The 144,179-nt window shown below is 34.8% G+C and overlaps 11 protein-coding genes and 4 non-coding genes across 24 annotated transcripts; 7 read left to right on the top strand and 8 right to left on the bottom strand.

The window, feature by feature from the left end:
• The first annotated feature begins 16,289 nt into the window (after positions 1 to 16,289).
• On the top strand, positions 16,290 to 17,018 carry LOC140866586 (uncharacterized). The gene is made up of 2 exons (XM_073271616.1): positions 16,290 to 16,464; positions 16,513 to 17,018. The coding sequence occupies exons 1-2, from the start codon at positions 16,290 to 16,292 to the stop codon at positions 17,016 to 17,018; spliced, it is 681 nt and encodes a 226-aa protein (XP_073127717.1).
• Positions 17,019 to 19,757: 2,739 nt separating this feature from the next.
• LOC140874873 (DNA ligase 1-like) lies at positions 19,758 to 25,177 on the bottom strand. The gene is given in 14 exon segments (XM_073278336.1): positions 19,758 to 19,988; positions 20,109 to 20,186; positions 20,293 to 20,370; positions 20,655 to 20,711; positions 20,812 to 20,885; positions 21,132 to 21,203; positions 21,379 to 21,440; positions 21,518 to 21,619; positions 21,845 to 21,957; positions 22,834 to 22,965; positions 23,897 to 23,936; positions 23,938 to 23,976; positions 24,784 to 24,878; positions 24,962 to 25,177. Coding segments are annotated over 14 exon segments (1,080 nt in total). The 5' UTR covers positions 25,061 to 25,177; the 3' UTR covers positions 19,758 to 19,949.
• A 13,820-nt stretch (positions 25,178 to 38,997) lies between these two features.
• LOC140875413 (ataxin-3 homolog) lies at positions 38,998 to 40,448 on the top strand. The gene is made up of 2 exons (XM_073279089.1): positions 38,998 to 39,405; positions 39,749 to 40,448. Exons 1-2 carry the CDS (start codon positions 39,151 to 39,153, stop codon positions 40,322 to 40,324), a joined length of 831 nt encoding a protein of 276 aa, XP_073135190.1. The 5' UTR covers positions 38,998 to 39,150; the 3' UTR covers positions 40,325 to 40,448.
• A 2,785-nt stretch (positions 40,449 to 43,233) lies between these two features.
• On the top strand, positions 43,234 to 46,634 carry LOC140887986 (uncharacterized). The gene is made up of 7 exons (XM_073295647.1): positions 43,234 to 43,458; positions 43,532 to 43,732; positions 44,219 to 44,291; positions 45,004 to 45,335; positions 45,470 to 45,611; positions 45,702 to 45,827; positions 46,041 to 46,634. The coding sequence occupies exons 1-7, from the start codon at positions 43,434 to 43,436 to the stop codon at positions 46,423 to 46,425; spliced, it is 1,284 nt and encodes a 427-aa protein (XP_073151748.1). The 5' UTR covers positions 43,234 to 43,433; the 3' UTR covers positions 46,426 to 46,634.
• Positions 46,635 to 47,591: 957 nt separating this feature from the next.
• Positions 47,592 to 49,307, bottom strand: LOC140893811 (large ribosomal subunit protein eL33y). Of its 2 annotated transcripts, none has more exons than XM_073302738.1 (5): positions 49,185 to 49,307; positions 49,031 to 49,066; positions 48,694 to 48,922; positions 48,559 to 48,601; positions 47,592 to 47,798 (listed from the first exon to the last, which is right to left on the bottom strand). In XM_073302738.1, exons 1-4 carry the CDS (start codon positions 49,214 to 49,216, stop codon positions 48,560 to 48,562), a joined length of 339 nt encoding a protein of 112 aa, XP_073158839.1. In that variant the 5' UTR covers positions 49,217 to 49,307; the 3' UTR covers positions 47,592 to 47,798; position 48,559. The 2 variants fall into 2 exon arrangements, with proteins under 2 accessions (XP_073158839.1, XP_073158840.1); XM_073302739.1 differs by having other exon boundaries at positions 47,592 to 47,830.
• Positions 49,308 to 51,359: 2,052 nt separating this feature from the next.
• On the bottom strand, positions 51,360 to 53,722 carry LOC140874121 (fructokinase-like 1, chloroplastic). Of its 2 annotated transcripts, XM_073277400.1 has the most exons (3): positions 52,854 to 53,722; positions 51,593 to 52,289; positions 51,360 to 51,519 (listed from the first exon to the last, which is right to left on the bottom strand). In XM_073277400.1, the coding sequence occupies exons 1-2, from the start codon at positions 53,670 to 53,672 to the stop codon at positions 51,597 to 51,599; spliced, it is 1,512 nt and encodes a 503-aa protein (XP_073133501.1). In that variant the 5' UTR covers positions 53,673 to 53,722; the 3' UTR covers positions 51,360 to 51,519; positions 51,593 to 51,596. The 2 variants fall into 2 exon arrangements, with proteins under 2 accessions (XP_073133501.1, XP_073133500.1); XM_073277399.1 differs by having other exon boundaries at positions 51,360 to 52,289.
• Positions 53,723 to 54,033: 311 nt separating this feature from the next.
• LOC140876556 (small nucleolar RNA snoR27) lies at positions 54,034 to 54,126 on the top strand. The gene has a single exon (XR_012148860.1). It is a non-coding gene; the product is annotated as a small nucleolar RNA snoR27 (small nucleolar RNA).
• Positions 54,127 to 54,227: 101 nt separating this feature from the next.
• LOC140876555 (small nucleolar RNA snoR26) lies at positions 54,228 to 54,320 on the top strand. Its single transcript, XR_012148859.1, has one exon. It is a non-coding gene; the product is annotated as a small nucleolar RNA snoR26 (small nucleolar RNA).
• Positions 54,321 to 54,373: 53 nt separating this feature from the next.
• LOC140876557 (small nucleolar RNA snoR27) lies at positions 54,374 to 54,465 on the top strand. The gene has a single exon (XR_012148861.1). It is a non-coding gene; the product is annotated as a small nucleolar RNA snoR27 (small nucleolar RNA).
• A 654-nt stretch (positions 54,466 to 55,119) lies between these two features.
• On the bottom strand, positions 55,120 to 56,639 carry LOC140866614 (B3 domain-containing protein At2g33720-like). The gene is made up of 2 exons (XM_073271645.1): positions 56,300 to 56,639; positions 55,120 to 55,196 (listed from the first exon to the last, which is right to left on the bottom strand). The coding sequence occupies exons 1-2, from the start codon at positions 56,637 to 56,639 to the stop codon at positions 55,120 to 55,122; spliced, it is 417 nt and encodes a 138-aa protein (XP_073127746.1).
• A 3,207-nt stretch (positions 56,640 to 59,846) lies between these two features.
• LOC140875474 (lectin-like protein) lies at positions 59,847 to 61,608 on the bottom strand. Its single transcript, XM_073279159.1, has one exon. The coding sequence runs from the start codon at positions 61,179 to 61,181 to the stop codon at positions 60,114 to 60,116; it is 1,068 nt and encodes a 355-aa protein (XP_073135260.1). The 5' UTR covers positions 61,182 to 61,608; the 3' UTR covers positions 59,847 to 60,113.
• A 6,490-nt stretch (positions 61,609 to 68,098) lies between these two features.
• Positions 68,099 to 69,497, top strand: LOC140875989 (uncharacterized). Of its 5 annotated transcripts, none has more exons than XM_073279826.1 (3): positions 68,099 to 68,178; positions 68,362 to 69,015; positions 69,164 to 69,497. In XM_073279826.1, exons 2-3 carry the CDS (start codon positions 68,579 to 68,581, stop codon positions 69,411 to 69,413), a joined length of 687 nt encoding a protein of 228 aa, XP_073135927.1. In that variant the 5' UTR covers positions 68,099 to 68,178; positions 68,362 to 68,578; the 3' UTR covers positions 69,414 to 69,497. The 5 variants fall into 5 exon arrangements, with proteins under 5 accessions (XP_073135927.1, XP_073135926.1, XP_073135930.1 ...); XM_073279825.1 differs by having other exon boundaries at positions 68,104 to 68,188; XM_073279829.1 differs by having other exon boundaries at positions 68,105 to 68,188; positions 68,409 to 69,015.
• Positions 69,498 to 70,735: 1,238 nt separating this feature from the next.
• LOC140888673 (uncharacterized) lies at positions 70,736 to 74,483 on the bottom strand. 3 transcript variants are annotated; one of them, XM_073296383.1, is made up of 5 exons: positions 74,293 to 74,483; positions 73,896 to 73,998; positions 73,485 to 73,715; positions 71,349 to 73,390; positions 70,736 to 71,260 (listed from the first exon to the last, which is right to left on the bottom strand). In XM_073296383.1, exons 4-5 carry the CDS (start codon positions 73,371 to 73,373, stop codon positions 70,958 to 70,960), a joined length of 2,328 nt encoding a protein of 775 aa, XP_073152484.1. In that variant the 5' UTR covers positions 73,374 to 73,390; positions 73,485 to 73,715; positions 73,896 to 73,998; positions 74,293 to 74,483; the 3' UTR covers positions 70,736 to 70,957. The 3 variants fall into 3 exon arrangements, with proteins under 3 accessions (XP_073152484.1, XP_073152472.1, XP_073152479.1); XM_073296371.1 differs by having other exon boundaries at positions 71,349 to 73,715; XM_073296378.1 differs by lacking the exon at positions 73,896 to 73,998 and having other exon boundaries at positions 71,349 to 73,700; positions 74,295 to 74,483.
• Positions 74,484 to 80,069: 5,586 nt separating this feature from the next.
• LOC140874701 (uncharacterized) lies at positions 80,070 to 82,810 on the bottom strand. Of its 2 annotated transcripts, none has more exons than XM_073278057.1 (6): positions 82,203 to 82,810; positions 81,558 to 81,651; positions 80,963 to 81,132; positions 80,575 to 80,635; positions 80,432 to 80,487; positions 80,070 to 80,308 (listed from the first exon to the last, which is right to left on the bottom strand). In XM_073278057.1, the coding sequence occupies exons 1-5, from the start codon at positions 82,320 to 82,322 to the stop codon at positions 80,471 to 80,473; spliced, it is 462 nt and encodes a 153-aa protein (XP_073134158.1). In that variant the 5' UTR covers positions 82,323 to 82,810; the 3' UTR covers positions 80,070 to 80,308; positions 80,432 to 80,470. The 2 variants fall into 2 exon arrangements, with proteins under 2 accessions (XP_073134158.1, XP_073134157.1); XM_073278056.1 differs by having other exon boundaries at positions 80,070 to 80,312; positions 82,203 to 82,806.
• A 28,247-nt stretch (positions 82,811 to 111,057) lies between these two features.
• LOC140876777 (small nucleolar RNA R71) lies at positions 111,058 to 111,163 on the bottom strand. The gene has a single exon (XR_012149011.1). It is a non-coding gene; the product is annotated as a small nucleolar RNA R71 (small nucleolar RNA).
• Between the last annotated feature and the right edge of the window lie 33,016 nt (positions 111,164 to 144,179).

Raw genomic sequence — 144,179 nt, forward strand, 5'->3', positions numbered from 1 at the left:
CAAAGTAAATACATCAATATTTATCTGTCGTTATTAACACTGTTATTGTCAATATTAATATTTTTATTTTATTTGTAGTTATTTAATTTTTTGTTAATTTTCATATCATGTATTTTATTTTTATTGTTTTCGTATTATTTTTATTTTTATTATTATCAAGTCATTTCATATCATTTAGTATTACACTAATTACCATTATTATCAATATCAACATGATTTTTATGTTTATCATTAATATAATTAACTTAAGTAATTCTCATTTTATAATATTATTTATTATTATTCATATTAATGTAAAATTTTTATTGTTGTCATCATGATCATCAATTAATTATTCATTAAGAATATATATAATGCATAATGAAATAATTTATTTCAATTATTTTGGGAAGCTATTCTTTTTTTCTCTGAGTTGTAATATTTTTTTGAGGGGATGAAAATGAACAAAGGAAGGGTATTTTAGGATTATTATAATATAAAAGGTGTTGAATCCGACATTTTGGTGATAACAAAACAACAACTCATTGTATAGGAATGTGCTGCCAATCTTTTGTATTTCAGGAATCCACTACAACTCCTACCGCAACCGTCTAAACCCTTCAAGTTATCTACCGGAAGCTTGTCAACCGCCTTTGTCTCTCAACCGGTTTCAGTCACAAGCCTATCGACTGGTTATTCAAACCAGCAGAGGATAAATCTATCTACCGGTAGAATGCCAACTGCTTATCAAGATATCTCAAGACAAATACTTGAGACAAGACGTTCATTGCAAGATCTTTTATCAAAAGCAGAACCGGCGTATCAGAAGATCTGTTGACTCTTGCATCGAGACAACAGGTTGCACTAAAATGGCAAAAACGCAGAATGGCTACAGATAAAGCATTCGACCGTTTATACCAGTTTTGAACCCTGGAAGTTGTCTGCATTTAAAGAAGTGTACGATCTTCATGCAGAATCATCAATGCATTTATGAAGCATTAAATGTGCATTCAATGCAGCATCAGAACGTTCAAAATAAAGACGTTGTTGATTGACCTATATAAAGGGAAGATTGCTCAAGAAGTGACAAGAAGGAGACAAGCAACACGAAAAATCTCAATCAACTCAATCACTTGAATACTATCAGAAGTCCTCATCTGATATACTGAAGCAATACTTGAGCACACTTACAAGATCATTCACTTGCTGCTCAAATAAACCCTCGCCTACAGTTTAAATATCTGATCTTCAAGGATCATCCTAGGGTTTCCAAGCCTCTCGACCGCTCTGCAGTTTGAGAAGCTCAACCGGACTGTATTCATTATTGAAGAGACTTGAAGCTACTCTGAAAGCTTCCACCAGTCTGATAAGAACTGAGAATCTTATCTGTGTAAATCTAGGAGTTTCGGATTAGGCATTGGATAAGTCCTAAGTCTGAAGTGGGTGTATTGCAAGACGTTGTAATAACCAAAGTCTTCTAGTGAATTCCTTCCTAAGTGGAAGAAGGGGAGACGTAGAAGGATTAAGACTTCGAACTTCCATAAATCGTGCCTTAGTCTTTACTGCATATTTATCTTATATATTGCTCATACATCGTGTTATAACTTGTCTTTGCATCACTAAAATCTCTGAACTATTTCCGCACTATTTAAGTTGTTCAAACCGTTTTAGAAGTTGAGAAAACAGATTAAGTGAACTAAACTTCACTTGATCATTTTGAAAAGAAAGAAAATAAGTTTCAGAGTGTATTCACCCCCCTCTACCCTCTGAACCGATCCCAACAAGTGGTATCAGAGAAGGTTCCTTTCTCAACTGCTGATCTAAAGCTTTAAAATCATGACTTCTTTCAACAAAATTCCTATGTTTTCTAAAGAAGATTATGATGACTGGAAAATTCGTATGCAGGCACATCTTGCAGCACAGGACGATGACATGCTATATGTCATAACAGACGGTCCTATCAAAATCATGAAGGTCAACCCAGCTCTAACCGATGGTGCAGGACAAATGATTGAGAAACCAAGAGCTGAGTGGACTACTGAGGACAAAAAGAAGGCCAATCTTGACAATGTGGCCCGGGACATCCTATACAAAACACTGGACAAGAACATGTTCAGCAAAATCAAGTCATGCTCCACAGCAAAGGAGATTTGGGAGAAGCTCACTCAGCTGTGTGAAGGAAATGACCAGACCAAGGAAAACAAGCTCACTACGGCCATTCAAAAATATGACAATGCCAAAATGAAGCCAGGGGAAACCATGGCTGAATTTGATGAACGGTTCAGTAGTATCATTTGTGATCTTATTGCTTTAGGAAAAATTTATACTAACCGTGAAATTGCTGTGAAGGTTATGAGAGCTTTGCCCAAAGAATGGGAGATCAAGACAGTGGCCATGAGGGAGTCAAAAGACTTAAGCAAGGTTGAACTGCATGATCTCTTTGCAGATCTCAAAGCCTACGAGTTCGAGCTCAACATGAGGACAGAAGATGAACCATCTACCTCTCAACCAACCAAGACCTTAACCTCAACGGTGATGCGTCCACCGGTCGAGGAAGCTCCAAAGAGATCAGCTGAGCAAATCAGCAACGAAGCCATGACACTCTTTGTCAAGAAATTTGGTAAATTTATGCGTAAAAACAATTCTAAATTTAAAAATTATCATAAATTGGACCATACAGACGATGGTCCTACTTGTTTTAACTGTGGCAAGCCAGGCCACTTCATTGCAGATTGCACCAAGCCTAAGAGCAATGATCAGAAGCAATTCTTCGAAAGAAGAAGGGGCAAGGAGGACAAGAGGACGTTTAGAAAAGGAAAAGACCAAAGGGTTCTAGTAGCAGACGAAAGCAAAAGCAAGTGGGCTGAGTCTGACTCTGACAACCCCAATACCGGAAGCTCTTCAGATGACAGCAATGATGAAAAGGTGGAATGCCTTATGGCTGACATCGAAGAAGAAGCTGAGGAGGTATTTGACTTTGGTTCACCTAAATTTACTCACAGTGATCTAGTTACTGCTTTACACGAAATGGCTAATGAATACAAAGCATTATCCAAGGAATTCGAGGAGGTAAAGGCAGAAAGAGCTGACCTAAAAGATAAGTCAAGCGAATCAAGCTGCATGCAGCGAAAAGAGCTTGATGGTCTTAAGGTCAAGCTAAGTCTGCTGGCTACAGAGAATGACACCTTGAAAAGAGTGTTCCAAGCAACCTTGACTGAGAACAAAAAAATACTTGAAACAATTAAGGCTTGGAATAAATCTTCTGTAACCATTGACAAGATTCAAGAAATCCAAAGACCGGCACATGACAAAACCGGTCTAGGGTTTGGAACAAATGAACAGTCTATGGAATCTTGTATTCAGTGAAGCCTGGACAAAGGAAATCTTAACAAAATAAGATTTGTCAGGTCCAGCATGATATATGAACATGAAAAGTGCAGCCTTGACAAAAATCAGAAAGTATCTAACGAATGAAGCTCTAAGCATAGAGGGCTGGGATATGTGGATCCCCAGATCTCTAATCAAAGAGGAACTTGGATTAAACCAAAACCTAATGAAAGAAGAAAGGGAAACCAATCTAATTTCAAAAGGCCATGGAATGAGTCTAACTACTCTAAGAGAAGATGGTCAAAGGAGAAGCCTTACCAGTACTTTAATTGCAGGCCAGTTCAAAAGAGGTACAGGCTAACTGATAAAAATCAAAAAGGCAAGCAGCACACAGCAACCTCACAAGCACACACATTTACTGCTTATCGACCGCACAGATTTCTGGACACACACACGGGCAAACCTGTAAAGGTGTTCCAGGTGTGGGTCCCGAAAGGGCTAATCCGACCTGGACCCTACTAGATATGGGTACCAAAAGTTCTTCACTTTTTGCAGGTACTAAAAGTCCAAACGGGCGAGAAGACCACTTCTATCAAGGACACTACCTGGTACTTAGATAGTGGTTGCTCACGGCACATGACAGGGAATCCAGAACTTCTAACAGAAGTTGTACTGTGCAAAGGACCAAAGATCAGCTTTGGAGACAACTCCAAAGGTAAAACCGTGGGTAAGGGTAAGATTATCCATGGTAACATCATTATTAAAGATGTGTTGCTTGTTGACAAACTGTGCTATAATTTGATAAGTATTAGTCAACTATGTGACAATGATCATTCGGTCGAGTTTCACAAACACACTTGCATCATCAAAAATGACAAAGGTGAGACTCTTATGACCGGTGTAAGAGACCTAAACACCTACAAGGTAAACTGGTCTTGCTCACATATTTCTTCACCTACTTGTCTTACTGCTCATCATGATAAACATTGGTTGTGGCATAAGCGGTTAAATCATCTAAATTTTAAGTCCATCTCTAACTTGAGGAAGCATGATTTGGTTTCTGGTCTGCCTGAAGAAGATTTTATAAAAGACAAAGTTTGTCCTGCTTGTCAACTAGGAAAGCAGGTGAGAGCAACCTTTAAAAATAAAGGGTGTATGTCTTCTTCCAAATGCTTAGATTTACTTCACATGGACCTATTTGGTCCTATACCAGTAAGAAGCATAGGGGGAATGAGATATGCTCTTGTTGTTATAGATGACTTTTCTCGATTTACTTGGGTCATCTTTCTCTCTTCAAAAGATCAAACTGCACCTCACCTGATTAAGCTTTTTAAACGCTTGCAAAATGAACAATCTACTGTGATAGATAGAATCAGGAGTGATAGAGGGACTGAATTTTTAAACACCACTCTTATGACTTATCTAGATGATCAGGGAATCAAGCATGAGTTGTCAGCTGCTAGATCCCCACAGCAAAATGGGGTGGCTGAAAGAAGGAACCGTACTTTAAAAGAAGCAGCCAGAACTATGATTGCTGATTCAAATGTTTCTCAAAGGCTTTGGGCAGAAGCAGTTAACACAGCTTGCTATACTCAAAACAGATCTATGATTAATAAACGATTTAACAAAACTCCATATGAGATCTGGAATGGCACAAAACCCGATATTTCATACTTCAAAATTTTTGGGTGCAAATGCTTTATCCACAACAATGGCAAAAATCATTTGACAGCCTTCGATGCCAAAGCAGACGAAGGAACTTTTATTGGTTACTCAGCCGTTAGCAGAGCTTATCGAGTGTTCAATCAAAGATCACTAACGGTCGAGGAAACCATTCATGTTGTTTTTGATGAATCTACTCTTTGTACAGAACAAACTCAAGGGAGCATAAATGATCTGAGTCATAGACTGGAAAACACAAATCTACAGGAAGAGAGTGACAGTGATCCATATCCTCCAAAGAAGGATGATCCAGTTCCCTCTACCGTGTGTGATCAAACAAGGCCAGAAGAGGATCCACCGGTTGATAACGATCCTCCTGCCAATGATGATCCAGTAAACGAGGACGTTCGTCAACCAATTGATGACAACCCTTTAGGGAATTATTTTAGGTGGAACAAAGATCATCCACCTGGGTTGGTCATAGGTGACCCTTCTGCTCCTCGAAAAACACGTGGTCAAATGATTAATGAATTCTTGCATGCAGCTTTCATATCTCAGGTAGAGCCCAAGAAGATAGATGAAGCTCTATCAGATGCCAGCTGGATTGAAGCTATGCAAGAAGAGTTGAATCAATTCACCCGCAACAATGTTTGGCATCTAGTTCCTCGACCGGAAAATCAAAATGTGATTGGAACTAGATGGGTGTTTCGTAACAAGCTCGATAAACATGGCACTGTTGTGCGTAACAAAGCTCGGCTTGTTGCACAAGGATTCAGACAAGAAGAAGGCATAGACTTTGAGGAATCCTTCGCGCCAGTTGCAAGACTAGAAGCAATCCGCATCTTTCTTGCCTATGCAGCTTTCAAGGACTTTAAAGTTTATGAAATGGATGTCAAGTCTGCATTCCTCAATGGTCTACTTCAAGAAGAGGTGTACGTTGAACAACCACCAGGTTTTGTCAATCCTACTCATCCTCAATATATCTATAAACTTGACAAAGCCCTCTATGGATTAAAACAAGCACCGCGTGCATGGTATGATACATTACTAAAATTTTTACTGGAACATGATTTCCAAATTGGAACGGTCGATAAGACCTTGTTTAAATTTGTAAAAGGTGATCATGTGTTACTAGTACAAATTTATGTTGATGACATTATATTTGGGTCAACTAACCCCAAGTTGTGCTCAAAGTTCTCTGAGATGATGCAAGAGAAATTTGAAATGAGCATGATGGGCGAGCTAAATTTCTTTCTTGGATTGCAAGTGAAGCAACTTGAAACTGGAATATTTATCAATCAATCCAAGTATGCCAAGGAATTGGTAAAGAAGTTTGGAATGGAACAGTGCTCAACTGTATCTACCCCCATGAGTGCATCAATCAAGCTCGATAAAGATGAAGGGGGAATCCCGGTCGAGGTAACAATGTATCGAGGCCTTATTGGCTCATTGCTTTATTTGACTGCCAGTCGACCGAATATCATGTATTCAGTTTGTTTATGTGCTAGATTTAAAGCAGCACCTAAGCAATCTCATTTCATTGCCGCCAAACGAATAATTAAATATATTAAAGGAACTACTAATGTGGGTCTTTGGTATCCCAAAGATTCAAATCTTAATCTTATTGGCTATTCAGATGCAGATTATGCAGGTTGTAGAATTGATCGCAAAAGTACAAGTGGCACATGTCAATTCCTTGGAGATAGACTAATTTCGTGGTCAAGTAAGAAGCAGACATCAATTGCTACCTCGACCGCCGAAGCAGAATACCTTGCTGCTGGCAGCTGTTGTGCTCAAATACTCTGGATTCAACAGTAGCTTAATGATTATGGAATCCGGTCGAGTGAAGCTCCAATCTATTGTGACAATACAAGTGTCATAGCCATCACTCACAATCCAGTGATGCACTCTAGGACAAAGCACATTGATGTCAGGCATCACTTTATCCGAGATCATGTCTTAAAGAAGGAAATCAGGCTGGAATACATCTCTACCGATCAGTAAGCAGCAGACATATTCACCAAGCCTTTACCGGACGCTAAGTTTTCATATTTTCGAAATATTCTTGGTTTAGTAGATCTAAGTTAGTATGCATGCTTTTAGGGGGAATGATTGCTAGTATGACTTTAATAGCTTAGCTGTTATATTGCCATAAATGTTGGCATATCATCCGCCTTTAGCTAGTCTCTGACAGGCTCCGTACTAAGCAGCTTTGTGTTTTGAACCAAATGACATTGATTGGGCGCGGTGATTATACTCTTCAAAACTTTTTGAATTTCAAAAATACTTTTCATGACATCACCATATGGCCCATAGGTTCCTATATATACTTCTTTACACTCGTATATCAACCTTTCACCGTTGCTAAAGCTTTCATATTGCATTAAAAATTCTATCGTATTACTATCAAGTTTTTGCTTACTCTCTGCTCGAGTTCTTATCTACAGCTATCATGTCGATCCAGAAGACTTGCCTTGCAATAAACTTTGATTCCGTTATTGAGGCAAACAATGCAGAAATCACTGAGGTCTTCACCATGCTTGAAGCCTCTGGACTGAAGAAGTTTTTGGGAAGCAGCGCCATCTGCGATCTGCCTGTCTTGAAGGAGTTCTTTGCAACCGCTCAAATCGAGCATGGGACTGTCAAATGCTTGATCCGAACAGAGTCCTACTCCTTCAATCAAAAGTTCTTCGCCAGCACATTTGATCTGCCCTCCAGGGGTTTGACAAAATGCGCGGATCTTCCCGATGGTAACTGCTCATACTGGTTGAAGGAATTCTCAACCACTGATGCTCCGATCAAACTGCCGGCTCAGAAGACATCTCTTAAAGCTCCATTCAGGCTATTGACCAACATCGTGGCCAAGAATCTTCTTGCCAAGGCTGGATCGTACGACAAGGTGACGATGGAGAAATTCCAATACATGGCTTGTATCACCTCCAAAATCAACATCAACTGGTTAGACATATTGTTCACTACTTTATGTGAAATGATCAGGGGAAAAGGGCAATCCGAGGGATTTGCTCTGCAAATTTGCCACATCTTGAGCGTCCTTGGAGTAGACTTCTCCAAGACTGAGCCTCTGCATCCTACCAAATGGCTCAACAAGTCTACAATCTTCAAGTTTCTGAACAAGAAAGAGGTTGCGGTCGACACTCTGCCTTCAACCGCAAGTGTTGTTGCTGTCACTCAACCGCTTTCAACAGTCCCAATAGCGGCCAAACCAGCCCATACCAAGAAATCTGCCAAGCGTCAACTTATCATAGAATCTGACTCTGAAGAAGAATCACGTGAGAACGTTCCACTGATTCAAGCCTTCAGCAAGTCATCTCCTTCTATCTCCAAAGCAGCTGTGCCATCCACGCCTGCAAGCGAGAAGAAGAGGCAGCACAAGAAGTTAAAGTCCCTTTCTGGACTTGCTCCTACTGTTCCAACACCAATTCTGCCAACGGTCGAGACTACTACCACTACTGCTACTACTGCTCCACGTCCTACCAAGGGTGTGATAATCATGGAAGGTGCCTCATCAACTCCAAAGGTCACTCTCGCTGATCCCAAGGACAAAGGGAAAGGTGTGATGATCTACTCACCTAAGGCTCAACCAGCAGCTACTGTAGAGCTCAACTTGATCATCTCTCACGTTCTCCGCACTGTCAAGCGTCACCTACAGCGCTTTGACAGATGGCATCATTCCCGTACTCACCTGACGCTTGCTCAAATATTTCCTAAGTGGAAAGCTCTGAACGTTATTGAGCAGAAGATGCTTCTTTTTGCTGACACTGAAGACATCGTGAAGGCTCTGGGAAGAAGACAGCTCATCGACTTGAAGCTTCGAGAAAGCCTGATATCTCTGTTGATTAATGAGCGTGTCAAGAACTTCAAATCCAAGAGTCCTACCGCCACCGATGACTTTGTGATTTTGACTGGACTACAGAATAGTCTACGTCAAATCACTCAACTACTTCAGCACTTCCAAGCTCTTAACAATGTAAAGACGACAGCTTCAGCAGCTTGTATACAGGCTTATGGACTGGAAGCACAGGTGATGATGAAGATTTTTCTTACTCAAGATCAGGGTGAAGAAGACGTCTCTGCTATTACTCTTTCAGATGGGATTCTGACCGGTCTCATCACTGTTGACCTGTTTCAATCATCCGCTCTAAGATCGAGTGTGGCAGCATCTTCATCGGTCGACCCCGCCTCAACCGCAGTCCAAGCAGTAATTCAACCGGAAGCAGCTGTGACTGCTCACTCATCTCCAGCGGCGACCGCTCACACCTCTCCCAGTCGTCTACAAGATTTTTTAGAAGTGATTGAACAAGAAATTCCTGTCACCTCTGTGACAGAGGCTCCTTGCAGCAGTGAAGCAGTAGTGCCCCCAACAGAGATACCAAGCACTATTGTATCACTTGCATCTCCAGAACAGCCAGTGACTGATGCTGACCCAGCACTTCAACCGTATCCATCTACTGAAAAGTTTGTGGAAGATCTCCTAATGGATGAACCGAGTGCTGATCCTGCTACTCCACCAACCATCTTGGCTGCAGTCGAGACCCCTACATCTCCAACTGTACCACTATTGGAAGGTCCATCAGCTAGCTCACCAGCCAGATCACCAGCACCACATCATCTTGAGTCTGGCCCGGCTTCACCAAGGAATGACACACAGAGTCAAATGCTTCAGACTGATGACTCATATATTGAAGCCATGGCAGCAGCTCTGGATCACACATTGATAAATAGGCTTCATGAGCTCATGCAAACAGTTCGATCCTTTTCACAAACCATCACAAACACATCCTCATGGGTTGACAATTCACGCACGACGATGATTCGGCATTTTGAGACCGTGTCTAGAGACCTTGCTCATCTGTCCAAAGAGATCACTGCCCATCATCGCACTCAAATCCAAACGCTCTCTACCGTCTCCGAACAAGTTGTCAGATCCGAAAACCGCCTTCATAGGCAGTTGAATGATCGGATGGACACTATGCAAGCTACTCTAATTGCTCAACTAGATGCAAAAATTGATACTATGCAAGCCTGCCTTGGCACTCAACTCACTGAGATCATCCTTCGACTCAACCAAGGTGATGCCAAAAAGGGGGAAGAAGAGCAACGAAGAGCAGCAGAGGCAAGAAGACGTGAAGAAGAATCCAGAAGAAAGGAAGAAGCCGACAGAAGAAGAAGAGAAGGCGATAGGTCAGGAGGAGCCAGTTGGTTCAAAAGATGAACAACTTGTCTCTTCTTTACTTATCGCAGTTGTATCTCATTTTGTTTTTCTTCAGTAGGTGTAATAAGAATGCTTATTGTAATTAATGAAATTCATTCTCTCAATGAAGTTCATTTTAATGCTTTCATATTGTTTTCGGAGCACTTAAGTTTTGTCATCACCAAAAAGGGGGAAATTGTTGAATCCGACATTTTGGTGATAACAAAACAACAACTCATTGTATAGGAATGTGCTGCCAATCTTTTGTATTTCAGGAATCCACTACAACTCCTACCGCAACCGTCTAAACCCTTCAAGTTATCTACCGGAAGCTTGTCAACCGCCTTTGTCTCTCGACCGGTTGCAGTCACAAGCCTATCGACTGGTTATTCAAACCAGCAGAGGATAAATCTATCTACCGGTAGAATGCCAACTGCTTATCAAGATATCTCAAGACAAATATTTGAGACAAGACGTTCATTGCAAGATCTTTTATCAAAAGCAGAACCGGCGTATCAGAAGATCTGTTGACTCTTGCATCGAGAGAACAGGTTGCACTAAAATGGCAAAAACGCAGAATGGCTACAGATAAAGCATTCGACCGTTTATACCAGTTTTGAACCCTGGAAGTTGTCTGCATTTAAAGAAGTGTACGATCTTCATGCAGAATCATCAATGCATTTATGAAGCATTAAATGTGCATTCAATGCAGCATCAGAACGTTCAAAATAAAGACGTTGTTGATTGACCTATATAAAGGGAAGATTGCTCAAGAAGTGACAAGAAGGAGACAAGCAACACGAAAAATCTCAATCAACTCAATCACTTGAATACTATCAGAAGTCCTCATCTGATATAATTAAGCAATACTTGAGCACACTTACAAGATCATTCACTTGCTGCTCAAATAAACCCTCGCCTACAGTTTACATATCTGATCTTCAAGGATCATCCTAGGGTTTCCAAGCCTCTCGACTACTCTGCAGTTTGAGAAGCTCAACCGGACTGTATTCATTATTGAAGAGACTTGAAGCTACTCTGAAAGCTTCCACCAGTCTGATAAGAACTGAGAATCTTATCTGTGTAAATCTAGGAGTTTCGGATTAGGCATTGGATAAGTCCTAAGTCTGAAGTGGGTGTATTGCAAGACGTTGTAATAACCAAAGTCTTCTAGTGAATTCCTTCCTAAGTTGAAGAAGGGGAGACGTAGAAGGATTAAGCCTTCGAACTTCCATAAATTGTGCCTTAGTCTTTACTGCATATTTATCTTATATATTGCTCATACATCGTGTTATAACTTGTCTTTGCATCACTAAAACCTCTGAACTATTTCCGCACTATTTAAGTTGTTCAAACCGTTTTAGAAGTTGAGAAAACAGATTAAGTGAACTAAACTTCACTTGATCATTTTGAAAAGAAAGAAAATAAGTTTCAGAGTGTATTCACCCCCCCTCTACCCTCTGAACCGATCCCAACAAAAGGCTATATTTTATATTTTATAATATTTAATGAAAAAACTATTTTTAAAAATACAATATTCATATGGGCTAGAATAAGTAAATTCTCAAGGAGGGGAATGTAAGTATCATAATCCATTTTAGGAGGGTATTTTAGAATTATTACATTAAACAAGGTTATTGTAAATGTTTAACACATAGGGTTATTTTTAAAAATAGTCTTGCGAGAAGGGGCTAAAATAATTAAATACTCTAGAGTAGAGAATAGAGATATTCAATTGATTATTACGAAATTTGAAATTATAACATTTATTTATTTTAATTTTTTTCTCATTATTTTTTTAAGTTGAAATTTTGGGGATAAAACATAAATATAAAGGAATTCTTGACTGAAATTGTTGAATTCCATTATATTTTACATGTCACTATTCATAAAAAAAAAATCCAAAATATCCTCATGGTAAAATTAGTTAATCATGGCTGCTTACCAATTCGTGTATAATTTTTGTAAAGATGTAAATTACTTTTTGTCACTCTTATATTTGCATTATTACGAGATTCTAATATATAAAGTTAAGAATGAAGTATAAATTCTTGAGTGGGTCTACTTTCAAGGATTTTTATCCATGAGACGGATAAACTCTATTTATATTTCAATAGAAATAATATTTTTGAAATAAAAAATAAATTTTTTTCATAAATAACAAAAATAAGATATGCGTTTTACAAAATTAACTCACGAGACTCTTTCACGTGATTTATTTTCTAAATTCTTATATATATCATTTGAATCTGGAAAGAAAGTATGGAAGTAAAACAACAATTTGATATTTTTAATGTGCTCAACTTCTTTTTCAAATTGGAACCGATATTCCACCACTGGTAGTTCTCGACTGCTTGAGATCGGTTCTCGAGAGGTCAACTGATGGGATTAGTTGACTATTGGCTTCTTCAAATGTGAGTTTAATAGGGTTAACAACTGGACTTTAGTATTTCTCGTGTGTCTGTGTCAATCAACCAACTAGATAAGTACGGAGTGAGGTCGACCGATAGATTAAACAATTATCAAATGACTAAATTGAATGTGTACGTAAGTGAGTGAATGCTCGATTGAAAGTGAAGAACGCATAATATTGTTTTTGGATATTCGTAGATTCAACTTGTCCTACGTTGCCCCTTCTTCCAACTGATGGAACGATACACTATAAGATTTTGACTATTACAATAATGCAACAGTCCGATCCAAAACTAGGACTTACCCACTGTCTATCCCAGAACTCCTAGGTTACTAAAAAACTTTGATTTATATAACAACTTGTATATACCCGATTCAGCTTAGAATGTACACCCAACTTCCTAACGGAAACTCCTGGACTTCAAGTACTTAATCAAATATAGTCCTTGACTGATTCTAGTACAACGCTCGACTGAATTTCTTACAACTCGATTAGAAGAATTTAGTCCTAAACTCAATTCTTGTGCATACATAGTGTTTACAACACTAAACTGATCTATAATAAGCATTTCAACTCGATATAGACTTGACATAATTGATTACAATTGATCAAATATAACTTGAAATGTGTGCTTGATCAGTTTTTTTCAATCACTCTTGATAGCTTTAGTTGACTTTGTGAGAGAATAAGATTGTTTGAATTTCAAAGTCACTAACTTGCTAACTGTCTCTCAACTGATCTTGGTATGGTATTTATAGATTTCAATTGCAACGATCATAATATTCAAATTAATATGCATCCAAGTAAAAGATATGGTGATTTGTCTTTTAGCTCACTGACATGATGGTAAAATGTTACGGTTGCATAATTGTAGTGACCCTATCCAAATCACATATTATTTACCTTAATATTAATACTCTCTCTTCTCATATATTTAATATTGAAAAAATAAACTTTAAAAAGAAATTTTAAATTTTAAATGTATGTTTAATAGGATAAAAATATTTTTAGAAGTATTTAGTATATTTAATGATGGAGATAGATCGATAAAAAAATATGTAAAATGTTATAATATTAAATGTAAGAACTGAAATATGACATTAAAGAAAAAGGAAATATATATGGTGTTTATATTTATGCAATTCCCAAATATAAAGATCATGAAAAAGTATGTGTGAAAGTATAGTATATATAAACTTAGATATGGAACAAGAGAATAATATTTTACAACGTGTAGTATATAGGGGTATAGTAAAAAAAAAATTATCATATGCTGATAAACATGTCTCGCATCTCTTAGTTAAACATAATTATTTTCGTCAATATCAACTCTTTGATATTTAACGGGTGATGGTCATCATGGTCTGAAATCTCAACATTAGTTGTAGAATACTCAATAACTGATGTACTAACTTTTGGTTTAAAAAATGAAAGCATAGTTCTTCTTGCCAACTTGAACTTCCAGTATAAAAACCCAATTAATAATTTATTAAGTATTGAAAAAAAATATTATTGCGAACGACTAATTCACAACTATCACATATTTATTTAATTTGTGTATATAACGACAGTAATAAGAAACATTTCTTAAGACGCAGTACTTAGCTTTACAAGCTTGGGTAATGTTATTTAGTATATAGTACAACGAAATATGTACATGTGAAATGATAAAATAATAATTATATTTCATTTAATTTTCACACGAAAATTACATTTAATTTAAATATTTTAATACCAATTGTTTAAACATTTTTATACATGTGAATTTTCTTATCATATTTTGCTTTGATTGATGATTTTATGTATTCAAATCTTTTGTTTGCAATTAATTAAATCTCATTTTCCATGGTGTATTTTATGGTGTCATCAATAATTAACAATCTACCCATTAACGTGAGTGGAAGAAAGAAAAATAAAAATAAAAAAGAGAAGTGAATTGGACCAAAACTAAAATTGATGAGTGGAAGAAAGAAAAATAAAAATAAAAAAGAGAAGTGAATTGGACCAAAACTAAAATTGATGTGTTAATATAATGTTTTGAAGTGGGTAGACTAAATCTTAAAGTGGGTTGGACTAAATCTCAAAGTGGACTAAAATTAGATATCACTTTACTCAATAGTAAAAATAAAAAAAATAAAAAAATAATAAAGCAGCCACGGCCACCACCCCCGCCTTTGGGGTGGTTCCGCGGTTCCACCCCCTGAGTCTACTTAGCGATAACAAAAATTGAAAGAAAGAAAAAAATGTGATGTAGCAATAAGTTAAAAAAAATTAATCATGAAAAAAACAATTTACTTGATGATGATGATAGATTGTTAAAATAATATTTAATACTTAAATTTAATTAAATATTTGGGATGGATGAAAAAAAACTATTTTTATATTTGAAATGATAGAATGTTAGTTAAAATTTTTGACAACTTTAAATGATTCGTTTTTTAAAAAAAAATCCCACAAATTGGATTTGTAAGTGGAGAAATTTGACCAAAGATAATTATTTTACAATATTTATAAACTAATTAAATAATTGATTAAATAGTACAAGTGTTGAATGTTGATCTTTTGCCCATTTACAGTGTTATTATCATATTTTCCCTCTTTCTTTGTAACTTTAGAGATTACATGTTTTAGATAGAAACATTAAGATAATTATTTTAGGATCATGTTATATAATACAATAAAGCTTGCATATTGGGTCACAAAGCATATTTAAAATTACAAAATATCCTAAATACATTTTGAAAGTTTTTTTTTCAAATTAAGTGTAAGAATATTTTCGTAATTTTAAATGTAATTTTTAACTCGACATATAAGTATCATGACACATATAATATTTTTCACCATTTTAAACCACGACCTCATCTATTACAAGACAATGTAGATAAATAAGAAAAATCATATTAAATTATATAATACAATGTTAGCTAAGTAAATCACATCAAATTATATAGCATAATGTTACTTAAGCTTCAACTTATGTATTATATTTATATATCACGTTACCAGCAAAATATTTTTTTTAATTATAAAATAAAGTGAGAGTGAATAATAAAGAAACCATAATGAAACAGTTGCTAAAAGTCAGTCTTATAAAAGAAGATTTTAAGCACACAACTTTAGGGGTATAAATGAGTCGAGCTACTCATAAGCAGTTCGTGAGTAGTTCGGTTAAAGTTTGACTTGAGCTCGAACTTCAAATATATGTGTTCGAATAGCTCGCGATCTACTCAATAACACACATATATAAAATATAGTATAATATAATGTATATAATATTTTATTTGTTTATTTATTCATATATTTTGTATTTATTTATATATATATATAATTTTCAAGCTCAAGCTATAAACGAGCTACAGTACGAAATTAATTATCCGATCGAGTTCGAGCTCAAGCTCAAATAGTCAAATACGAATCGAGCTCAAGCTCGAGTAATATACTTGTCAAACTCTCGATTGCACCTCTGGAACACTAACTCCCTCGCTCACTCCAATTTCTCGCTAAAATGCAATAATGGAGGTTCAAAAAGCCTCATTCCTCTAAATTCGACTTATTTCCACGAAGAAAAGGTAAATCAATTGAAACTTCTCCCTTGATTGATGATTCTGTACACATTCTTCACGATCAAGAATAATGTAAAAAATCATGTCAAGTTCAAGAATTTACATTGTGGAAATTTGGTTCTTGAAACAGAGTATGGATGATTGGAGGCAATCTGCGCTGCTGAACATGGAGCTGGAGGAAGAATTGAGGATCAGAGATGAACAAATTGCGCAACTCCAAGAAATGATACAGGTAGCCATTACAGAGAGAGACGAAGCTCAAGAAAATTGCCAAAATGTGTTCTTTGAGAAGATTTTGATTCAGCAGAGATTGAACCAATCTGCTCAAATTCTGGGATTTCGAGCATTGAATTAAGAAGATGATCCCAGAAAAGGGCTTGAACTGAGCAATGTCTTCTCTTCCTCGGATTGTGACGAGAGTATTGTTTCGTCTCCACCCCACCTCCCCCCGCCGCCGCAGCCTCAGCCTCCTCCGCCAGCAGGAGAGGCGGAACCGGAACTTCCCATCTTACTCGACAGGCCATTGCCGGAAAAAGGGAAGCTTTTGCAAGCAGTGATGCAATCGGGGCCGCTCCAACAGACCCTCCTCCTCTCCGGCCCTCTCCCGCGGTGGCGCCAGCCTCCGCCGCCGCTTGACACCAACCACATCCCACCGCCACCGGTGGTGATTCCATCATCACCAACACCTCTTCCAACGCCAATATCCAGTCAATACATCCACCAAGAATCATTACAAAACAACATTTTGAAGGTAAATAGGAATAGGTCTCTGTCTGAAAACTCCGATTCTTCCCCCGTCGAGTTGAGATACCAAAAGGGATTTCTCCAATCGCCATTAATGAGCAAAATTGTTTGCTTTTAGTACTGTATTCTATGTTTTTCAACTTGTGCAATTTCCAGTGATTAATTTAGTGTTAGTGAAGTAGTTTGGATGAAGTGAAAGATGACAAGGTTTGGACAAAATGGAGGATCTTGTCTGCTTTTTCTGGCCTGTAATCTGGCTGGTGGCTGTCTCGTTTGTAACCATACAAAGCAGTCGCCTCATGAAAAGATTTCATTTTCATTAATCGAGAATTTATAATTTCAAAAGTAACGAATGCTGGTCTACCACCAAATCTAATTTGTTTCTTTTTTCTTTAATTTGTATTTTTTTAATCTTACACCAAACACTTTAATTTAAAATTTACAAGAAGTTGTATTTGCAGATTGTTAATATTATGAAATGTTTTATCTTTAAAAAAAAAAAAATTACCTTGTGGAATAATTATATCTTAAAAATGAAGAAGAAGAATTATTTGGCACGTACCAATTACACAACCGTTTGGTTTGAGTGATGAGATAAGTAATCAATAGATAAGTAATATAATGTAAATTAAAAATAAATAAGAAAAAATATTTAATACATTATTTATTTGATGGATAGATTATAATTTATTTGATTTAATTGATGTAAAATTATTAATTAATAAATAGATAAATAATATGACGAAAATAAGACGAAATTAATTGGGATAAATTATACATAGATTAATAATACATCAAACCAAACAATTGTGTATTATATTATTTAACCTAGCACACCATTCACCCCAGATTTTATTTTTATTTTTTTTATAATGGGGGATTGGGGGGTTTACAAGGTCTTGAACCCAAGATTTTCAAACTTTATGATTGGTTTATTATATTACATCGATAGAATTAAGTTTTCGAGTAGAGTTAAATTCAAGTTAATAATCTTTAACATGATATCATATTTCAAATTCATTACGTTTTAAATGGGTTATCAGTTAATTTCTTGTAAAATTTATATTCCAAGCGTGAGTATGTGTGTTAAATGTCAAATCAACTTGATCAAGTAATTGAGATATGAACTTAACAATCTTTATTTTTGAGCTAGTTTTCCGTGCTAGATGTTTACATTAGTTGTATACTTGTATTAAGTCATTTAAGCATAGTTAGGTACATTGGATAAGTGAGTGATTAATAAATTATTTTTTTTCATCTTGGTATATTTTTAAAAAGTTCATGATAAGTTGAGCCCGTGATAAATGATTCTACAACTGAACTATGTATTTCTTTAGTTTGGTGTGATAAATTTAATACAAGCAAAAAAATACTACACAAATCAAAATTTAATTATTACATTTATGTATGTGCAAGATTTTAAACAATAAAAAATATAATTTATTATGTTAAGATTAATTTCATCATATAATGTATATAAATTTAATCACTTTTGTTAAAACCATACCAAATATTTAGTATATTATCATACAATTTTACTTATCTTTAATTTATCCTTATATTATGTATCATATATTTATCCTATCATATGTACCAAACTATGTATTAAAATGCTATATACAGACTTGGATTTGAATTTTGAACAATCTTTCCATCGAGTTAACTTTTGGTTGAGAATTGTAATATATGAATCCCCTTTGAGCTAGTTTTCTATATGAAATTATCCATGATCTTAAACATGATTTCTCCAAAAGCTTATTTGACTCGTACAAACATCCCCTTTTGAAAATGATTCGTGTGCATGATCAATGTGTTTTTCAAATACGATCAAGTTGTAAACATTGAAAACGGTATCATTGTCGAAGCCGTTTTTATTAAAAACAATTCAATACTGGAAAAGAAAATTAAGTCAATGTCAACTGTTCCATTTTGCTATTGAAATTTGGCGCGAAAGGCGGTTGGAATTATAGGGACCGAACCCCAATAAATCAATTGGAGATTGGTCCACACGGCAAGATAAAGGAGATGGAAAAAAAAAAAGGAAGAAAAAAAAACCATTGAAATTCAAAGCCCGGGGTACATTTTCTCGACTCCTACATTCTTGTGCCCCCAATTTCAACAAAACACATCATCCATACTACACTCGAACCGGGGAGCCATGCGAACAATAATCGTCTCGTCCCAAATTAAATTAAAATTTTTTAACATGAATTCTTAAATTTTCAGATTCGATCATCCGATGTATCTTACGCGGCATTCCGAACACAGCCATATGATTCCATAGATTTGCAAACCCACATGGCAAATATTCAAACATGCCAACACCCAAACAAACCATCAATGGATGGTTAACAGCTATAGTCCACAGCAAGTTCTGTGTCAAATATTTCTAGATGGATACTCACAGGCAGGTGTATTCTGCATACCATTCTCTTTTTCCGCGTGAAAGCCACCAACAAATACACCCAATTTTGGATTTTTAACGAAATAAAGTTTATAAAACTGGTAATCAAGATTATTTTTAAAGTCATCACTTAACTGACAACTAATATGAATTATGTAGTAGCGGTTTATGTTAGCACAACTGAAAATCTTGCTAGGAAGCGAACACTCAAATCTCTAGCATGAGCTGCCGATTCAGTGACATGGCTGCCTTCCTGCAGATTAAACAAATCATGGGCTCGCAAATGCAGTCGAATGGAATGTTCTTAAGTTCCGAAGTTTATATACTTGAAGAATTTAAAGGAGTGAACTCATGTATACTAATATATAGCGCGAAAAATAGGGGTTTATAAAATAACTTAGGTGGGAGGTCGAGCAAGAGTCCCTAGATTATTGTTGTTGCGGAGGATGATTATGAACTTGCTTCAAATAGCTTCAATGAAGCATGCAACATGGGCCGAACATCAGTGTAATAGACATTTTTCTAGTGTTTTTATGAGTGAAAAAAGCATTAAATTGACTGACAAAAACATGTATATTGCAAAAAGAATCCAGTTTACGTTCTTATCAACCTATCTCAATCATCCTCGTTGTCATCTTGATTGTCTCAGTTGATGTGTTTCTGAGCGTTATACATATCAGCAACCTAATTTAACAAAGAAATAGCTTAGATCAAACACCTTGTCAGCTTCAGATGAATAAGAGAAAAAAGTAAATAAGATGCAAGAAGCTTGACTGAAACCAAGAAACTGTAAGCTTCATTTACCATATTAGACGAAGATGCTTGCTCCGGATACTTATCTTCACGGACACGCAGAAACCTTGGAAATCGTAGAGAAATTCCCTTAGTAAATAGAAAACAAAAGAGATGGGATGTCATCCTTTCAGTTCATAGCACAAATAAATTAACATATGAAACCTAGAACTTGTGAATTTTGTAGCGGTACCACCTTCTCAGGATTTACAATACCAATTGCAGCACGATAAACAGGGCTGATCGTTAGATCTGCAGCTTTCACCTCCCAAACCTAATGAGAACGCAACTGACAAACTTCATCATATTAATTTTTTGGCAGTGGGCTGAAGGGAATTTCCTCAAGGAGTAAATCTATTCAAAGGTAAAAAATTTTCGGAAATTTTCTTCAATCAACAGTCACAGTTCTCGTTTTGGACAGAAAACCTTATTCTTAACAGTAGGAACACTTGCGAACTCTTTGCTGCTATTAGCCAAGGACATAGCTGTGCAAGTATTTGTAAAGTACATAAATGTTGTATGTAAAGCACACATAAAAGTAAAAGATGCAATTGCTACCTCAGTTGGTTCGAACCACACATCTGGACTTAATGAATCTGAATACCTGTAATACGACTGCAGATTGCAAACATATCAAGCATATAGAGATATTAATCAATAAAGAAAAAAAAAACATTCATTTCGATTGAGAAATTAACATTAGAATTAAACAAACCTTTGGCTTGGGAATAACTTTAGAGCTAAGAAAGGCAGAACGTTCTTCAAACATTGCTTCGGAAAAGCCAGTGCCTAAAGAGACAAGTTTCCGTGTTGTTCACACACACACACACACACACACATATATATAGAAATTATCACCTGCACTTCAGGGTGCAGGTGATCAGCTCTCTCTCTCTCTCTCTCTATATATATATATATATATATATATATATATATATATATATATATATATATATATAAGTCAGCAGATAAGTTATAAACAGCTATCCAGTGACGCCAAAATGTTGGCTGATAAAAGCTAGAAGTAAAACTTACCGATTTTGCAAATACTTTGAAACTCATCTTTGTCATTATCATAACAAGCAAGGAGAAAGGCGCCATACACACCTATAAGAAAAAAATAAAACAGCCCATAATTTGAGAAGCAACTAAAATTAATTATAATTTCAAATCTAACACAATCATATTTTGTAAGCAAGATAATGCATTAAAATGGATACGTGCATAACATCAATACATATTTGATATCCTCTCAACTGAAGAAAGTATATTTGTGAATTACCAGTACGTTTTCCCCTTCCATGGAATGCAGCAATGGGAACCAGATCCAAAGAATCACCGATACTGCAAAGCATGACTAAAAAACTATAACTTGACATGTACAGTATCTATAGCTCAAACAAATCAGAGATAAGCACTACCTCTCCATATAGTCCTTTTTCAATTTTAACCAGTTATTAGTCCGTTTTGAAGGCTCATATGTTGCATCTCTATTCAAGGTTTTGATAATCAACCCCTCAGAGCTGAAAAGAAGAATTTGGGAGTATCATGAAAAAGGAAATATGCCTATAGTTGACAGCTTTTGTGTGGAGTGTGGACAAAGGAATTTTGAACTTTGAACAAAATAAAACAGAGAACAGCTAACGAACATTAATTTTGAAAAACACCAGAAAATTGGTGAATGTCTCGAAATACATAGTGCACATCTCAAATGTATCATGACATTAAACCATAAAAATTAGAATCACCTAGAACTAACAGCGTCTTCAAGAAATTTTTGTATTTCCTCGAGATCATTTGATGTTAGTGCAGTTGCTAACTGAAAAAATCCAACTTCCTCCTGAAATGACTCGTAAAGATTCTGCATATAAGCGCACTCGAGTTAGTAATAAAACACTATACATCAGAAAGAATTTTTTTTTAAAAAAAACTAATAAGAAGTAAATAAAAAAAAAGTATACTGACTGAATGATTATAAACATCAGTATTTGGGGGAAAAACAACTAATACAAAGTAAATAAGAATAACAATACTGACTGAATGATTATAAACATTAGTAATAAATTTGAGAAAGAATAAATGTGACTGTAACAAATTTCATATATCCATCATCAGGTACTAGAGATCCGTAAAATATCATTGGAAGTTGCTAAAGTAAATTACAGAAACGTAAATGCAAATCACATGGATGGAAGATTCAGCATTTTATACAATAAGCAACACAAGGAGTAAAGCTTCTCAAGCACAAGCTCTTAAAGCAAAAAACAAATATGCCTCAGCTCTCAAAAAAACGTGAAAAAATTCAAAGACGGTTTGTGTTAGGCTGTGCTCTTGATACAACTCAAAAGTTCAAACATTGTTCAATATAATTCAACCACCTTCGTCACTTTCTTTTTGAAATTTTTACACTCCGCATCAATTCACAATTCTAATCAACTATCCAACTATAATAACTACACAATCCTTCGTTTTTCTCTATGCTCTTTCTAGCAGTTAATTACAATATTTTACCTTTTTCATTATTTGCTTAAAAAAATTTATATCCTAACACTCTCTCAACATCAGTTTCAGACACTTACTGAGTTTAGGTTTAGAAAGCTTATGCTCTTCAATTCATCAATAACCACATACATGAATATGGCATAGTTGCTAAAACGATATTGAGACAACAATATTTATCACTAGTTTTTAGCTGGGACAAAAGTCTTGAATAATTAACCCGCAACAGAAATCATACCTCTCTACGAACATTAAGTTGCTCCTGAAGAAGAAGTTGGCCATTAAGATAGAGAATATCAAAGGCATATATGCACACAGTGACTTTTATTTCACTCAACACAACATTTTTCCGAGCACGCTTTCTAAGAATCTGCAGGAGAAACAATATTTATAACGCATAAACATCTCGTCAAATGTCTGATAAACATGATAAACAATAACCATAACATTGGTAAAAACAAAGCAAACACAAAATGATCAGCATATGCAGGTGCTGCATGAAGAACTTAAGATTGCGGCATCAGAATGAGCAAAAAATAATTTAAAAAGTAACATTGAGACTAGAGAGAAATATGAAAAAGGTTAAACTAAAATGTGAATGGCCTGTTTTGCTTATTAATTCAGAGAACGTATTTGAAATTATTGTAAACAATCTTCATTCCACATTCAGCTCCGGTTTCCAACTTCAGATGAACCAGCACATTCATATAATAGGTAACTTCAAAGTAAAACTTCAGATTTCTAATTGATTCAAACATTCTTTATTCTTTACTTGGTTACAATTTCTAACTTTTAGATGAACACATCCATTGAATTAAAGCTAGACTGAGAACAGAAGTTGATATTTCAAAAGCAAAAACCATATCCATTCTCAAATAATTTAGTTAAAAACATTTCTCCTAACAGATCATTACCGTGTATCAAAAACAGGATTGAATGTACACAACGAAACATGGTTATGAAAAGGTTCAAGAGTTGAATAGCTATTTCTAATATGGTTATTTGATGTGGAGGCCAAAACAGGATTTGGTACCTATCAAAGTTATGCAGCATCTATCATGTTTTCAACCAAACATCTGACTAACACTTCATGTTTCCATGGCGAGAAGAAATTTTCGAGGCTCTATCTAGCCATCTTGATGGATTGGAGTACTTATAAATATGAAAGTTAAAAACCACTGTTTGCAAAAGATACAAGATACATAACGAAGATCAAGCTATTCGATAGAGGATAAAAAATTCAACAAGAACCTTAGTAATCAGAAAATTAATCCTCATAAATCAAATCCAAAAGTTTTCACCTCGAAAGACTGGATTTTCTTCTTCTCTCGGTCGTACGCAACAATCAAGTACAAATGATGTCACAGAAGGCTTTTTTAATCTGCACCAAGACAGTCAGCGTTGATAGCCAGTCACAATAGCCTAAAATCTCAAACTACACACAGAACAAAAGATCTAAAAAAGTATGTGATTCCATATGTTATTTTAGTCAACTATGAGGAAAATAAAAAATATATATATGAATAATAAACCAACATTATCAGCATAAAATAACTATAAAGAATCCTTAAAACAAAAACATGCAGCACCAAAATTTCTACTCTATCAGAAATTAGAGTTAAATATGATCACTAAATCAACACAAAAATCAACAATACTGTCAGAGCAGAAAGAGGGGATGGGGATTCTCAAATTGATGAAAACATACATATATTTTAGTGAATCGCGTCTCCACCCACGACCGCATATTTTTTTACTTACTAAGTTCCACTCACTCAAAAAAGGACCACAAACCATAATTACTCAACTTCATGAACCAAGACGGCCCAAACTTCAAGACTCAAGTAACTGACAGTTTTATTCAATCAAATCAGCTGTAGTATACAACTGCGAAGATTGACAAAATCATGAGTTTTCGAAAATTCATTCTTTTTTCAAGTACGACAGTTCTATACATAATAGAAGCCAGGCATCTCGCACTTTAAGTCAATTAAGAGGCCAGGTAAAGTATACACTGCACTGTCAAGGAAACTCATACAAACAGCGTGAAACAGGATGGTGTCAAGAAGGATTTTAGGAATGGATTTTACATTCAAAAATCTAGTGGTCAATATATATTTAACAAGCATCACATTCCAATATCTAGGCAGAGGAAACATCATGTATATTTTTACGAAATAAAGACCACCTAGTGACAGCAGCAACAACATCCGGAAACTTTCCAGTATTTCTTTCAGCCTTTCTACTGTATATCTCAACTGAACCATCCTCCATGTAATGTATCTACATGGAATATAGACAATTGCAACATAAAGTTCCTCTTCCCAAAAGCCTAAACACAAGGATATAACATATTTCTTTAATACCTGTGCACGTTCTCCGTCATACTTGTACTCACAGGTAAACTCCATATCTTGAAACTTGTCCACAATTTCAGATACTCCTTTTGTCGGTTTAGCTAACATGGGTCCAACCGGAATACCAAGAAAAAAGCTACATGTCTTTGTGAGACTCCATACCCCAGCAGAAAGAAGAGCTGGGACTATTTTATCATACACTGGAATTACAGAATAAACTTGTTTGACAATTTTTGCACCCTGACAGAAATATTGTATGGGAAAAATAAAATATCAATTCAAAAAATAAAAGTAAATCATATATATTATAAATTAAATATATTTAAATTTACTACAAGAATTAAACATAGATAAGATGAATGTAAAATTTTAAAGGCGCAAAAGTACAGATACGAAATGCATTTTAATTAATGCAAATCTTTTAACCATATTAATGAAGTGTCAAAATTGAGAAGCACGGGTTGATATTTCTAAGTAATGTAAGATACAAAACTTTGACCTACCAATGGCTAAAAAGGGTTTAAGTAAAGAAGCGATCTGCCCAATTATGATGACATAGACAGCACAGTACTTGAAGCGGCGGCCACTCCCTTGAAATGTAACCTCATTAAGACGTAACTTTTAGATTGTTTGCTGCTCAAACTATGCATGGTCAAAATTTCAAGTTTGTCTCTTTTTTAACTATAGAATTTAGCAAATAAGATCTAAAGTATGTTACTCCAAGTTTCCTCTGGGTGGATGCACTTCCATCATTAAAATTTTCTTCTGGGTGCATCCTTTTTGGGTACTGCTTCGAGCCACAGAAAACAAGCCTGTAAAGCCCTTGATTCCAGTTTCTAATTCCCAAAACCCAAGCAATCAATATTTGAAAATTTTGCACCAAGGCTACAAGTTTCAATCTGAGGCCCTGAGCATATAAGGAGGGGGAGTAAACTCAGCACTGAGCATCAGTGTTTTAAATGGTGGTCGAGGCGGCCGTCTAGGCGGTAGGCGGCCCTCGACCGCCCCGCCTTAGACTAAGGCGGTCAGAGGCCATCCGGCGGTGGAGGCGGGCAAGCACACGGTCGAGGCGGGCGAGCACGCGGTTGAGGCGTTCAATGATTTTAAAATCTCAGTCAACTATCAAAATCAAATAATTTTAAAAACATGTCAAAGTCAATTAATTTTACAAACCTTAGATATAATAAAAACACCTCTCACTCTCTTTTGTATTTACTTTTGGTTTCAAATGTCCTCCACTACCTGCCTCAAACCAACTCCATCGGCCCTCCACTGCTGCCGCCATCAGCCACCATCTTAATTATCTTGTTAGTTTGTATTTATATATTTATTTGTACTTTGTCTAGATTGTATAATATTGAATGAAACTTCTTTATGCATAAACATTATTTAATTACATATATTAAACAAAAAAGTAAGACTATTTGTAATTACATTGCATGATTATATATAATTACAATTACCTATAAAAATTGTTAAAAAAATTAAACCGTCTAGGCACCGCCTAGGCGGTAGGCGGTCACTGACCGCCCCGCCACCGCCTCCAGCCATTTACAACATTGCTGAGCATAGGACCAGCTAACAAGCAATGTTATTAAGTACATAGTTAACAAGCGTGTCCTCTAAAGAGGTCAACTATGAAGCAAAAGTGAAATTGCCTTGTGGAACAAAGATTTTGATAAGATTTGTATTCTATATTTTATTATTTTATTCATCTCATAAGCAAATATATATAGGAAATACAATCATAATCAACTCCACTAAACAAGCCCCTAAACATTCTAAATTAAAACAAAGATTATTCCCCTAATTCTGCAGTAATGATACTGCAATTTATTTAATAAAGGAAAGTGAATAAAATATTGCTTGATTTTGTTGAAGAATATCATAAATTAACACTCCTCTTTGATACTCTTCTTTAAGACTCCAAGCATTGAACGTAGCAGCTGAAACTTAGCTCTTGGAAGTGCTTTAGTAAGGATATCTGCAAGTTGATTCTCTGAGCTGATGTGTTCAAGCTTTATTTCTCCAATCTTCTCAGCTTCTCGTATGGCATGATATTTAACATTAATATGCTTGGTTCTTCCATGTTGCACAGGATTTTTTGCAATGGATATTGCTGATTTGTTATCAACCCAGATTGTTGTTGCTTGCTCTTGAGGGTGACCAAGATCTGTCAAGACTTTTCTAAGCCAAACAGTTTGATTTGCAGCATTTGCAGCTGAGATATACTCTGCTTCTGCTGAAGATTGAGCCACCACTTCTTGTTTCTTTGAGTTCCAAGAAAAAACTCCACTTCCAAAAGAAAAACAGTAACCTGATGTGCTCTTTGAGTCATCGAGACTCCCAGCCCAATCGCTATCTGAAAAACCTTGAAGGTTTCCACTTTCAAATTTGCTGAACCAAAGTCCAAAATCAGTAGACCCTTTGATGTATCTCAAAACTCTTTTAGCCACTCCAAGATGAATTTTAGTAGGAGTTTGCATAAATCTTGAGAGCAAGCTTGCTGAAAACATTATATCTGGCCTTGTCGAGGATAAGTATAGCAAGCTGCCAACAATGCTTCTATAAACCGAAGCATTTGTTTTTTCACTTCCATCTTCCTTTTCTAGCTTCTCATTTACATCCAAAGGAGTTGCTGTTGGTTTAGCTTTATCCATATGAAACTTTTTCAGAATTTCCCATGCATACTTTGTTTGAGAAATGAAAATACCTTTACTTGATTGGATAATTTCCATTCCAAGAAAATATCCCATCTCTCCCAAGTCAGACATCTCAAATTCCTGCTCCATCTTCATTTTAAAGCTTTCTACAGCCATTGTATCTCCTCTTGTCACCAAAAGATCATCAACATATAAAGAAATCATTAGCTTTACCTCATTTCCAGATTTTTGTGTGTACAATGTGGCTTCACTTTCACTTTTAACCAAGACATTTTGTAACAAATATGCATCAATCCTGCTGTACCAGGCTCGTGGAGCCTGTTTCAAACCGTAGAGTGCCTTGATGAGTTTATAGACTTGATCTTCTTCTCCGGAGACTGTAAAACCTTCAGGCTGCTCTACATATATATTTTCCTCAAGTACACCATTGAGGAAGGCTGACTTGACGTCCAAATGATGTATCTTCCATCCATGCTTTGCTGCAAGAGCTACTAGAAGTCTAATTGTGTCATGTCTTGCCACCGGAGCAAAAGTATCGGTGTAATCAACCCCTGGTTGTTGGAGATAGCCTTTAACAACTAATCTTGCCTTAAGTTTGTTAATAGAACCATTTGAGTTCAGTTTGGTTCTATAAACCCACTTAACACCAATTACCTTTTGATCATTCGGTTTCTTCACCAGCTGCCACGTATGATTCTTTTCTATCATATTGATTTCCTCTTCCATGGCTTTTCTCCAGCCTTCATGACTTGATGCTTCATTGTAGTTCGCTGGTTCAAGTGTCACTACATTGCATCTTTCATAAATCTCTTGTAAGGATCTAGTTCCTCGTATACCTTGGTCCTCATCATCCGAGTCTTCTTCCTCAATGATTGCAGTTCCTTTATCATGTAAAGTTTCTGCTTGAACTTTATTCAGTGTTTTCAGCTTCTTTTCTTTCCAGTCCCAACTAGCAGCTTCATCGAATTTGACATTTCGACTTACAACAATTTTTTCAGTTTTGAGATTGAAAATTCTGTAACCTTTTGTGACATCGCTATACCCCAAGAAGATCCCAACATCTGATTTCTTGTCAAGCTTGTCTCTTTTCTCCTCCGAAATATGCATGTAACACACGCATCCAAATATCCTCAAGTGCTCAACAGTAGGCTTGCTATTGTACCATTTTTAGAATGGGACATGAAAGTTTAAGGCTTTTGTTGGAAGCAAATTCAGTAAGTATACTGCCATATTTACTGCTTCAGCCCAAAACTTTTTGGGCAATTCTTTTTCATGCAGAAGACATCTTGCCATTTCCATTACTGTTCTATTTTTCCTTTCACTTACTCCATTTTGTTGTGGAGTATATGGAACAGTAAGTTGATGCTTTATTCCTTCTTTATCACAGAACAGTTTGAATTCCTTGGAGACATACTCTACTCCATTGTCGGATCTAAGCATCTTAATTTGACAGCCAACTTCCTTCTCCACATGTGCTTTAAACTTCTTGAATTCCCACAATACTTCTGATTTTTGCTTCAAAAACCTCACCCAACAGAACCTTGAGTAATCATCAATAAATAACAGAAAATACATGCTATTATTCAACGTTTTTGTACTCATTGGCCCACAAACATCAGAGTGTATAAGCTGTATTTTTTCTACAGCTCTCCAACTACTTTCAGAGAAGGGCAGTTTGTGTTGCTTACCAAATTGACATGCTTCACATAATTCATTCTTTTCTGCAATTTCAGGCAAGCCATTTACCAGGTTCCTTCGATGCAATAGACATAAATTTGGATAGCTGAAGTGTCCAAGTCTCTTATGCCAAAGCACTGAATTAACTTCCATAGAGGAATAGGCATGCATACTAGTTTGATTAGAGTTCAAGGGAAAAAGTTTGTCCCTCATATGAGTAGTCAATAATTCATTCCCCCATTGATCAACTATTATGCATTTTCTATTTTTGAAGTGTAATTCGTATCTCTTTTCCATCAATTGCCCAACACTTAGCAAATTTTGGCTTAGGTTTGGCACAAATAAAACTTCAGAGATAGTTTTGGTACCTTCGGGAGTGTTGATGCTGATAGTGCCTTTGCCTTTGACATCTACCCATGCTCCATTTCCCACTCTAACTCTTGAAGCATAACTTTTGTCCAACTCTCTGAAGATTTTCTCCTCATATGTCATGTGGTTTGAGCAGCCACTGTCGACAAGCCATGTATTTACTTTTTTTTCGGCAGCGTGATGTGTAACAACAAATAAATTCTCAAGTGGTTTCTCAAGATCTTCAGCCACTTGCGCCTGCTGGATAGTTTCTCCTTTCTTTTTACAAAACCTTGCAATATGTCCAAATTGATTTCAAGCTTTGCATTGAACATCTGGTCTGAACCAACATGTTTTTTTCAGAATGCGATTTCTTTTTGCAGTGAGTACACGGTGGATATTTGTCTTTTCTTCCACCTCTTTGTTCACTATATTTCTTCTCTTTCCCTTTATTTTCTCCAGCATGCTTCTTTCCACCACTTAAATGACCTTCACTTAATGTTGCCATGAATGCTCCCTCAGATGCTTCTTCCTGCCTTATGCTCATTCTTTGCTCTATGGCTTGAAATGCATTCATTACTTCTGTCAGAGTGATAGTTGAGAGGTCCCTCAAATCTTCCAGCGACGAGATTTTTGCATCGAATCTCGCTGGGACACTTACGAGGACTTTACTCACTATTCTTCTATCCTGCAGATCTTCTCCATGAAGCCTGAGTTGATTCACGATCCTCATTAGCCTGTCGGTGTAATCCTTCAAAGTTTCAGAATCATCCATTCTAAGAATCTCAAACTCCCTCCACAAATTCAGAACTTGAATTTGCCTTGTTCTATCACTCCCTTGGAACTCTTGCTTCAATTGGTCCCAAGCTTGTATCGCTGTTTCATAGTTCATGATTCTTGTGAAAATAGGTTCTGAAATCGACGAGTGAATTGCAGCCAAAGCTTTGTATTTCTTTGCGCTCTCTTCACTGTGTTGATGGATTTGTGCTATTGTAGGATTTTCTCTCAATGGTGGAGGATCTCTACCTGTTTCCACAGCATCCCAGAGGTCAAATGCCTTCAAATATGCCTTCATTTTCACAGCCCAAACGGGAAAATTTTCCCCATCGAAAATTGGCGGTGAAGACATAGAGAAGCCTTTGAATGCCATTGAGTTTTTCTTCTAGTGTTCTCTTTTGCAGTGACTGGAAAAGCTTGCTGGTTTTTTTTCGCTTTTTTTTTTCGCCCTTATAGATCATAATGCTCTGATACCATGATAAGATTTGTATTCTATATTTTATTATTTTATTCATCTCATAAGCAAATATATATAGGAAATACAATCATAATCAACTCCACTAAACAAACCCCTAAACATTCTAAATTAAAACAAAGATTATTCCCCTAATTCTGCAGTAATGATACTGCAATTTATTTAATAAAGGAAAGTGAATAAAATATTGCTTGATTTTGTTGAAGAATATCATAAATTAACAGATTCATTCCTTCAAATAATGGTTAATAACAGATAATGTGGATTCTTCGAATAACCTGCATGGTTCGTGACAGTATCCATTCAAAGAAAATATGGAAGAGTAGCATACGAAAAATAAATTACAATCCCTTCCGAAGGACCGAGTGAGTGAAGTAGTTTTAATGTACGTAAACATACAACAAGAAAATATAAGAAACCATGTCGACATTGATCCAAGATAAGTAGCAAGCTTATGAAAATAACAGTGAAATCAAGAATCATGACATCATTCTCAATTACTTTCCAAGTTCCCTTATTTATCAACATGCATTCACTAGTTAGAACTTAAAATAGCATAATAGAAAAACTTTCAAGCATCAGACCTAGCTAGGTCATGGACCCATCAGGCATCCAACAAAGAAAAAGATAATGAATGTACAAACAATAACAAGAACAAAGTAAAATGAAATGGACAAATATTGAAACGTCTAAAACTTCTACTAGAATTTTTTTTTTACTCTCTAACTATAAAATAATAAATATAAATATATATGTGCCCATACATATATATATCATACTTAAAAAAATAACTTTCCTTAATTTAATATACATAAACACAACAAGTACAATAAAACTACACGCATGCAATTAAATACTTAAAATTAATTACTAGATAATAATTTATAAAAATTTCATAATAAAATTCCTAAATAATAATTATACAAAAAATCCATGCAAAATTAGAAAATAAATAATTAAATCTAAAATCCAAGCATACTCTCAAAAATCTAAAAATAATGAAACGTGTGCGGAAATACGTATATTAAATCTCAACATAAATATCATAATTGAGCGATGATCACGGGTTCTAGCCGCCTGAAAACTCATACGCCCTCGCCGCCAGTTGGGAACACATTATCCTCATTAACATTCTGCTCACCTGCACCATTTAAATCTAGTGAGCCTAGAGGCTCAGCACGTTCTATCCTTACATAACAAAATGAAACCACACACAAACACACATCATATAAAATACGTGAATATAAATTTACGTGCATGATCTTAAAATTATATGCATATAAACATGAAATAAAATAATTATACTGATTTATCATCATGCTAAACATATATCATCATCCTTAATAAATCTCATAAAATAACTTATTATCATTTCTTAGTTCTCAACATGTCGTATCTATGCCGGTGGCATCATACTAAGCGATTGATCAATCTAAAAACCAACGTATGCGGCGGTGGTGTTTTCACCTCTGTGTTGCCACTTCACCAGTCGTCTCAGCTGGATCCATAAGCCCATCATACATAAACATCATTAGGAAGGTCACCGGGCCCAGGTATCCCGGCCTCCAACCACATCACTTTTCACCTTCACTTCAACTTCCATAAAAATATATTTTTCTTAACATGAATTTAAACTTATCATAAAAATTCTTACATGATGCATGAATTTTAAAAATTCTCACTTATTTCTTTATTTTCATGAAAATTTGCCCGTAAATATATATTTAATTTATTTTCTTAAAAATCATACTTATATATCTAATAAAAATGTATGCATGAGTTAAATATATATTTACGGACGTTTATTTTTCCAAGGACTTGTTCGAGCTGCTGACCACTAGACTTAAACACAAAAATTCATAAATTGGCCCAAAAACCCCTAAGCCCAACCTGACCTGGCCCATTAAGTTTCATGGGCTTCCAAACCCATGGAAAACTTATGGGCTCACATAAAACATATATAATTTAGGCCCATTAACTAATTAACTTAAAATTAAAATTAATAAAATTATTAACTAACCGTTAAAATATAAATTAGACCGCTAAAATTACCCAACCCGACACAACTTGACCCAATAATTCTCATGGATCACACGGCCCATGACAAATTAGTGGGCTCACCTCAATAATTATTAAAACCCATTTAATTAGTCCAATTAATTACTTAACAAGCCCAACCCATTAATTAATTACTTAAACTCTTAATTAATAAAAATAAAAGTACCCAAGCCCAAATAATAAAATCTAGACCCGGACTAAAAATATTTGACCCATCATTTTAGACCCGACCCAGACCCAAAACCCAAGCCCGGCCCGCCTAAACCAAAAACCCAACCGTGCATTCCTCTCCTCACTCACGCATGCATTCTCACGCCACCACTATCTTTCTTGCTCCAACTGCCCAGCTCCGGCCACCCATGGCCGGAGCGCCGCCAACAGGACCTCCCCAGGGTCCTGTCGGTCACCCTAGATCAGCTCTAACCCAGCCCCAAGCCCAGCATGGAGCAGCCGATCCCTCCATTCCTGCTTTTCTGCGCAGTCTCCGCTCCCTTGCATGATCCGACCAGCTCCGGCCACCAATGGCCGGAGATCCGACACCTGGACCACCCCAGGGTCTAGGTGCAACCCCCTGACCAGGCCTGGCTCGAGCCAAGCCCCTGCAGGGCTCGGACAAGGCCCCTAAACCCGACAGAAGCCACTGCTCTCTTATCTGCTGTCATGGCCAAAACCCGCATGGCTCCAGCCCTTCCAACCGAGAACCACCTAGCCAAAACTAACCCTAAGGACCCTAGATCGAACCTTAAACCGATGGTTAGCTCCTCGAACAGCCCATGGATCAAAATCATGCCTAAACAAGCCAACATGTAAATAAAACGTGAATGCTTGGCATGAACATGAAGATCTTTATTCTAAAACCATATACACATGCAACATTCAATCTTTTATTCATAAATCAGTGTATAATGATTTAAATGGTGTTCAAGAATGGATTCAAAACGTGCCTTGATGAATATTTGCAAAAAACGACGCAAACGAAGCGTATCGGGCTCGCCGGGACGAACGAACCTTCAAACTAATTTAAAAACCTTGATGAATCGGATACGGAGGCTAGTGATTATGCTGTAAAAACGTGGGAGAGGAGAAGGAAGAAGGTGGAGGCGGCTAGGTAGGAAGAAACGTGAATAGGGTAGGGTTTTAGGAGATAATTTAGCATAATTTAACTAATAATTAATTAGGATAAATATATACTCTAAACATATAGAATTTTAAAACTCTTAAATACAATATAAATCTGATATTTAACCTTAAATCCAGAAATTATAATTAATGGGTTTTTTAAAGCTTAATAAAAGTTATTAAAATAACTTATTTTGGGTAAAAACGGACCTATAAATATACATATATATAAATACCATAATTTTCTTCAAATTATACCTTAAAATAATATTTTAAGGCTCCTAAAGATCTCATAAAGTATTTTGGGTGAAAACAACATCTCGTCCGTCCACGGTCTCGCCTACGCGATCATAAAATAAACTTTCTCAAATAAATTAATAAATCACATCATACAGATTTAAATGCCAAAAAAATTATTTAAAACATGCAAATAAATAACATAATTCACATAATAACTCATAAAACAATTTAACCCATTTTTACATTATTTTAAAATTATAAAATCCCCTAGTTATGCATGCGAATTTACGGGACGAATTTCTGGGCGTTACAAATATTAACAAAAAAACCAAACCACAAACAAAGAAAGACATATGCATGCACACACCACACTTGAAACCACAAAAGTACAAAACAACATATTTAAGATGAGATAAGAACAAGAAATAATAAAAAATGAAAACAAAACAATCAAGATTAACCATTTTAACATAAACTAATGCATGGAAAAGAAAGACAAAAAAATAAAATACACGAACAAATAATAATAATGATCAAGTACTGAAAAGAGAGAGGAAAAAACCTACAAACCGAACCATTAACACCAACTGTCCTTGTACGATACATTTTAATGACCGAGAAGAACACACGAAAAAGATAAAGACAAGAAATTATTGATGAAAACAAAAAAAATAAATAAATAATTGAAGGAAGAAGGGGAAAAAGAACACAATTGGATGGCCCAAACGGTTCGACCTCTCAAGGCAGTAGGAAAACATTTTTTCAGTCATGGCTGAATATATGAGAAGTCACTGCATTAAGGATCAAGTCTTGCTTCGAATAAACACATGCATCCAGGAATCATTTAATTTAATTACATTAATAATTTATTTATTGAATGGTTATTTAAAAAAAAGGTTGATTACGAAGAGGACCCATTTCACATAATGAGTCAGAGACTCATTGGCTCATGCGAAGATTAAATCAAGGGATGTGCACGAGCGGTAGTGATCTGAAGAAGGGAGTAACATGGTCAATCCCTAAAGCATACCCATAAATTTATTAAATAGTTATGGTGTCATTTGAAGCAGCAAATGCATTGAGAACAATAATGATTAAAAGAAATGCAAATGCATGCATTCAAATGTTTATTTACCATGACTATAATAATTAATGATTATATTTAATTAATGCACCGTAGTCCGTATGTATTCAAAAAAATCGTAGTGAAAGAAGTGGAAGATTATCAAATTAATCTCATAAGGTCACCGGAGAGGACAAGCAAAGCCTCAAAGAACAAAAAATTTAGAAGAAATATGAGGACATGCTTGTAAAATCACAAATCAAACGGATAGATTTATAAGGATATAATATAAATATAAATAGATATATATATATATAGATAGAGAGTAGAGACATAGATGGATAAAAATTTATAAGGATATATAACTCTATGCCCATTGTGTATAAGTCAACTCACCTATTATGCTATCAGGTATCGTTTGGTACAAGTACAATTAGTACTTGTACAACTTATCATATCCAATTCCGCGTTCTTTGAAAGAGTGGGTGTCCGGTTAGCCAACTTGTGGCTAAGGGCTTTTGTGACTCTATGTATAAACAATCTTTTGTTTAATATAATTTACACTTTTATAATGGCATTGACTTTATCTTTCTTCATAATGTTATATTATGATATACTATTGTTGTTTTGATAAAGACCTTGAATATACTATAGTGTATGTAAGATGTGGTAGCACATGGGGATGGCTATCATGAAACACATCTTATAGTCACTGTATATTCTAAACAGTTCCTAGTCAATTGAGCCGTCCGCAAATAAGGATAAGGATCGCTCGAGATTGAGACTAGCATTTGCGATGCCGAATACCACGTTTCATTAGTATGGAACATAGAGATGTTCAAAGCATGCAAATGGATATTCATATGATGAATGATCGAACTACCCTATTCGGACTTTTCAAGTGGTTATCACTTATCGAGTGGATAAAGTTCGCTGTTTTGGTTGTACACCACTAGTCCTTATTACTTGAAACATCATTGAGACTCTATATGCTAGTACTGTACTTTGACTCATTTACCGACTCTATTGGGGTCATCAGGTGTCGGGATTGGGTACAGTTACGACACATATAGGAGTCGATGCTTTGTTGTCAAGGATTTACCACATACTCGCGAGTGTGGATATCCTATGCGATCTGAGAAGATATTAGTGTGACGAATCTCTGGCCAGAGTACATGATGTGTTTTAGGTTACTTGGTGTTCCTAGTAACACATGTGATGTCACTAATAGATCTCCAAGATGTTATGCATAGTTATCGAATCTCGAACGACTCTCGATGCACCAATGGTTGTTGATTCGATCGGGATATTTGGTTGAAGGGACCGTACTGTACGCTAACCAAAATCTACTGGTTCTTGCAGGCACTATCAGTAATACCTAGGGAATCATGGGGCGATGTTGCTAGGCGCTCTTACCATGATTCGATGGGTAAGTCGGAAATTGTTGTTCCGAGTCACAAGGAGTTGTGAGCCCACGACTAGCTGTATTCCTGAACCATTGAGGGTTACACAAGTAATGGATTACTAAAACCCCGTAGAGATAGTTAAATTTAAAGAGTTAAATTTAATGAAAGAGAAGTTGGACTTCTTAATTAAAAGGGAGTGAGATTTCCTAAAATGACATAGGGATGAGCATTATTTGAAATCACTGAATTCGGATTCAGAAAAATTATCTTGACTTTAAAAGATGCAGAAATGGTTTCTGTGCACATTGGTGATATCAGTTTATCAATCGGAGTCACGATGAATTTTATATTAATTTCTAGAACAACGGGCTTGGCTTGTTGGGCTAAGTTATGGATTGTGGGCCCTAAGGAGTTAGAGTCCTAATATAATTAACTTAATCTAGTCTAGAAATTATCTATAAATATGTAAGAAGTGTTCGAAATTCATAAGAGAATTCAGTCTAGAAATTTCGAACACTACATATAATTTTCAAGAGGATTTTCGAAAATTCCTCTGTCCCTTTTGGAGAAAATTCGACTTGTGATTTTTGTGAAAAATTACAAATCGAATTAACAGATCATATCTGTTTATTCTCTACGTAAAACTTCTGATTGATTTCTAGTGCAGTCAATCAGAGGGTTTCTGTTTTTCATTCGTGGACCTAATTCCGGAGTTAGATCGTGACTGTCATCGGTTCCCGGGATTTACAAGAAGAGCAGATTAAATTCTGTTGGAGTCCACAATCAAGCCTTTGCTTGACGAGGTAAAAATTTAACTGTATTTTATTTTTACTTGAACAAATTTAATCGTAAAAGTTTTGATACCCATATATGGTATCGTTTCATATAATAAAATAAAAATTTTAAACTTCCGCTGCACCGGGTATCAATTCTTAATTGATCTGAACACTTTTTCCAACATTCTTCTCGTCATATTATTTATCCATCTATTAATTATTTATTTTAGATCAATCAAATCATTAATCATTTATCTTGTATCAATCAAATCATTAAATTTAAATTACTATATTACCCTTATAAATAATATTATTCATATTTTATTTATTATCAAAAGGACAAAATGGAAATTTATATTTTTAATATAAAATTCAATCAATCAAATCCAATAAACTATAATTTATCAATCAAATCAAATACTAAATTAACTATCATTTTTTATTTATTTTATATTACATTATATTACTTATCCAAATATTATTTATCCTAGGGGTGGAATAGGATCGGGACCCGTCCCATAAATCCCCTACCCAACTCCCATCCCGAAAAGTATCAGAAAACTTTTTTTTTTCTCCCGATCCCATACCCGAAATATTTCGGGACCCGACTATTCGGGATCCCGTCGGGTAGGGAGAGAAAATCTCGATTTTTTTTTCATATTCAAAATTTCGTTAAAAAAATAAAAAAATGTTATAATTTTATTAAATATAATATTTAGAAACTTATATTTATAAATAAAAATAAATATTCAACTTAAAATATATAATATTAAAATATTTCAGATAATGTTACAGAGTTTTGTTAAGAGAAAAAATGTATCGAATAATTATTAATAAAATGTTCGGATACAATTGCTAAATAAATTTTGTTAAATAGATTGTCTAATTAATCTTTTGAGTCATGTTCTACATATTTGTTATAAATTAGATAATTATAAATATGAATTAATTAAATTATTAATTTAATTTTTTAAAAAATACACAAAAATAAAATGACATTTTGTGATTTTATAATTTGATCGTTTCAACAATAAAAATTATGCGAATTAAGTTCACAATTAAGTGTTATATGAGTTGAAACCTAATAATATTTAGCTTATTATATTAATAAAGTTAATAATAAAATATATTATTATATTATTTCGGGACGGGTCGGAAATCCCGTCGGGATAAGGTTTTATTTCCGATCCCGCTCTCGATATTAATCGGGATGGGAAAAATCCCGAAAGTTCGGGTCGAAAAAATTTTGGGTTGGAATTTTTTCGGGACGGAAATGAGATGGGATTCGGGAAGGGTCGGAATTTTGGAAATTTTTGCCACCCCTAATTTATCCTATTTTCGAACCAAACGGTGCCTCAATTTACCTAATGCAATGCTGGACACAAAGTTTGGGCATATATATATTGACATCTGTTGCAGGGTCTTTCGGGGGAAAAAGGAAAACATCTATTGCAGCGCCACGTGCCTTTAGAAAAAGGCGGCACGTGCTTATTTCCCCAATCCACTCCTTTCTCATCCAATTGTGTTCTAAATAAACCCTAAAAAAAGTACATAGACAATTGTTCCTAGGGTTTTACAGACACATAACAAGAGGAGATGGATAGCTATTCGGAAAGTGGAGGGGCCAGCAATGGGGGTATGTTGTACCACGAGGTACAAGAGTCGAAGCTATGCGCAGTGCATTGCGTGAACACCGTTTTGCAGGGACCCTTCTTCTCAGAGTTCGATTTGGCGGCGGTCGCTTCCGATCTCGACCGCACCGAGCGGCAGATGATGCTCGGTTCTGTCACCGGAGACTTTCTCCCAGACCTCTCGCACAACGTTTCTCTCGACGGAGACTTCAGCATCCAGGTTTTCATCCTTTTAGCTATTTTGTTTTCAAGAATCGATTTTTTTGACCTGCGAGTGTGACGGGTTTGTTTGATGATAATTCTTGTCCAGACTGTCAGATTCTGTGATCGTCTTTGTTCGTAGAACTTTATTACCGTGAGATACTTGTTGGAAATCAACAATTTTGGTTGTCTTTTTATGGTTCCTAGATGTTGGTTTTGGAGTTCTTTATTCTAAGCTGCCAAATGTTGGTCAGATTCTTTGAAACTACTTGGCATAATTTACACTACGCTGAACACTTATTGGATATAGTTTAGCAATCATCGTACCAAATTTCCGAGTGATTAAAATATTTCGGTTGCAGGTAGTGGAAAAAGCATTGGAGGTGTGGGGTTTGGAAGTCATTCCGCTGGACAGTCCTGTGGCTGAGCCAGCCCAGATTGATCCAGAAATGGAAAATGCGTTTATATGCCACTTGCAAGATCATTGGTTTTGCATTAGAAAAGTTAATGAAGAGTGGTACAATTTTGACAGTCTCTACCCAGCACCCGAACATCTCTCAAAGTTTTACCTTTCGGCCTACCTAGACTCTTTGAAGGGCTTTGGCTGGAGTATTTTTCTTGTGAGGGGGAATTTTCCGAAGGAGTGTCCCATCTCATCCTCCGAAGCTTCCAATGGTTATGGGCAGTGGCTGTCACCTGAAGATGCGCAGCGGATCACCAAGTCCTGCAACTCAACCACGAGAACCCACCAAGGAGCTAATCGGCAGCATCCTGATCGCTACACCGAACATGATGAAGCAGAAATGCTTCAAGATGATGAAGATGAAGACTTAAAAGCTGCAATAGCTGCGAGTTTGATTGATTCTTCACCAGCGATTGAAACACGGCCTGCCCCCGCAGAAAATGAAAATAAGATCAGTGGTGCAGAACAGGCATGAGAGGAAGTGTTTGTTATGAAACGATGGCTTCTTGGTTGCTCTGTACATTTTTATTCGTACAATAAACTAAAGAAAACTAGTACCAGGATGATGATTATAAACTGGGCCACTGGGGGATTTTTTTTACCATGCATATATATTTTTTCTTTTCCAAATAATATTGCAGCCAATTTGAATATTTATTCTCTGTAACTGGTTTTGGAGCTAAGATGATGGCCGGATTGTTAAATATTTTTTTTACATGCTGTAATGTTAGACTATAGCTTTAGTTAGATGCAAACCTTTGTATGAAGTCCTTTTCTTTTTCCTTTTCCCCTTGTAATGTTAGACTATAGCTTTAGTTAGATGCAAACCTTTGTATGAAGTCCTTTTCTTTTTCCTTTTCCCCTTGTATGCCACTTTTGGAAAGTACTTTACTTTGCTTTCAGTGCATCCAACACTCAATTATCCAAAATGCAAGGTCAAGTCATGCAATATCCACTTTCTATCAGTCTAGTTTAAGGCGAAAAGAGACCTTGTTCTCTATATCGTAAATAAAAATAAGCTGTAATACATCCATGTCAGCAAGCTGGAGCTCCTTACACTGGAGTATGTTCTGCCTCATTTTGGCTGTTAGAGACCAGAAGCTGGTAATAGAGTGGTGGAAGAGGGGAGGTTTGTGCCACCTGTTTGGGAAACAGTTTGCATTGTCCTGGGGTGCATGGCAGACCTTGAAGGCGGTTGATCTCTAAATTTGTTGTGCCGGCTTTCATGAATCATGATCATGAAACTGCAGAAGCTGAAAGTGGAGAAAAGATGGTTCCTGGGGTTTGCACGAAAAGTAGGATAATTTCCTTATTGGTTCTTGTGGGATGATTCGAAGCATGAATCTTGTTAATATGCCACTCAAATTCAGTTTTTCCTATAAAGGACTTGAGACAGCAAGGGATGGTATGAAGATCGGTGATTGTCTGTATCTTCAGAATACGTAACCAGGAAGAAATGAAAATGGAAATAAAATGCATCAACTAGCCTTAAATTGCAAACAACCTCTTCAAGATTAATATCTTCACCATTTGAGAAAGAAAGCAGGCACTTTCGAGTGCCTAGCATGCGAAAACTGACGCTGCTTATTTCACAAATGCTTTCGCCTATACAAGTGAATATCTTTCTTTAGATATACAAGTTTATGCAGATCAACTATATCATGCCAAAAGAGTGAGCAGACGAATAACTAGATAGCGCTTACATGAAGCAAAAGAGAATCACTCCTAGCCTGTCCAGACAGAGGGCATGCTCTGTGCTCAAAGGGCTCTGCAATAACATAGAGAGCACAAACACGAGACCTATTCATTTTGTAAGAGATTATTAGCCTTGTCTTTGTAAAACAAAAACAAAGCTAGCATGAGTGTCTCACAAGAAACTGATAATGAGTGCCGCAACAAGAGCAACACGAGATGTTTAGAAGCTCAATTGATACCGGAAATTCTTCCGGTTCTGGTTCTTGTTTAGTTCCTACTTTAGCTACTATTTGATTAAAGAGGAATAATAACATGTATGCAGCAACAATTGCTGCATTTTCTGAAGTACAACAAAGCAGGTTAACACCAGAATATGTTCTCTAACAAAAAGAGCCTGCGAACGAATTCTGAAGCTTAGAATCCTAGAGAACAGAGAACTCAATAACACATGAGAGAGAAGGATATGGAGTATGAACAGTAATATACATAATACATACTAGGCTCAGATAGATGGCAATGGGGCAGGCAACTGTTACAGCGGTCTACAGGCACAGGCTTTGTACTACCATCACTTTCATATGTTATTGAGGCTAAGGAAACGATGAAAGCAAAAATCTCTGACAGTAAAACCAAAAATGCCCACAAATCAAAAACTTCAGTGGAAATCAAGCCGTTTGCGCTTAAACATTTGAGTTCAAAACAGAGGAATTTGAAGCGTCAGAATTCTAAACGTTGAGCGCCACGTACATACATACATAGATAGATAAGTCCGAGTGCTTGTGGGCTGTGTGTGGCCGGGCCTAAAAGTTGGTCTCAAGGCAGGATTGGGGCTTCACGTTTTGGGCCCGTTCCATTAATCCTTTTTAATCACAAAATTGAATATTATAAGATTATTATTATATATATATATATATTTACTATTATATAATAAAACAGGGGCTAGAGTAACTAATTTGAAGTCATGCTATAATTTTTGATAAATCAAAAGTACCGTTAGAAAATACAAAAACACTTCATCTTAATTTAATTAAAAAAAAATTCATAAAAATTGAAAACCTATTTTTGTTCATTTTATTTATTTATCTATAACTATCATATATAACAAAACATCGTTTATCATTATCTATATTTTTGAATTTTAAACGATTACATCCTTATTTAACAATCAACATAATAGAATATAAAAAAATTTATTTTTAAAATTTTATTTTGATATCACATCTAGGAGTTATAATATTTTTGGATTTTTAATATTTAATCTTAAACATCATGATAAGATCGATTAAGGTCACACCATTTATATCAAACAATTTAAAAATATAAATACATTATATTTATGTGATTTATAATAGCTATTTATTATATCGCACACACATCAGATACTAGTATATATTATATTTGCTACATTATTCAAGCATAAATTTTAAAATTCACACATTATTTATAACATTTACAAATTTTTTAACATAACTATAGCCATATTTTTTAAAAAAAACAAAAATCTACAAAATTTTATATAAAAAATATCTTACAAAATAACTATCCACCAAAAATAAAATGTACAAGCGCATAACACATTTACATTAACACATTCTAGTTATTCTATTGACAAATGATTAAGCAAAGGTTGCTTCATATAATTGTATTGAATAATTTTCATATTGTTAGGTAGCAAAAAATCCAAAACAAGAGTTTGTTCCTTCCCCTGATTAGCCAGAAAATTGGTCCATGGCGTAGACCCCATCTCGATGGAAGGAAAACAATCCTCGTATTTCCCTTCCTCGTTAAGGCAAATTCGCATATAAAAACGGTGTTATTACTTTGTAATATAATATCCACATTCTTGATTATTATAAAAGTCAACCGCCAAGAATCAAGAAATCGTGAAAATGGAGCAGCCATTGTTGTCAGCGGGTAAAGTTTCCGTTCCCAGTCTCGTGTCTTCATAGTAAAGCTCAAAATTCACAATCTTTATTTATTGATGCAGAGAAAAGTTCAAGTGCGAGGTGGGGTTCTTATGAGCACGTGGGTAGAGCCGGCGCCGTTATTCCTACGGCTTCGATGCCCGGAACTGAATTAAGCGTGGATGAAATTCGATTCGCCGCCGCGTTTCCTGAGGTGCATCCGCCGTCTCTTTATGCTCCCGTGGTGGGATCTCCTGCGCCTCCTGCCCAGCTCTACCCTAATGGTAAATATTTGTCGCACAATTTAGGGAGGGAGCATCGTTCAGCTGAGTGTTCATGGTTTAGATTTGGCAATTGGGTTTCGGAAAAAAAATGTCCTTTAAAATTTTAGGTCCTTGAAAATTCAACTTCTGACGTAGGGGGAAAAAAAAAAATCGCAACTCAATTTAAGATGGTTATATTTGAGGGATTAATGTATCTAGCACAACTGAAACATGAATTTTACATTCCTGGAAATATAGTTATTTTAACATCGATCTCTCCTAAGAAACAAGCTTCCATGATTTGTTTGCATTGTTGCCATATTATTATTCCATGCAAAGGATTGATGGATTTTCCGTCTTGGATGAGTGATGAAGCGTAGTCGTGCCTGAGCAATGTAAATAGTCGTTAAGCTGAGCATTATGAATATTCATGTTGATCTTCTTTTGTTCTATATATTTAATTATTCTCTCTTTCTGAAATCTCGCATGGGTCTACCAAATTGACAGTTGAACAAGACATCGGTTACCCTCAAGATGCGTTTTACGGGCTATTAAGAGATGATGCTGCCAATATACAAAGGTCAGTTTGAATGTGCAACCTGCTGAAAGAGTTCATTTTATTTTCTGTGTATCATACAACTTAACTGTTCTGCTGTATGGAAACTTCATTCCGAAGTCTGCATTTCACATTTAAGGTACCAAGCATGTTCTATAATTTTCCCCTTCGCCATGAACTAAAAGCGAAAGGAGGTAAGTACCGTAAAAAAAAGAAAGAGAAGCGAACGGAGGTAAGTAATTCGCCAATTTCAATATTTAGGTACTGGAAATTCTATACCTTCTTGATTGGAAATGCTTACATCTGACTTATATGGAAGGCGATGGAGAGAAAAGAGATGGTAAAATATCATACAGATCATGGGTTGGTTTATTTTTTAGATGGTGATCTGTGATTAGCATTGTTTAGCGGTAATGGAAGGAAATTTGATGGGACCAAAATGTTTCTAATCGAACAGAACTTTTGGTACTTTTACTCTTCAACATCCATAGATTGTGTTTGATGGTTGACGATTGAAAACCACTGGTATTGTGAGCCAAATTCATCTCGCTGCTCTCGACATCTACTTGGGATCTTACATATGCTTCAATTCATTCTCTGAATTGGTTTGCCATTGGCTGCCCTTTGCTTATGGGACTTTCATTATTTTCTGAAGTATTTTAATTTAGCCACACGGCTTGTTATTGTCATACATAGGCCATAGCCACTTTATGATTGTGATTCACTGAAAACGCAGGCCTGTGTTGGATGAGGTGGAAATTCGAGAGCTACTGATAGATCATGTTGGTCATCGTTGCTGCTGGGGAAGTCGTCCTGCTCGAACATGGAAGATTCATGCAGTAGAAAATTGTAATGTTTACGTAGGAACTATTGAAAGTTTTTTTGAGGAGAGGGATGTGAAAACTGAAAAAGAACCATACCTTGGTGGCGAAATTGATGGAAAAGATAAGGGACCTGAGCTTCCAGTGTGGGAACTGGATTTAAGGTCTGAGTTCCCTGTTCTTTTTACACCTCATAAAGAAACACGGACCATCATTCCTCATTCGGAATCAATTGAAAAATGCTCAGGTAAGGGAGAGGAAAAGGAACAGGCCACTATGGTTTTCAAGATGTATTTGAATGTTTTTATTTAATACCGACCTCAATTTTGCGGCCTATCTGATTTTTGAATTTTTTGTTTGATTATGTTATCATCTGTGCAGAATGCGCAGGAAGAGGCGATATCGTGTGCCCCACTTGCAACGCAGATCAAGATTCTGGTTTCTACAAGGTGAATCAGATGTCACAGTGTCCTACTTGTTATGGGCGAGGTTTGATTGCTCATAAAGATGGATCGGATACAAAGTGAGACGTTTTTCAGTATAATATTTTGTCCTTTCTGGATTGGAATAAGTAATTAAGTTTAACATTTGAGAATTTCCTACCCATCTGCAGATGTCTGAAATGTACTGGGAAGGGGATGATTCCATGTGTGACTTGTGGATCTCGTGGATTGATCAAATGTGAGACGTGCAGAGCTGGTGGCTCTGTTTTGAACCGTCAATTGGCTATCATTAAATGGTATATATTTCGACGTTACCAATATGTTTCCCAACCTTTAACCTTGTCTCTATCAAATCACCAAATATAGTATTTTCTTTTGTTTCTCTTCTCCCATTGTGCATCAAAACAGATCCTTCTTTAGACTAAATCATCGTTCTCAGTTCTTTTATGAGTGCTTCCCTCAAATGATCACACATCAAGTGTTGATGTAAAATATATTGGGGTTTGTAGGAAAACGCTTAAAGCGAAAAAAGTAAGTGCAGCAAGTGGAGCAGCATCAGTTCCGGACGAGGTATTCCACAGAGCAAAAGGTGTTCAGTTGTGCAATACTCAAGCTTACCAGTGCACCCCTGCCTTTTTCGCCGACTCATATTTCCTCAACAAGTTTTCTTCTGAGGTGATCAGCGAGAGGATTCCTGTACCTCCAACTGCAAGGGTGATTTGTGAAAGACACATCATATCGGTTGTGCCAGTAACTCGAGTGACCATGACTAATCACGGTTCTTCGTTCAGTTTCTACATTATCGGGACTAGCAGGGAAGTGTACATGAAAGACTCCTATCCTTCAAGATTTTGCTGGGGGTTTTGCCCTTGCTTGGAATGGTTGAAGTTGTAGTTCAATGGCTGGTGAGAATTGAGATATTTAATAAATTTTGGTTGTCAATGTGGGTCCTCACAATCGATTTGGAGGATATATTTCTATAAATATAAACTAGTCATGGTGAACATGAATCTTATTTTGCAAGGACTTGAATCTTATTTTGCAAGGACCCGTCTGGGACGATCAAGTGATTTAAGTAAATAGTTTAAGGTGCATATTTATACGTAGTTGGGATTATAGGTAGTATTTGGGCGGGCTTCTAAAAACATTTCTCAAAAGCATTTCTCAGTTTTTCTTTCACAACTTCGAAATTTTGTGAAAGAAAAATTGAGAAGTGCAGCTCTCTCAAACTTTGTCATAAAAATTGAGAAGTGTTTCCTAGAAGTTCTTTTAAACTCTACCTTAATACAACATTTTAAACGTTAATATTGGTTCAAGGTTCCGGGTCTGATCTGATCTCTCACTTTTCCGATTCTTTATTTTTAGCAATTGAAACCAAACCTTAACCTGCTTCCAATTTCGACTCCTAAGAACAATGGTATGGCCTGCAGGTATATGCATTATGGACAATATATACCGTGGTCAAGTGCAATTGACCCGAGGCTTGAACTGACTAATGTGATTTGTAGGTCAATGCTTTAGCCCGTAAGTATATCAATGTGCACCGAATAACAATGATAATCATGTATATAATTTTGATCTCACGCATCATGAATCACTAAAACACGCTGATGTTTTAATAAAAAAATTTAAAATTTTTGGAACGTATGTCCACGAAATTCCTACACACTATATATATATATATATATATATATATATATATATATATATATATATTAGTGTCTTTGAAAGTAAAATAATGAAACAGAAATGAGAAATCAAAATCTTAGATAAGAAAAGATATCAATGAGTATATTTAATTTCACTGATTTAGCCATATTTTAAAAATGAATATAGCGTAGCGAGTAAGAGTAACAGTGTCACTGGTCTAGTGGCATGGCTGTTTAGGTAGGTAGAAATTTCGTGCGCATATTATATGTATATATATATAATTGATTCCAGGGCCATAATCATACTCGAGTAATATTAGCAAGGCCAGGTAGACGGGTAATGCTTGGCTTCCTCTGAATTCATGCAACGACATTTCAACAAGATTAAACACACAAAACAGATCGAATCTCTAAAATAAAAGTAAAGCTGTTGACATTCAACGAAGACAAGTAACATGTTCTATTAAATCGTCAGTAATGGAAAAAAAAAGGTAATAAAATTAAGTCGCATAACAAAATTTCCAAACTCGAAACAGCAAATAAAAAAGCAGCTTTATCCTCTTCACGACTTGGCCTCTTCTTGTGCTCTCTCCCCAAACTATACCAGAGCTAGAATCACTGCAAAAGTAGTGATTCAGTAAGAACTCAGCCTCAATGGGAAAAGAAAAAACCACAAAAACCATTCTAAAAGCCGAATATACACATCAAGGCCAAGACACATGGAAATGGAGAAATGTCTAATATACTCACCCACCAGTCCAATCCAGTGTGTCACCACAGTCCACAGCTAATTATATTATATAATTAGGGGGACTCCATCTCAAGAATTTCAAAAAAAATGTCATGCTTTGAGCAATCCAATGTCAAGGGAATTGTTTCTTCACTAACTACAGTTGCATTTTATTTACCTCACACAATTTTTCACCACCCAACAAAGAAACAAAACTTACCACCTAGACGCTATGTTGAAATTTTTCATGATTTGAACTATCCATTTGTCAAAACCTTCAATAGGATCACATCATACAACATCCGAAAACAAAGAAGTTATTCAAGACTAACAGCAGTGGTAGATTAGTAAGATCAGTTCACCGTACTAAACAAGACGAAATCACCTCAAAGATAATATATATATGTATAATTTTGATCCTATGCATCCTAGCTATTGTGTTTTAGCAGTCCCAGAAAAAAAATAGAAACTGCTTATAGGGGATCAAAACTATGTATATGTAAATGTATATAATATATATATGCCTCTCTCAATTTAAATTTCAACATCACCAACGCAATTACATGAGCGAGAACATTTTCACTAGAACAGCATATCAGAAGATCGTGCACCCAAAAGAGCCACTTAACAACAAGTTTGAGTGGTCACCTCATATATTGCTTGGATACATGAACACCCTGACTCTAGCACCCTGTTTAGTAGCAAACAACATCGAAATCATGAATTCCATTCAAGATACACTTTGCAATCGAAATTCAAAGAGATAGAACTTAGAAGTGATACCATAGATTTTGGTGGAAGATTAGACTTGAATTTAGCGCGAACAACCCCGCTGTTGCCGTGAGGACGTGAGACCTTGCCCCAAATGCAACGGTAGTGAGAACCATTCTTCTTGACCTTGGCTTTGTAAATGTACGCCATCCGCTTCCCTTGGTACCATGCCACCTCCTCTTGCGTGTTCACTCCTTCTATCTGTATCAACGATGTGTTTGGGTACTGGTTCGACTTCGACCTATCACCAATTTAGCCATTTTACAAGCAATCAACTCGATTTTCAAGAAATCGACCAAACACAGCACGCTTTAAGACGAAACCAAATGAAAAATTTATGTTTTCTTACCTCTTGTACCCAAGAACGGTACCGCGAACGTAAAGCCTGTAAAAAAAATCAAAAAATGAACACAAAATGCTAAATTGAAACAAAAACACGCCGAATTGGAAGAATATGCAAAGGGATGGACTTGAAGTGGAGACAAATGACGCAGAAACTTCACCTGACGCGCTCGCCTTGCCGACCCTTCACCATTGCTGCAGAAAGATGCCTCGGATTGGCGCTGAAAGAAATAGAAGTGGCAGAAACCCTAGCAATGGAGATGAGATACAAGGGTGGATGTAAGAAAAATAGGCCTCTGAAATGGGTTGGGCTGATCCAGTTACGTTCTTCTTCAGGCCCAGTATAGGCCCGCAGATTTTACCAATTGAAGATTATTTTTTAAAAAAAAGAGTTGAAGAAAATAAATTGAACATGTCAAATAATTATTATAATTTTAATTATAATGAGAAGGATAATACGTAGTGGCTAGCTAATTTTTTAATGCCAAGTAGATTAATTTCATGATTTTTAACAAGGTTTCCTCTAATTTTTTTTTAAAAAATAAAAGTAGCCATAGATATATATTAATATTAAGATGATATTGACAAATTGTTGGAATCTTGAGGGTCAGTATTTTAAGCTGTTTTTTTTTTTTGTGTGGAGATAATAATACTTAAATTCTTCAAAATAAATACTATTTTATAATGCATCAACACCTTATACTAACTACTTTGATCATTTTAATAGATGGATAAAAATACATTTTCTTTTAATTCAATAAAACTTTAATTATTTACACGTATATTATTGTTATTATTATCTATTCTATAATGCATCAACCCTTATAATAACTACTTTACTCATTTTAATGGAATAACGAAAATACCTCTTTTTTTAATTCAATAAATATTTTTTAAGAACCTATTTTTTAAAATTATAAAAAACAACTAAATGATTGTTAATTATGGTCAATAATTTTGAAAGTCCTCAAAAATAATCAACGACTTAGTTTTTTTTTTAAAAAAAATAATTAGTAATGTTAATAGACTGCACATAAGTTATCACGTTCGTGAGGTGTTTGTATAAATAATAAATAATAGTTTAAAAAGAAGAATATTAGTGCTATCGTAAACGAAAATAGAGAAAGAATTAGGGGTGTTGATGGTTCGGATAACCGCCCGATCCGAATCGAAACCGAAAATTCGGTTTGAAACGAAAATTCGATTCGGTTTTTGGTTTTCGGATTATCGGTTTTTCGGTTCGGTTCGATTTTTTTCCGGGCTAAACCGAACCGAAAAATCGTTTTTGTTTTTGCTTTTGTTTTTTTGTTTTTTTTTTAATTTGAATTTGAATTTGAATTTCTTTACCTATCAATTAATGTGTATATCAATATTGTGTGCTCATAAAATTAATTTCATTGAAAAACTGAAAGAACAAAAGTCATCATTCGTTCTTTAAAAAAAAACATAATTTGTTTAATTACTTATTTAATTAGTCAAACATACATGACTTGAATTGTGAATTCAAGTTGGAAAATGTATTGATGTAGTGATTTTAAAAAATATTGACTTTTGAAATAGAAATAATTAAAAATTAATAAAGTTATTTTATTATATTATATATACACATATTTGCATTATATATTACATTATTTTATAAATTCATAAATTATTATTATTGAAATTAAAAATGTTACCAATTTTTTTGTTTAAGTGCAATTATTTTCAAATATATTTTTCGAAGCATTAAATCACAAATATTTGATTTAACCATTAATTTTTGCAAAAAATTATTCGAATAACTAAAAATATTTAGTTTTTTTTTTAAAAAAAGTTTTAGTTTAAATTTTTTTTTTTTTGCAAAAAAACCGATTTTTTTTTTAAAAAATGAAAAATCGAACCGAAAAACCGAAATTATTTCGATTAAAAACAGAACATAACCGCCCAATTCGGTTCGATTTTCGGTTTGGCTTTTCGGAGAACCGAAATTTCGGTTCGGTTCGGGCCAAACCGCCCGAATGAACACCGCTTGAAAGAATATTAAAGTTTATTAAAGATGATATGAGTATCTGCAATAGAATTTGTTTTTACTAAAATCTTAATGGGTCGTTCCAAAATACGGATGATATTTTTATCAATGCATTACTCGAACGAGATGTACAGAAATTCAATATTTTTCATTCATATTTAAATTCATAATAAAAATGAAAAACGCAAGAAATTTTGACCCAAAAAAAAATCTTGAATAAAATAGAATTTATTATTATAAGTTGTTTGATTCATCGGCTAAAACTCGATCAAAGGTAAGACATGAGAGCAATTTATTTCATGTAAACTAACGTATTCGATACCGTGAGTAAAAATGTGTAACTACTTCAGAACTCCATTCGACAATGAAAAAATTATAGTTTTACAAGATGCATAAGAATCGATTTACAGCCACCAGTAAATCATTGATAGAGGAAAAGTGGTCGAATGCCTTATCTCAGATGCAGACATATAGATATATTCATCTACCTGCAATTTTAGAACACACGAGAATCATATGTAGCCTAATGCTATGACAGAGATCTAAGGTTTGGTTTCTAACCAGGTTACCACATTGACGGCACATAGACCTGTTCTTTAAGATTCTGGGTGGCACTTTCTGTGGGAAAACCTCGAACAGCACCAATTGTCCACTGTGATATGATGCCTGCTGAAATAGCAAATCGAAGCTGCCTATCCAATACATCTTGATTTTCATACATTTCGGGTTGTGTCGTTAGCTTCCTCATTATTCCAGCCACAACAGCATCTCCAGATCCAGTCCTATCACAAGTGAACGGTGTAATAAGTACATCTTCTGTTCCCACCACCACACCATCAAAAGATGGAGTGTAATAATGTAACCGAAGTGTCCCGTCAGTCACAAACAAAAATTTCAGTTTATTATGCCACAAAGGTTTAATTTCTTCCGGAGTATAGTGATAATAGTCTCTACGGTTCTTGGTTTGCTCATAACTTTCGGCGTAGTACTGAGGCCTATAGTTTCTTCTTTTCTCATGATATTCTTCATCTAAAAGGAACTCCAATTCTTGCTTTGACACCTCAATAATATCCGCTCTTTCCCAGGCTTCCTTGATAATTTCCCTCGTCTCATCACGTAACTGCCATAATGGCAATGGCAAATTCAAGTCAAAAAATATAAGGCCACCAAATTTTTTTGACCATGCCATTGCCTTGAAAAGGGTAGAACGCATGGAAGGTGACAGCAGAACCCCTGAATTAAAATGAAATAATCTAGCCTGGAACAAAACAATCAAGCAAACCATATTATTTGTCTAACAAACATAAACTCGGACAAAATCATCCATATCAATCCAAAAACTAGTCAAGTAGCTTATCTAGGAGTTATCTTCCAAGTTCAACATTTTGAATGCCCATTCATGAATCATATGAAAAACAATTAACTCAATTTATTATTTGAAACTCAGTAATTACACTTCAGAAAGCCAAAACTCTGGTCACTTGACGCGCAGGAGTGCTCATTCAAGGTTCAGAGCGCAATAACAAATTTTCAACAATGTAGTTACATTATTCACCATTTTACTTTATGGCAACCCAAAAACAAGTACGTCACAGATTAAAAACAATATAGAAGTTTCCTATCTAACAGTAAATTGGCAGCTTAACTTCTTCTTTTCAAGAATACCTACAGACGTGAAGATGACCACTGTATCATTATGATTGATCACCAAGTCTGATGATAAACAAAAACATATCACATCCACAAAAGGTATGGTTTAACAAGGACACAAATCAAACACCAACCTTACAAAAGGTAAAACCTTTATATTCAAAGTATCTACCTCTTTAAGCACAGAAAGATTCAGCTCCGAGCTAACCATCAAATTCTCTGCGCACTCCTTCACCTTCTCTACCTTCATTTTCCCATCCTCGAATTTAATCTTCATATATGTACACGCAGTTTTTGCATTAGCATCGAACTTCACCCCCCTCGTTTGAACCCTCTCCTTATTCATCATCAGCACCAATTCCTCACCCAACTCGTCCTTTCCAACCTTCCCAATGAAGGCAGCCCTTCCACCAAGCCTCACGTGTGAAACGGCCACGTTAGAAGGAGGACCACCTGGGGCCCGAGCAAACTCGGGTGGATTCCACTGCAGCATCTTCCATTGCGAGTAAATGTCCTGGTGCATTTGCTCAGGCGCCACTCTCACAGTTGGCACAAACTCCCACTGTGCTGCACCAAAGCAGCATATTAATGGCGGGTCTTCGTACGGAAAATCAATACCATCGTCGTAGTCATACAGTTCATCGTCATCTACGTTGTCTTCATTCATCACAACCGCTTCTTTTTCAACATCAGATTTTGACAATTCAGCAGTTTTCCGAGGCCGTTTTGCGCTTTTCGTCGATGAATGTGGCTTAGTATCGGTAGTGGTGGATTTCTTGCGGCCTCTGCGAGTAGGTTTCGGCTGCTCCGCGGCGGTAGAGGAGGTTTCATTGGTAGATGATTCAGGTGGTGACAATTTGCCGCGATTGCCAGGTTTGAGAGTGAAAATGGGGTAGATGGTGGAAAATTTGACTTGATTCAGCAATCTTGGAGCTAAAGAATGGGGAGGATGCTGAAGAAATGATGGTGGAAGCAATTGAAGTGTTGCCATTTGGGGTTTAATTTCAGTTTAGGGTTTATCCATTCCCAAGCTTTTGAATTTCCGACCGGAATGGGTGAAAATGGATGCTGATTTTTTTGGCGGGTCTCTAATGTCGACGGGCCGTTAAAATGGGCTGAGTTGAAAGGGCCTGTTCTCCTAGATGGTGGGCTAGTGAACCTGTAAATTGAGCTATTTATTCAGTACCAGAAGCCCAATTTCGGATCGAATTCTCTAGGGTTTCTTTCTTCCCTTCTTAAACCTCAACACAGTCGAAATTGAAGTCGACACCAGTCACCATTGCTTCGCTCTGACTTCAATCTCTATTTCGAATGTAAAATCTTCTTTTATATTTCTACAAATTCATATTCGGTCTGGATCGATGATGCAATGAAGTTCAAAACTGCGTTATCTATCTGATATTTCCCATCGGAATTGAAGATAAGAATACCACCTGAGATCCTGTCATGTACAATTTTTTTTTTGGAAAAAAGAACAAAATTTGATTGTTTAAACGTTGTTGATTTGATATGTTTTTAATGGGTTTGTCTTATTTGGAGTAGAGGATGAGCATCAAGGATGAGCTTGAACTAAATTGTTATCCTTGCACTATGATTTTCTGTGAAGAAAACTTACGGGGAATTTTATTCTGAGATGCTTTCCTCTGTTTTTTAGTTTTGATTTGCTATTTTCCTTCATTGGTTTTGCTAAGCTTTGGATCTGTGATGTTAACAAATACACGCTGTCTGTCTGCAATTTCTTTCTAGGAATTGATGATAAATCACAAGCTTTTCTGAGATCCTGGCAAAACTCTTCTCTTGTTTTACGTATCATCCAGCTAAATCAATGTTAGATGATTTGCAATTGCACTGATGAATGATGATACCAGTTTTTCTCTGCGACTTTAGTATGGATATGAACAATGTTTACATTGGATCTGCTAAGAGCATAAGATTATTACTTACAGTGATTTTCATCTACTAATGGTTTCAACAATTTGGTAAGTTCAAATATTGTTTTTTGGACATGTTTTTTTTTTCAATCTAACATATTTCATGTATTCTTGCCTTATTTCTTAGAAGCAAGTTAGAATGATGTCAACAGCCGGCCAAGATTTATTTAAAATTCTATATCGTTGAATTTTCTTCCCAGTTCTTACAAATTCTTTGAAGACTACAACTTTATTGAAGAGCTCATGGTTAGCTTTTTCCATGGCCGAACAAATGGAACTACACGCTACTATGTATCTTCCAACGGTGCCATCCGCATATGAAGTGTGGTTGTTTGTGTGTATGTATATCTTGTACTCGAGATATCATTCTTTGTAGGATTATGCTTGAATGATTGTAATTTGTACCCCTGCCACCGGGACAACGGATACAAGATGTTTGAGACTTTTGAGGCATAATAAATACTTATATCGTCATGTGCTTATGATGTGAAGCTAGCACGCTAGAGGTCAAGTAGATGTGACTTCCTGTCCCAGTTCTTGTTCTGCACCTTTGGTTAGATCTCTTAGCTGGGAGAACTGAGAGCCTTTGCCCAAGCAAAGAGGGTTAAATCGGCTTCAAAAAACATCAAATAACGAAAATCTAATCGGGGACTGGCATGTCCTAACTCTAACTTCTCTAAACAAAAGTCGGTAACATCGGGGATTGGCAGTGGCATGTCCTAACTCTAACTTCTCTAAACAAAAGTCGGTAACATAGGTTTCAGTAGATTTATTACCCGGGAATCATCGGTATAATTTCAAGTCGAAAATCCAGGCCTTTCGGGCAGCAAGGGAACGAAGCTGTAAAGCTAAGACAGGTCAAACGCCCTCCAAAAAAGCATTCGATGCATTTGTGAAGAATGAAAAAGAGACAATAAAAGTGTCATCCTATTTATGGAAAACAGGAACTTAAATTCTTTTATTTGGCGCAGCCTACAGAATAGGATGCCTTCTTATGCATAATTCTTCTAGTTTGTATTATAATCATTTTCTTCCCAACTAAGCCCGAGAATGTCATTCTTATGCAACCTTTTCGCCTCCAAACAAAATCGTTCATCTCTGAAACTTATTATGCTCCACATCTTAAGCTGGTAAGATATGGTCCTGTAAATAATTTTATTTTCCCAGATAACAAGTCTACTATCGATCCCTTCTCGTTTGTTTTTAATTATTCTGGCATTCAATTAATTGAACTCACGGGAAAAAAAAATTGCAGACCTAAAAGCTACATATATAATTTTATTTCTTGGTCAAGAATTTGTAACGTATCTATCCTATATCTCTACTCTCTCTCATCTAAATAAATTCTTTTACAAATAAGATCAACTCTGATATTGAATAAGAAGACATGCATGTACGTATCATCAACTTGGAGAAATTTAATGAATAACATGTAAATCCATATGCCAAAAAATCACCCCTTTTCAAAGATTTGTCTTCGAATCAATAATGGATCAACAAAAACCAACACAAGTTTTTTGTAACCAATTACGTACTATATATACAGATCAATTTTTAATATGCTAATATTGAAATGTTGAGTAGTCCTAAGATCAAACTAGTAGTCTAGAAAACATCTTTACGAGTTTCTTCCCAAATGAAACTAACAATATTATGTTCCAATCCTAGAGACGTTCCATTATCTCACCTAATCCTTGATCATGAGTTACACAGAACTCAAATCTTCCATTTGCCTCTGCCCACCGGAGCGCGATCCCATCGTTCTTGCGCAATCCACGCCTCTCAATAAATTTGCTTCTCCAGCCTTCCATTAGGACGTAACTCCGCTTGGACCACATTTTCAGCCTGAGAGTGTGCGATGTTTGTGTATCCACATCATACACAGTGAGCTCTTTTCCCGTCGTCTCATCGAAATCCTCGATATACGGCAACATATGTTCCCTGACCAAACTTTTCTCGAGCAGAAGCCTCGACTCACCGTTCACGTCACTTTTCGTCAAGATTTTCGTGATCCAATTATCGCCCATCTTTTTTTTTTTTTTGATCTTGAATGGTGGGAAGAAGTTATCACAAATGAGAGAGTGAACTGTATCGAAGAATTGTTGAAATTTTTTTTTCTTATTGAATTAATGAGATTTCGAATCGTTAAAAGGGTTTATATACAAGAAGCACTAACTACTCTTTAACTAACTAACTACTTCTAAGTTTGAGTATAACTACTTATATATATATACACTAATTTTGAACTCTATAATATTCTTCTACAACTGCATGGGGTGTTGCAGATGGAGGGGATGACGATACATATATGAAGAGAACGCCATGCATGCATGCATGCAAGTGTATTAATTGTATTCATCACTAGTGATTAATTAATATTAGAAAAATGTTACTGGTATAAATTAAATTGAATTATAAATTGTATTTAAAATTACAAAATCATCTTTATACGCTTCGCGTAATCCAGAAAAAGTCTTTCAAAAGTGTATTTATAATAGTTTTTTTAATTTTAAATACAATTTGTAGCACAATGTGTAATTAACTTCATTTTATATGCAGCATGATCCCAGTGGCGGAGCCACATATATAAAGCCCGGGTGGCAAAAAAAATTTTAAAAAAATTTAATATATTAATTTTTAATAATTTTGAATTAATTTGATATTAGCCCGGATAGCTTGATTCAAAAAATTAAAGTATTGGAGGGCTTAAAATTCTAGTCCGGGTAAATTTATATTCCTGGCTCCGCCATTGCATGATCCGATTAAGTAATATTATGCATTCATGTGTGTGTGTGGAAAGTGTTTCGTGGATGCTTTATAACGTTCCGTTTGATTCCTACTTGGAGTTGAATTGAATGGTTTTAGGATATGACCAGAAAATCCAGGCAACAAATCTATTAAGTGTTGAAAATTGGTTCAATATGTGAGATGATTAATATGTGTAAAATTATTAAATGTTTATTTTTAGATTATTCTTAAACAAGGATCTATAAATAATCCTTTTCATTTGTGAAGAAGAACAGAATTGAGTAAAAAATATTTTATAAAGTGAGTAGTTTAATATATTTTGAGAGTTTGATATTTTTTATTTTTTACCATAAATTTTTACTTTTTTAAAACAAGTTATCATCACGATCATTCGAAAGTTATTCATAATTTTCCAAACTCAAAAACACGAAGAAAAAACAAGAATATTTATTTTACTGTTTATATATTTTTACTATGTGTATATTTTAATATATAATATCATGTTATTATATAAAAGGATTATCTGACACCTCATTAAAATAATGTGATATGTTTATATTATATATTATTGTTTATATATTTTTATTGTGTATATATTTTAATATATAATATCATGTTATATAATGATTATATACATATGTATAATGTCACACTATTATATAAAAGAAGTCACTGACACCTCATTATAATAATTTGATGTGATATACAATATTTCACTATATATTAATTATACTTGTATAATATCACACTATTATATAAAAGGTGTAGATAGAAATAAGAACTCCAACAATTTCTTTGTTTTGCTCTTATTATTATAAAATAATCTTTATTTTTAAATTTTTAGTCTTATACATATTCATATTTTAAAATTCAACTATATCTTTGTCTATATTTGAAAATTTTTAGATAGTTCACTACTAATAAGATTGTGTTTACTTATTTTGATAGGATTGTGAAGATATAATTTATAAGGTGATTAGTAAACTAATTAGATATGAAATAGAGATTTTTGGATAAATAATAATTTGTTTACTGTGATTGATTATAATTGTGATTAGAATTGTGATTAAACAAAAAATCACAATTTTGCCCTTTAAATATGATAGAAAAGATTATAAAGAATGGTATATTTGGAGTTTTTTAATTTTCTTTCCATTTATACAAGCCATAGATTATTTATCCTTAATGAAATTGAGGATTACAAATCATGCTCAAATCTAATTATTAACGGGCCCTGAGTTTATGAATTTTTGTTAATTTTTAAGTAAACATGGAATGAATTATTATTAATAGTCTTATCACATGATAATCACCCCAAGTAAACGCAGCCTAAAAAATAAAAAAAATTATTAATTTGAAAATTGTTTAGATCGATATTTCAATTGTATAAGTATACAATATCGCTTATAAAAAATAAGTGTATGATGACTAAGATGCGTAAAATTATTAAATGTGTATTTTTGGAATCTTATCGAATGAGGATGTATAAATAAATCTCTCCATTTTTTAGGAAGAATACAATTAGCACCTTTGAAAAATAATATTTTTGGTGAATTTAATTATTTAATTTAATTGTTTAGTTTTGGACGTGTATAAATGTAAATTGATTTCAAACTCTCTATAGTGTACTAGAAATTATGTGATAATAAATAAATCTAAATGCATATCAACTTGAGTTAACTTCACCGATATCTAGATGATTTATAAAATAATTTTTTTTCCCTTGATCAACTTCATCGATATTCTTGATTTAAAATTTAAAAAAAAAAAAAAAAATCGAACTTTTGATTTAAATTATGTTGGTCCGGTTGATTTAGATTATATTTTAGGAAAATGTTATATTTTATGAATTGAGTAATAAAATGCATTTGAAATTATAAAATTATTCATATACTTTAATTATTTGGAGAAATATCTTTCAAAAAGTGTAATTCAATACTTTGTAAACCAATATATAATCATATCTGCACATATAACATAATCCTTTATTTTTATTATGATTATCGTAGAAACGTTTTCAAATATTTAATAAGTAAACAAATATTTAACAAACATCGTCGAGAAGAGAATGTTTCGATTACAACCCAGCTTCAGTAGATCTTATCCTAATCGTTAATATTATATATTTATCAACATCTATACTAACTACTTTGTGGATTTTTTTTTTCCTAATCTTATAATTATCCTTAACTCATTTTAGTTCTTAATACATACAATTGTTCTTAAACTTAGGTCAAGAAAAGGAAAAAAAATCATATCAAGAATTTTAAAACAAAATACACAATATTCAGAGACTAATCAAAGAAAGTGTCGGGAGGATGAATCATGCGCCTCACCAGTGCCTACTCCACAACTGAGACATACATACTTGAAGGCTATTGAACTATCTAATTGATTAATGATTGAATAGAAGACAGTAGATTTTTTATTGATGCAGTTTGTCTAAAAGTCTAGCATTCAATTTAATCCTACGCAAAAAAGACAAATTAAACCTCAAAGAAACAGATTGTTAATTGTTCATGAGGCTAATTAGTAATTATAGCATATGTAATCCTTTCCAAAGTAAACTCTTTCACAAACGAAAACACATCAACTCTGAGAAATTTAATGACCTATAGTCCCCATCTGCCAAACTTGAGGCTGTATTTTAATGATCAGAACATAGGCAAACTACAATTGAATGATTGATCACTAAACTACAGCACCACAGGACATTCAAAAACAGCACACGAAGCAGAGAATTTACAAGCATCTTACTTCTTACCATCTTGGATGGGTTTATCTATAACACTGCCGAGCTTTTTGTGCTCAAGTTTCTCCGGTTGAACAGCCAAGTCCTCCGGCGTCACAGGCCGCCTTTTGCCTAAGATAGCAAACACAAACAACACAACAAAGGCACCAAGTGCTCCACATCCACCGCCGAAGATCAGTGCAGCAAGTATTTTCATAGCACAATCACTTATTGTCTTGTGAACTTTCGTCTCTTCTTCTCCCTTCTCCACGAATGTTTCCGGATTCATCGGCTCTGAATGCATCCAATGGGGCATAGTTCTCGAAACAAAGCTCCATGAATATATATTACACTTTTGAGATGAATTCCCACTCGACGAGCTTAATCCCAGAAGAACATCCTCTTTTTTCCACATTCTTGACAAGTCAATGTGATGGGAAATCAAAGGGTCAACTGGCTTATTGCCACCCAATCTTCCCAATCTAACCTCAAATATTTTAGAACTTGCTTCATAATCAATCCAAGATTGCAACTTTTCTCCACTATTTAACTCCAATTCGATAGATGAAACATTGCTGACTTTCACAGACACGAGACTACCAACATCAATCCCAACGTGGTCATTATTCAAATCACCATATTTGTCATCCTTAAATGTATCGAATTCAACTGCAAGAAACTTCATTTCTTTCTCCACAAACATTCCCATCGACCCACCATTAAAGACATTCAAAGGAAACCCAATCGGAATCATGATAAAAGCCAATCCATCCCCGTTTCCTCCAGACATGGAAAACTCAAAATAAACTGAAAAGGACACCACTTTTCTAGGGTATCCCTCGACAAGATTAATGGGTTTTCGACAAATCATTCTCCCAGCACTAAAAGCACCTGAACCGGAAATTTGAACCGACCTACTACCATTAACAACCTTAGCATCACCATACAGAGCAATTAGTCGAGAGAAGTTCGTATCCGGACCAAAAATTTTTAAATCAAACGATTTATTTTGCTCTGTCGGAAATGCTTTCAAGCAAAAATCCAATAAGAAGAAAGCCAGAAAGTACCTCGAAGAAGAAAATGCGGTCATTTCCTATCAGATTCTTCAGTATAGTCTCTCTTTCTTTTCTTTTTTTCTTGATTTTACGTGGTGTCCTCTGAAGAACCCATGTACCAAGAAGTGAACTTTCGCTGAAATTACTAGTGAATTTTGCTAGCCGGATTTAAGAGCATAGAGAAAAAGCATGGGGAGATGGGTAAACGAAGGAGGCGTGGAGCTGGGAGTGGCGAGAAAGTCGTGCAAATTAATACGTGCAGTATAATGTTTCTGCTGTACTTTGATTTGCTTTCTTCTGTGTGGTTGCTGACCGAGGGAATATTAAATGGGATTCTTTTGGATATGTCCTTCGTGTTCCCGAATTTGCACTAATTATGTGATTAAGTTTCTGAAAAATAGAAATAAAACACATCCATTTCCAATGTCAATTATCTTCCCAATATTTCATATTTTTGGACCCTTTGTTTTTTTGTTTTTGTGGCCATAAAAAACAAGAAGAAACAGTAAGCTTTTTTACAAATTTAAAAAATTCAAAAGATGAAGTGGGCAGAAAAAGCACAAGATTCCTTGTTGGAAGAAGGCCCATGTCTTTGAACAGCGAGCGTTTGGTGTTTACCCAACAATAAACATAAGCAGCAAACTTTGTGCAGAGAAGGCAGCTGGACATGTGGACCTTTTGCTCCCAATGAAGACAAAAGCTGTGATGTTTTTTATTCCATCTTTATCCTTCCTTCTTTTACACAAAACCTACATTTTCTTCCCGGAAAATTCAAAATTTGGTTCGATAATTTTATTATTTTATTTTTTATATATATTCAGATTTTATTTTTAGTATCTTTCATAATCTAGTCACCGTAAATAAAAAAATATTGATTAGATATTATATATGTTATTTTCACGTCAGTGTTGTATTTATGTTATGTTACATCAATATCAAATCAAGAAAAAACTAAAATTGCAACAAAAAAATAAAAATAAATAGCAAATTAAAAATCTATAATCGAAATATGACATTATAAAAAATCGAAACTATAAGGAAACAAACATACGAGACAAAAATAAAAACAATTTTCTCTTTTCATTCATATGCCTCATCTATGTGATTCAACACTTATATTTAATATTATTTGCTGAATAATTTGGTATTTGATAGGATTAAAAACGGTGTGTAGATGGAGTGAATACAAACTTAAAAATATTTTGAGCTACAATAGATCGGTTCTTGAAATATTGAGCATCGTAGAAACCAATTAAATATTTTGTAGATCATTTTAAAAGGATGCAAGTTGATAGATGAAAACATTTAGTTAAGCATTTTATCAAACACTTTGAATGCAATATTTAGGTATTTTATCAAACACATATAATGTTTCAACAATGCAATCCAAAACAATATCAATAAATAAAGAGACACGGATATGTTTCGGATGTTCGGAGATTTCAACAACTCATATGTCACCTCTTCATCCTCCTCGGAAGGATATCATTAGAAGACTTTGATTTATACAACTCATATGTACAAACTCACTCTGGTTTAGGACTTATTTACTGCCTAAACAAGAACTCCTAGCCACTCAATTGATTGTAGGCCGCAACCTCACAATCCGTATAATATTTAACGTCTTTTTTATATCAAGACTACAAACACAATCTTTAATGTCTTTGTGTTAAGACTCTCACTCAACTAATTCATGAATGCATCTCTCGAATATGTGAGTGAGTTGGGTTTTCAACTGATATACAAAGATTTCGGACAAGGAAGAGTGCTCTATAAACTTGGTTTGGTGTTTTCTAAAAAAAAAAAAAGAACTTGGTTTGGTGTGAAGAATTTGACAGTGAACACTCTTTTTTTTCTTGCTCTTCACACCTTGGGCTTTGTTCTCAATCTAACTGATAATATTTTCTTAGCTTCCCTCTACCTTCAATCTCCCTTCTAAAAGCTTGTGTTAGATCTTCAAGATGTTGTATTTATAGTCTCCAAGAGTGATACAAATATTAGACACAGAAATAGAGCCGTTAGAAGATTTTGTACTATTTTTGGAGTGCTAAACTGAATTCCATTAAACTGATGGTGTAGTAGATTAACTCATTCTTGGTAGGTAAACTGTTGTCTGAAGTCAATTTAGTACACGATAATTTAGCGAGATCAGTTTAGTAATCATGTGTGATACCCCTGTTCCACGTGAAAAATGAAAGATTAAAAATGAGTTTATAATGGGCTACAATGGATTTCTATAGCAACTTAGATTAATCCTTTTCGTAAAGCGAATACGAATAAAAGTAGTTATTATAGGGACCCATTGTCTGCAGTCGCGCAGGCGCGGGCCTGAGCCCTGGGCATGACAGAATGATATCAGAGACGGTCACCAGCCGACAGATCCGGGAAATAAGTGCTATGCGGGGCAAAGTGCTACGCGTGGGAGCCACCTCTTGAACCTGTGGAGCAAAGTGATACATGACAGGAGCCACCTTTTGAATCCATAGGTGCCACCTCTAGATTTTCGGTGATGTGGACCGAGAGTTCAGGTCGGACGAGGACGTCGTGTTCTGAAGGAGGGGTGATTGTGATACCTTTGTCCCACATGGAAAAAATGAAGGATTTAAAATGAGTTTATAATGGGATACAATGGACTTCTATAGCAACTTGGGTTAATCATTTTCGTAAAACGGGGACGAATACGAAGTAGTTGCTATAGGGGTCCATTGTGTGCAGTCACGCAGGCGTGGGCCTGGACCCGGGGCATGATATCATGTGATCAGCTTAGTGGCTTCCGAGACATGTAATCAGTTTAGCAACACGAGATTATTTTAGCATTGCGAGATCAGTTTAGTAGTATTTAAGCAAGGTAAACTGATTTGCTAAACTGGATGTAGTTTAGCATAATCCGGTTATATTTGGGGAAAATGGTGAAAAAAGTTGTAGCCCTTGATCTTGCTTTCCAACGCCACCAGAATCAATCAATTTGGAGTTTATATGCGAAAGTTATGCTCGAAATACCATTAGCTGCTCAAAATTCAGTTGAACAGAAAATCAGTTGAGTGCATATGGTCAATTTAGTATTATATCTCTTGATTCGTTGATTTCATGGCAAAATGATAAACATGAAAGTTGTAGTCATTTCTCTTAGATTTCCATGGAATCAAGAATCACTCCATTTCGAGTTTATATGAGGGAGATATGGTCGAAATACCAGACTATGCCATAAATTTTGCTCTACAAAATTTCAGTTCCAAACCAGCAACTTCAATGCAGTTTAGCAGCTCCTTAGGATCCGATTCAGTTTTCGACTTGTGAATATGATTTGTAGATCATTGTATTAGTTTCCAACGCATGCTGAATTGTTCCATTTGGATAACCGAGCTATAATATATGGCTAAAATACCAGAACTTTTCGAGGTAATTAAACTGATGATGTGTTTTTGCTCGACTGATGCAATTAAGTTTGGTGTTGCGATGTCAGTTTGATCTAGATAACATTCATTTTTGCTCAACTGACGTGAAATAAGATATGTTCTAAATTGAGTTTTCTATACAGTCGTTTTGGCGGCTAATCATTTTCATCAATGAGCTATGAGATATCATCGAAATACTGGAACTTGCCAGAAATTCTGTTTAGCTACTTCGAGTTTTGACTTTCATCTTGAGTTGACAACTTCACGATAGAGTATGTTAGAAACACAATAAATTTTTTTGTTATAATGAAAAATCAAGATTACTTGTGTTCCAAAACCTAACAATATTTCCAAAAGTTTTTTTTTATATCGTATTAAAACACTGCTTATAGATAAAGCTGTGAGATGGAAAATTTGTTTGGGAAATTTATGTTGCAATTGGAAACATACAGAGTCAATTTGGCTTCGAATTAGTTGGAATTTAAAGGGTGGACCCAAAATTTAAATCGATGATAATTGTTTTATTGTTTTTACTTCATTTTGACTTTGGGTCACTACTATTCTTGTGTTTAAAGGACAAAAGCTTTAATCGATGGTGGGACTAAACTTTTTAGTTATTGGGTCAAAATCCAGATGGGAATTTTCCGTATGTTTCTATTAACATTTTTTGGTGTATGACTTATTTATTTTTATTTTTATTTTTATCAAGGTGTATGACTTATTTAATACATAATTTATGTGTCGCCTGATTAGTTGATTGGAAGTGGACCAGTGGTCCGTGCGACCTATGTCAATTCTCGTGATACCTTTGAAAATTAGTGAAATTTTGGTCCCCCACTTGTTTATAATGATAATTGTTTCACATAGGATAATTTTTTTTTTATATAAGAAAAAAGTTTTGTACAGGGACATATATAGCTTTAAAATTCAAACTACCCTTAAAAAATCTAGATACTATATATTGATTTTATTTTATATTTTCGACGATAATAGAAGCCTTGATATCTACATTTCGATGCATATTGATTAATTTCTAAAATGACGAGATAGTCTACAAATCAGGTTAGCCAAATAAATTACACTAATAGAATTTCTTGAAAAAGTGTTAGTATAAAACTAATGAATATTAGTCACTTGTTTACTTTTTCTACCCATGCAAATACCTACTATTTCCAAAAACGATGGGCAAAGCTAGAAATCCACGACCAAAACTAATATATATATATATATGTGAGTGTATGTGTGTTTCCGATTCAAAAAAAAAAATCTACTATTTAATTTAATGAATGGATTTGTTAAGGGGTCAACATAAACTCGCTTCATTGATATGCTACATTAGTGCAGTTGGGCCTTTCGGGCTCGAATGAAAAAGTCATGGGCTCGTAGCCCATCCTATACTTACTAAAATGATTTTTTTCTTTCTAAAATATCATTTGCCACACCACATTGTTAAGTATTTAATTTGATACTATTTTTCAGTTTCTAAAACAATAATTTTCCTAATATTACTAAACACGAATTTTTAAATTTATATTGTATATATATATATATATATTTCTAAAGTTCGTTCTTTTTTAATTTTAATTGATTTATATATAGAGGTAGATGCTATGATTGATTTAAATACATGGGAGAAAAAAATAAAAATAAAAAGAGGACATATCATGTTGTAGCCACTGTGGATTGGGTAAAAAATGGGCCTACTTTTGAATAAAATACTGACAGCCCATGTGAAAGCAAAAATGAGCCAGGTGGATAGGAGCACTACTGTTGAAATATACCAAAACCCGACTTTATCCGGTTTAATCATTTTTAATTATTTTAATAATTTTGTAACGAATAGGACTAATTATTATTATTATTTTTTTGTAGAATAAACTTACCCATTATTTTAAATTTGCACATAAATGGTATTTATTGTTCTTTGTAATATTATTTTTTAACCATCCCAACGAAAGGGCATCATAATTCATAATTATCACTTCCACCCACACAAAAGGTGGAAAAATGATCTCAATTAGAAAAAAAATAAATAAATAAATGGCCACATCACCACCTACCACCAGATTGGTGCATCAATCTATACAGAGTATTTGGCGTGAACATCAAAAGCAAGCACAACATTTTCTCAGTGCCCAATCTCCAATTTCCGTAATAATTACCTTATTGCATACAGGGGCTTTGTGTATGAGTGTGTTTTTTTGGGCTTGGTTGCTCAAATATTCATTGCATGCGTAAAGAGTAATTTTTTTGTGAGATGGATCGAGTGATGACTTATTATACGAGTTAACTATACTTAATTACTTATATTTATAATAAAAAGTAATAATTTTGTCATAAAAAAATATTTTTTAATAGATAACCAAAATAAGAAATCCTCTTATAAAATTGACTCATGAAACTTTTTTCACAAAAGTTTTTGTGATATGTCAATGAGCTGAGACGGAGTGGCTAGGACCGCCTCCCTCAACGCTTCTCAATTTTTGTTTTTTAGCTTATTCTTGTGTTACTAAGAAATAATTATTTTCTCTTCAAAAAAAAAAGAAATAATTATTTTGGAAAAATAATTCTATCATCATACTTTCTCTTTAATTTAGTTGAAACCCTCCAGGACCTCCAAGGTCTCACTAATATTTTAAATACGAATTTCTTAATTTAATAATATGATTTTCTTAATAATAAAAAAACCTATCAGTTCACCAGATGTAAAGACACAATTGTTCAATAATATTTTTTTACTATTACTATTTATGTTAATAGCATTTTGAAAATATTCAATAATGAAATTTCACACATACTAATGAGAATTTCTAGCTCAGTCTCTGTGTGTCACCTCATATATTTTATCTCTTATATATTTTATATATAAGTGATACTTAATAATTGATAAATATAAATTAAATTTTTTTTTATCAATTCATAATCATGATATAAAAAATTCAATATTTAAAACTAAAAATTTGATTTGGTTTGAAGGCGGACTAGTCTCACGGATTTACATTATATCGGATAACTATCCCTCGGTACATTACATAATATCTAGAGGTGTAAAAACGGGTTAGCGGAGCAGGCCGACCCACAACCTGTCGCAACCCATCATTACGGGGGCCGACCCACCTTTTAGGCTGGTTAGGAAGACACCAACCCAACTCACCTATTTTACGTAGCGGGGCGTGCCAACCCAGCATACTTACGTGCAATTTGGTGGGCCAACCCGCAACCCACCATTAGGTGGGCTTGGCCGGGTCGGACCGTTCCACTATTTAGACGGGTTGAAAAAATGACAACCCAAACTATTTATTTTATATGACGAAACGGACAATCCGACGAAGCTAACTTATTTTGATAACTCTAATAATATATAACACGAAGACCGAGAAAATAGAACTTCCAATTTTAAAGGACCAATTAACTTGTCATTTTCTCACCATCAACATCTTCTACTAATAATAATAATAATAATAATAATGATAAATGATAATAATATCTCAAGATTTTTCAAAAACAAATAAGAATATGTCAAGATAAGCGAGGAAATGATAATTGCAGTGTTAATAGAAGATAAGAGCTCACAAGACCAATGAAGGAAGATGAAACAAGAGAAAGGAAACGGCCATTGAAAGTTGAAACTTCTCTGGTTTGTACATGTAATCATGCATCTCTCTCTCTCTCTCTCACACACAAACACACACACTGACACACAGATCGCTTTATACATACACCTAACGAACATGCCATGAACTAGTAACTAGTGTGTTCTTTCCTTGTTCAATAATTATCCTTCTTTTTTCACTTTCTTAAATCCAATCTCATTTCTCAGCAGTTCCTCACATCACATGACTGCTGAAGCACTCTGCTTTTCCTCAGATTCATCGTGTCTCTGAAGGGAGTTCATGAATTCCCAAGGAGAGAGACCGAATCTTGTTGAAATGTATCCACGGGTTGTTTAAAGATTCAATCTTGGAGGCGTTGATGCGGTACTTGAGTCTCCCAGCTCACACTTTTGCTACCGGGTCTGCGAAATCGCTAGTTTCGAGATGTCCAACTTGGATTTGGAATGCGGCGGCGGCGGCGGCGGTGGAGCCGGTGCCAGAGGCGGAGAAGCGGCGGAGGAAGAAGAGGGCGGTAGCTTGTGTTTCTCCGACGCTGATGAAGAATCTTGCAACTCCCAATTCTATTCAACTGCAGACGGTGAAGGGTCGTACGATGATTTCAGCATTGCGTGTAATGAAGACGATGGTTTGGAGAATGGGAGAAGTTCTGATTGTTCCGTGATTGTAGAAAATGGTGGAGTCGAGGAAATCAAACTGCATTTGGGGATGATTGAGAGAGACTGTAGGATTTGCCATTTGAGCTTAGTGAGCAGCAGCCCTGGCTCTGGGGTCGCCATTGAGTTGGGCTGTTCTTGCAAGGATGATTTGGCTGCTGCTCACAAAAATTGCGCCGAAACTTGGTTCAAAATCAAAGGAAACAAGTGAGTAGTCAATCCCATTTGCGGAATCTGTCTTTTTCTTTGTTTCATGATTCTTGAAAAGTACATATGAGACACTTTCTTGTATTTCCTTGTAGAAAGTTGCGTCTCGAATTCGATTCATATCTTTATCATCCCCGCTCATTTTCAGGACTTGCGAGATATGTAATTCAGTAGCTTGCAACGTCGTTGGGTTGAATGAGATGGAGGCAGCAGCAGCAAATGAGAACATTGGCTCAGTTTCTGCAAGCATGGCCGCGGCGGCTCCGGCGCCGCCGTCCGCCGGTGCTATAGAAACTCGGAGTTGCTTGAACGGCCACCGGTTCTTGAATTTTCTTCTCGCTTGTATGGTATTCGCGTTTGTCATTTCTTGGCTCTTCCACTTCAACATTCCATCGTAGCAGTAGATATTGTTCAAGATATGTGACTGTGATATGAATTTTAGAATAATATTTGATAATTATATTCCCTTCTTCACCTCCCTTACACAAAGTTGGAACTAAAAAATTTTATGATCTAATTGCAAATGGGTTAAAATTTGAAAGTTAAATACACTTTTAAGTACTCCGAGAAAGTGAATAAAAATGTCAAAAAGTTATTTTCAGTAGTCGTGCTTGGTTTACTAGATCAATCTTGTTTTTGTCACAACTTTCCTCGAAAGGGTGTTTGTTTTGAAACCGAAGCCCACGTTTGGAGTGAAAACTTTGAGCTACACGAAATTAAAACCTATTATCCTAATAAATCGTGTATGTTCCATGACAAACGCAGCATTACATCTTTGTGCAACTCTGTATAAAAGTGTTCCTCCAAAATAATTACATAAATGTCGTGTTGCCATTTCTTCACATCAGATGGTAAATTTAACGTTTCCAGTATTTGGGTCTATAAAGGATTCGTTTGTTTTTATATAGCTTTTGTTAACTAAAAAAGTTGAGTTCTGATTGATAGAAATAAGAAATTGGTAGCTTGGTCCAGCTAGGGAAATTGGGAAGGAGTTACCCTAGCTTCTGTAAAGCATGTGATAAATCAATCATATGGCACATGCATGCATGAAAAAAAAAAAAGCAGTTCCAAATCGAGATTATATGGTACTTAAATTAAGATTATAAAAAAGAAAAAAGAAAAAGGGTGTGCGACGCTTATAGCAACAATTCGCCACGTTTCGTGTTTTGTAAAAGTCTGAACAAAGAGAGATGTTTCCGGCTTAAAAGGATCTCTTTCATCTCCAATACAGAACTATAATGACTCGGGGAGCCTATTCGAGGAGAGATCTAAAATTCAATTGATATAGCCACAGATATAAAATGAATACCAATGATACAAAATGCATTTCATTTCAAATATTAATCTCTCCCTGAATTTGTGATTCACACTCCACAAAAGATATGTTCCACAATGCCAATCATGTGGCAAGGCGAAGGTAGGACATGGTGCATGTGACTCTATAATTGCAATGAAAGAAGATGATATAAGTAAGAGACAATAAAAACAAATGAACACAAGGGTGATTCCATGATTCATCAGCTTTCATAACTTGGAATTGAAAGCACGATTTTAAACAGAGACGATGAAGAAGGGAAGTGATTATCACATAATAAAAGAGTTTCTAAAACTTTATCAGACGAAGCAGAGACGCGAGCTTTGAACCGTGCATGATATAAAACACAGTATCTGCGACACACACCTCATTCAGAAGGTCGAGAAGAAATAACAATTATTGATTTCTGCAGCACCAGATATCTATACAAGATAAAAAGGACAATATTACTCAAAAGCAAAAAAATAAAAAAGATGGCAAGGATACTAACATATGCATGCCCCAACAGTTCTCTTTGAAATAAATTAACTTGATATTAACAGTGGGAAAAAGTCTAGTTCCAAGAAACGATAATGGGTTTGATCACTTTAACAAATATCTAAATTATGTGATCCCTTGTTTCATTCTTTAGATTCTTCCAACTGGTGAAGGGGGACGGCATGTGGTGTATTTTGCAGGGACTTGTCGTGAGAATGGGGTAGTGGTTGTGGTACTGATCGTGGTCTTTGGTTTACAGGTTCCAATAATGGCTTCTAGAATGTGTCCCGGGATATTTGGGTCCAATATTTCAGACAATTTTTGGGTTGTTAGCAGTGCCACGCATGTGGCGAATGCCTCTAACAAAGGAATTGAGGAATCCAACTCAAGTGAGTAAAATCCATTGCTGAATGCTTCCAGGTTGAAAGCAGGTTTGCTGTTTTGCTCTCTGCCCTGTAATAGCATAAGACCGAATTATTATCAATTGATATTTGAAATATAAGGGGATATTAGCAAACTGAAGCATTACAAAAAACGGCACCTGAACAAAAAGATTAACACAATCGATTGTGGAACAAGACGTCGATGATTCAAGAATCTGGCAGCTTTTTTTGTTATGGTTGGTAAGGACTCGTAGCTTGCAACCAACATCCCATCCTCCACAATCACAAGATCCACCAGATCTCCACCGACTAATTAAAGAAGATGGTGCACCCTTATTCGGCATTCCATGGACACCATCAGGAAGGATGACTACTGCACTGTCAGTGTTTTCATATTGGTACATTTTTTTGTTGTCATTTAACCCTCTGTCATTAAGCTTTTGACATGAGTTTTGCAAAACAACAGCTGCCATCTCCTTTCCGGGTAAAAATTCAGGTTCTTCCTCATCCACCTGCTCTTTGTCAACACCATATAGCACGCATTCTCTCACAGCACATACATCTGCACTCTTAGCACACGACTTAGGAAGACGAATGCTTGAAATTTTCATCTGACCAAGAATATCACATCCTAGGTTGCATCTTTTACTCTTCGATCCCTGAATCCAAGTCATGTTCTTTTTTCTTACCTCCTGAATAGAATAGAATGTATAAACCATGCTGTGATCACCCTTTCCAATTGCTGGCAACTTCTGCACAATGGCAGCAAGCATGCCATTCTTGCTATTCTCAACTACAAGTTTAAAGAAAGGGAGCCCATTCTTCAACGAGAGCTGCAGAAGACCCTTAGAAGATAACCCCTCGGACTTTCTATCCAGACACGGTCCCCTTGTGGCCATAGTTCCGTTTGGTGGCTGAACAATATTGGTAGGTTGAGATTCCTTTTTCTTTAGCAATGGGTCTAGCAACCTCCTCAAAGGGCTTGACCTGCCCTTACTAATTGAATTTGCCTTTTCTTTTTCAATGCTATCTGCACCAGTGGTAACTTCCATCACGGGACCAGATCTGACAGCAGTATGCGTAGAACTAAGTCGTGGAACTGAAGAGCTCTCCTTAAAACTAGAGCTCCTGCTCATTTTTCCAAGTCCAAAGCTGAACCGCGAAGTAGGGGACGGATGCCTTCCTTTAACAGTAGGCAGCTCAGCATCTGGTCTCTTTCGAGCCTCGACTAAAAGCAAACGTTTTGCAGTTTTTTCACGTGTAATCAAAACTTTAGCTCCAGATGGTGTTGGGATGACCTTTTCAGAAAATTCACCAGATTCCTGAGGAGAAAAGCAATTAGAAATTCTGCTTCCTATTGCTTCAGCCAATTGTCCATCAAGAGACATCCTTGGTTCTGAAAACTGAGAACTTTCTGAGCAACTCCTCTTCGGAAAATGTTTGGATACTAAAAGAAAATTTTGCATCTCCGCAGAGAAACCCATACGAGAATGGTTCACTCCATCATCCATACACTTCTCACTCGTTTTCCACTGACCATTGATTGCATCATTTGAAGAGAGTGAAATCCTATGTTTTCCCTGCTCCAAGGACCGAGGTGTCCTTTCGGCGATAGTTTCTTTGTCCATATCCTTGATCTTGACTTCGTCTAAATTTGGTTCCGAACAATTATCGTAACTCTCTACTTTATGGTGAAATTTTTGGGGCCTAACAACAGTGTTCCTTTGGACACCTTGAAAGTTTTGGCTAGGCGTTTCCAGGTTTCTCGGCTGTCTGATGCGATCAAAAGAATTCTCTTCCCTACAGTATGTGTCTTTTCTTTCCATCTTGAATGGATTGAGATGTGAACTTTCTGATGGAAACGGCTTTCTCTGTGGTGAACCAATACGCAAATCGGTTTCTAAACCTTGCGATGAGGCCTGCTTTCTAAGATTGGGACTCATTTTAGGTGGTCCACTTCCCATACAAATAGAACCTGCGCTAGATGATGATGCTTTCTTGTGAATCCTTACAGGCATGCGTTCATTGTACTTCCATTTCTCCAACCTTTTCCAGTCAAGAACGCCAAAATTTAATGCCTTCTCTTGAATGCTTTTTTCTTTCCCCACTTGCTGCAGAAAGCAAGGCACGTTCGACATGTGCTTGACAAGCTCATCATCATTATACACCTTACTCCCAAGCATTGATTTTCGGTTATTCTCTACAGATTTCAATTGGATCACATGCTCAGTGCTTTTGCTTTGAGAAAATTTACGACTAGGATCAAGAAACGGCTGACTAAATTTATCCTTAACCTTCCGCATGTCTTGAAAATTTGAACCTTTTTCAGTCGAGCCCGATGAAATCTTTCTAGTCACGTCACCAGGTGTTAAACTTCTCTGTTCTAAGCTTTGTGCCATTCATACAAATGCTTCTACACTTCAAGGACTTCGATTCCTGACATATTGCACCATATTACATCTCCACCAAGTTCCTAAGCATCCTTTCTGAAACTTGCAATTTCACCAGTTCTGTAAGAATGATTGCTGAGAAAGACAAATTTATCAGTTTAGCAGTACAAAGCAAATCCTTGCTAAATAAAAGTCACAAGATAAGATTTCCCAATGGTCAAAGCCTTCAAATTTCATGTAGACTCACCCATTCTCAAAATTACCATAGCTACAACATGCCATTTTCATCATCTAGAAGTGAATAATTGCACATACCTGATTTTATGAGTATTGCAAGAGCAGTGTCGCATTAAACAACTACTGACATTACCCACTCGATTTCCTTCAGAAAGCAAGGATCTTTAAAGATTTTCATAACCTGGAGCAGGAATTCATGCGTTCAACATTATGTGTTGTGGCAACAATTCAAAGAAAATCCCAAAATCTAACTCCAAGTCGCCGAGCTTTTCGTGTCCAGAACAAAAAAAAATCGAAGATCCGAACAGGCTTTAACAAAATCAAGAAGCATCAATATTACCAGTTCCAAAATCCTACCACCATGAACATCAATTCCCCCAAACAAGATGTCAAGAAACAGCGTTTTCAAAATCGCATCGATCTTTCGGGGACAAAATTCATATAAATTACGTCGGAATAAATAAATGGGACTTACACAGTAAGCAAAGATAGTCAAGAAAAAGGCAAGAAATCTTCTTGGAACAGCACGAAGAATGTACCCACTTGCGATGCCGGAGAAGAAAGAAAAAAGTGGTCGCGGATAGATCACAATATACAAATCTATACGTACAAACAGATAATAAACCCCGCGAAATGATGACTCGCAGCTAACATTAGAGAGTGAGGCTGCCACTTTTTTATCAACTGACAAACAAATCATTACAATTATATACTTTAATATTTATCTTTATCTTTATTACTATTATTTTATACATTTTTAAATCAAACTAAATTTGTGTTAAATTCCTAAATTTAAATATAATTTTATTTTCGGTTTCTATCATAAAAATTTGTCTTTTTATTTTATTATTTAAAAAATATTTCTGCACTTTCAGGATATGCACGTCTTTCATTGCATGAAAATCGATACAAAATATTAAAAATAATGTGCTAATATATGATTTCAGATCTGATATTGATATTTGAATTTTGAGTATACAAACCGTATAAAAGTAATGATACCAATGACACATGTATTTTCTCGGATGACTATAGGCACAAAACATTAAAAACATGATTAAATATTAATATATGATATTTGAGTATTTAAACATGTGTAGCGTGTGTTGACATGATAAAATTGTACCAATTGTATACTCAAATTCTTATCTTTTGTACTCTGGATCTAAAATACTTGATACGCAAATATCATATATTATTACTATATTTTCAATATTTTGCATTGGATTTCATCTTGAAAAAATATGTGTGCTAAATGAGTGAAAAATATTTTTTATGGATAGAAAACACAAATACATATTTTTTTTTATTGACCCATCACATTATTTTATTTTTTCAATTTTACCCAACCCATTATTTGGTATTTTGACTTTATTATAAATAAATTATTAATTTTTTTAGAATGCGATCATGTGGTGTATATATATAAATATATATAATTTTTTTAAAAAAAGGGTTAGACTCGACCTTGAGTTTCTGTCAATTAATGGACATATGAGATCAATTAGACTATAAGTTCAATTTCATATAATTGTTCACGGTGATTGTTAGGAGACCAAAATTTTACTATCTATGTCTCAAACTTAATAATACAGAATATATATATATATATATATATATATATATATATATTTGAGTTTTGATATGGTGCGCAACCATCATATGCACTTATGTGTGCACTTGCTGATGTGGTGTTCACCTAATGAATGTAGAAGATGACACAACGGTGCACACATAAATGCACATGATGGTTGTTCATCATATCAAAATTATATATATTATATATATATATTTATTTATTCTATATTATTAAGTTTGAGACATAGATAGTAACTATTTTTAGTAGGTTATGTCATATTAATTTTTATCTCCAAAATATCCTTATTCCATAATTACCATAATTATTTTTTTTAAAATAAATAAATAATAATAAATTAATAATAAGAAAACATAACATTAAATATAAATAATTCAAATCTTATTATATTTCTTATAAAAGTGTGTTATGCACAAATATCAAAATATATTTTAGATAAAACTATTCACTTATGTGCACACATTATATGCATATGTTTACTAGTATATATTTAATCGTTATATATATACAAATATGATATTGTGAGCACTCATGATGTGTACTTATGTGTGCATCGCTGACGTGACATCCTCTACATCTAATAAGTGAACGTCATATCAATAGATATATACATAAGTGCACATAATAGGTAGTCACAATATAAAATCTCTATATATAAATATATATAAGTAAACACACGGATAAAATTTTTAAAATATGTTGAACTCTACCGATAAACCATGAGAGAACCGGGCTGTTACAAAAATGAGGTGGCAATGGAGGGGTGGTCAAAATCAGCTGGTTAGGTAGTGCTGATACGTTACACCGCGGGGCCCAAGTTTATTATTTTCTAGAATTTTAGGTGGGCCAGACTATTATTTGCTAGCGGGCCCATCCAGACTAGCCTCATACATAGGGTTCTGTAACAGAGACTTTTTGTTGTTTCTACTGTGACCATGTCCTTGTGTGTTTTATCATTGGGATTCCGATTCTCTCCATCCATTTAAAGAAAATAATTTTCATTTGCTCTATAGTTTGTAGAATTTGTAAAAAAATTGAGTTTGAGTCGTATGTATACAAAATTGTTATACAAATGCATTTTTTAAAAAAAATTAGTTACTAGAGTCGAAATCCTGATTCCGCCCATGATATTGTTAAGTAAATATATTTGTAACGTATAAACAAAAATCTCCCATACAATGTTTGTTAATTTAATGATAATACACTTCATTCTTCCCCGTATCTCTGTACATTTTGCAAATTTTTGTCTCCAGACGTGGGGGTCAAACATCATGGGTACTCAATTATTGTGGCAAAAATTTAATGACTATATCGCTATATTTAATGGGATGGCCTAATATATATATATCGCATTAAATGATGCTTGTATATTAATACATCCCATTAAAGATAGTTGATATGATATGCATTAATGTCACTCGTTCATGCCATTTTCGCGCACACATTAAAAACAAGTCATTTTCATCACAGATAACTAACGTAAATTGCTTTTCAAATGTTATTTTTATCTAAGTTTAAAGAATGAACCCATTTAAGCTTCATACTTAAAAATATGAACATTCGAGACAAATCTTAATTAATTAATAATAAATCGCCATAAAAGTTGGATTAAGTTTCATTTTTCGTAAAGGAATTAAAAGTTCAATAAATCTGGAATAAAAAACTGAAAACATGACTGTTTCTCGTCTTTGTGCATGTACCCACTCGAGGAGGCTTTTTGGACTTTTAATATACAAATACCCTCACACGTTTTTGCATGTGCAAACACAGTTGGAGATTGATATATTCTTGATGGGTATCTCCTAGTTTGAATTATTTTAATCCACATTCATATTGGTTTTTCAAGTTAATTATGATACAAGCTGCATGGGTTGTTTGATTTAGGCATGTTTTTCAATAAGGGAAGGTTAATTGTTTACTAAAAGTGGATACTAGCTATCCCATTATTAGAAGTTATTTTGAAAATGGAATTTAAATACACTTCAAAGTCAAGGATACTTAATATTGATGAATAGTATTGTGTATATCAAATAATCAAAACTCCTCTTTCTTAATATGACAAGAGATGAAAAGTGGTGATTATTAGACATATGATTAATTATGAATATATAAAATCACTTTATTTCATGCTCTCACACTCATGCTATAAAATATTTTATCAAATAACATCTCATCGTTCCATACACACACACATATATATATATATATAGATATTTGTATTGTCATTGTGAGTATTTACCATGAACATCGACTAAAATAACGTACACCCCCACAAGAACACTACTCACAAAGTGAAGAACTAAACATGGGTGTCTCCACCTTTAAAAAGCAAATTTGGTCCAAAAGTCATCAGTTGTGAGGGGGAAAAAAATTGCAGCACGCCTTGTTGCATGAAATGTGGCAATTATCACTTTACTTTTTAGGTTTGCTCTTATTACTTGCACATATATATTCCAAACTTCCTATGATGCATTCGTGTCTCGATCATCACGAACTTTATTTTACTAGCAAAGTTTGTGGGCGATCTCTCACTTATTTTCTCAAATATTTTAGGCATAAATTATAATGACACAATGGTTATATCCAAAAAGTTGAGGTACTCGAGGTGTAGGCTACTTTGCTTTATAATGAAGGATGGGTATATATATATTATTATATGCATGGTTCATTATCGTTTGCTTCAAGTTTAATATCAAGCTTTTACATAAAAAGATTTTCTTTTAAAAATCAGATATTGATGTGGTTAGTAATTATGGCAGGACTTGCATGCATAATTTTTAAGGTATTGCTATATATACACGGAGTGTTACACGTTGGATTACACATTACACTTGAAATCACATGATTATCCCTGCACTTTATTTGAATTTTTTTTTTCAAAAATGCATGTAGGATAATCATGTAATTTCAAGTGTAATGTGTAACCCAACATGTAACACTTTATGTACATGTAGCATTACCCTAATTTTTAAACTCTAATATTTTGGTAATTTAAGTTTCGGGCCTATACTGGCCCAAACGTTCATAGATGAAGAGCGGCAGGGTTTTATTTGGGTCATAATTTTTGTAATGGGCCTGGGTTGGATGAGGTTTCTGAGGAGCTTTGAGTTGAGATGATCATGAATTAAAGTTCGGGCCCAATATTGCCGATCAACAGGTGAATAATCTTTTTTCCTTTTTTTTAAAATTTATATATATACGTATGAAGAGCGGCAGGGTTTTATTTGGGTCATAATTTTTGTAATGGGCCTGGGGTGGATGAGGTTTCTGAGGAGCTTTGAGTTGAGATGATCATGAATTAAAGTTCGGGCCCAATATTGCCGATCAACAGGTGAATAATCTTTTTTCCTTTTTTTTAAAATTTATATATATACGTTTTTTTTAAAAAAAACAAAATATCGAATGCATTTGGTAAATTATTAAGAAGAACATATGTTGGTTATTTAATTTTAATTTAAACTAACTGCTAATTGTATTAAAAAAATTTAGATAAAACAGACAAATGATAATTGTCTTAAATTATTGGAAATTTAGAAACCAGTAATAAAAAGAGAAGAAGCATAAGAGAGTCGGTATTCTTCTTCCATCCCCTATTAAACTAGACCTGTCTGATAAAAAAGATTATTCTTTCCCAATTCTCGTCCCTTCAAAAACCAACTAAAGGTGAATAAAGTGAAGCATCCATTTCAGTTTGAATTGTCATTCCTTTTCATTACTGATCCAACAAGTCCCTTCATAAAAGATACTTTTGGAGCATTGTGAAACCCCCTTTTCTCATGATGAGCTTCATATTCTTGGCAACAAGGGAAGGAGAAATATGAGAATTCTGCACCCTATTGAGTTTAGTTCCACTGCCGGAGAATTCGAGAGACGTCGTGGGAGGATGGTGTTCTTAATTGCTTTCATAAACGAGTTTTTAGAAACTCTCCCAAACACTACCTTATGCATGTGCTATCAAGGAACTACGGTTCCTTATAATCTGCAGGTGAAGTTTGTTTGCAATCACTTTCTTGGATTATTAACATCTAAGAAGGGAAATAATACAAAACCAGTGGCAGTACTCCACCAAGCATTTGCCCATCTTTATTCGCATTCCAGTGGCATCACCACATAGCAGGCAGGCAGCCACTTGCATCCTCAAAATTTGTACCTGTGTTCCCATAATATCACCCGATTCCCAGACAAGATTCCTTATCCTACCCAGTATCAGTACCAAAACGCATCATGTTCCTCAAATGATTCAACCAACATTCTTATTCTCATCACTCACTGTTTTTCGTGGCTGGGATTCTTCCAAGGGGAAGATATTTTGGTTGGTAGTCCGAGTTCAGACACCGCATTCAAAGTGTCGCCATTGCTTTCAAATATACTTTCCAAAACAATCTGATACCACAAAGTACCCAACCTACCTAACAATAATGCTCAAAAGTTATGATACTCAAAAACATTAATTCTGGAATCTTTTACCAATCTCTGACAGAGGGTTTAAAGACTGGACGCCATTTAGAAGCATAGTCTTATAACCACGTCGGATTGGTGTAAGGGTAACCCCCCCTACAACGTTTGGCCCCGCACCATTTTTTTGGCGGATTGACCATGGGGTGCAACACATCGTGGACGTATCCGGTTATCCACACCCCACAATACCTTGAATGGAAGCAAAGGTTCATAGTAAGATACAGCAGTTAGATGGGCTCGAAGAGCATGAAGTTGCATATCTTTTACATTATACAGCACCCAAGAAAAGAAAAAAGATACTAGCTAAAATTACATAGGATAATAATAGTGATGCCCAAGGCAACACAAATGGAGGCAATAAAAGCCAGTCCTTAGTTAAGGTTACTTTTCGTCTAAATTAAACTGCTATGCTGCTGTCGATGCCCTGCGTTTGTATCTTTCTACAAAGAAATGGGAAAAAACAATCATAAGCAGCTAACAAGCGGAGAAAACTATCGATGAGCTTCGAACGAACTAAATGGATTCACAATCTATACCAAAAGCACTAGTCTGCCCGTACCTAAGTATATATAAATTCACTTGTAGTGGAGACGAGCTCCTAGTAATAAAGAGAACCTGCGGAGAGAAAACAAAATCTTAAAACATGATCATTGTTTGGTGATAGCATACATAATTTAGCAGCGTTAACGATGAATAACATACCCTGCCACCAGTTTCCTCTTGAAGCACCATCCTTATCATCTTCTCCTCCATCTTTATTGAACTGAAAATATACTAATGCGTCATCGGTTCCATTCCAATTGACAAATCCAGATTTACGATAAATAAAAATTGGAAATCAAACATTAGCAGATTTGTATTAAATAAGCTTCTTAAATGCCTATCACCGTTATTTTTTTCCCTTTTCTGGGGCATTTGCATATCAAATTTCAAATTTACCTAAAGTATAGTGTTTATCCTGCTCGTAAATAGCATGGTATAAGACAAATGTTGATGGAAAGAGTCTCCTAAAGTAGGCCACATGATTGTCCAATTTGCTGCAAAAACTATTAATGTGATTTTCCTTTGAAAGGACTTTAAGCCTACTCACAGTAGTGAACACAGGGCTCTGGGCAATCTGAGGTCGAGAATAAACGTCTTGGCCTCCGTAGTAAATCGACGAGCTATAATGACAAGGATGCACATTTTCCACAGGATAAAATGAACCCATATCCTTGCCTTCCGACCTCTGGAAGTTGCCTCCACCGTTGGCATTACTTTCTGCAAAAAAGAAGCCAATGGTCATGCAAAATACGCACTTGGACACACACTCACAACCGTTACTAAAGAATTACACCAAAGATTAAAGATTTAACTATTTTTGCAGCATTAATGCAATCTGTCAAATATGTTTGACTTCAATTCAGCAGTGCCTAAAAGAATCTTGCTATAACTACTAGACATATGTTGACTACAACTAAATTCGACAAGATTCCATATCGGATGGACGATAGACATTTGGTATTCTAACTGTTTAACTCATAATTCATAAAAACAAATTGCATCATATGCGCATATTTTAACGGTTTAACTCATAATACATTAAATCGGCTGTTGACAGATAGGAAAATAAAAATGAAGCAATTACACATTTTCTGTTAAAAATATATAATCTTCCAGAAATGAGGATCTTGGTTGAAACAAACCTGAAACAGCAGTATTGCTATTCCAACTCTGACTTCCAGAATCTTGCTTCTTCTCTTTCTCCGGCATACGCAGAGAGTCATTGCCTACAGCCTTCTGCCAATATAAAAATTGAAAACAGATCTCAGTCACAACTCAGAAGCACGAGTTCGGAAAATTCTAAATGACGAGGTGAGATCCGCGTGTTTGTCGTTGAAATACACATAGGACGACTATAATTTAAGATTGTATATAGAATGCATACACGGTAACTAGCACATGGATGAATGTTACCTGCCATAAAAGATTAATCCTTTATAGAGAACTCATTAAATTTTTCACCAATTAAACACGCGGTTACTTCAAGAATCTAACGATCATTATTACATTGAGATTTATGGCGGCAATAAGAGGCAAGCTTGATTAATGCAGTAAGAAAATTTGAAATATACAAAATTTCTTCGCACCCCTTTTATGTCATCTACCATCAAAACTAAACTTCGTTACTCATTAAATAACAGTCTACCAGACCAAACAACCATTATACAGACTCCATTTAAGTAAATAGGAAATCAAGAACTCCAATCCCCTAAAACGCAAGAACCCAAACATTTACTGCAAATTATTATCATTCTTTTCAAGAAAAAAAAAAAAAAAAACTTTACTACCTTAGCGGGTGGGGCAAAAATGGTCCCAAAAATCCCAGAAGATGAAGCAGCAACATCAGAATCCTTCGACCCAAAAAGTTCAGAGGTGAATGAAGAAGCCGATTTCTTGCCTCCCTCCATTTTCAGTCTCTCAAATCTCTCCGTCTCTTTCTCTATGAAATTGAATGTGCAGAAGAACGAGAGTCTTGGGGGTGAAACAGAGCCCTTTGCGCGCGTATATATACAAAACCCACCGTCAAAAAAGACCCGTAATCGAACGTAACCGCCGAATATTTTCCCACAAACAAACAGAATCCTCGGAAGTGAAAGCGAAAATCAAATGGGAAAAAAACGAAAAAAAAGAAGAAGAAAATTTACAGAACAAGACCACGTGAATTAATTATCCCTGACGTCCGTATGGATTATCCCTGACGTATATACACATACATACCCACATTATATTATATATCCCGGAGTGGAAACACAAATCGAAGTCGTAATCTCCATAATTTTATTATTATCATAATCAAATATTATAATAATCGAACATACATTCTATAAATATATAAAACACACACACACACAATTTATACATACAGAGTATTGTATGTATCTTCTTGCCGCCGATCTCTCCTCCTCCTCACACTCACTGCGGGTTATTAACTTATTTCCCCTTAATAAATTTTCTTTTTTCCACAAAAAAACAAACAAAATCTTTTATCTCTCGAATTGGCAAAAAAATATCCATCAAAATTTTCGAATATACAAAAACAAAAACAAAAACAAAAAAGATTTTTTTTATTATATTATATTATTTATAATCGGTGGTAGTTTTCGGTTAGTCGGCGTGATTTGGCGAGAAGAGAGAAATGCCACGTGGTAGAAACGGGAATATGTGTGGGCCCAGTATTTCAATCTCCAACATTTTACTGCCACGAATACGTTAGTGGATAATAACAACTCCTCCTGTCGCTTTCTTTGAATTCCAAAACCCTAATTTTGACTTTTGAATCCCCAACCCGATTTGGGAACTTGTTTGGATAATTCCACAAGCTGCTTCTAGGTCCACCCACTGGATTTTATTTCAACATGATCCACGATCCAAATTTTATTGTTACGTGCGCCAATTTGACGGTAAATTTGAATTATAACATCCTTTGATTTATAACATTTGCTTTCGATCGAAATTAATGAAGTCCCAAATAGTCCTCGTTCATCTATCCGTATCCAACGTGGTGTTCCAAACAAAGCCTTAAGTATGTAAAATGTATGTACAGAAGCCTATTTAGTACTCTGACCATTTATTTGTTTGGCAGTTTATGTTTGGGAGGAAAAGGCCGTCTTATCTTTTTATCCTGTCGGCCCAAACTCAGTCGGTCTTCTTCATCCTCCAACTACATTAATTAACCCATCAATGTTCATAAATGATACATAGTTAGCAATTATTTCCCAATCAAAGAAAAATCTTAATTTGATAACTCATCATTATTAATCAGAAATTCAATTTTTTTTTGGATGTACATATGCATCAAATTTATCAGTTTCTTGATTCATTATCCAAATATGTAAAATTTTAGATAGGTTGATTAATGGTATAGCTTATACTAAAAAAATAAAAAATAAAAAATAAAATAACCTAATCTAAAATAATGAAATTTGTTGTGTTGGGAGTTGGGAGACTCCTATTTTTATTTTAATAATGCGATAATATTGTTGGTATGTAGGGCTGACATACCGTAACAAAATACCGAATTATTAGCATACGTACCGAATTTTTTCAATATACCTAGATATTTTTTCGACATACCGAATTTTTTTCGATATTGATACAGTATCAATATTGATTTTTTCTATATCAAAATTTCAGAATTTCGGTATCGATATCGGTATCGATATGAATTTTTTTCATACCAATATTTTTGGTACGGTATATCGAAAAATCACCCGTATGTGTAGAGCTTAGTTATTTATTTTACGGAAGTAATCCTGAAATTTTGAACAAATAAAATTACTATAATATGTGATGTGATATTTAGTGAACGTTTGTAATCATTAAAAAAGTGATTCTTAGTTTTCTACTTTAAAAAATCAATTTTATAGTGTTTAATTTAATTGAAATTCAGAAGTTAGTGGAATGCTGATTCTACAACCACAAAAGTGAGTCTGATAAAAAATTAGTATTATCGTGATTTATTTATCAAACACTATCCGTTTCTGAATTTTGGATTTTTCACTTTTATTTTGAATCTTACTTTTGATTTATCTGTATTTTTTTGTAATCTATAAATTTAATGGTCTCTGCGAAAGCATAATTTTTTCGAACACTTACTGTGTTTTCTTAGTTTTTTTTGTTTCCAACATTTCACGATCTTAAAAAAATTCATAAGCTTATGAATAGGTTTCCAAGTTACTATAGATGTTAGAATATTGTCCCACATCGGTAGGATATAATTCCTGGGAGCCCTTAATATAGACAAGGACAACCCTCACCTCTTGAGCTAGCTTTTGAGGTGAGTTAGGTCCAAGTCTCATTTCTAACATGGTATCAGAGCCCGGGTTCCATTGTTATGTGTTGGACGGCCCATAGTTGGCCTCACCCGTCCCATAATTGGGCCATCCATTTAATTTGATCTCAGTCAATTCATTTTTGGACGTGCGAGGGGTGTGTTGGTGTGTTTAGTTTGTCCCACATCGGTTGGATGAATTATCTGGGATTTTAATATATAGGCTTAGACAAACCTCCCCTCTTGAGCTAGCTTTTGAGGTGAGTTAGGTCCAAGTTTCATTTATAACATGGTATCAGAGCCCAGACCCTCCGTGTGTGTTGGACCGCCCATAATTGGGCTGCCTATAATTAGGCCACCCGTTAATATCTCCACGCTCCAGATATTCATTCCTGGACGTGTGAGGGGTGTGTTAGAATATTGTCCCACATCGGTAGTATACAATTCCTGGGTGTGTTAGAATATTGTCCCACATCGGTAGGATATAATTTCTGGGAGCCCTTAATATAGACAAGGACAACCCTCACCTCTTGAACTAGCTTTTGAGGTGAATTAGGTTCAAGTCTCATTTTATATATATATATATATATATATATATATATATATATATATATGCGAGGTTTTTATTTGAGCCTGCCAAGTGGACCTAACGCATTCCCCAAATGTAATGTTCCTTCAACTCTTTGCATTTGAAATTAATAAAGAGAGGATAAGAACCTTATCCTTTAAGAAAAGACTGTTCTTAGTTTTGATCTCTCTTATTCATTTATGCAAGTAGCTAGACAGTGTGTTGGGGTTTGAAAAGTATAAAACTTCTGACTTGACAACCAAAAACTTGAGTATATTACTTAATCAGATGTCTGAAGTTCAATTATCTCTATCAATATTTTTTTGGATTTGCATGTCGTACATTGCTTAGTGTGATTTATCTGACTATCGTAATTTCAGGTTATTGCGTTAGTACGAAGGTTTACCAATGGACACCGAAAGATAACAACTACAGTTTTCACGTCATAAAAAAAAACTTGAATATATTTGGGATTTGGATAAATTTCAAGAATTGAATGAGACACGCTAATTTACTAGAATTTGAATGTGGTTCACTGATTCATATTCGTAATTCTATCATCAAAATTTTAATTTCAACAATATGCTGGATTATAGCCGCGACGACCCAAATTATATCTATATTCGTGTGAACGTTCGATTTTTATCAAATATGTTGATGATTATAATATCGGATTAAAAATGAAATGAAATACTATATAAATTCAATAAGTGCCATAGTCAAACACGAATGTTGATTTCTTCCGAAATTGCAACAGGTACACCAAGTTGTCTTTCCATATGTGCTCGAATCCCACAGATGAATAAAGATTAGTGCCAAAAACTTTCAAAGTTTCAGTGTGATAATTTGCTACAATAATTAAAGTTTTGTCCTAGATTCTGTTTAGGGTTTTGTATAACATCAAATCATTTATTATCATATAAATACTCCGGCAAGCATTTGACTAAAAAGTTATGTTACATGTACATATACATGCATGGTTACACATACAGTTATATATTGCATTTGAAATTACAAATCTATCTCAATGTATTTAAGATAATTAAGATAATTTTGTAATTTCAAATCCAATATATAACCATATGTATAATCGTATACTACATATATCATTTTTCTTAACTATAAAGTATTAATACTACACTTAAAAAAAATTAGAATGTAATTAGTGGTTTGGAAGAGGTTCCATCACCCCATCCATGGATAGGATTCAAAGGATGGATAATACAAGCGATTGGTCCTGTTCCTACGTACAAATCATATAGGCCGGGACCGTAATTAGGCTATAGCTAGCTAGTTTGTTTCCTTTGATTAGATATATATATTCGGAAACATTATCTTGGCAAGTATAAACTACGCATTGTTTTTCTTATTGAAAAGTATATATTCATTTTTTATTATTCATACATGAAATTTATTTATTATAAAAAATTAATTAAAAAATTATCATTTTACGGTTTTACCCAACTTTTCGACAATTCATGTAGCATATTTATGAATCCACAAGCGCATGCTTTTCAAGTTTTATGCGTCCATGATTTACTTTCTTTCTCCACATGGAGTGTCACATTCTGCGTTAGCTAGGGATAACAATGGATCGAAGAAATGGAGGATAGAGATATTCAATACATATACGTACCATGAATCTATTCTCCACACACAAAACATCTTCTTTAATTACATCATTTCATGTTGGAATGGACTTCTTGTATAATCGGGTCGCGATATACATGGAAGGTGAGAATTATTCAACTATTCGATGTTAATTAATTGAGATCTGTTTGGACAAATATTTTAAAAACATTTTTAGTATATTATAAGTGAAATTTTTTTAAAGTGTACGTTTGGAAAAGATTTTTGTAGAATGTTTTTGAAAATATTTTTTTTAAAAAAGTTTTATCCAAGTATAGTTTTTTTAAAAACAATTTCAATGTGTTTTTTTTTTTTATGTTTTTAGAATTGAATGTGCAATGATGAAAATCAATATATATTACTTTTTTTTGTGACGTTGAAAACCGCAACCGCTACCTTTCGGTACGCTTTGGGCCGGATAAACCTTCGAACTAATGCAATAGCCTGCAAACTACGCTAGTCAGGTAAATCACACTAGACAAGCCTTGTGTGACAGGCTAATTCAAAAAGGTGTTGGCATGGGGAATCGAACTTCTGACATATGACCAAGAGTTCACCTACTCCACCAACTTGGATACCTCCTTAGGGGCAAATCAATACATATTACTTGTTAACTCTAAAGATGTTTTTATAGAACAATTGTCCAAACACATACTTATTATTAAAAAACTATTAAAAATTATATATATATTTTTTATAAATTTTTTTTATAAGTAGTTATCCAAACAAAGCTTCCATTTTTTTGTTTGGTGGTGGATATATATGTTTCACAATCCGATGAGTCATGTTCAATGTATGGCAACGAAAGGGACCTAGCTCAAGACTGGAAGGTAGCATTAACTTGGTTCCAAAAAATGAACGTTCTAAATTCAATTATATAAGATGCATCAACCAGCGGAAAACCATCAACTCGGAGATTATGGGAAATAAATTTTAGTTAATTAGTTTGTTTGGATAAATTTAATAGTCATAGCACAGAAAAATGGTCCAAATTAACGTACAGACACCAAAATTTGTTTTTGAATCCGATGGTGTGTACAACATTGTTATTGGATCAATTCTACCGTTAATTCACAATAACGTGCCGAGCGAGGATCCAAATTGCCGTAATTCAGGTATTATATATAGTTGTTTTGTAACAAAACAACGCACACAAATAAAACTCTAATCTAAGACGTAGCTTCAGCTAGCTAGCTAGGCTTAATCTTTAGCACTAGACCAATGGGTATTTTAATGAAAAATTATACACTTCAATTTTTTTTCAACAACTATATATGTACGGAGATTGCTCTCATCTCTACGTCAACGATTGATGATCAAGCTACATATATATGTATATCAAACTAATCACGTAACTCTATTTCAACTATTATTATTATCTAAAATGATTAACAATCGATATATATATATATATATATATATAATTTATATGTTATATGTTATATAGGGAAAGCCTGCTGGAGAATTTCTGTTATTTTCCTTGTTTGGCTCAATTCAATAAAAATATTATTTAAGGGAGAGCATGCTGCAAAATCAATTTCTTGTAGGGCTCATGCTGTTCCTTCAAATTCATTTTGACATGTACATTTGTATCTCATTTTCAATATTTATTATTATTTTATTTATTAAAAATATACTATTTTAATAAAAATGTATTAAATCTTGATATTCAAAAATACCAGTCATATGGCTTTTTCTATATTATATATAATGATGATGATGAATTGATGATTGATTTATCCATTCCATTTCCTCTTGTATTTTTTTGTGCATATAAAATATAACATAAGTAGGTATGTCTGTGTCAATGGAGCCCGCGGTCCTTCTTTTCTTTAATTTAATTTGTTTATATCTTTATTCGGTTTCACCAAACATTATAATAACTGTTCTTTCTTGGTACTAGATGCTTCATGGATATTATAAATTTTCATTTTAAATTATTCTACACATTTATATAAAATATCATTTGATATTGTAACGTTTTAAGTTTCTAAACTGATTCAACTTATTTAACCATTACTGGAGCCTCTCCTTCATTCATTCTTTATTTAAAATTTATAACTAATTGCATCCAAACACATTGAGTATATTGTTAAAATATGAATATTTATTGTTGTTACTGTTATTGTATTTTTTATTTCTAACATATTGAAATTTAAAAGTAAATGGCGGGGCAAAAAAATAGAAAAAATCATGGATACATTAAATTTAAAATAGAGATATAGATTTTGTTCTTCTTTTTTTAATTTGCAAAGTATTTTAGATATTTCATCTTTAATAATATAGTAAGATAATAACAAATATTCGGATGAACATCTTGCGTGTTTGTACAATCCGTTTTTAACGAAAACAAAAAAAATAAATTGTGAAGTGAATAACAATATAAATATCGTTTCTTATAAATAAATGTCCATCAAATGAGGGGGAAAAAAAATAATGTTACATTTCGGTAATTATTAAATATTAAATTATAATCATCAAAAGACAAAAAAAAAAATAAAAATTGACTGGTTGTTATTTCACAAACGATGTACCATATATAAAGTATAAATAAATTGTAATAGAAAAAGTAGCTTTTACAAAAAGTGAGTATATATATTAATATATAGATCTCCTGATTTGTTTAAGGATAAACAAGCATTAATTCATCACGGGGGGAGGAGACTGCAGCACCGTAACTTCTTTAAATTGAATAATATAATGTGCATTCAATCCTCTGTTTCTTTTTTACTCTTTCCCTATAAAATTCAGCCATTATCAGTCGGGACATTTTCTGACATTTCAATGTGCTCTTTTAGGACCTTTTAGTCCCTCAAATTAATAATACATGCCTAACATTTTATAGCCAAAATTTTTATCCGGTAGTGAAACGTAAATCCTATTCACAAATATATGTAACAACAAAATTTACAAACAAAATTTTTATTTTATATTTATTTAATTCATTTAAATTTTTTTCCAAAATTTCAATTAATTGAAACTAAGAAAGTATTATTTATCTATATATATTAGTGACTAATTACAGTCACATTATGTAAGCACAACTTTTTGATCATCATTCATAAGAATGTATTGATTATGTGAAAAAGAATTTTAAACCTAGTATTTTCATATGCCAATCGATCGAAGGGTAGAAAATATACGACGAGAGGTCGTATATTTGAAAATATTCGTGGTAATTGAAAGTTTAAAATATCATCCGGAAAATTTATGTTTTGCAAGAAATAAATATTGTAAAGTAGAAAAAGAGGGGAGGATAATTTTTTAAGGAACCGGCGGCTAGTACTATCGTTTTTATGTGTGAACAAAAAATACTACTACATTTTTTCAGTAGAAAACTTAAATAAGTTTCCCCTAAATAATAAATTAAATAAATATATAAAATATATCACTTTTTTTTTAAAAAATATCATACATTAATAATTTACTTTTTAAAATTAATTTCACGATAAAAATATTTTTAGAACATACTTATAAACATGCAACCGTGACACGTGTTACGTGTATCGGTGTATGCCCCAAATCTAATCTAAGTGGGGAAAAAATACGATATTTCAAATACGTTATAGTTTATTACTATATATAATAAACCAACAAGTACTTAAAAAAAAAACTATAATTTCGCAAATTTTATATCGTCACTTCAGCACCGATCTCAAATATGGAAATTTTCGACAAATAAAATGTGTCATCTGCACTATATAATAACACATAAATCCTTTAATAATTATTTTAATCATTTTAGTAGATAGAAAAAAAATAATTTTTTTTAATTTAATAAAAATTATCTTCATAACTTATTTTATAAAATTCTAAAAATAACTAAATAATTATATAAATATATATATATATATATATATATATATCATTAGCCTAAATATTTTCAAAAAAAAATATTTTCAAAAAATAACTCACACATTAATTAGAAATAAATGTTTGCGAATTATCATATACGTGTGTTATTAGTTTACTTTAAACTACTCTCGAATGGATCCAGAACACTTGAAAATGGCCGAAAATGTTCCGAGTCTTCGACAGAATCGGAGGCTCCCAACCTGGGATCGGATGGTCCGAAGTGTCCAAGTTCGGAGGGCCTGAAGATGTTCGGAAGGGTGAAGTTCGGACGATCCGAAGAGGGATCGGACGGTCCGATCTCCATCAGATAAGATAGGATAAGGAAAATAATTTGATTGGTTGGAAGTAGAGTTCGGACGATCCGAAGTCCAGGATCGGACGGTCCGAACAGTAGCCAGACAGGTGTCCGGGGGGTGACATGAGTGACATAATATTCGAGTTCGGACGATCCGAAGTCCTGATCGGACGGTCCGAAGTGCTATCAGGTGACACTTGTCACACATGCAGGGATCAAATGGTCTGACCCTCGTCTATAAAATGAGGTCGAGGAGCTCATTTCAGAATTGCACCAATTCCTCTCCTTCGCCCGAGTGGTCCTATTTTAGGGCTTTGGGTACTCTTATTTTAGAGTTGGAATATGAAGTATATTTTAGTATAGTCAGACAGTGTCTGACATAGTAGCGAAGCGGTGTTCGAGTAGCGGAGCGGTGCTCGTAGCTGTAGAGCTGCACCAGGGGTGTGCCCCTAGTTGCAGAATAGTCGTCATCAGCGGGCTGACGACGAACGCATGTATAACTATGATCTCCTTAAATTATTTAGGAGTATGCAATAGCTTAGTGAAAACTTTTAGAGCTTAAATATTGATGCATGAGTATTTGCATTGTAGAGATGTTGATAGGCTTGGGTGTAACACCCGAAATTATTTAATTTTGATCCAAGAATATTTAATTTGGGAATATCTGGAGTTTTGATTTAAATTCTAATATTCTTAAATTATTTAGGATTGAAATTGAATAAAATGAGAAGTTGAGGACTGAATTGCAATTATTGAAGTCTTGAGGGGCTAAAGTGCAAAATTCTTATTTTGGGCTGGACACTTGTTATTTTTCCTAACATTCACGTGTATATGATTTTTCCATCAGATTGTTAGAGGTAAGAACCGTGGAGACAGAGCAAAGAATTCCAAACTTCTTCTTCATTTTCAAATTGAGATATCTTTTGATACGGGTATCCGATTTCGATTCCGAAAGATGTTCTGGAATCCTCGCAAAGAAACCTTCGATTTGATGTAATTTTTCTCTTTGTTAATCAGGGTTTGGTAATTCGAAAATGATAGACACCAGACTTGTGTTTGAATTATTGTTGATGAGCTTCTATCTTTTGTAATATTGAAGTTGGTTGAGGATTGATTGTTGTATCATGTTCTTATGATTTTCCAGCTATGATTCGACTTTTATACCTATTGATATGTTGGGTTTGAGTTGATATACAGCTGATATGAATGTTAGATTGGTTATAGATGTGTTCGGAATCGCCGAGTTATACCGATATGCCGTCGAACTCATGATTTGAAGTGATTTGCTATTGTTCTTGGACTAAGAAGTTGCTGAGTTATTAGCTGATGATTTCTTGCTTGTTATGCTGTGATTTTAGTGTGTAAACAGGGCATTTCAACTCATTGATCTTGACTCCGAAACCGATACAAGAACGCACAAGGTTGGTAGCGTTTTGCTTTGACGTTTGGGTTGAAACTTGAGCAGATTTTGAGATAGGTTTGGTGGTTAACTTGTACAGATTTGGACAAGCTAAAAGACATCCTAAACATCACATTTGAAAGGTAAAAGTGGACTACTATTTGATTGGGATTACAACTCGAGATGGTTTGTATCGAGTTCCCCTAAATCACATACTTGTTTGCTTAATTGCTCTTATGTGCTTTCCTTTGAGTTGTTGAATAAGTCTTGATGTTAATGAATGTGATTTGAATGATATATATTGCATTCATCTTGTAAGACTTGTTCTTTGATTTCAAAATGAACGGAAACGTTCGAATAGACGATTTGAGGGATTGTATATGTATGGCCTGGGTGGTTGTATAGCCTAGCGTCTGATTTACATATATAATGGCTTCAAAGTCTAGAGAAGTGAGATAAGTAGCCCCACCTTGATCTGGAGAGTCGGTGGATTAGTTATGATATCTACTTCTCGGGATCCCAACCGACGAATGAAGAGATGAACCTTGTTTTAAAACATGCATTGAAGTTATGTTCTTTATATCATGATCTTGATATATGTTTGTATGCATGTTTAGTGCTTTTACTGGGAAATCTATTTCTCACCGGAGTTATCCGGCTATTGTTTTGTTGTATGTGTCATTGCAATAGGAGGGAGTGGAACCGGGCAAAAGCGAACGTGAAGAACAAAGGATAAAAATATAGCGTGATGATCCGAGTGTAGATGGTTGTGTGAGCTGTCATGATGTTGTTGAGTGTCTTAAACATGAGCATGTTAGAGCTACTTGTTCTAAGACTTGTTGATGAATAAGTTAGTATCTTGTTGTTGTATTTAGGATTTGATAGATGTGTAAATCCTTGAGACAACATGGTGTATCTTGATCTTTATTATATAACAATGCTTCTTGCATGTTTTTTTGGAGAGTCTTGATTATTATGATTGTAAGGTCTTGTTATGATTTAATTCTATCCATTGTATAGCATGTTAGAATGCATGTTAGATGTTGATATGAATTAGATCATGTATGAATCCTTGTATGAGTTGATCGTGGATGGAAATGCATGAATGAACTCGTTTTTGACAGCAACCTTATCTGATCTTTTGCTTCTGGAATTGTGCTCGCTCGATCGGGCAATTCCTACCGATCGAGCGAGGCTGTTATTTCTTGAACAGAGAGTTTGAGCAGGTGTGCTCGCTCGATTGGTAGAAAATGACCGATCGAGCGAGGCCACCATTTTGTTCACCCGAGATTTTGAGCAAAGTGCTCGCTCGATCGGTAACTTTTTACCGATCGAGCGAGGTGCTCAGTCCTTAAAAAAAAAAAGTTTTTTTATTCATTTTGTTTAGACATTGATTATTGTCTATTTTATTTAATGATTTGATTATCGAGAGATTAGAACTCGGGTCGTCACATTGGGAACCTAGAGTGGGACTGCTAGAACTGTCTGTAGTAATGTACGTAAGTACTGACTGAGATAGCCAGCGGATATGCATACTTATGTGTTGCATTTATGTGCTATGTTTGCATGGATTATTATGCGTCATGTTCACATCATATTGTGAATGTACATCTTTTGAGATGAGCCATGTAGGCCGCTCAGCCATGTTCGGACGGTTGATATCGAGCGCCCCGCGACCGACGGGTTAGCCGACACTGACATCTGAAGGACACGATCCACGTCCGATAGAAATGAGTATTGTACTCAGTGGTTTGATTCCCGGGTTGTACAACTCATGTCCTAGGCGTCATTTTGAGCAGTTGTATACAGTTATCCCAGATATGGATACCATGTCATTTGCATGCATCATGTTTGTATGTTTATCCGTACTTTCATATTGAGCGTAGTCGCTAACGTCCAGTGTTTTTGTATGTCTGGACACTTCATGAAAGAGTTGATTCCCCGCTAGCCAAGTTGTGGCTAAGGGCTTTGAGAGTCTCTTATTGTAAACAATCTTTGTTTAATATAATTTACATTCATTAATGGCATTTTATTTATCTTTCTTCATAATGTTATATTGTGATATACTATTGTTGTTTTGATAAAGACCTTGAATATACTATAGTGTAACTAAGATGAGATAGTGAATAAAGAGAGATTACTATCATGAAACACATCTTATAGTCACTGTATATTCTAAACAGTTCCTAGTCAATTGAGTCGTCCGCAAATAAGGATAAGGATCGCTCGAGATAGACTAGCATTTGCGATGCCAAATACCACGTTTCATTGGTATGGAACATAGAGATGTTCAAAGCATGCAAATGGATATTCATATGATGAATGATCGAACTACCCTATTCGGACTTTTCAAGTGGTTATTATTAATTGAGTGGATAAGTCCGCGGTTTTGGTTGTACACCATTAGTCCTTACTACTTGAAACATCATGGAGACTCTATATGCTAGTACTATACTTTGACTCGTTTACCGACTCTATGAGGGTCATCAGGTGTCGGGATTGGGTACAATTACGACACATATAGGAGTCGATGATTTGTTGTCAAGAATTCACCACACGCTTGCGAGTGTGGATATCCTATGCGATCTGAAGAGATATTAGTGTGACAAATCTCTGGCCAGAGTACTCGATGTGATTTAGGTTACTTGGTTTCCTAGTAGCACATGCGATGTCACTATTTGATCTTCAAGATGCATTGCATAGTTATCGAATCTCGAACGACTCTCGATGTACCAATGGTTGTTGATTCGATCGGGATATATGGATGAAGGGACCGTACTGTACGCTGACCAAAACCTACTGGTTCTTGCAGGCACTATCAGTGATACCTAGGGAATCATGGGGCGATGTTGCTAGGCGCTCTTACCATGATTCGATGGGTAAGTCGGAAATTATTGTTCCGAGTCACAAGGAGTTGTGAGCCCACGGCTAGCTGTATCCCTGAACCATTGAAGGTCACACAAGTAATGAATTACTAATACCCGTTGAGATAGTTAAATTAAAGGAGTTAAATTTAGCGAAAGAGAAGTTGGACTTCTTAACTAAAGGGAGTGCAATTTCCTAAAATGACATAGGGATGGGCATTTTTGGAAATCACTGAATTCGGATTTAGAAAAATTATCTTGACTTTAAAAGATGCAGAAATGGTTTCTATGCACATTGGTAAAATCAGTTTATCAATCGGAGTCATGATAAATTTTATATTAATTTCTATAATAACATGCTTGGCTTGTTGGGCTTAAGTCATGGATTATGGGCCCTAAGAGGTTAGTGTCCTAATAGACATATAACTTAATCCAGTCTAGAAATTATATATATATATATATATATATATATATATATATATATATGTGTGTGTGTGTGTAATTTTTGAAAAACATTATTATTCCAACCTTGCAATTTTCGAAAATCACAATATATTTTCTAAGGGGGTTTTTGAAATTCCCTTCTCCTTTTTGAGAGAATTCAGTGTGTGGTTTTACATTCTGAATTGACAGATCAAATCTGTTTAATCTCTTCGATAAACATCTGATTGATTTCTAGTGCAATCAATCAGAGGGTTTTAGTTTTCTGTTCGTGAACTTAATTCAGGAGTTGATCGAGCGAGTCATCAGTTCCTGAGATTTACAACAAGAGCAGAAAATTCTGTTGGTGTCCATAATCAAGCCATAGCTTGAAGAGGTAAAATTTTAATTGTTATTATATTTTACATGTTGATTTTAATCGTTAATATTTGATACCCATGATATGAAATCGTTCCATATAAGAAAATAAAAATTTTTAAACTTTCGCTGCACCGGGTATCACATCTTTGATCCGAGAACGCGTGTTCCAACAGTGGTATCAAAGCCAGGTTGCTCTCAGATCAAACGATTAAAATTTATCGATTGTACAAAATTTTTAAGCCTCGGGTTGTTAGAAACAAAAACAAAATTTTTAAAAATAAATTTGAAGGGCAACACGGGCAGCGATGGGCTGCACATGCCCGAGCCCCACGTGGGGGCGGGGCTGCCCGGGAACGTCCCGGGCAGCCCGGAAAATTAAAAAAAATATTTTTAAGAATTTTAAATTTTTGAAATTTTAGTTTTTGGTCCGATCAAAAATTATTTTGATTGGTCCACGAGGCATCGGATCAAATTGTTTGAGTCCGAAATTTTTAAAATTGATTTTTTTGGATAAATTTGAATTTTGGAAAATTTATAAATTTTATCCGTTAAATTAGATTTTATAAAATTAATTATTTTGGCACAATTGATGATAAGATATGATCTTATGAATATATTAGATAAAATTTGATTTTATCTTTCCAATGATTTAATTATTGAATTAAATATTGGATAAAAGGATGATCGATGCCATGACCAATATTATAGGTGTATGTTAGGTTGTTTACATTTGGTTTTTATTATTGTTTTTTGGTTTTATTAATGGGCCTGGTTTATGGCCCGTTCCCACCCTTAAATATGTATCCCCTACTTGTCATCGAAATTTATTGTAAATTTATTAGACTTAGTAGGAGATAAAGATTTGAACACAATGGTGGACCCAACAGACAATAAAGACCGAAGAAATGTAAATTGGAAGCTCAATGTAATAGGATTGCATTGCATACTTGCATATCACCTAGGATTGAACTTAGACTCGTGATTGGCAACCATGGGTCGATCATCCTTTATATAATATATGATATTATTGTTGTATGCATGTTTAGACTAAATTGCATGAATCCCGCAAGCATACAAATTATTTAAAGATGAGACAATTTTCAAAATTAAAATCCCTCATTTTAAATATGATTTAAAATTGATATCAATATAAACAAAAGGGAATTTAAATATTGTTTAAATGGTCCTACCTTCCATCAACGATCAATGTATGAGATGCTACCCGCGGGCACGGTCCGGCTCATATTATTGGAGGGGGCTCGTTCGTCGAAAAGCTGTACATTGGATCGACACATGTTGTAAGTTGGATGAAACTCCCATGGGATTGGCTCATATTATTGGGGATCCACATGGAGACCGTCCATCACAACTTAATATTGATGAGTCATCTTGACATGTCACAATAAACGGCGTCATATTATTGGGTCCTTATTGGACATGAGGTAAAAGAATGGGGGTTGCTTTGGAAGCAATTGGGCTCTACCTTTTGAAAATTATGGTTGGCTGATATTATTCGGGACTATGATTTGTCAATTGGACTCCATGTTTCCACTAAGGAAACCAGTTTCTCGTTTTCACTAGAGGGTAGTGAAATCGTTAAAATAGTGGGAGTAAAATTCATAAAATAAATCTCGCCATATTTTATGTCTTAGTAAATTAATTAAGCAATCACTGATTATTGTCTGTTTCTTTTCAGTATTTCATTACAATGAATTCGCGCAATCCACTATTCTCAATTCTCGAACAAAACAAACTGACTGGCGCAAACTATACGGAATGGTTCCGTAAGTTAAAGATTGTTTTAAGTTCAGAAAAGGTTTTCTACGTGTTAGAAAAGCCTCCTCCGAAAGAAGCCCCGGCTGATGTGAGTCCGGAAGAATTGGCCAAACTTGACAAATGGTGGGACCATGATGTCAAGGCCAAATGTTACATGCAGGTTTCGATGTCTGATGAACTTCAGAGGAGATTTGAGAATGCAGTGAATGCTGCTGACATTCACGATACTCTCAAGGAACTTTTTGGAGCTCAGTCAAGATCGGAGAGGTATGCCACCGTCAAAGAGCTCATGACATGCCGCATGCGAGATGGGACTTCGGTCCATGAGCATGGGGTACACGTGATTGGGCTCATTGAAAAGTTGGTAACACTCGATTTGATATTGGAGCACGAACTGAATGCGGACTTGTTACTTCTTTCACTTCTTTCATCGTTTGACGGTTTTGTGATGAACTTCAATATGAACAAAATAGAGGCCACCCTTGAAGAGATGGTCAATATGCTTGTCACATATGAGGCCACATTAAAGAAGGATAAACCAGTATTTTTTGTTGGTTCCTCTTCTAACTCTAAGAAGAGGCCAAATGGAAAGAGTAAGAAAAGTTCTGTCCCACCAAAGAAAACTGTGCCAAAGAAGAAGAACAAAACAAAGGCTTCAAACATGAACAGATCTGAAGACGTTTGCAATCACTGCAAGAAACCCGGTCATTGGAAACGTAACTGCAAAGAATATCTCGAGCAGTTGCGAACTTCAAAAGGTATGTTTTACATTGAAATAAATGTTTCACTTAATACTACTTCTTGGGTTTTGGATACCGGATGTGGATCTCACATTTGCAATGATTTGTAGGTGATGACAAGAAGTCGTAAGCTTAGGATGGGTGAGACCCACCTAAGGCTCGAAAATGGTTCTAGAGTTGAAGCCAAAGCTGTGGGAGACGTTTATTTAGTTTTGCAGAACAATTTTAAGTTACTTTTGAGAGATGTTTTATTTGTGCCAGATTTGGTTAAAAACATTATTTCTGTTTCTATGCTTGATAGAGATGGTTTTTTTTGCAATTTTGTGAATGAGATTTGCAATATTTACAAGAATAAATGTTTGATTGGATGTGGACAACTTGAAAACGATCTATATAACTTAAAATTAAAAGACGTACCAATTAATTATGTTGATAAACCGGCAACAACAAATAAAAGGACAAACGATAGTCAAAACCCGGCAAACCTTTGACATGCTAGGCTAGGTCATATTTCCTCAAGGAGGATGAACAAGCTAGTGGGAGAGGGCATGTTTGATATGTCTGATATTAACTCTCTACCAACTTATGAGTCCTGCCTAAAAGGAAAAATGACTAAAACTCCTTTCAAAGGAAAACCTGAGCGTAGTCAAAATCTATTGGATTTGATCCATACAGATGTTTGCGGCCCATTTAGTATTGGTACTAAATTTGGTCACACCTACTTCATTACCTTTACTGATGATTATTCTAGGTATGGGTATTTATATTGATGAAATATAAGTCTGAATCATTTGAAAAGTTCAAAGAATTCAAGGCTGAAGTAGAAAATAAACTAGGAAAAAGTATTAAAGCACTTCGATCGGATCGAGGTGGAGAATACTTAAGTACCGAGTTTTTGGGCTATCTAAAAGAGAATGAGATTCTCTCTCAGCGGACTCCTCCTATGACACCTCAGCTAAATGGTGTTTCGAAGCGTCGCAATCGAACATTGTTGGACATGGTTCGATCTATGATGAGCTTCACTGAGCTTCCACCTTCGTTTTGGGGCTATGCGCTTGAAACAGCGGTATTGTTGTTGAACAATGTCCACACTAAAGCAGTGAACAAAACTCCATATGAATTATGGACTGGAAAAACTCCTAAGTATTCGTACTTGAGGATTTGAGGATGTCCTGCTTATGTGAAGCAGACAGTGGGAGATAAGTTGGATAGTCAATCCACCTTATGTTATTTTGTAGGTTATCCGAAGAATTCAATCGGATATTATTTTTATCATCCTACTGAAACAAAAGTGTTTGTTTCGGGGAATGCCACCTTCATGGAGAAGGAGTTCTTACTTGATAAGAAAGACAAGATGATGGAACTTGAAGAAATTCAAGAAGAACCTGAGATACAAAATAACGATACCACACCTCAGGAACCATTAAACGACACGCCTCTTTTTAGAAGATCCGAGAGGACTTCTAGACCTCCTATTTGATATGGTTTACTTCTTGAAGGGGATCAAAGTGAACTCGACATTGGATGTGATCCAAGAAACTTCAAGGAAGCATTTTCTGATGCGGATTCGAATTTATGGCTTGAAGCTATGCAGTCGGAAATAGACTCGATGCATACAAACCAAGTTTGGTCTTTAGTAGATCCTCCCGATGGAATTGTTCCAATAGGGTGTAAATGGATATACAAGAGAAAACTTGGACCTGATGGTAAGGTATTGACCTACAAGGCACGATTGGTGGCAAAAGGTTATACTGAAAGACAAGGTGTTGACTATGATGAAACCTTTTCACCAGTCGCAATGCTCAAATCCATAAGAATCCTTATTGTCATAGCAGCGTGGTATGACTATGAGATATGGCAAATGGACGTGAAGACTGCATTTATTAATGGAAACATTAAGGAATAGATTTATATGATGCAGCCTGAGGGATTCACATCCATGGGAAGCGAGCATAAGGTATGCAAGCTTCAGAGATCAATTTATGATCTCAAACAGGCATTAAGAAGTTGGAACCAGAAATTTGATGAAACAATAAAGGACTTTGGTTTCATCAAGAACCCGGAGGAACCATGCGTGTACAAGAAAGTAGTTAAAGATGCTGTGACGTTCTTAGTGCTTTATGTTGATGATATTTTACTCATTGGGAATGATGTAGGGATGTTGCAGTCAACAAAGATATGGTTATCAGGTAGATTCTCGATGAAGGACTTAGGTGAGGCATCCTATATTCTAGGAATACAGATCTATAGAGATAGATCTAAGAGAATGATATGACTCACTCAAGCTACCTACATCGACACTATATTGAAGAGGTTCTCTATGGATAAGTCCAAGAGAGGACATCTACCTATGTGTCATGGAGTTTCTCTATCCAAGTCTATGTCTCCCAAGACTGACGAAGAGATAGAGAAAATGACACACATACCATATGCATCAGCCATAGGTAGTATCATGTATGGGATGATATCTACCAGACTGGATGTAGCCTTTGCTCTGAGTGTCACGAGCAGATATCAGGCCAATCCCGGTCAAATTCATTGAAAAGCTGTGAAGGATATTCTAAAGTACTTGAGAAGGACTAAGAATATATTCATGGTTTATGGGGAAGAAAATTGAAATTGGAAGGCTATACCGACTCTAGCTTCCAAAGTGACGTGGATGACTCAAATTCAACCTCTGGATTTGTATTCATTCTCAATGGTGGTGCTGTCTCTTGGAAGAGTTCCAAGCAGGACACCACAGCGGATTCCACCACTGAGGCAAAATAAATTGCAGCATCAGCTGCTGCTAAAGAGGCCTTTTGGATGAAGAATTTCGTCCAAGAGTTGGGCGTAATTCCTGAAGCTGTTGGTCCAATCCCGGTGTACTGTGACAGCACTGGTGCCGTTGCTCAGGCAAAAGAACCAAGGTCTCATCAAAGATCCAAACACATACTGAGGAAATACCACATCATCCGGGAGATCGTGGAAAGAGGAGACATCACTGTCGAGAGAGTGGCCTCTGCAGACAATATCGCTGATCCACTTACTAAGCCCTTTCCAGGACCATTTTTTGACAAACATCACGAAGCAATGAGACTACGTAGTATGAATAGTTGGCTATAGGGCAAGTGAGAGATTGAAAGAGTTGATGCCCCGCTAGCCAAGTTGTGGCTAAGGGCTTTGAGAGTCTCTTATTGTTAACAATCTTTGTTTAATATAATTTACATTCATTAATGAAATTTTCTTTATCTTTCTTCATAATGTTATATTGTGATATACTATTGTTCTTTTGATAAAGACCTTGAATATACTATAGTGTAAGTAAGATGAGATAGTGAATAAAGAGAGATCACTATCATGAAACACATCTTATAGTCACTGTATATTCTAAACAATTTCTATTCAATTGAGCCGTCCGCAAATAAGGATAAGGATCGCTCGAGATCGAGACTAGCATTTGCGATGCCAAGTACCACGTTTCATTGGTATGGAACATAGAGATGTTCAAAGCATGCAAATGGATATTCATATGATGAATGATCGAACTACCATATTCGGACTTTCCAAGTGGTTATTATTAATTGAGTGGATAAGTCCGCGGTTTTGGTTGTACATCATTAGTCCTTACTACTTGAAACATCATGGAGACTCTATATGCTAGTACTATACTTTGACTCGTTTACCGACTCTATGAGGGTCATCAGGTGTCGAGATTGGGTACAGTTACGACACATATAGGAGTCGATGCTTTGTTGTCAAGGATTCACCACACGATTGCGAGTGTGGATATCCTATGCGATCTGAGGAGATATTAGTGTGACAAATCTCTGGCCAGAGTACTCGATGTGATTTAGGTTACTTGGTTTCCTAGTAGCACATGTGATGTCACTATTTGATCTTCAAGATGCATTGCATAGTTATCGAATCTCGAACGACTCTCGATGTACCAATGGTTGTTGATTCGATCGGGATATATGGATGAAGGGACCGTACTGTACGCTAACCAAAACATACTGGTTCTTGCAAGCACTATTAGTGATACCTAGGGAATCATGGGGCGATGTTGCTAGGCGCTCTTACCATGATTCGATGGATAAGTCGGAAATTGTTGTTCCGAGTCACAAGGAGTTGTGAGCCCACGGCTAGCTGTATCCCTGAACCATTGAGGGTCATACAAGTAATGGATTACTAATCCCCGTTGAGATAGTTAAATTTAAAGAGTTAAATTTAGCGAAAGAGAAGTTGGACTTCTTAACTAAAGGGAGTGAAATTTCCTAAAATGACATAGAGATGGACATTTTTGGAAATCACTGAATTCAAATTCAGAAAAATTATCTTGACTTTAAAAGGTGCAGAAATGGTTTCTATGCACATTGGTAAAATCAGTTTATCAATCGGAGTCATGATGAATTATATATTAATTTCTATAATAACAGGCTTGGCTTGTTGGGCTTAAGTCATGGATTATGGGCCCTAAGGAGTTAGTGTCCTAATAGACATATAACTTAATCCAGTCTAGAAATTATATATATATATATATGTGTAATTTTCGAAAAACATTATTATTCCAACCTTGCAATTTTCGAAAATCACAATATATTTTCTAAGGGGGTTTTCGAAATTCCCTTCTTCTTTTTGAGAGAATTCAGTGTGTGATTTTTCTGAAAAATTACATTCTGAATTGACAGATCAAATCTGTTTAATCTCGTCGATAAACATCTGATTGATTTCTAGTGCAAGCAATCAGAGGGTTTTAGTTTTCTGTTCGTGGACTTAATTCAGGAGTTGATCGAGCGAGTCATCAGTTCCTGGGATTTACTACAAGAGCAAAAAATTCTGTTGGTGTCCATAATCAAGCCATAGCTTGAAGAGGTAAAATTTTAATTGTTATTATATTTTACATGTTGATTTTAATCGTTACGATTTGATGCCCATGATATGGAATCGTTTCATATAAGAAAATAAAAATTTTTAAACTTCTGCTGCATCGGGTATCACATCTTTGATCCGAGAACGCGTGTTCCAACAGTGGTATCAAAGCCAAGTTGCTCTCAGATCAAACGATTAAAATTTATCGATTGTACAAAATTTTTAAGCCTCGGGTTTTTAGAAACAAAAACAAAATTTTTAAAAATAAATTTGAAGGGCAACACGGGCAGCGATCGTCGCTGCCCAGGGCAGCGCTGGACGCTGCCCATGGGCAGCAACTTGATCGCTGCCCAGGGATCGTCGCTGGCCAAGGGCAGCGATAGGCTGCCCATGCCCGGGCCTCACGTGGGGGCGGGGCTGCCCGAGAACGTCCCGGGAAGCCCGAAAAATTAAAAAAATTATTTTTAAAAATTTTAAATTTTTGAAATTTTAGTTATGGTCCGATCGAAAATTTTTTTGATTGGTCCACGAGGCATTGGATCAAATTGTTTGAGTCTGAAATTTTTAAAATTGATTTTTGGATAAATTTGAATTTTTGGAAAATTTATAAATTTTATCTGTTAAATTAGATTTTATAAAATTAATTAGTTTGGTACAATTGATGATAAGATATGATCTTATAAATATATTAGATAAAATTTGATTTTATCTTTTTAATTAAATTGCCATTGCATGTTATCCAATGATTTAATTATTGAATTAAATATTGGATAAAAGGATGATCGATTGTCATGATAAATATTATAGGTGTATGCTAGGTTGTTTACATTTGGTTTTTATTATTGTTGTTGGGTTTTATTAATGGGCTTGGTTTATAACCCAATTTGATTTGTCATTTGCAATAAAAATGGGCCTGGTTTATGGCCCGTTCCCACCCTTAAATATGTATCCCCTACTTGTCATCGAAATTTATTGTAAATTTATTAGACTTAGTGGGAGATAAAGATTTGAAGACAATGATGGGCCCAGCAGACAATAAATACCAAATAAATGTAAATTGGAAGTTCAATGTAATAGGATTGCATTGCATACTTGCATATCACCTAGGATTGGACTTAGACTCGTGATTGACAACCATAGGTCGATTAGTTATTGGGGTCGATCATCCTTTATATAATATATGATATTATTGTTGTATGCATGTTTAGACTAAATTGCATGAATCCCGCAAACATACAAATTATTTAAAGATGAGACAATTTTCAAAATTAAAATCTCTCATTTTAAATATGATTTAAAATTGATATCAAGATAAACAAAAGGGAATTTAAATATTGTTTAAATGTTCCTACCTTCCATCAACGATCAATGTATGAGATGCTACCCGCGGGCACGGTTCGACTCATATTATTGGGGGGCCCGTTCGTCGGAAAGCTGTACATTGGATCAACACATGTTGTAAGTTGGATGAAACTCCCATGGGATTGGCTCATATTATTGGGAATCCACATGACGACCGTCCATCACAACTTAATATTGATGGGTCATCTTGACATGTCACAATAAACGGCGTCATATTATTGGGTCCTTATTGGACATGAGGTAAAAGAATGGGGGTTGCTTTGGAAGCAATTGGGTTCTACCTTTTGAAAATTATGGTTGACTGATATTATTCGGGACTATGATTTGTCAATTGGACTCCATGTTTCCACTAAGGAAACCAGTTTTTCGTTTTCACTAGAGGGTAGTGAAATTGTTAAAATAGTGGGAGTGAAATTCATAAAATAAATCTTGCCATATTTTATGTCTTAGTAAATTAATTAAGCAATCACTGATTATTGTCTGTTTCTTTTCAGTATTTCATTACAATGAATTCGCGCAATCCACTATTCTCAATTCTCGAACAAAACAAACTGACTGGCGCAAACTATACAGAATGGTTCCGTAAGTTAAAGATTGTTCTAAGTTCGGAAAAGGTTTTCTACGTGTTAAAAAAGCCTTCTCCGAAAGAAGCCCCAGCTGATGTGAGTCCGGAAGAATTGGCCAAACTTGAAAAATGGTGGGACCATGATATCAAGGCCAAATGTTACATGCAGGCTTCGATGTCTGATGAACTTCAGAGGCGATTTGAGAATGCAGTGAATGCTGCTGACATTTACGATACTCTCAAGGAACTTTTTGGAGCTCAGTCAAGATCGGAGAGATATGTCACCGTCAAAGATCTCATGACATGCCGCATGCGAGATGGGACTTCGGTCCGTGAGCATGGGGTACACATGATTGGGCTCATTGAAAAGTTGGTAACACTCGATTTGACATTGGAGCACGAACTGAATGCGGACTAGTTACTTCTTTCACTTCCTTCATCGTTTGACGGTTTTGTGATGAACTTCAATATGAACAAGATAGAGGCCACCCTTGAAGAGATGGTCAATATGCTTGTCACATATGAGGCCACATTAAAGAAGGATAAACCGGTATTTTTTGTTGGTTCCTCTTCTAACTCTAAGAAGGGGCCAAGTGGAAAGGGTAAGAAACGTTCTGCCCCACCCAAGAAAACTGTGCCAAAGAAGAAGAACAAAACAAAGGCTTCAAACGTGAACAGATCTGAAGACGTTTGCCATCACTGCAAGAAACCCTATAATTGGAAACGTAACTGCAAAGAATATCTCGAGCAGTTGCGAACTGCAGAGGGTATGTTTTACATTGAAATAAATGTTTCACTTAATACTACTTCTTGGGTATTGGATACCGGATGTGGATCTCACATTTGCAATGATTTGCAGGTGATGACAAGAAGTTGTAAGCTTAGAATGGGTGAGACCCACTTAAGGCTCGGAAATGGTTATAGAGTTGAAGCCAAAGCTGTGGGAGACGTTTATTTAGTTTTGCAGAACAATTTTAAGTTACTTTTGAGAGATGTTTTATTTGTGCCAAATTTGGTTAAAAACATTATTTCTGTTTCTATGCTTGATAGAAATGGTTTTTTTTGAAATTTTGTGAATGAGATTTGCAATATTTACAAGAATGAATGTTTGATTGGATGTGGACAACTTGAAAACGATCTATATAACTTAAAATTAAAAGACGTACCAATTAATTATGTTGATAAACCGGCAACAACAAATAAAAGGAAAAACGATAGTCAAAACCCGGCAAACCTTTGGCATGCTAGGCTAGGTCATATTTCCTCAAGGAAGGATGAACAAGCTAGTGGGAGAGGGCATGTTTGATATGTCTGATATTAACTCTCTACCAACTTGTGAGTCCTGCCTAAAAGGAAAAATGACTAAAACTCCTTTCAAAGGAAAACCTGAGCGTAGTCAAAATCTGTTGGATTTGATCCATACAGATGTTTGCGGCCCATTTAGTATTGATACTAAATTTAGTCACACCTACTTCATTACCTTTACTGATGATTATTCTAGGTACGGGTATTTATATTTGATGAAATATAAGTCTGAATTATTTGAAAAGTTCAAAGAATTCAAGGCTGAAGTAGAAAATAAACTAGGTAAAAGTATTAAAGCACTTCGATCGGATCGAGGTGGAGAATACTTAAGTACCGAGTTTTTGGGCTATCTAAAAGAGAATGAGATTCTCTCTCAGCGGACTCCTCCTATGACACCTCAGCTAAATGGTGTTTCGGAGCGTCGCAATTGAACATTGTTGGACATGGTTCAATCTATGATGAGCTTCACTGAGCTTCCACCTTCGTTTTGGGGCTATGCGCTTGAAACGGCGGTATTGTTGTTGAACAATGTCCACACTAAAGCAGTGAACAAAACTCCATATGAATTATGGACTGGAAAAACTTCTAAGTATTCGTACTTGAGGATTTGAGGATGTCCTGCTTATGTGAAGCAGACAGTGGGAGATAAGTTGGATAGTCGATCCACCTTATGTTATTTTGTAGGGTATCCGAAGAATTCAATCGGATATTATTTCTATCATCCTACTGAAACAAAAGTGTTTGTTTCAAGGAATTCCACCTTCATGGAGAAGGAGTTCTTACTTGATAAGAAAGGCAAGATGATGGAACTTGAAGAAATTCTAGAAGAACCTGAGATACAAAATAACGATCCCACACCTCAGGAACCATTAAACGACACGCCTCTTTCTAGAAGATCCGAGAGGACTTCTAGACCTTCTATTCGATATGGTTTACTTCTTGAAGGGGATCAAAGTGAACCCGACATTGGATGTGATCCAAGAAACTTCAAGGAAGAAATTTCTAATGCGGATTCGAATTTATGGCTTGAAGCTATGCAGTCGGAAATAGACTCGATGCATACAAACCAAGTTTGGTCTTTAGTAGATCCTCCTGATGGAATTGTTCCAATAGGGTGTAATGGATATACAAGAAAAAACTTGGACCTGATGGTAAGGTATTGACCTACAAGGCACGATTGGTGGCAAAATGTTATACTGAAAGACAAGGTGTTGACTATGATGAAACCTTTTCACCAGTCGCAATGTTCAAATCCATAAGAATCCTTATTGTCATAGCAGCGTGGTATGACTATGAGATATGACAAATGGATGTGAAGACTGCATTTCTTAATGGAAACATTAAGGAAGAGATTTATATGATGCAGCCTGAGAGATTCACATCCATGGAAAGCGAGCATAAGGTATGCAAGCTTCAGAGATCAATTTATGGTCTCAAACAGGCATCAAGAAGTTGAAATCAGAAATTTGATGAAACAATAAAGAACTTTGGTTTCATCAAGAACCCGGAGGAACCATGCGTGTACAAGAAAGTAGTTAAGGATGCTGTGACGTTCTTAGTGCTTTATGTTGATGACATTCTACTCATTGGGAATGATGTAGGGATGTTGCAGTCAACAAAGATATGGTTATTAGGTAGATTCTCGATGAAGGACTTAGGTAAGGCGTCCTATATTCTAGGAATACAGATCTATAGAGATAGATCTAAGAGAATGATATGACTCACTCAAGCTACCTACATCGACACTATATTGAAGAGGTTCTCTATGGATGAGTCCAAGAGAGGACATCTACCTATGTGTCATGGAGTTTCTCTATCTAAGTCTATGTCTCCCAAGACTGACGAAGAGATAGAGAAAATGACACACATACCATATGCATCAGTCATAGGTAGTATCATGTATGAGATGATATCTACCAGATCGGATGTAGCCTTTGATCTGAGTGTCACGAGCAGATATCAGGCCAATCCCGGTCAAATGCATTGGAAAGCTGTGAAGGATATTCTAAAGTACTTGAGAAAGACTAAGAATATATTTATGGTTTATGGGGAAGAGAATTGAAATTGGAAGGCTATACCGACTCTAGCCTCCAAAGTGACGTGGATGACTCGAAGTCAACCTCTGGATTTGTATTCATGCTCAATGGCGGTGCTGTCTCTTGGAAGAGTTCCAAACAGGATACCACAACGGATTCCACCACTGAGGTAGAATACATTGCAGCATCAGCTGCTGCTAAAGAGGCCGTTTGGATGAGGAATTTCGTCCAAGAGTTGGGCGTAATTTCTGAAGCTCTTGGTCCAGTCACGGTGTACTGTGACAACACTGGTGTCGTTGCTCAGGCAAAGAAACCAATGTCTCATCAAAAATTGATGAGTGCAATTTATGCACTTATATTTTATATGATTTAGCTTGGCTTTTGTTGTGTTTTGAGCGATATTATGCATTTCCCTTGTTGTTTGTGTTGTTTGCAGGAATTTAAGTGTTATTCATTTTAATCGGCCAAAAGAAATGAAAAGGAGGTGAAAAAGAGTTGAAGAACAAAGAAATAAAATTGCCCAGACTAGCGCCCCAGTGCTACAAGCCAAGCGCTCCAGCGCTACACAGAGCCTTCCGAAGGGTGAAAAGTCGAAGAAATAGCGCTCCAGCGCTATCAAACCAGCGCTCCAGCGCTGTTGAGGAAATTGGACGGGCGCTCCAGCGCCAATGACTAGCGCTCCAGCGCTGGCAATCCTAAAATTTGGAAAGTTTTTGATCGAGTTTAAGAAAGAATTTTAAGGCTTATTCTGAGGGATACGAGGGTTAGAGAGAATTTTTCAGAGCATAAGACGGCTATTGAGCGATTGGAAGTGCACAAGAGCTTGAGAATTCGGTACGAAGACGGAAGACGGCGGCATCCGGCGACGGAGAAGCTTCATTCTAATTCGTTCTAGTTTCACTTTGAACTCTGTTTTTCTTAGTTTATGGATTGTTGGAAAAACATGAGTTATTTGATTTTGAATTGCGTTATGAACTAATTTCTTAGTCTAGAGGTAGACGGATCTTGACTGGAAACCATGATTGACATATTTTGATTTATATATTTAAATTTCTTCACACAGTTTATTTGTGTTTTCCTGATCTTAATGCTTTCAACTTACTGGCCATAGATTGAATGATATTTTATTTAGAATCTATCACTCGAGAGAGGAGATTTTGAATACGACATAGGAAAATACATCTTTGGTGTTTATACTGTTCGAGAGGCATATAACTCCATAGAAGTCGTTATAAGAATTCATGTGCTATTTAACGGATTTAATAATTGAACTTTGATAGAGATATTGAGTTTGTTATTGAATACGAATTTTTGCTTGACACTCGAGAGATGTAGTAGAAAATAATAGGGATTCTTGGCTAATAAACTAGAAGATTTTATAATTGAACAATCATTAGAAATAAATTGTGGTGTACAGTCAAGTGAAGTCGAACCTCTAGCATTCATCGCTTATTGAATTTTTTCTCGTGAACTCGTGGTTATTTAGTTTTGTTTCTTGCAAATTTTAGTTTTATAAAAATCAAATCAACTTCGTAGCTCTACATAGGATTATGATTATATTAGTTGCAAATATTTGATATAATATCATTTATTCATTCTCTGTGGGAACGATCTGGACTTAAATTCCTGTATTATAACTTGACATCGTGCGCTTGCGAGCGAAAAACACGCAACAAGTTTTTGGCGCCGTTGCCGGGGAATGAATTTTATTTGATTTATATTAAATTGTGCTAATTAGTCTTAATTTTGATTTAGAGCATTTTATTTTATTTGTTGGTTCTAATGTTAAATTATTATTATTTTTTGTCTATGCAGTTTATGCGAAAAAGCCAAAGTTTCGACTCACTGCTCTTTGATCCGGAAATCGAGAAAACTGCTAAAGCTTTGCGAAAATCTAGAAGAGAAGAGTTGCAACAAATGGCTGAAGAAAGAGAAAGGGAAAGAGCTGTCAATAATGCTCAGGTGCCGATCAGAGATCACTTTCGACCGGTGATCAATACACATTATTCTGGGATTGCTCGGCAGAACATCACGGCGAATAACTTTGAATTGAAGCCAGCTCTGATTAGTATGGTGCAGCAGAATCAGTTCAGGGGTGCAGCTACTGAAGATCCAAATTTGCACCTGCGTATTTTTTTGGAGATTGCTGACACAGTAAAGATTCATGGTGTTACTGAGGACACAATCAAACTACGATTGTTCCCATTCTCTCTTAGGGACAATGCTCGTAGTTGGTTGCAATCACTACCTCTTGGGAGTATCACTACATGGGATGATATGGCTTCCAAATTTTTGGCTAAGTATTTTCCACCTGCTAAGTCGGCTCAGTTGAAAATAGAGATTACTACATTCAAACAGCAAGATTTTGAGCAGTTGTATGAAGCCTGGGAGTGGTACAAGGAGTTGCTTAGAAAGTGTCCAAACCATAATTTTCCGGACTGGGAACAGATTGAATTATTCTACAATGGTTTGAATGGGCCAACTCGTATTTCTGTGGATGCTGCAGCTGGAGGTTCGATATTTTCTAAATTTCCTGAACAGGCTTATGAGATGCTTGAGCAAATGACTGTTAACAGTTATCAGTGGCCTAGTGAGAGATCTGCAATAAGGAAGCCTGCTGCTGGAATTCATGAAGTGGATGCATTCACTGCTTTGACTGATCAGATGGCTACTATTTCTACACAGTTGGCTGTACTGACCAAAGGGAATCAAAGTTCTAATGAGACAGCATCACTGGCGACTGCCGTAAATTTTGCTGATGGATTTGAGAGTGTGGAGCAAGCTCAATATGTGAACAATAGGAATTACAACAATTATCGAGGTAATCTTGTACCCAATCAGTATCATCCTAGTTTGCGTAATCATGAGAATTTTTCTTATGCAAACAATAAGAATGTGTTGAATCCTCCACCTGGGTTCAATACTCAGAATGGTGAGGGTAAGGCATCGTTGGAAGATTTGGTGGGTAGTTTTATTGCAGAATCATCCACAAGATTTAAGAGGAATGAAAATAGGCTTGACAGTATGGAGACACACTTGACCAATGTGAGCGCTTCTATGAAAAATCTTGAAACACAAATTGGTCAACTGGCTAATGCATTGAATAATCAGCAGAGAGGTGTGTTTCCTAGCAATACTGAGGTTAATCCTAGGGAGCAATGTAAGATTGTTACTCTTAGAAGTGGTAAAGAAATTGGGACTGATAATCCAAAGGCAGTGGATGATGAGGAAGTTAATGAGATTGTGGTGGAGTCCGAAAATTCTGATAGCAAAAATTCCAGCAAGTCTGCAGTTGTTCCTGAGAAATCGCTTGTGTCAAAAGCTGTTCTACCATATCCTCAGCGGTTCAAGAAGAAAGCATTAGATGAGAGGTTTTCTAAGTTTCTTGACATTTTCAAGAAAATTCATATTAATATTCCATTCGCTGATGCTTTGGAGCAGATGCCACACTATGCTAAATTCATGAAGGATGTGATGGCGAGGAAGAGAAAGCTTGAAGAGTTTGAAACAGTGAAGTTGACAGAGGAGTGCAGGCCCATCCTACAAAAGAAATTGCCACAGAAACTGAAAGACCCAGGGAGTTTCACTATTCCTTGTATTATTGGTGGTGCGACTGTTAATAGGGCATTATGTGATTTAGGTGCAAGTATTAATTTAATGTCTTTGTCTATTTTCAGGTCTTTGGAGCTTGGCGAGGTGAAACCAACCACGATTACTCTGCAATTGGCTGATCGTTCTCTTACTTATCCTAGAGGAGTTGTGGAAGATGTACTGTTAAAAGTAGATAAGTTTATTTTTCCTGCTGACTTTGTAGTGCTTGATATGGAAGAAGATCAAGATGTCCCTCTAATTTTGGGGAGACCATTCTTGGTGACTGGCAGAGCGTTAATTGATGTGCAGGAGGGTGAAATAACTCTACGAGTTGGTGGTGATGCTGTCACTTTCAATATCTATAAAACCATGAAATACCAAGAGGAGGTACATTCTTGTAATCGCATTGATTTATCTAATTCTTATGAGAATAATTTTTGTGCAGGATTGGAATTGGAGGACGTTTTGGCGAGGTGCTTAATTAATTCCATAACCCAATTTGATGGGGATGATTGGGAACTTAGAGAGCAATTTCTCGCTCTTGAAAGCTTGCCAAAGGAAAAAGATGGCCAAGAAAAAATTGAATCATTGTCTTCGGAAGTCGAAAAAGAGGTATCAGTTTCTACTCCTGAATTGAAAGAACTGCCTGGTCATTTATGTTTAGAAATAAATTGTGGTGTACAGTCAAGTGAAGTCGAACCTCTAGCATTCATCGCTTATTGAATTTTTTCTCGTGAACTCGTGGTTATTTAGTTTTGTTTCTTGCAAATTTTAGTTTTATAAAAATCAAATCAACTTCGTAGCTCTACATAGGATTATGATTATATTAGTTGCAAATATTTGATATAATATCATTTATTCATTCTCTGTGGGAATGATCTGGACTTAAATTCCTGTATTATAACTTGACATCGTGCGCTTGCGAGCGAAAAACACGCAACAAAGATCCAAACACATACTGAGGAAATACCACATCATCAGGGAGATCGTGGAAAGAGGAGACATCACTGTCGAGAGAGTGACCTCTGCAGACAATATCGCTGATCCACTTACTAAGCCCTTGCTAGGACCATTGTTTGACAAACATCGCGAAGCAATGGGACTACGTAGTATGACTAGTTGGCTATAGGGCAAGTGAGAGATTGAAAGAGTTGATGCCCCGCTAGCCAAGTTATGGCTAAGGGCTTTGAGAGTCTCTTATTGTAAACAATCTTTGTTTAATATAATTTACTTTCATTAATGGCATTTTCTTTATCTTTTTTCATAATATTATATTGTGATATACTATAGTAGTTTTGATAAAGACCTTGAATATACTATAGTGTAAGTAAGATGAGATAGTGAATAAAGAGAGATCACTATCATGAAACACATCTTATATTCACTGTATATTCTAAACAGTTCCTAGTCAATTGAGCCGTCCGCAAATAAGGATAAGGATCACTCGAGATTGAGACTAGCATTTGCGATGCCAAGTACCATGTTTCATTGGTATGGAACATAGAGATGTTCAAAGTATGAAAATGGATATTCATATGATGAATGATCGAACTACCCTATTCGAACTTTCCAAGTGGTTATTATTAATTGAGTGGATAAGTCCGCGGTTTTGGTTGTACACCATTAGTCCTTACTACTTGAAACATCATGAAGACTCTATATGCTAGTACTATACTTTGACTCATTTATCGACTCTATGAAGGTCATCAGGTGTCGGGATTGGGTACAGTTACGACACATATAGGAGTCGATGCTTTGTTGTCAAGGATTCACCACACGCTTGCAAGTGTGGATATCCTATGCGATCTGAGGAGATATTAGTGTGACAAATCTCTGGCCAGAGTACTCGATGTGATTTAGGTTACTTGGTTTCCTAGTAGCACATGCGATGTCACTATTTGATCTTCAAGATGCATTGCATAGTTATCGAATCTCGAACGACTCTCGATGTACCAATGGTTGTTGATTCGATCGGGATATATGGATGAAGGGACCGTACTGTACGCTAACCAAAACCTACTGGTTCTTGCAGGCACTATCAGTGATACCTAGGGAATCATGGGGCGATGTTGCTAGGCGCTCTTATCATGATTCGATGGGTAAGTCGGAAATTATTGTTTCGAGTCACAAGGAGTTGTGAGCCCACGGCTAGCTGTATCCCTGAACCATTGAGGGTCACACAAGTAATGAATTACTAATCCCCGTTGAGTTAGTTAAATTTAAAGAGTTAAATTTAGCGAAAGAGAAGTTGGACTTCTTAACTAAAGGGAGTGGAATTTCCTAAAATGACATAGGGATGGGCATTTTTGGAAATCACTGAATTCGGATTTAGAAAAATTATCTTGACTTTAAAAGGTGCAGAAATGGTTTCTATGCACATTGGTAAAATCAGTTTATCAATCGGAGTCATGATGAATTTTATATTAATTTCTATAATAACAGTCTTGGCTTGTTGGGCTTAAGTCATGGATTATGGGCTCTAAGGAGTTAGTGTCCTAATAGACATATAACTTAATCCAGTTTAGAAATTATATATATATATATATACGTGTAATTTTAAAAAAACATTATTATTCCAACCTTGCAATTTTCGAAAATCACAATATATTTTCTAAGGGGGTTTTCAAAATTCCCTTCTCCTTTTTGATAGAATTCAGTGTGTGATTTTTCTGAAAAATTACATTCTGAATTGACAGATCAAATCTGTTTAATCTCTTCGATAAACACCTGATTGATTTTTAGTGCAATTAATCAGAGGGTTTTAGTTTTCTGTTAGTGAACTTAATTCAGGAGTTGATCGAGCGAGTCATCAGTTCCTGGGATTTACAATAAGAGCAGAAAATTCTGTTGGTGTCCATAATTAAGCCATAGTTTGAAGAGGTAAAATTTTAATTGTTATTATTATTTTACATGTTGATTTTAATCGTTATGATTTGATACCCATGATATGGAATCGTTCCATATAAGAAAATAAAAATTTTTAAACTTCCGCTGCACCGGGTATCACATCTTTGATCCGAGAACGCGTGTTCCAACACTTCATTCAACGGGGCAGGTGCAGGTACAGGTGGTGTACCCAGTAGCTTGGAGTGACCAGTGACCGTAGAGACAACAGGATTAGCCGTAGATTTTATTTATCCTTAGGCCCCGTTTGAATTTGGTAGACATTTTTTAAAAAAAGCACTTTTTTAAGCTATAATTTTTGGCTTTTGAAAAAGCTCTAATTTTGACTTAAAAAATGCTTATTTAAGCACTTTTTTGGTCAACCAAACATTTTATTAAATGAAAAACACTTAAAAAAGTGCTTTTTTAACCTAGCTTTTGAAACCAAACGGGCCCTTAGGCTTAATTATTCGATTGAGTTGTATATTGAATTTGTTTAGTCGGTTGTATTCTGTCTACCCGCTTTTATTTAAGTCTTCCGCAGCGATTTATTTTTAATGCATATTTAATTATGCTCTAACTCTGATCAGGTAGTGGATCCGGGTTGGGTCGCTACAAAACTTAAATAATTTTCCCCTAAATAATAAATTAAATAAATATATAAAATATATAAATTTTTTTAAAAAATATCATACATTAATAATTTAATTTTTTAAATTAATTTCACGATAAAAATATCTTTAGAACATATTTATAAATATGCAACGTGACACGTGTTAGGTGTATGCCAAATCTAATCTAAGTGGGGAAAAAATAGGATATTTCAAATACGTACTTATTACTCTATATAATAAACCAACAAGTACTAAACAAAAAAATATAATTTCGCAAATTTTATAACGTCACTTCAGCACCGATCTCAAATATGGAAATTTTCGACAAATAAAATGTGTCATATGCACTATATAATAAGGGCAACATGTAGATAACTTCCTAAATCAAACATAACTTTCAATTTACTCTTTATATTTGTCTTTCTAAAAATGTCCTTGTCGTTATTTTAATCATTATTATTTCTTGAATTATCAAATGTGGAAGCGGATTCAAAATCTGATTCACTTGATTCATCAAGATAATAAATATTTTCATCATCGGATGAAAATTCAATTGTTTCTACGGGATAGAATCCAATAGTATATATTTCTTCAAGAAGTTTAATTTTATTTTTCTTTTCGTTTCGTTTTGGACATTCATTCGCATAATGTCCTTCTTCGTTGCACAACCAACATGTGCAATTCTTTCCTTTCCCCTTTGGGCAAGGTGGTTTTTTTTAATCAAACTTTTTATAAAATTTTCTTTTATAAGGTTTTCTGAAGAAATTCTTTTTAAATTTCTTTTTCTTATAGGGAATAAATTTCTTATTAAAAGATTTATAAGGTTTATTAAATTTATTCTGTTTCTATCGTTTTAAATATTTGTGTGACATGTTTGTTTTGCAACCGTATTCTTTTACTGTGAATTCCATTTTGTCACAACAAAGTTTATTGTTCTGTTTGTAGGATTTAGAGATTCTTTTATTTAGTGTTACTTCATGACATTTCTTTGTTATTATGTCTTTGATGAATTTAATAGCTCCTCCTAAAGTTTTAGCATAAGAACTAGTTAAGAATTCATCTTTACTGTGTATAGGTATATTAGGTATCTTATTAAAGATACTTAGTTTATAATGTTCCATTTTATCAGCATCTATTAATTGATAATAGTTTGTTTCATAATCACAAATAAATTCTTTTAAGTAACATAAATTGCATAATTTAATATTATCTAATATAAAGATTGCTCTATTTTGTTCTATATTCTTAGCTACCAAATTAGCATCATTATTAGAAACTCCTAAAAATTCTTGGTACAAGGCATCAACAAATAGTTCGAAATATCGATGTCCTGTCATTCCTTGTGGTAGATTAGTAATTACTAGGTTTTCAGCTCAAGTTCTTACTGCTCCTACCAGTGTCATTTTTATCATCCCATGAGTTAAAACTTGAATATTCTCACTTTTGTCTAATAATGGTGTTAATTGAATTTGTACTGATAGTTCATTTGTCCAATTATCTATCTTTGATTTTCTTTCTTTGGCTGTTGAACATCCTAAATCTAAGATATTTTGTTTCACAAATCCTGATGTTTTTGATTCTCTAAGAATATCTCTAACATCTTTATAAGATCCAGAGTATTGGTCTCTGTTATATTTAAATTCTTCATCATCTCTTCCACCACTACCTTCTACATTCGTTCGTAGATTTAATCGTGGTCTAGAATCATCTTCAGATTCTGATTCTGAAATATCCATATCTCTGTATTGTTCTGAGTCCTGATGTGAATGATATAATTCTTCTGTATTTACTCCTATTTGTTCAAAATCAGATGAGTCGGTTTCACTAAACATCTCCATACTTATGTTTGCCATAACTAAGGGGATTTATATACCATGATTCAATTTTGAATGGTGGTTCTTCTTCCATTTTTCTTTTTCCTTTATCTATTGGAAGAACTTCCTTAAGATAGTTTAATATTTCATAACTATGTCTTTCTTGTTCAATTATTAATCTAGTCGTTGCTAAATCAATATATTCTTTGAAATTCTTCTCTAATTCTTGTATTGATAGATTGATCTTATTAATATTATTTTCTAAATCTCCTAGATCTTTTTCTAATTTTATTAAGGACGTCATTGCGATGAGGTTGACTCATTAACAATAGCTTGTTTAATTTTAAGAATATTTTGATTCATGGTTCCAATCTTATCAAGAATATCTTCATCATTTCTAGCAAATGATAATGATATTCTTGGTACAGACTGTTTTGTGATTTGGAGGTCATCTGAAGTCCATCTTTTATAGGGATTTATTTCTTCAATAAATGCTTTTTGAGGGTGTTCAATTCTTGTAATATTTTCAAACATTCTTTCAACAGAAATAGTTGGTTTTGTTGAAATTATTCCTGTTTGAGAATTATTACTTATTGCTAAACCGACAACATAGTTTTTATTGATCGGATGGTTTCCTGTTAACATAAGATTATTTCTATAAAAGTAATAATCTAATGTTAAAACGTCATTTATGTTTTTATCAAAAAGAAATATATTGTATTGTGGATAAATACAAAATTTCATCTTTTTGTAACATAAATTTTCTTCAATTTTTCCAAGGATAGAATCCTCGAAATTACGTATTCTTTTGTCACGAACTGTTATTTCAATTGGTGTATCTATTCCTTCTCGGTAGTGAGCTGATATTATTATTTCAATTCCTCCGATATGAACATATTTCAGTTCAGATCGTTCTTTTTCACTGGCTTTTGCCATGATGGTATTAATATCTTGAGTTGTTAATAAATTTAGAGTATTAGACCTTGATTCGTTATTTATTTTACAAGATCGTTCTTTTGTACGAATAGAATAATAAATTAAATTTTTTCTGGGATTAATAAAATTTGAAATCTTACTTAGTATTCCTGGTTGGTCTATTAGATTTATTTTTGAATTAGAAAACCCTGTTTTCTGTATTTCAGCAAACTTGCTTTGATTGAATATAATATTCAAATTATACTCTTGGTTTTCTTCAGATTCATCGACCAGGTTGTTTTGATTTGGAATTGTTACTTCTGTCATTTTAACAGATGATAGAACTTCTTAATTTTCTTAAGGCTATTAAAAGTCTTTTTGTCGAATCTATCTGTTCTAATAAATTCTGAAAATCTTCGAAACTATCAATTGAAGATTGACAATTTTTAAGATGTTTCAAATTATTTTCACAATTTTCTATATCAAAATTTATATTTTGAGAATATAAATTAAAGATATTCATTTTTGTATTTTCATACATTTTCCATTTAGTAAAAATTGTTACTTTTATTATTTTGTTTTTGTTGATCGGATTTCGATAACAAAGTTTGTTCTTATTCATAACATATTGTTATGTCTTCAATTTCATCGTTTTCAGAAATTTGAATTATCATTTTCCAGTTGCTTGAAAAATGTTTTTTTTTATGATTTTTGAAATAAAAGGTTTGGAGATCTTTTATTTTATTCCATAATTGATCTATTTGACGTAAATCTTTTAGTAAGATTATTTTATCAAATAAATTTTTAATCTCAATATCTAAAGTTAATCCAGGCATTAATAATTTGCTTTATTTAAGCTCTGATACCAGGTTGCGGAATTCTTCAAATTCTTATGAATTTTCTTATTCATGGATTTACAGATCTGATTCATGGATTTTCAGATCTGATTCATTTATAACAGATAAATGTTTTCATATTAGTTTGGTTCCATTCATGGATTATTAATACAAATTTTAGTTGATAAATTGATTCAAATATGGTTAAATCAGAAGTATTTAAACGATATTCACGAAATGTATCATATTCATGATCATCTTCTATTTCGAACCAGTTTTTTATTATTAATCTTCCATTTCTTATAAAGAATGATGACATGATTAATGTATTTTGACTATTTCTTTGAATTAAGGGCTGCAGGAGGTTTAGGAAGGTTACCTTGTTTGAATGAATCTTGGTTTTGAGCAGAGGCCAAATCCTTGCTTTCCCTTAACGATCACTTGATCAAATGGTACTTGCTCTATGGATTTCCAGGTTTACTCTTAACCATGAATATTCAATGATTGGTTTCCAACCTTATTCTCCTTACGCCCTGCTTGTTTAGTTATTAGCCATAAGACTTATTTTGTTTTTGATTTTATGTTTCTTAGTTTCTGATAGTTTTCATACGTCTTGTATGAACCAGATTGTAAGAAACTTTAAGAAGAGAGAGATACTCAAACTTCACTTTTTTTTTTACAGCACAAAACATCTCCTTTTATAGGCGTGGAAAAACACATACATAATTAAAAATAAAAGAAAAGAGGGGGACCACCCGACACTACATAATGGAAACAACTCATTTTATATCTGAGTGGATGCCTTTAACATATGGTGTGGTCCACGATTTCATTTGTTTTTACATTGTGTCACTCTCTGAATCACTGGTGCATTCGAACCATTTCTTTATAGGTTTGTCTTCTTTGACAGCTGGTTTGTCCTCTTTGACATCTGCTTCTTCTGTCTGAATGGGTTGGCAATGTCCACATTTGTGAGTGGATATCATTGTTCTTAGTTTTTGACATAATATTTGTTGGGTTTCTCGGGTCATGTCAACTCTTGCTTCATAGATTGGAGCTTCGAATTGAGCTAACATGGCTTGTTCTTTTTTTTGGATTGTCTCCTGGTGTCCAGTGGTTAATAAAATTTTACTGGTTGCAAAATTTATTTTAACCTTTGAGTTTCCATCAATCTTTCCTGTTTTTGAGATCATATCAATCAATGCCTTTATTCTTATCTCAGAAAGTGTTGAGATATCCATTACTGGTTTCTCTTCATTTGATCCTTCGAATAAGAACTTGTCTTTTTGTTTTCGACATTGAATATATACCATTGGTTGATAGAATTTGTTATCATCCCAATCTGGAAGGGTTGAGTGAATACTCAATGTTAATACTGGATCGTCCTTAAAGACTTCTTTCTTGAACTGGATGATACTATTTCTGAACTGATATGGAAATAGTTCTATTTCTTGATTGTTGGGACTGACTTCCAATCCACTTAATAATCCATTTGAAAAAAATCTTGCGACTTCATGCGCTGGAGCACCTTGCAGTGTTCTTGCTCTTGATATGCTCTGTGTGTCACAAGTTTGTAGCCAAGATTCTGCAGATGGTTTGGCCATTCTCAAATAGTTTAGTGTTTCAAAGAATTCAGTCTTGAGTTTTTCTGAAAAATTTGTTTTCTCAAAAATTGGTTTTTGTGGTCGCAGATTGACCATCTTTCTTTCTTTCTTTTCAAGGGCACTTTTAAACGTCATTTCTTCTTTTTTATTTTTCTCGGTGCTGGCTGTGTCCACCGGTTCTTTTTTCTTTTCTTTTTCTTTGTCAGTGTTAGCTGTGACCACTGACTGTTTCTCTTTTATCTCCATTATTTTGTCAAATGGAGTTGCCATTTTGATTGGTGTTCTTGGTGAGGATGATGATGATGAAGTTATCATCTTTTCTTATGTCCTTTGAATTTTTCTACTCAAATTCCTTTCTTTTAGTTGAAGAATTTGAATTTCTTTCTGCAATTCAATCAATTGTTCTTTTAATTGACTTAGTTGCTCCATCTTGATTATACTCTGCACAAGAAAACATATTTATATATATAATGGTTAGTAAAATAACTCTTTTCGTGAGTAATTTGGATAGTTTTATTATGCGTATCATTGCATTTATAAATTCTTTTGCAAGAATTGAATCAATCTTAAATTGATTATTTTACTCAAAGAGTAATTTATGTTTCTGAATATAAATCTCATTTCATCAATTTATATTTCCCATGCTTTCTGAGGCATGTTCGGATGACTGAAAGTCATAAAATAATTCATGTTTCTGAATATAAATCTCATTTTATCAATTTATATTCCTCATGCTTTCTGAGGCATGTTCGGATGACTCACAGTAATTTTCTGGATCACTTAGGATCTCCTTTATTATTCTGTTACTACGGATAGTATAGTTTGGATGAAGTTCTTTGGTTAATGCGTCGGGTAATGAATTATCCGTTCCTTTGACATGTTGGATCTCGAACTGATAATGGTTCAATTCCAATTGCCATCTAATTAGCCTTGCCGCATTTCTCCCTGCATTTCTTGATATTTTTCTTGTTTTGAAATATGTTAAATTCATATTATCTGTTCTTACTAAAAATGGTTTAGAAATAAGATAAATTTCATAAGTTCTAATTGTGAATATTAAAGCTAATAATTCTTTTTCATTCGAATGATAATTTAATTGTGCACCTTGAAAAGTTCCTGATGTATAGTTGCATAATTCTTCATTATTTTTAGTAGCTGTTTTAGTAAGTTCTTCTAAATTTCTTTATCCAGTATAAGCTTTTAAACATGCTCCCCAGTATTCATCTGAAGCGTCTGTTTCAATTATTATTATATCTTTATTTGAAGGAAAATATAATTCAGGAAGATTACTAATTATTTTCTTTTTAATAGTGTCTATGTAATTAGTATCTTCTTTCGACCATTTCCACTTATAGTCCTGTTTAAGTTTTACCTGAAGAGGTTTTCTGATTTCTGCAAGTTTCTTAATGTAATTTCCAGAATAAGTTAATAATTCTAAAAATCTTCTTAATTGATCTTTATCCTTGATTTCACTAGGAAAATCATGAATTTTTTTAAGTATATGCGGTTGTAAACAATGTTTTCCATCTTCTATTTGTAATCCTAAATAATTTATTTTTGTTTTGAATAATTGTGCTTTCTTTTCAGAAAGTATAATTTCATCTTTATGACATATATCTAAAACTGTCATGAGATCTTTATAATGTTGATCTAGTGTTTTTGAATAAATTAATACAGTCCATTGATACTGTCCTTTTGGACAACTGAATGCTGTAAATAATTGTGTTTGTGGTTCTAGTTGAATTTGCCAGAATCCTGATTTACAATCTAAACTTGAAAAATATTTCATTTCTCCTATATAAGATAATAAATCATTTTTATTTGGGATATAATATCCATCCATAATTGTTGCTTTATTCATCTTTCGATAATCAATTACCATTCTTTTCTTATCAGTATCTTTCTTACTGACATAAAAGGCTGGTGAAGAGTGTGGACTTTTACTAGGGATGATTATCTTAAGTTTTAATAATTTTTGAACTTTTTTTTCAAATATTTTTGCATCATCCATGTTACATCTTCTTGGTGCTTCACGGATTGTGATATTAGGGTCTTTGAGTTTTATTGAAGCAATAAATTGTTTTCTTTTCTTAATTTTGTCCTGAGAATTTTCAGAACATATATCATGAAATTTCCTCATGATTTCTTTTTCAGGATTAATCGTTAAAATATTTTCTATTTTTAGTTCTATTGGATTTGTATTTCGTTTATGAAAATTCTTTGTAAATCTTTTATTTTCTACGCGAAATGCTGTTCGTATTTTTGGAATGTAAATCATTGATGATCCTTTGTTTAAAGTTATGTGATCTTCAAATTGTATAAAGGGAAGATATTCTCTTAAAAAGTTATTTTCTATTATAATGTCCATTTCTGATTCTATTTGATATATAATGGGTATTACAAATTTTGTTTCTTCTATTTCTATTTTTAATTTTTCTGCTGCTGTATTAAGCATGATTATTGATCCATCTCCTATTCGAACTTTTAATCCTTTATCATATTTCTTCCAATAATGATTTGGAAGTATATGCTTGCTTCCTAAACACATACTTGCTCCTGTATCAACATAAGCATGTATATGATATGGTTTATGTTCTTTGATTTTAATTTGAATTTTTATACTATTTGAATTAGTTTTGTTTTTATTATCCATTCTCTTATTTTTTTTTATTTTTTTTAAGAGATAAGGGTAAAATTGGTATTTAGAAACAAAAGTTTCTCTCTCCAGGGAGTTGAAAGTAAGTTTTATTTATGTAGGGATTTATAAATAAGTTATAAAGTGTTTTAGGGAGTGATTGATAATCAACCCATATAATAACACATAAATCCTTTAATAATTTTTTTAATCATTTTAGTAGATAGAAAAAATAAATTTTTTAATTTAATAAAAATTATCTTCAAAGCTTATTTTATAAAATTATAAAAATAACTAAATAATTATTTAAATATAATTAATATATATATATAAATCATTAACCTAAATATTTTCAAAAAATAATTCACACATTAATTAGAAATAAATGTTTGCGAATTATCATATGCGTGGGTTATTAGTTTACTTTAAACTACTCTCGAGTCTCGAGTAGCTAAAACAAATTTACTTTTAATACTAGTATAACTTAACACACCATGTGTGAATAAATATTAATTTTTTTTAGATAAAATAAATTTTTTTGTGAAATTTTTTATAAAACTAGGAAAAAAATAAAATATTTTTTATAGTCTTTTTGTATGTTTAAGATGATATGATCTTTTAAAAATTCAAATTATATATATATATATATAAATAAATACATATTATATTGAGATGTATATGGGAGTAATAGAATTTTTTTTTGAATCTATATGGGAGTGAGGAGAATATATATTTCCTTAAATTTCTTAAAGTTTTAAAAAGATTTATTTTAAATCTTTTGTCTTTCTTGGATTTCAAGTTTTTAAATTGATTAAGATATCTTAAATAAGGAAATATCATGTACTCAATTGATTTATTTACTTAATTATTTGATATGAGATATTATGCACTTATCATAATATATTTCTATATATTAACTTTATGATTTGTTTTTTGTTTTTTTTATCTTTGTAGATTTAATGTTCAAAGCAAGAAACAAGATCAACGAGGACTTTATATACACGTGAAAGCTTGAACGTGAGAGTGTGGCTTGCATAAGATCTTATGTTTTTATTCATAGAGAGATTGAGCGTACAACCAGTAAGATCTCTGAAGGAAGCAAAGGCTCATTGATATCGAAGTTTACTTGATCGCCTCGAAGGTTTGAAGAGCAATTAAAGATTGGATCAAAAGCTTGTGTTGCTCTCATATTTAGGCGTCAAGGATCAACTCCTTCTTTGTTTTCATCATTCTATCTTGAGTAGATGTTTAAGAGAGTTGTTTTAGTATTTATTTTCTCACATGTTTTAAAAAAAAAATTTAGACAATAATTTACTAGTTTTAGGTTTTTGTAAAACTCTTTATAGTTTTTTTAGTGAACCTTTTTGCCCTGAGACACTGCACGAGTACTTACTTGTGCTTAATTATTTGTGTGTCGTTATTTAATTTTTTTTTATATATTTACACTTTTTAATATTTCTATTGCATGTTATGTCAGATGTTGTCAACATCTAGTGACAACATCTGAATCTGATATAGTTTGTAACTATTTATTCCTTACTGAGAGTAATAGATAAACAAAGAAATAACTAGAATCTGTTTTTATGCTAATTTTTGACAAAATTAATATTTTTTTAATTTTATTGAGGTGTTTTTGGTTTATAAAAAATTACGCTATGACCCAAATGAGTTTCTCTAACCTCTCTTGTATTATAAATGGTATGGTGTAAAAAATTGACATAATATGGATAATTTGTGAACCAAAAATACCATTTTACAAAAAAGTACCACTTTACCAAAATATAAATTAACCTAAAAATTGTGTATATATATATATATATATATATATATATGTGTGTGTGTGTGTGTGTGTGTGTAAATTAAAATAATATGCTCAAGATTTAATTTATATTAGTACTCGGATGCACGCATTACATATTTGTATAGTTCAAATTTTAATGAAAAATAAATGTTGAAATAAAAAATATAAAATGACGTTTTCATATATCAATATATAGAAAATGGAAAAATAAAAGTAAAAGTAAATGTGACATTTTAATTTGTAATTAAATAGCTATCAAATGATTAAAAGTTTATGGGGACATACCAACTAATCAAAATTTACTCTCATGCTTGATATAGTTAATAATTAAATTGTGATAAATTTGACAATGAAAAGACGATTTATGACACTAAAAAATTTCAAGTTTAATAATACCAGTATAGATAAAACATTTTTATACGGTGTTTTTAGACTACACTAAATTTATTTGAAATATTTGGACTAAACGAACTAGATATAGAAAATATGTTTCATTAACACAATTAATAAAATAAAAATCTACATAATATGCTAAATTTGACGAAAGTCTTTAATGCCCAATTTGCCGCGTGTCACAGACTCGCAATGAAATGGTTGGAATGGTTGGAAAAAAACTTTTATACGAATAAAATTTTTGTTACACAACTTTTAAGATAAAAATTATTAATTTTTAGATTGAAATGGTTGGAAAAAAAACTTTTCCCCTTTGATTTGAATAGATTACTAGATTTTATATATAAAAAAATTGTTTTGTATTTATATATAGTAATATTATTATTGCGATCTTTTCTTTTGTGCTCCAAATGCATTATATATTTTTATAATTCTTTACATTATACAAATATATATAAATATATGTTCAAAATGATTTTTGTTTTAATTTTAATTTATTTATTTACATATTTTAATTTTAAATTTTTTATTTTTTTTAAAAAAATTTAATGAAGGACGAAAGATAAGTCGAGCAATTATTCTCTCGGTCCAAATATAAGCCATGTCGATTACACAAAATACAGCGCTTGACTTGTAGCACTAAACAAGCAACCAATTCTTAAAAAAATGGGGCTCAAAGCCATGCCAATTCAATGTGCTTTGATGACTATTATGGGCTTCTGGAATACCTTTTGGATGGCCCAAGCTGAAATCTGCCGTGCATTTTACCTTACCATTTCTCTACCATTTGTTTTTTAAAATTGTCTCTCTATCCTTATCATAATATAATATGATCCGGGATTAATACACAACGTCTAATACAAAATAGGGAAAACGATATATATCATCTTTATGAAATTTTGGGTTTGTTGATAACCCACTATGAAAGTTTTTTAAGCTAACAATCCCTTGTGATTCTGGATCTGTGTTATACACACCTTTTCCGCTTAAAAAATGACTTAAATGTCATTAAATTACTTTTATAAACTCTTTTATCACTCTTTATTGAAATTTTAAATTAAAACATATGCATTAACTTATATTTTCAATTAAGTTTATTTATACAATCACTTTAATATTAAGTTTAATAATACAATTTAATATTAAAATATATTTCATGTATAACAAATATTAAGATAAAATAGTTATATATAATTTTTATAGTTATTTAACTAAAAGTTGATTATTTTATTTAATTAAATATAGAATTATAAAAAAAGTTAATTTAATTATTTATTTATGAAGGGTTATTTTTGTCATTTTTTAGCTAGAAGGAGTGTGTATGCTGCAAATCTATAATGACAGGGAGTTATTAGCTCGAAAAAATTTCATAGAGGGTTATCAGCAAACCCGATATTGCACAGGAGTGATATATACAATTTTCCCAACAAACGAATACGATTTAAGTGCAATAACATTATATTTCTTTCCTTTGTTGATTAATGAAGTTAGATGACGAAGTAGAAGACAATCAATCTATTAATGTAGGTCTTCACTCAAAATTTCGTTAGAAATTTTAATTTTAAATAAATATACAAACAAACAAAAAATTATTTTTACATAGAGAATATATATATATATATATATATATATATATATTAAGGGTACTTAATCAATGTAATTTCCATGGTAGACAACTGAGATTGGAGCAAATCCCATTCCACGAATCTCTACATTTACCACCAATAATATCTCCATCGCAACACTTGCAAACCACTCCAAGATTTGCAAAAACTTTAGAGTACCCTATATATATAGTCATTTCACAAAGTTAATTATATATATAATAAGAAATCAAGCGTAAATATTTGCTCAAGAGGGACAGATCAATTTTACAGAAAGAATTAATATGATCCTTACTTTGCTGAGGTTCTAATATTGGCGGCGGCCTAGCTTCAACCATATTCATGCTTCCTTCAAATTTAAAGATGATTAATGATGTTATTAATACAATCAGCAAGTAATTGTATAGAGATGGCCTGAATAAAACCATTAATTAATGGTAATTACAGGGATTTTTTTAAGAAATAAAAAAGATTTTGTGACGATCAAAAGATATGTAATTTGTGTATGGGATTTATGCAGGTGTGTGTATATATATATATATATATATATATATATATATATATATATATACTTGGACTTGAACTTGGACACGAAGGTATGGCCTTTTCAATTTGATTAGACTTCTAGAAATTGCTACTATGTCCATAGTCAAATTCCTATATGGGTTCTGATTAACTTCTAGATGGAAGCTTCTTTTTCTTTAAGTGAATATATTGAAAATTATATCATGCATGTATATATATTATGAGGTTTTAATACCTCATCTAATTTTGAGCTGATTTTTGTTTGTGTGTTTTGTTGTTTTTGGGAAAAAAATTCAAAGCAATATTAATATTGATAGTTATAACTAAAAAAAAATTTCCGGCTTAAATCAACTATATAGTTGTGAATTGTGATTATTGGTTTCTTTATTTGATTTAGGATTTTTATGGAACAATATTTTTTCAAATGTGTAAGACATATACAACTAAACTCGTAGTTAGAGAAAATATAAGTATGGAAATGTAGAAAATTGTTGATGGAAAATGGTTTTCCAAAAGTGTATGTTTTGTTTATTTTAAAACAAAAGAAGTAACATTAATTATGAGTATTTTAGCCAATTTGCAAATGTAAGAAGTCAAATCAACGGAACGTGCTCAATAATCTGTAGACTGTAGACTGTAGTTTGTAAATGTGTGGATGTATTAATTATGGTCAAGGAGATTAAATAGAAATGGTTAACTATTAATGTTGAAAAAATTCCGAATATATAAGTATAACTCCCTAAAATCAAAGCCACTAGAATATTAATGGATTCCATTTTGTAGCAAATTTCATACTAGTTTTAAACTCAAGACCGGCCCGGTGTTAAGCTGGTATCATGAATATTATGGTAATTAAACACACAGATTTTGCAGTGAATTGTAGTAGCATGCATGCATGAATGTACGTCAAACTATGAAGAATTTACAAAATCCCTGCAGGATTCCAAGTCAAATTAATTCATCTTAGAGCCCGTTTGCTTTCCGTAGATATTTTTTTAAAAAAGTGTTTTTTTAAGTTAGCTTTTAAAAGTGATTTTTTAAGTAAAAGTTGTGTTGATTTCATGTTTGGATAAATTGATAAAAAGCACTTTTTTAATTAATGAAAAGCTAAAAAAAGCTCTAAGGCCCCGTTTGGTTTCAAAAGCCAGATCAGAAAAGCAATTTTTTTTTTAAAAAGTGTTTTTTTTGTTAATAAGGTGTTTGAGTGGCCATTTAAGTGCTTAAAAAAAATTTTTTAAAGTCAAAATCAGAGTTTTTTCAAAAGCTAAAAATTGTAGCTTAAAAAAAAACTTTTTTTTAAAAAAACTATCTATCAAATCCAAACGGACCCTAAATTTGAGCTTCTCAAAAAGCTCTATTTCTAGCTTAAAAAAGTGCTTTTTTAAACACTAAAAGCCCACCCAAACACCTTGGTAATTACAAAAGCACTTTTATTTTAAAAAAAAAAAAAAACTTTTTTAAGCTTGGCTACAGAAACCAAACGGGCCCTTAGATTCAACCTTGGCGGTAGGGGTGCAAACAAGTCGAGTCGATCCCGAGTATCATATTACTCGAGCTCGAGCTCGAGCTTGACTCATATTTTGTCTACTCGAGCTCGATCGAGTGAGTAATTTCATACTCGAGCTCGAATCATGTATATTTCGAGCTACTCGAGCTCGAACTCGAAAAATAAACACACACATATATATATATATATATTATATTTATATATTTTTATATTATTTTTATTATATATATTATATTTATATATTATTATTTTTTATAAGATAAAAATATATAAATATAATATTATAGTTATATATATTTTTATATTATTTTTATTTATATAATTATTTTTTTATATATTTTTTATATTATCTTTATTGGTATAATTATATATATATATATATATATATATACATATATATATATATAACTTATCGAGTAGCTCGTGAGCTACTCGAACAGAAACAAATGAAGCTCGAGCTCGGCTGAATTGAAAGATCGAGCTACTCAAGCTCGTTTTGACCGAATTACTCACGAGCTACTCACAAATAACTTGATTCTCTTACACCCTTGGTTGGGCAGAATGGCTCGATGTGTTCTTCCTCTTAAGCGTCGTCCCCCCGGCGCCCTTCCAAGTTGCCGCTTACATTTTCCGTAGGAAAAAAAAAAAAAACAAACTTGATGTTATAATTTATAAACTAACAAAAGAATACATCCTAACATATATATTTGAACATATAAAGTGGTGAGTGTGCGTACACTGCATGTGAGCGAATAGACTTTTTTATTTTATTATTATTATTTTTTTTTTAAAAAAAACGTCTTCCTGGCTTTTAAGAATCAATGATATTGTTGTGATTATTTGTTTCTCCATTTGATTTAGAATTTTTAGGTAACTATATATATTCTCAATTGCATGTGTAAGACGTATTTAATGAAACTTGTAGGTATATAGATTAACATATAAGTATGGAAATGAAGAAAATTATTTTATTTCATTATAAAAAATTACTTATCCACTACTGCACTATTAGAACTGATTATGTTGTCTAAGTTTGTTTATTTGAAATATTTTTTTTAATCCAAAAACCGCATTTGAAGTAGAACTATTACTTGTTTAGATCAAGTAAAATTAAGTTTATAATTGAATACTATATATGATGTATAATATTGAAATGCATGTCACACTATATATATTATTTAAATTTTCTGGTTTTAATAATCTATTCAATTCCAAGATTAGAATATATATATTTTATACGCCTAACATATCATAATCTATAGTTAATACTCATTTAGTAGGATTTTCTATCAAATTAAAAAAATGATTATTGTGTTTTATTTTATGATTAAAAAAAAGTAACATTATGACTTATGAGTATTTTAGCCAATTTGAAAATTTAAGAAGTCAAATCAACGGAACGTGTTAAATAATCTGTAGACTGTAGTTTGTAAATATGTGGATATATTAATGGTCAAGCTAAGGAGATTAGAGAGAATTAATGAATGTTGAAAAAACTCCGCTATATTCCTTAAAAAAATCAAATGAAAGCCACAGAATATGAATGGATTCCATTTTGTAGCCAATTTCATACCAGTTTTAACTGATCAGACCGGTGTTAACTGTTAAGCAGTGAATAGAAGCATGCATACATGCAAAGTATGTCAAACGTCTATGAAGAATTTACAAATTCCATTCAGGATTTCCAAGTCAAGTGAATTCATCTCAGATAAGATTCAACCTCGGCGTGGCCTCAGAATGGCTCGATGTGTTCTTCCTCCTATGTGTCCCCTCGGCGCCCTGTCGAAGTTGCTGCTTACAATAATTCCAGGAAAAAAAACTAGATGTTAAAACCTCACACAAGAATACATCCTAACATATTTGAACATATTAGCAAAATGTATGTGTGTTGCACGTAATAACAATTTTATTTTATTGTGACCGGAGTTATCAAATTTTGAATGTTTAGTTTTATTAAAATCAAGTGTTATATTTTTTACGGATGCCAGTTCAAACTTCAGTAACTATGATTAAATATCTAATTAGCAACTGAAGTGATCATATGACCTATTTAACTTTTTTTTTGTTATATTTGTCGATTTTTGATAGACGCTTTTTTTAGTGATATTATATGTTTATTCATTAAGTTTTATTTTATAATGCTAACAACTTTAAAGCAATAACATATGTTATATATTTATTGAAAAATGTAAAATATTTATATTGTTACAAACGGTAGGATCAAGAGATTTTTGTTTTACTAAAAACTATAGTTGGTGGTAATTATGTAACACAAATCTTTTAGATCGTATCACAGTTCAAACAAATACATATTTTAGTTGTTCAACCTAAGAGGACAATTATTGCACCCAAACAATCACCTTATCAACAATTGTGCTTTCAATCAATGTGAATCGAAACTATGGTCTTGACTCTGATATTAATTGTATGACCGAATACGTATCGCTTTACCAAAATTTATAGTTGACGGTAACAATATGATTCAAATATCTTAAATATTACAAAATCTCAAGCATCATGTTTTGATAGCTCTTATGTAAGGCCCAAAAATATTAAATTATTAATTATGAGATTTGAGAATTAAATTCCATATTATGGGCTAATATTGATTTGAGAAATTATGGAAATGATAGATTTAATTTTCGAGCCGAAAATATCTAATTTGAGAATTTACGGATTTTGCGAATTAAATTCCGAGAATTCTTAAATTAAAAGAATAAATATTCGATTTGAATATTTATGGAATTTAAGATTAAATTCCATGTTTCGGGAATTAAAGAAGATGAATTTGGAAGATACAACCCGATTAGGGACTGATTTGCAAATATCGAAGTTGCAAGGGCTAAAGTGCAAACGGTCAGGATTATTTAATTAATCCGAATTTATTTAATTTTAATCCGAGTATGTTTAATTTGGGAATATTTAGAGTTTTGATTTAAATTCTAATATTCTTAAATTATTTTGGATTGAAATTGAATTAAAAGAAGGTCGATGACTGAATTGCAAGTACTGAAGACTTGAGGGACTATATTGCAAATATGTCCATATATATATCTGATTGCTAAGCTATTAATCAGATTGTATACGTGTAATTCAGTGGCAATTCAGAATTAGGAAGAACAGGGCTCGAAACCATTTCCATTTCTTTGAATTCGATTGTTTCAAAACGCCGTAACTTTTGATCCGCTCGTCCGATTTCAATTCCGAAAGATGTTCTGGAATCCTTGCAACGAGGCCTTCGATTTGATGTAAGGTTTATGATGTCTTGAATAGGTTTTGAAATTCGAATATGGGCAGAAATCAGAAGTTGATTTGTTTGATCATGTTATCGATATTCTAGCGTTGTATATTCGAAACCGAATTGAATCTTGAGTATTGAATAAAATTCATATGATAACCAGCATAGATTTCGACTTGTGTAGCATCTGATTATGCTGGTAATTAGCTGGTGTTGATGATATATAATGATATGAAGTTATATTCGAAGTCGATATTTCGTCGGTTACCGATTTGCAGTCGTTATGCCGTCGATTGATGTTTTGAAACTGTTTTTGATAGTCTACGATTGAGCCAATGATCTGAAGATCATATACTGATTTTTTTAGATGATACTCTTTAAATGTCAAACATGTTACGAGCTCAATCAACTCAAGAGGTCGGATTGTGAACCGAGGAAGTTTGCTTGCGGGTTGAATGAGTTGTTTCATAGTAGATTGATGTTTTGATAGCCGATAATTGAACCGAGATGTTCTTTGAGATGTTGCTGATGTTGTAGCATCTTTATTCCTCAATTTCAGATTATTTTGAAGTCTATTGACTCGAGAACCTGGACTTTGTCGAAGGAAGAAGTGAAGGTTTGAAAATGACTTGATTGAAGATGTATTGATATTTTGATGCGATTCTGATATGATGAAATTGAACGAAGTTTGATATATCTGTTTTGATGATTATGTTCAGATTTGAAGTATTCAGGACAGATGATATACGAAGGTATAATGACGACATCGAGAGTCAGGAAGTTTGAAACTCGAGAACGATTCTTCTTGAGTTCTTCCGCCAAAATCACATACGTATTTATTGTTTTGTTTTGATTATGATGTTGTCGATCCATCACAAGTAGTGGATCTTTAATTTTGAGTCGATATGATTTTGATATGATGATGATACGAATTGATTCTATACCAAGGTTGGAGGACGACTTTATTTCCTTATGCCAAGGTCGAAGGACGACTTTATTCGAATCCGGAATGATTTTGATAAATGGATATCCATGTCAAGATCGAATACGATTCTTGATGGCAACGATGTTTTATGAATCAATTCTTTATTGACAGAAGCGTTAGTTACTCTATATGTTGAGTCGAATTGAGATAGAGTTGATATGATTTATTTAACGCTTTATATATGTTGCTTATACTGAGATTGTTTTTCACCGGAGTTTATCCGACTGTTGTTTTGTTTTGTATGTGTACATCACAACAGGTGGGGCAGGAGCTAGTTTGAGATGACATTGATAGCTCGGGAGCGAGACTTAGCAAGTGTGGACTCGGGTTTTAAGAGAAAGAATGGTAGTTTGATAGCCTTGATTTTGATATGAAACTTGAGACTTAGAAGCTCACATGTGAAGATTTAGTGTAGCTTATTGTTTCATGCTTATATGCTATCTATTTGATGTAATAATCTTAAGATTTGATGCTTGAGCATGGCTATATGTATATATGCATGTTCTGAGATATTATAACATGCTTATGATCAATTTTTATTGAAGATTCTGGCCATTGTTCTAAGTTTTGACAGCAAAATGTATGAACTTGTTCTGGAAATCATGCTCGCTCGATCGGAGATCTTTGCCGGATCGAGCGAGGCTTGTTATGTATGGGCAGAAACGGGAAAAGTTCATGCTCGCTCGATCGGCGATTTTTGCCGGATCGAGCGAGGCCATTTATGCTACAGACCGAGAGCAATGTCTTCTTGCTCGCTCGATCGGGTGTTTTTCACCGATCGAGCGAGGCTCCGATATAAAAAAAAAAAAAAAAAATTTGTAGCTCTTAGTTTGTATTATTTTCTATTGTTGATTAATTGTTGTATTAATCATTAATTGCCCTAAGATGAGATTAGTAACCCGAGGTCCTCACAACAGGTGGTATCAGAGTGTAAGTTCTTGGACTGAGATAGAAGCTGAGCGGGGTAAATTGAGTCACATGCAATTACAGTATAGCATGATTATGCATTACTTGATTTGATGATTCGCTGATTTGATAAATTGCATGTGAGCATGATCTATCTTTGAAATTCAATTGCCTAATTTACTGATTTGTAAATTTTTGAAATTTTTACCGTTTTGTTATATGATTTTTATCGGGTGATGTAAGCACCCATAATTGAATAGAACAGTGTTCTTTGGGTGACGTAAGCACCCCAGACTGACAGAATAGTATGGCCAGACTAAACAGAATGGTATGGTCAGATTGAACAGAACAGAACGGTATTGCTCAGCTGAATGAAGTATCTCTGATTGAACAGAATATCAACAAATGAATAGATGATGTTGTAGTTAACGGTTGGCTTGAGGAACTTGGCCTGTAGTGACCCTTATCCGGATCACCTACTAAACAGAACTTAGGCATGCAATTAACTTAATTAAATAGATATCAGAATAAAACTGCGGAAACCATAAACAATATACAATCCCAAGTAAAAGAATCTGTAATTTATCCAAATGATATACAACCAAATCGAATAGCTGTATAAACCCAAACAACAGTAATAAAACCTAGACGAAGCTCCAGCTGGCCAACCACTGACTAGACACTCCTGGATCCACCCTCCTCGTCCAACCGCAAACCTGCCCCATGGAATAGGGTGTCCAGAAAATACAGAGTACGAGACGTGAGCATAAAACGCTCAGTACGAGAGTATGAGTATACATGCATGCAAAGTGAACTCCCTATAGACTCGAGGTCAAGGATCAGATAACAGAGACAGACCGGGCCCTGGTATGTAGCACGCTGTGCCGTCGCTTCAGGAGGTGGCTCCCATACCGAGATAACCGTGGATACGCCGAACCCAAATCGATGGAAGTCCATCCACTAACAGGATAGGGTACAACCCTACTAACAGACATCTCGAAAGAGATACAGCAAGATGCAAATGAATGCAGCATAAATCAATGACATATAAACCATGCAGTCACATAATACATGCATACTTAGTCAGGATATCTCGAACAGTACTTCCGTACCTCAAAACAGTGCAAGCTCTACCAACTCTAGGTCCACGCCTATAGTCTGCTCTACACTGCCAAATGATACTACTATCATTAAAGTGCTCTAAAAGCCTAAACTAAGCTATTGCATACTCCTAAATATTTATAGGAAGCAAAAGCTATACCTTCGTCCGTCGTTAGCCCTTTGATGTCGATGCCTCCAGAACTTGGGCACAACCCCGCTACGACTACCGAACGCCTCGCCGACCTCGGGACCAAGCCTAAGAAGACTAGAACAGCTCCAAAAGAACTAGAATGGAAAGGAAAACTCGGAATTGGCAAATGAAAGTGAAGCCTCGGCCTGCTATTTATAGACAACGATCGGAACTTCCGATCCTTGATCGGAATGTCCGAACCTCGATCGGAACGTCCGATCCTGCCATCGGAGCTTCCGAAGATCCTGATCTGCCACGTGTCAAAATATCACTTGTTGACTTCGGATAGGAGTGATCGGAGCTTCCGATCTTGCCAATCGTCATGGATGACGTAATATGATCGGAGCTTCCGATCCTGCATCGGAGCTTCCGATCCTGTTCGGAACTTTCGAACCTACCTTCGGAGCTTCCAAACTCTATTCAAGTAATTATGATTAATCCCTTAATTACTGATTTTGGGTACGGGGTACTACATTCTCCCCCACTTAAGATATTTCGTCCTCGAAAATAGATCTTAAGTACCGAATGCAAATACAGAAATCAGAAACATTCTTTATTCAAATCAAACATTTATAGAGTTTGCAACTGAATACAACTTAAAGAATGAAATCAAAACAACTCAGGATGGTCTTTACGCATCCTGTCCTCAAGCTCCCAAGTAGCTTCCTCAGTGCCTCGGCGCTGCCACTGAACTAAAACCAAAGGAATGACTTTGTTCCGTAAAACCTTATCCTTATAATCCAGGATACAAAGAGGTTTCTCAACATAAGTCAAATCCTTGTCTACCTGAACCTCAGACCGCTGCAGAATATGAGATTCATCCACCATATACCATCGCAACAGAGATACGTGGAACATGTCATGAATACTGGATAGATGCGGTGGCAAAGCTAGTCGATAAGCCAAATCGCCAATGCTCTCCAAGATCTCAAACGGACCGATAAATCTGGGAGACAACTTGCCCTTAAGGCCAAATCTGAGAATCTTGCGGAAAGATGACACTCTCAAATACTTTCTCCACGACCTCGAACTGCAAGGGCCTACGCTTGATATTAGCATAACTGGCATGACGATCCTGTGCAGTCTTAATCCGTTTCTTGATTTGATCAACAATGTCTAACGCCTGCTGGATAAACTCCGGTCCCTCAGCCTGTCTCTCCCCCACTTCTTCCCAGAAGAGTGGAGTACGAGAACGTCGCCCGTACAACGCCTCAAAAGGTGCCATCCCAATACTAGTATGATAGCTATTATTGTAAGCGAACTCGATCAACGGCAAATGATCCTGCCAGGCTGAACCAAAATCCATGATGCACGCTCTAAGCATATCCTCTAAAGTACGGATAGTGCGCTCTGACTGACCATCAGTCTCCGGATGATAGGCTGTACTCAAACTGAGAGTAGTACCCATCGCACGCTGAACACTCCCCCAGAATCTAGAAGTAAACCTGGGGTCCTGATCGCTGACAATGCTCACAGGCACTCCATGAAGTCGAACGATCTCCTGAATGTACATCCGTGCCATGCGATCCACAGAGTACTCTTGGCTATAGGCAATGAAATGCGCTGACTTGGTGAGTCGGTCCACCACAACCCAGATAGCATCACAGTTCCTCGGGGATACCGGCAAATGGGTCACAAAGTCCATTGTGATAAACTCCCATTTCCATTCAGGAATAGGCAGACTGTGAAGCAATCCTCTAGGTCGTCGGTGCTCTGCCTTGACCTGTTGACACACCAAACATCTCGAAACAAACTGATAAACACTGCGTTTCATTCCCTTCCACCAGAAACGAGTACGGAGATCCTTGTACATTTTGTTGCTCCCAGGATGAATACTCAACTTAGTGCGATGTGCCTGAGACAAAATCTCCTCTCGCAACTCTTCATCCTGCGGAATCACAAGCCTACCAGACAAACACAGAAAGCCATCTGACTGATAATGAAATCCAGACGAGCTACCCTCGTTAGCTAGACGAGCTAAATGCTGGGTCTTCAAATCAGACATCTGAGCATCTCGGATCCGCGAATACAAGGCTGGCTCAGATAATATCGCAAACATCTGGATACTCTGCATACCTTTCTTATGCTTGAAGGTATAACCTAAAGTACAACGGTCACTGATCGCACTAGACATCGAACAAGTCTGAAGTGCGGATAGTCGCACCTTGCGACTCAAAGCATCAGCGGTGAGATTAGCAGCTCCCGGATGGTACTTAATCTCGCAATCATAGTCCTTAAGCAAGTCCATCCAACGTCTCTGCCTCATGTTCAACTCCGCCTGAGTGAACAAATACTTGAGACTCTTATGGTCGGTGAAGATCTCAAATTTCTCGCCATACAGATAATGACGCCAGATCTTCAAAGCGAACACAATGGCTGCTAATTCCAAATCATGGACTGGGTAGTTGTCCTCGTGAAACTTCAGCTGTCTAGAAGCGTATGCGATCACATGCCCATAGCGAGTATGGAATGCAGTCTTGGCTACGTCCTGATCACGGACTCTCAACTGATGATACCCAGATCTCAAGTCAATCTTGGAGTAAACTGATGTGCCCTGCAGCTGATCGAATAAGTCATCAATACGAGGAAACAGATACTTGTTCTTCACAGTGACTCGATTCAGCTGCCAATAGTCAATGCACAGCCGCATCGACCCATCCTTCTTCTTCACGAAGAGAACAGGAGCTCCCCAAGGGGATACACTAGGACGAATGTACCCCTTGCCCAAAAGATCATGTAGCTGATTCTTCAACTCACGCATCTCTGACGGAGCCAGACGATACGGTGCTCTAGAAATAGGCGAAGTACCCGACATCAACTCTATGCCAAACTCGACTTCCCTAGCAGGAGGAAAACCCGGAATCTCATCAGGAAATACATCTGGAAATTCATCCACAACAGGAATTCTCTCTATCCCAATGCTCTCAGCGGACAAATCTACTGCATAGATAAGGTAGCCTTCCCCGTCAGACTCTAGAGCTCGACAGGCTCTCAAAGCTGATACCAAAGGCATCGGGGGTCGCGCTCCCTCACCATAGAAAAACCAGCTCTCACTCCCTTCCGGATGAAAGCGTACTAATCTCTGATAGCAGTCCACTGAAGCTCGATAGGTAGTCAACATATCTATTTCCAGAATTCAATCAAAGTCGTCCATCGCCAGGACCATGAGATTCGCAATCAAAATGTTACCCTCAAACTCTAAGGGGCAACCCATCACTAGACGCTTAGCCAAAGCAGATTGGCCCGTCGGAGTAGAAACAGACATTACTACGTCTAGTGCAATGCATGGTAACTTATGCCTCTTAACAAAACGTGCAGAAATGAAGGAATGAGATGCACCAGTGTCAATAAGTACAAGAGCAGGTATACCATAAAGCAGAAATGTACCTGCGATGACTTTCTCATTCTCCTCCACAGCCTGATCATGTCTTAGGGCAAACACCTGGCCAGAAGCTCGTGGCCTCAAATGAGAACTCCCAGAAGATTGTCCCTGTGACCTCTGCTGTACGGTGGCCTGAGAATCAGATCCTGAACCAGATCCAGAACCGCCTCCCCCAGATAGTGGGCAATCTCTCCGGATATGACCAGTCTCTCCACAACGGAAACAAGCTCCAGAAGCTCTACGGCACTTGTCGGATGGATGGTTCTTCCCACAGTGATCACACTTGTCCTTCGTACCATAACGGACAACACCTCCAGAACCAGAGGAAGAAGAAGATCCAGACTTCTTGAAAGTTTGGGCACGGGGACCCAAAGAACTAGCAGGCCTCGACTGAGGGAAAGACCTGTTCCGTCGAATGCTGCCCTCCGCCTGGTGACAACGGCTCACCAAACCCTCGTAGGACATGTCATCGCCAACAACCACACGATCATGGATCTCAGGGTTAAGGCCCTGAAGGAAAAGATTATACTTCATCTCTGAGCTATCAGCAATCTCGGGGCAATAGGATAGCAGATCAAAGAACCTCTGCTGATACTCATCGATAGACATGGCTCCCTGTCGCAGACTCAGTAGCTCGCCTGCCTTCGACTGACGGAGTGCAGGAGGAAAATACTGCTTTTGGAAAGCTGTGCGGAATTCGGCCCAGGTGGCCACTCCTCTCGCCGCAACAAAAGGTGCAGAAGTAAACCTCCACCACCTGCACGCACGCCCATCCAGAAGATAGCCAAGGGTCTCCACCTTCTGCTCCTCGGTGCATTGGAAAGTCTGAGAAGTCATCTCCATGCGGTCTAACCAGTTCTCCGCATCCTCCGGAGACTCACCTCCAACTAAGGGCTTAGGACCCATAGCTAATAATCGACGCACAGTGAAACGCTCGTCGTCATGATGACGATGACGCCGTTCTCGACGAGGCTCCCGGTCGGCATCACCCCAACGCCCACCAACACTGCCGTGAGAACTCCGGTCGTCACGATTTTCCATCTACAAAAATACCTCAAGATGAGACTAAATCCCAAGAATTCTTTTGCATGCTCTGATACCATAAATGTAGTGACCCTTACCCGGATCACCTACTAAACAGAACTTAGGCATGCAATTAAATTAATTAAATAGATATCAAAATAAAACTGCGGAAACCATAAACAATATACAATCCCAAGTAAAGGAATCTGTAATTTATCCAAATAATATACAACCAAATCGAATAGCCGTATAAACCCAAACAACAGTAATAAAACCTAGACGAAGCTCCAACTGGCCAACCACTGACTAGACCCTCCTGGATCCACCCTCCTCGTCCAACCGCAAACCTGCCCCATGGAATAGGGTGTCCAGAAAATACAGAGTACGAGACGTGAGCATAAAATGCTCAGTACGAGAGTATGAGTATACATGCATGCAAAGTGAACTCCCTATAGACTCGAGGTCAAGGATCAGATAACAGAGATAGACCGGGCCCTGGTATGTAGCACGCTGTGCCGTCGTTTCAGGAGGTGGCTCCCATACCGAGATAACCGTGGATACGCCGGACCCAAATCGATGGAAGTCCATCCACTAACAGGATAGGGTACAACCCTACTAAAAGACATCTCGAAAGAGATACAGAAAGATGCAAATGAATGCAGCATAAATCAATGACATATAAACCATGCAGTCACATAATACATGCATACTCAATCAGGATATCTCGAACAGTACTTCCGTACCTCAAAACAGTGCAAGCTCTACCAACTCTAGGTCCACGCCTATAGTCTGCTCTACACTGCCAAATGATACTACTATCATTAAAGTGCTCTAAAAGCCTTAACTAAGCTATTGCATACTCCTAAATATTTATAGGAAGCAAAAGCTATACCTTCGTCCGTCGTTAGCCCTTTGATGTCGATGCCTCCAGAACTTGGGCACAACTCCGCTAAGACTACGGAACGCCTCGCCGACCTCCGGACCAAGCCTAAGAAGACTAGAACAGCTCCAAAAGGACTAGAATGGAAAGGAAAACTCGGAATTGGCAAATGAAAGTGAAGCCTCGGCCTGCTATTTATAGACAACGATCGGAACTTTCGATCCTTGATCGGAACGTCCGAACCTCGATCGGAACGTCCGATCCTGCCATCGGAGCTTCCGAAGATCCTGATCTGCCACGTGTCAAAATATCACTTGTTGACTTCGGATAGGGGTGATCGGAGCTTCCGATCCTGATCGGAGCTTCCGATCTTGCCCATCGTCATGGATGACGTAATATGATCGGAGCTTCTGATCCTGTTCGGAACTTCCGAACCTACCTTCGGAGCTTCCGAACTCTATTCAAGTAATTATGATTAATCCCTTAATTACTGATTTTGGGTACGGGGTACTACATGGCCAGTGGTTCAAATATCTGAAAGATTCAGATGAATATCGGATCAGATTGATTGAATACCAACTTCGAAACCTAGCAACCAGCTGATAGATTTTGATGAGGAAATTTCGACAGAACAGAGGTATATTGATTGTTGGTAAGTGCTTAGAACATACTTTTGTTTATTATTCTTTGCCACAACAGATAAAAATGATGAGAAAGAAAAATATACCCTCTTGAAGCCGAATATTTTGAATTGGAGGAATGCCTTATTAGAATTTTCAAGCCTATTACAATTCTTTGAATTGTAACTGATGAAAAGCTCAAGATTGAGTAAATTATTTAATGGCTTGAATCCGCAGATTATGTCTGATAAATGTTGACGAATGAAACATTTTTTTAAAAGACATAGTCCTGTTTAAGAGAATTGAAGCCGAATGATGAGTTAAGAGAATGGAATTGTAGACATGCAAGAGTATGTGAGATACTCACAACTTTATCTACAATTTTTATTCCAGAACAGATATGAAGTGAATGATATGAAACTAAATCTCTAACTCTAGCGAATCGAGATGGATTAGTCTGATTCTGAATGCAGTATATTAGAAATTATTACACTTATTATGGAGAAAGATATCCGAACAAGCAGTGTAAAGAAAATTTAGGTATGTGTGTTAGAATCTGTTAGAAGAAACATAGATTCTAAGAAGATTCGAATGAAGAACAAATAGCAGAAGTATACAGAGGATTAGAATGAAATTGCACCTGAGAATGAAATTTCAGGTAACAGATTTATTTTGTTTTGACCTGTTTATTAATGGTGCAATAGATACATAATAGCTGAAAGCTTATTATATGATCCCCTCTGTATCAGAAAAGAGATTTTGTGAATTGAACTGAAGAATAGAACTAGTGCTTTGATGAACTGAAACCGAACATGATATTGTTCATATGGGAACTATGTGGTTGCGATGCATGATAGATTATGAGAATATACCTAAGTACTGATTAGTGATAGTTTCAGATTATTGAGCCACTGGATTTTGTGATTTAACCAATTAGTATGATGATAAGAAGTGATAAAATTCGATCAACAAGAACATAGTGTGCATATGAATATGATGATATGATATAGAATCTCGAATTAAGATTCTGTGATTTCGGTTTGATATTTGATGTTTGATTACAGACATATTCCGAAATCAGTATATTCAATGCACTAGATATGTTCAAGATCTAAATCAGCATTGATAGATATGCCAATGCATAGAGATTACAGATATGTTCCAGTAAGATTTTTAACTTTAGTTTAATTTGTGAACTGGAATTCAATATTGAATTGAAGAATTGAAGAATTTATGAATTAACGACTTGTTGAGATTATGAATTGGATATTAATCTTGAGGTGTAGAAGATAGATGATGATATGACAATTAGTTACAGATGAGTCTTTTCTTTGATTATGCTGAATCGAATACATCAATTGGACATATAATTCTTGAAATATTTGATTTCGAGTGGCTCTCCTTGTTTTGTTCATAGAGCCTGAGTGATTTACTCATTCAGAGTTATGTGATGCAAGTGAGTTGTTTTCACTTTGCAGAGTTTGTTATCCAGAAAATTTAATTTTGGATGACCTTGATTGAGGGATTTTCTCAATATTGATTTATTTCTTTTGATTTTGAAAATTATTGATCCTTTGATGATATTTTAGCGTATTTTAAGATTGTGGCTCGTAACTGATAGAAGAATTTGAATATGATCCATGATTTTTGGGTTAGATGATATGACTTGTCGGTATTTGGAGATAGGAATAAGGAATGAAATAGGCATCCGATGAATTGATTTCAGATTTCTGTGTATTCTGGTTTGAATATTCAGACGAATATATCACCAATCAGAATGATTTTTCTATTGAAAGTAAGACAGAATTGTTCAGAAGATGAAAGAAACACAGAAAGTAAACTGAAGTGATGAGAATTCAGGAAAGAATGCCAGATTAAGATATGAATTGAAGCCTCAGATCCGAATGAATGAATTCTATTATGATTGATTAGTTGATTGTGCTTGATATTTCCGAAAAGAGATATCAGAATTTGAAGAATTGCACAACAATGAATTCAATATTCATTCGATAACTGTTTTATCGTAAGATAAAGCAAATAGAAGTAACAGAAATTGTACGTTTTTTTAAGTTAAACGTATAGAGAGTTTCCGATGAAGTTGAAAATCGTTGATCAGATGAGTTTAATGTTAGTTTGGAAACTCCAAACATTGAAACAAGATTATAAGCTGAAAGACTAGTTTGCAAAAACTACCGTGATGAAACAGTATTGATGAGGTAAACAGGTGGTAGTTATGAACAGTATGATGGATGTTACTGTATACGATGATCTGTCTGTATGATCAAGTCACTGAATTGTGATTAGATTCGTTGCAGGATGAACAGTAAGCTAAGAAATAATGTTTCAGATTGAAACATTGGGTTTACTATTAAATGATAATACAGATGATCCGAAGACTTTA

Source organism: Henckelia pumila, chromosome 1 (assembly GCF_033568475.1).
Source record: "Henckelia pumila isolate YLH828 chromosome 1, ASM3356847v2, whole genome shotgun sequence".
In the NCBI taxonomy this organism is placed as follows: Eukaryota; Viridiplantae; Streptophyta; class Magnoliopsida; order Lamiales; family Gesneriaceae; genus Henckelia; species Henckelia pumila.

Coding starts and splice junctions, on each gene's coding strand:
- LOC140866586 (XM_073271616.1), top strand. CDS start 16,290: ATGGATGATTGGAGGCAATCTGCGCTGCTGAACATGGAGCTGGAGGAA. Junction 16,465..16,512: donor GAAGATTTTGATTCAGCAGA/GATTGAACCAAT, acceptor CATTGAATTAAG/AAGATGATCCCAGAAAAGGG.
- LOC140875413 (XM_073279089.1), top strand. CDS start 39,151: ATGGATAGCTATTCGGAAAGTGGAGGGGCCAGCAATGGGGGTATGTTG. Junction 39,406..39,748: donor ACGGAGACTTCAGCATCCAG/GTTTTCATCCTT, acceptor TTTCGGTTGCAG/GTAGTGGAAAAAGCATTGGA.
- LOC140887986 (XM_073295647.1), top strand. CDS start 43,434: ATGGAGCAGCCATTGTTGTCAGCGG. Junction 43,459..43,531: donor GCAGCCATTGTTGTCAGCGG/GTAAAGTTTCCG, acceptor TTATTGATGCAG/AGAAAAGTTCAAGTGCGAGG. Junction 44,292..45,003: donor GATGCTGCCAATATACAAAG/GTCAGTTTGAAT, acceptor CTGAAAACGCAG/GCCTGTGTTGGATGAGGTGG.
- LOC140893811 (XM_073302738.1), bottom strand. CDS start 49,216: ATGGTGAAGGGTCGGCAAGGCGAGCGCGTCAG. Junction 49,067..49,184: donor CGGCAAGGCGAGCGCGTCAG/GTGAAGTTTCTG, acceptor TTTTTTTTACAG/GCTTTACGTTCGCGGTACCG. Junction 48,923..49,030: donor ACCGTTCTTGGGTACAAGAG/GTAAGAAAACAT, acceptor AATTGGTGATAG/GTCGAAGTCGAACCAGTACC.
- LOC140874121 (XM_073277400.1), bottom strand. CDS start 53,672: ATGGCAACACTTCAATTGCTTCCACCATCATTTCTTCAGCATCCTCCC. Junction 52,290..52,853: donor ATCTTTCTGTGCTTAAAGAG/GTAGATACTTTG, acceptor GTTTTGTTCCAG/GCTAGATTATTTCATTTTAA.
- LOC140866614 (XM_073271645.1), bottom strand. CDS start 56,639: ATGGGCGATAATTGGATCACGAAAATCTTGACGAAAAGTGACGTGAAC. Junction 55,197..56,299: donor AACTCATGATCAAGGATTAG/GTGAGATAATGG, acceptor GCTTGGGCAAAG/GCTCTCAGTTCTCCCAGCTA.
- LOC140875474 (XM_073279159.1), bottom strand. CDS start 61,181: ATGACCGCATTTTCTTCTTCGAGGTACTTTCTGGCTTTCTTCTTATTG.
- LOC140875989 (XM_073279826.1), top strand. CDS start 68,579: ATGTCCAACTTGGATTTGGAATGCGGCGGCGGCGGCGGCGGTGGAGCC. Junction 69,016..69,163: donor TTCAAAATCAAAGGAAACAA/GTGAGTAGTCAA, acceptor GCTCATTTTCAG/GACTTGCGAGATATGTAATT.
- LOC140888673 (XM_073296378.1), bottom strand. CDS start 73,589: ATGGCACAAAGCTTAGAACAGAGAAGTTTAACACCTGGTGACGTGACT. Junction 71,261..71,348: donor GTGTTAATCTTTTTGTTCAG/GTGCCGTTTTTT, acceptor ATGCTATTACAG/GGCAGAGAGCAAAACAGCAA.
- LOC140874701 (XM_073278057.1), bottom strand. CDS start 82,322: ATGGAGGGAGGCAAGAAATCGGCTTCTTCATTCACCTCTGAACTTTTT. Junction 81,133..81,557: donor TAGCAATACTGCTGTTTCAG/GTTTGTTTCAAC, acceptor TCTTTTTTGCAG/AAAGTAATGCCAACGGTGGA. Junction 80,636..80,962: donor AGAGCCCTGTGTTCACTACT/GTGAGTAGGCTT, acceptor GTATATTTTCAG/TTCAATAAAGATGGAGGAGA.